Genomic DNA, 144179 nt, shown 5'->3' with positions numbered 1-144179 from the left:
AGCTCTTTCAAACTCTAATTATTTCTGGTGAGGAGCCTTACTGAGCCAGAAGTAGTTTAGATATGTTTAGTTAACCCCACAGAATTTATTTCCTAAGGAATCTGTCCAGTCTCCTCTTGAAATTATGTAAACATCCTATGACAAGGAGTTTTACAGCTTAACTACAAGCTGTTTGAAGAAAGATCTCCTGTTGTTTGCTGACTGTAGTACATGCTCAGTGTTTGTACTCTGAGGAAGATGTGGACATGACTCTCAGTCATCCCCTCCTCGTTATTCACTATTTTACAGATGTCTGTAATGCGATACTCCTGCTGTCATCATTACAAGCTAGAGATTCAGAGAGTAGTCAGTCATTCCACTTATAATGGCTCATTCAAAATTTCTTGTTGCCTTCTCCTGAACATTTTCCAGTTCTTTAATATTATTTTTTGAGAAGGGCAGGACCAGCTTGAGATACAGGCATACAGTTCCAGAACAAATCCACTAAAATCTTTCAGCTCTGTGACCCCCTCCAGCAGCCGTAAGAAACCAGAGATATGTGGCAACATGAGGAAAGAGAGATTCTCTGCCTACATCTGCAATCATTCTGTGGCCTAGAGCTCACTTAGTACGGTATGGCTACTGGCCATGTAACTGTTTCCCTCTTTAATTACACCAGGCCAAATTTATACTGGGTATTATGCTAACACTTTAACTCCTTGGATGATTGCATGTCATCTCTTGCACCTGTATTCCAGCCTTGTTTAATTTACTGGGGCACAAATAACCTGCATGTTTGTTCTGGCTAAAGTATGTCCCATTGCTGTTACAGAGCCAGAGCAGAGCAGCAGAAGTACAGTCCCTCCTCTTTTAAAATCATTACTCTGTCTCCCTCTACTGCATCAAGAAGAATGACAGTGGTGACATTTATGTAAATGTGTTTGGGAAAGGCTGGTCTGATCAATACAACATTACCCATATTTAAGCTTTGGCTATACAGTACAGAACAGTACAAAGCCCTGTAGTCCGCATTTCTTGATAAATTTTGTCCAGTATGCATAGTAATATGGTATATGAATTGCTTTTTTTTTGTAGGGGCAGTGTGGGTGTGTGTGTGGGGGGGTGTGTGTGTGTGTGGGGGGGTGTGTGTCTGCAGTCACTCAGCTCCAGCTTTTGCTCTTTCCGTTGTACACTCCATGGTAATGGACATGTTCTAGTTCTATATGTACAGGGGTGGGTGTGTGTGTGTGTACATATATATTTATTTTCAAGCTAATAAATGAAAATAGAATAGTTAGATCTTTCACACTAACAGCAATACCACCAGTTTTTTAAAGAGGTTAATAATTTTCTGTTCTGCTCTTGATTTATTATCTATTCTATCAGCAAAAGTCATCAACACACACACACAGAGTTTGAAAGGTGAGATACAAATGCAAGCAAAAATGAAACTCTCAGAAAGGTACTGTTTGGTGTTTGGGGCTCTGCCTTAAACTGGACCCTGCCAGCAGTCCCTTTTACATGATGGGACACTTCCATTGTGGTGTCCCACAATAATCTGCTGTTTGAAAAAAAAAAGATCTAAGGCAGATGGACTGCAAAAAGAAGAAAATTCTGCTAGTTCTGATTTTACTTAATATTTTGATTTCTATTAGATTCTGCAATTAGTTCTTTCATGGGCAGCAAAGACATAGTAGAGAAGGCAAGGATTCTGAAAAAAAGATATCTCAGGTTTGGCTATTTGACCAACATATTCTTGCTGTAGCAGGTTACAATAAAGAATGCCAGATTTTTTCCAGAGGATGCAATCTTGCTGGGAAGTGGAGCACTGAACAGTTAGGCAGTCAGGGTATACTGTGCAACATGGAGCCAGAAGAAGATGATATGCATGGATACTTGGAAAAAGTTTATGGAACAGGAAGGTGTTTTGGCAAAGTTTGTCAATAAAAGGTGGAGGGTGGTGGTGAATAATCTAATAATCTTGCCAATGTCATTTCTCACATGGTGAGAAGGACACCATGACTGAAGAGTCATCTGTGTAACTGAAAGGAGGAAAGTCTTTCTGAAAGATCTGAATTGAATCTGAATTTTAGCTAGTATCTTTGGCAGTCAGTTTTATGATCACCTTAAATGTGTGATTAGGTATCAGCTCTTCATTTCAGGACATTCTATGCTATTCATAAGATGCCCAAAGAAAATCCATTATTTCCTTAATTAATCGGTGTACAGTACAGTCCTTACTACAACCACCTAAATAGACACATTGCAGTGTAGAATTCTGTCACTTTTCATGTGTATGTCACCAAAGGGATGAAAATAAAAAAAAAAAATCAGAATTTCTGTTCAGTATATGTCCAAACTAAAATGATTTCTGCATAAGTGATCTACCTGACTTGAAGACATTCATGTTTTCATTATTCTACTTTCCCCAAATAGGGTGGTTTTTATTTAAGAATTTTCCATTCTACATGCCACAAGTTACTGGCTTTTTGAATAGTTTTAAGAACCACCAATGCTGTGCTGTTTTACCAGAGAACAATAGCCAGGGTCTGCTGAAAACAGCTCCAAACCTAGAAGCCTTGCCTTGTAGCTAGCTATCAAACATGACCGGATAGTCCTGCACTAGAAGCGTTTTGTTTGTCTGATTTTGTGACTGATTATAAAAGCTTTCATACAGTAAAATAATTAAGTTAATACACTCTGTCCTGGAGAAATATTCAGTAATGATGGAGGGGATAACTGAAAACTGATGTACTGTTATCTTTGATATCATACTCAAAACTTAGTATATTAGAACAGCCTAACCTTAACAAAAGTGCAGGTAAATAAAGTGCATCAATTTTAATTAATCTACTAAATTCTAATTAGATCTTCAAATTTAACTGGACATTATTAAAGCAGACTCCAGAAATTTTAGTGTGCATCTGCTTGATCTGTGCCAATGAGTTTCCATGCATGGTGACATGGGATAATTGGAGTTATATAAAAAATGAAAAGATTTTTTAGCCATGAATTTGTCCTTATTAAAGATGGGGGGGGGGGGGGGGGGGGGGGGGAGCGGGGGATGGGGAGGATTTTAATGCAAACCCACATTTTTATGGTTGCTGACAAGCCCAAGAGCAAATTTTTCTTGTTAAAAATGCAGTTGTCCCAGGTTTATGTCTTAGCTCTTTCATATAAAAAACTCCCAGAATTTCAAAAGAAGGTAGCTCACTTCTACAAATCAGGCCTGCACTGTATGACCCTGACTACACTTTCACAATTATATGAACAATGTCTCCTGGTTTGCAGGCCAAGCTGGCAAGATGCCATGTCCAGGCTGTACCTACTGTAGCCTCTGAACTTCCTTCTCACAACTTCAATACCTTGGCAAGACTGTTTCACACTATCCTTGAGAGGATATAGTTCACTTAAAAGCAAAATTTTTAACTACAAGAAATTTTCTTTTTTTCTTATTACTCAGATTATTTCAGTTTCTCTCTCTTCACATTTCCTGTGTGCCTTCATATCACGTAAAAATGTAAATTGTGGTAAAATCCTGATTCCAAATGAAGTGAATAGAGGAATAACTATTGACTTCATTGGGGTCACACTTTGTCTCTTGTTTCTATACCTTAGACCTTTCATAATTTAGCTGTACCAGTGCTGCCAGCCTTAACAGGAATTTTCTCAGCCCAAGATCCCTGAATACTTTCACCTCCAATGGCTCTTACAGATGCAGAACAGAAGTATGTTATCCTGCCTTAGGTCCCTCCTTGAGGTTCTCCACTGTGGTGATGCCTCCAAAATCATTTATCACTGTTAGGCAGGAGGCAAGTTGAAGCTGTTGCTTAGCTGATTGTGGGAAGTATATTTGTTTCACAGTAATTTCTTTCACATCTATATATCCAGCTTTACAAGTGCTTGCATCATTGAACTCTGGCATCTTGATGCAAAAGAAAACTATTAGATATTTATGATAGTTGTGGTCCTTTTTGCTTCATATTTGCACCATTTCTCACATATGAGGTCTGATGATAACCTGCAAATACTACTTTAGTGCATTGTAATGATTAGACAATACATAACTCTAAACTAATAGTAAATAATAATAATAGAACATTTGAACTTTAGTCTCACAAATGGAAACCTGGCAAAAGTTGGGCGAAGCACCTGTAGTCTTAGCTGAGTATAGGCACTGGACTTGCAAAGATATTACATCTAATTGCTACTGTAATGGTTAAAGATTATTCAGTTGTGCTAGGTTTTAAGACTTTTTTTGTAGACTGAATAGTGTAATCTACTCTGTGTTTTAAAAGTCAATACATCTTGAATGTTGCTTAAGATAATTTATCTGCAAGGATTATGTGGTTTATAACAACAAAAAAGGCAACTTGATGCTGAAAGAAAATTTCCCTTTCACTTTTAATACCAGGTTTACACAACACTATCCCATACTCTGAGCTCCCAACTGATTGTCATCTAAGGGAATCAAGGCGGGCCACAGCAGCACTCAAAGTAGAAGGAACCTTAGTAGATGCATAATTTTGTCCACTGAAATGCAGAATTAGAAAGGGCAGAGATTATTGTTTGAGATAAAGGTAGATCTTGCATTTCCATCTAATCAGTCCTTATACTTGTCACGGTTCCAAGAATATAAAAGAAACTTTCCACAGAAAGTGATGACACTGCCTCTTGCCAACCAAGTAATGACTGTCTCAGTAAATTGGTAAGCAGATTAAGTCAACATGTCAGTCTCAAGCTCACCTCAGATCCACTTTCTGATCATCAAAAAAATCTGTCCTGTGTGTCCCAATGTTGTGGTTTAACCACAGCTGGCAACCAAGCACCACACAGCTCCTTGCTCACTCCCACCCCATCCGGAGGGGTGGGGAGGAGAATCAGAAAGGAATGTAAAACTCAAGGGTTGAGATAAGAACAAATTAATAATCTAAACAGAATAAAAAGGTAAGAACAACAAAAATAACAACATTAACAATAATAATGAGTTATAATGGAAAGGTGGGGAAAAGAACAAAATCCAAAGGAAAAGGGAGAAAGGAAAACAAGTGATGCACAGTACAACTGCTCACCACCCGCTGACTGATGCCCATCCAACCCCCGAGCAATGATCCCCACCCCCAGCTAACCCCACAAGTCTAACCCCACAAGTTTATAGACCAAGCATGATGTCCCATGGTATGGAATACCTCTTTAGCTGGTTCAGGTCACCTGTCCTGGCTGTGTCCCCTCCCAATCTCCCACGTCCCTCCAGCCCTCTTGCTGGCAGGGCTGAGATACTGTAAAGTCCTTGACTTAGTATAAACATCACCCCACAACAACTAAAATCATCAGTGTGCTATCAACATTGTTCTCACATCAGAGCCAAAACACAGCCCTGCATCAGCTACTAAGAAGAAAGTTAACTCCACCCCAGCCGAAACCAGGACACCCAGCAAAGTGGTTTTGTTTTCCCATGCACAGTCAAATCACATTTTTCATGTTAATGCAGTAAGAATAAGTGGGATGACAGCAGTTTCTATTTCTCTATTAAGCCACAAGAGACCTTGTCCTGTACTCACCTCTAGAGAACAAAATCATGCCCCAATATCATGTTTCTTTACCCCCCTCCTTTGTCAGAATTTAGGATAAAAGGTCAGGACTACCCTCAGGAGAAGTGAAGGAGAGGAGGTGGTACCAGTGGACTGAATAGGTTTGCTATGCTTTAGACCATACTTACTCTTCCCAGAAAAAAACTGCAGACAATTTTACTAATTTCATTTCATTTTTTCTGCTAAACACTGGAGAGCAAATTTCTTTGCAACTTGTACCCCTTGCGAAGTACTGGTCCAGCTGTATATTTCAGGAAGCTGCATTTTGCCTTGTTAGGATTCTCAGAGGAAAACAAGATCAATAACTTGTCACAGCAAGAGATACTTTACTGTCTGCAGGGTGCTGTAAGATAGCATTGTGGATGGGGGGAAAAAAGAAAAAAAACCCAAACAATTCTGAGCTTGTCTTCCTGCAGTTGGACACATTGCTATAAAGCTAGTTAAACATTTTTTTTCTCCAATAATTTAATGCTGAGATTATTAGGTATAAGTGTAATTTTGTAACAACATCTTTATGTTTAGGGCTACTTTGTAGACAAGATATGTAAAAATGCTGCTGCCTTTGATTTGCTTCTGTATGTTATACAAGCATAAACAGGCAGTTTCTGAAGAATCGGCTGTAACTACAAAGGAAGAAATGAAAATTATGACAATATAAAGTTTTATTATTAATTTCTACATTATTTGCTACAGCTTTAAGCTTTTTCCCTTTTCTATTTCATCGTAACATGATGAATCTTTTGTATTAGGCAACAGTGAATATATAATTCTTACAAATATGAATAAACATAGCAGTAGATTGACCTTGAATTTGTATATTTTATTAAGGAATTGTGCAATTAATTCTGTTTTGTTTGGCAATTTATGTTGAAACAGTAGGATGTCACGTTTAATTGCAAATTCTACTGATAGGGATTGAAAGCAATTTTCTTCACCTCCATAATTTAATAATCTGTATCATTACAAATTACTGTATCATTTCCTGCAGTCACACTAGTATTTTTATGGAATGGAGAACATAGAGACAATGTTAAGTTGTACCTTCCTCTGAAGTACATCACCTTTCTATTCACATATCCTCAATCTGCTGTAGCAACACTGTAGAAGTCCAGAAATTTCAGTACCTCTGGCTTCAACCTGAAGATTTATGGATAGTCAGGGAGGTAAAATTGGTTCCACAGCAAGTGATCATCATGTGAAGAGCATTAGAATCACAAGATTATTTGTATTGGAAGGGCCTCTGGAAGTCATCTAGTCCAACCCTCTGCTTGAACTAAGTCCAGCTAGAGCTGTTACTTAAGGTTGTATCCAGTTGAGTTTTGAACATGTCCAGGGATGGAGAGCCCACAGACTCTATGGACATCTCTTCCAGTGTTTTACCACCCTCACAGAGAAAACAGTTTTCTTTCTTAAGTTTAAGTGGACTTTCTCATGTTCGTTATAATCTAGACTGACATGAGCCTAGTTTGGAAGGGATCCTCTGGGGAGCACCTGTTTCAGCTCTGTTGAGAGGAGGGCCTTAAATTAGATTAGCCAGGGCCTTGTCAAGGTGAGTCTTGAAAATTTTCAACAAGGAGAATTCCAACACTTCTCTGGGTAACCTATCCCACTGTTCAATTATTCTCAGAGTGATTTTTTTTTTTTTTTAATCTTACATACAGAAGGACTTTTCACTAAAACAAGTTGTCTTTTGCTTGTTGTGTTACTATCCATCTTCAAGAAGACTCTGGTTCAACTTTTTAATGCTGCTCGTATAGGTACCTCCAGATAACAGTAAGAGCCCCTCTAGTCTTCTCCAGGCTGAACAAACTCTCCTCATATGTCAAGTACTCCAGCCCTAAACCACCTCACTAGCCATTCACTGGACTTACTTCAGTATGTCAATGTATTGACAATGTATTGTCAATGTATTTCCTGTACTGGGAAGACCAGACCTGGGCACAATACTTCAGATGTGATGTCGCAAGTGCTGAATAGAGATGAGAATCTGGCTACATAAATACAAATACAGAACATTATGCAGTTAGCTTTCTTTGCTGCAAGGGCACATTGCTGACTATGCATTTACAGATATGCATAAAGATTTGTCTATACCTATGGGCATATATTTATATGTCCTACCTGGATAATGGGACAGAGTGCACTTTCAGCAAGTTCATGGAGGAGACCAAATCATGTGTAGTGAGAGTTAGGGAGAGAGATGGATGATATTAATAACTGTATTTGTAGATGTGTATATAAATTAACAGATCTATGTAATGTGTAATGTAGAGATACTTAAGTGTTGACCCTGTTATTGATTTCTGAGGGGAGCTACTAGTAACTGGCTGAAACCAGGACTTTGTATTGCTGATCATAACACTTTGAGCCTGACAATTTAGCTGAAATTTCAACATCTTGCCAAGTCCATCTTTCATCTTATTTTATGGAAAAATGTCAAAAGAATTGCTGAAGTAAAGGTAAGTTACATCCACTGCCACCCTTTCATCCACAGAACTTGTCATCCCATCACATGAAACAATCAGGTTGACCATGTATGATTTGCCCTTATTAAATCCATGTTCCTTGTTCCCCATCACCTTTTGTTCTTCATACATTTAGAAATAAATTCAGAAAGGTTTTTGATCGACAGGCTTCACAGGGACTGATGTTATGCTGACCAGCACTACAGTTTCCTAGGTCCTTCTCACCTTGTTCAAGATAGATGTGACATTTTTCTTTTTTCTAGTCACCAGAAATCTTCCCCAGTCACCATGGCATTTTGAAGCTGACAGTTAGAAGTCTCATAGTGATATCACTCAAATAATGAAGAGAGCCCATGAAAGGAAAAGAATGTATTTCACCACAGGTTATAGTCTAATGTAAAAACTTTTGGCCAAAATGATCCAGGTTTTCTATAAGAACAGCTTCAGGTCCTGTAAGAATTTACTCAGCCCTCTAGCTGACAACTGTAGTTACTCAAGCTTCCTTTAAGATCTCTTGGAACACACTTTAAAGGAAATACCAGCATATACCTCTTCTTTTGTAAGTGGGAAAAATTCATTCCTCAGTCAGCTTCACTCATGAGATTGGAAAGCTATTTTGTTCCTCCACAAGAACATAAATAAGAGAAAAGATGTGTTTTACCTCCACTCCCCATCGCCTCTATGTTCTTTAGCCACACATGAGTAAATGTAATTATGTCCAATCTTTTGATATAAATCCCAGAGGTAAGGGAGGAGGGAAGCAGGGAGAGGTCTCTTTTTCTTTCTTAGCACAAAATTGCTCCTGAAAAAATGGGAACTACTTTCCTGAGAATTATTATTTTAATTCAAAGTCAGTTGTCATTTGATTAGTAGTCTGTCTTGGTATTTCTGCATGCTGTGCCTTCTGCTGATTGACTGCCACATGATGCTCCAAAATGTCCATGTGATTCAGAAGCACACTTACAACTCAATCACAAAAAAAATATACACATTTAAGTCCACCTCTAAAAATCCTACAATTGGTAGTTATGAGGTAATTTTGGACCTTTAAAGTTTATATGGGTGTTAGAATGTGGCAAAAGCTTAGCAGACATAACGAGAGTAATGTAAGTCTGGTAGGAGAGTAGCATGTATTACAATAAATGATGCTGACCCAGATGCACTGACATTGATTCTATCCTGCACAGCATCAGTGACTACCAATTTGTATAATGATCTTAGCAATAACCCTGACTGGACCCAAATTTTGTTTGTGTATAGGCAATCTGTCTGTGTCCACCCTTACCAACCACCTGCACAGAAAAAATAATTCCCTAGATGGCTACTTAGGGCATAAAAAGTAAGAGAGAGATGAGGATAACAAATCTTCTTAGGAGGTAAATGGAGAAATGAGAGATGTTCCTGTGTGAATGCAGACAGTTACACTTTAGACACTGTCCTTTCCTATTCTGATGAATGAAGAAGAAATTAGCACATCATAATTCATCCAAGTATGAGACTAAATGTATGTTCAGTAAACAGACCTGGAATAAAATAGCCAGAAAGACAGGAAAGGAATCAAACAATAATTTCATATATTAATAGTATTGAAAACTATGCAGCAGAAAACATTATCATATTTGATGTTACTTATGTTATTATTAGTCGTAACAAACAAAGATTGTTTCAGCGCAAGACAAAGACTGTTTATCCTGTTACAGCAGGTTGATTTTTTGAACTGCATGTATACATTTGGAAAACAGCCAGAAAAGACATTATCAAATTCTACATTTTTATGCAGAAATGTTCAAGACCATAGATTTTTACTTCCTCTACTGTATGCCGGGAATAGCAAATGAAGGCCAAACCAAAAGATAGCAATGGAATTGAGAAACAATGTGAGAGAGATAGATACTAGCCCTGAAGATACTGGGAGGGATAATTCCCTGGTTGCGCACTTGCCTGATAGCAATGTAGTTGTCAGTGTATGGAGGATTTGCTGCTTACCTTTTCTTTTATTCTCACACCAAGTGAAGGCAGGTAGACAATTAACAACTATATCGCACGTGGCCTCAGGTGAATGAGAGTAATAAAAGAATTAGAGTAAAAAAGCAGAAGGTCTCTTTGACCAAGCGATGATTTTCTCATTTGGTGCATTCGAAAGAACTCACTTGGGGAATTTAATCTGATCCATCACTTACCATATCTGAAGGGTAAGTCAGTAAATGATTAAACTGATCTGATACTGTGCTTCACTTTATTTTGAGTCATTGGCTCAAACTGTCAGGATTACTGGAGTCTGTGGCAAGGGATGCCAATGGTATACAGAGAGACTTGAGATCTATTTTTGAGCTATTACTTATTACAGTATTTTATACAGATATACAGATAACTTTCATTTGTTAGGGTTTAAGTTCAAGAGAGTAGATTCTGCTCCCTTTCCTGATTTGAATCCTGTTATTGCACCAGCTGAGTCCATGAAGTAAACCTTTCTAAATATACAGATACTATGAAACTCTGTGTTCCATTCATTGTCCTTGGTTATTGCAGAATATATATATCTGACTGACCACAACCTATTGAGACAAATGCAGAGTGAATGGAACACAAGACAGAAAGGGCATTGCATGTTTGTTTGTGTATGTTAAAGCAAATCAAAGGAAAGGCAAAAAAAAGAATATACAAATTCATTTAAGGTTCTTATTATACTGAGAATTCACAGACAATGCCTGGTGACTCTAAACAGACAACTAAGGTAATGTAAGTTCAGGAACTAAAAGTGGATAAAGGCATAGGTGAGACTTACCAGACAGGAAAGACAAAAGTCAAATATGTTACAGTGAAGGTTTGTTTCTGCCATTACTTGTAATCAGAAGCAAAAAAGAGGAAATACATGCAGATGTTTTAATGATGTTTAAAAATAAAGTTCTATCACCATGGAATCTAAACCCATTACAGTAATACATTGTGAAGCATGGTTAACAATCATCATGCATCACATTAACGTCTTTCTAGATGTGGAGAAAAAAAAGTTGTTTGTTGATGGTTCTTTTAATTCATGTTGGGTGCAATGTGGTGCTGGTGACTGGTGATGTTCTTTGTGTTTTCATTAACAAAGATGGTGCCAAAGGAACATATCCTTAAAATATAAACTCATGGTGTTTAATTTTTTCTTACCTTCTGCATGTCATTCTGGCATAGAGTTGGTACAAATTAAAATGCCCCTTGTCTTAATTAGCTTCTGTTTTCCCTAAGCAGTTCTATTGTGGCAGGGAATTGGAATGACTGTTGCTTTTGACTGGGTTTTGGATTTCTGGAGTCTGAACTCATATGAATTCCTTTCATATATGGACTAGGGATTTATAAGGTTCAGCTTCAGAGAAGTTTAAATCTGGACTATACATTCAGAGGAACTGAAGATGGCAAGCTATCACTTCAGCTTGGAAACTTCCATATCTTTGACATAATTTCATTTATTTTGGTCCATACACTCTAATGACTGATGACATTTAACTGCTGTCTTACAACTGTAGTAGAAAACAGTATAGATCTGGAGTGAAATAATTCTGCATTCAGTTTCCCATTCTGCAACATTGCAAAGACATTGCCATAGGATGTCTTCAGCAATATTCAATAAAAATGGGGAAAGACTATTAAAAAAAAAAAAAAAGTATATCAATATTATCACTGTAGTACACTGTTGAACATTAATGCCTATAAAATACCATATTTCTTCAAGCCTTTAACGTACATTGCCAAATGCATCTAAGAAACTCCTATATTCAGTTCTACACTTGCAAATTTGTCTGTTAAAATGTGGATGACTGAAAATAATATTATTTGCTAAAAGACTGCTGTGTCAGATGGACAGAAAATTTTAACAAATGTTTATGCTGTTTCAGCAAAACAAAAGCAACACTTGTGAGCTAGACTTTATGGTGATATATAAGACTCATAAACTGTTGCTCCTCTCAGATTCAAGTGAATGGACGATTGTGTTTTTTCAGCACAAATTGTTATCTCATTCCATCACATAGCTGCACAGTTCCTGATGCTCTAATTGAGATTGAATGCCGCTAATCCACAATGGAATTTAACAGTGAAGAAATCTTACAGGGCACAGGTTCTTAGGCTTATATTAGTAATACTGACTCAGAGATCTCCTGTGCTATTTCCTGTACAAATACATTATCAGTTTTTAGGGATTGGAGATCCTGGCATCAGGATCTCCTGGCGACATAAAATACATGCTGTGGAGATGAAATTATATCATTCCCTTTTAAAGGTAAACTATTATAAAAAGGCAGCATATGAAAAAAGACAGACTAATTTCTAAAGTTTAATCATACCATCATAGAATAGATTTACTTGGAAAGCAGCCTTTGGGGATCATTTTTCCAACCACCCACTGCTCAAAATAGGGTCAATTAGAACAGGTTGCCCAAAACTGTCTCCAATTGGGTTTTGAATATTTCCATGGATGGAGACTCTACAGCACTCTGGGCAACCTGTTCTAGTGTTTTATCAGCCTTAGAGGAAAATAGGTTGGAGAAGAGTTGTTTAAATGGAATTCCTTGTGTTTTAACTTGTGTCCATTGCCTCTTCTTCTTGCACTGGACACCACTGAGAAGAGTCTGGCTTCGTCTTCCTTGGTCCCTTCATCAGGTATTTAGACACATTGACAAAGTGACCCTGAGCTTTATTTTCTCCAGGCTAAACAGTCTCCAAATCTCTCACCCTCCCTTGTATGTCAGACGGTCCATTCCCTCAATCATCTTGGTGGACCTTTACTGGACTCACTTCAGTATGTCCATCTCTTTTGCTGAGGAACCCAGACCTGGACCCAACACTCCAGTTCTGGCCTCACTAGGACTGACTAAGCGGAAGGATCACCTTCCTCACCCTGATGACAACACTCTTCCTAATGCAACCCAGGATGCTGTTGGCCACCTTTATACCATGAGGGCACACTGGGGTTTTTTTTGTGTGTTTTTTTTTTTTTTCTATAAAAAGAGAAAAAATACAAAAAATTGCCATGAACATACAGTCAGCTTATTCTTCGTTAGGGCGCCCAGGTCCTTTCCTGAAAAGCTGCTTTCTAGCTGGTCCATCCCCAGTGTGTACTGGTGCAAGGGATTATTATTTCTTAGCAAGTGCAGGTCTTGGCATGTTGCCTTGTAGAATTTAGTGAGGTTACTCTCAGCCCATTTCTCCAGCCAGTCAAGGACTTTTTGCCACTCATCACAACCCTTTGAGCCTTACAGTTCAGCTAGTTTTCAGTCCACCTAACTGTTCACTTATCTAGTTCATACTTCGTTAATTTGTCATTTAGGATGTTATGGGAGATGGTTGAAAGTGATACTAAAGTTGAGATAAAATTATCTGCTGCTCTTTCCTCATGTACTAAGCCAGTTTTCTAATTATAGAAGACTCAGGTCGGTCAAGCATGATTTACCCTTCTTAATCCATGCTGACTACTCCACTCACCTTCCTGTCCTTCATATATCTGGAAATGGTTACGAGGTGGATTTCCTCCATCACCTTCCCAGCGATTTAAATGATCAGCCTATAGCTCCCAGAACTTTTTTGTCTTAACCCTTTTAGAAGGTAACAGTGATGTTCTTTTTTCCAGTCCTCAAACTAGGACAGTGTCTCTATATTCCTCATAGATCGCCTGACCATGCTGTCATATCTCATACACTTTGTTCTGGTTTCAGCTGGGATAGTTTTCTTCTTAGTAGCTAGTAAGGTGCTGTGTTTTGGCTCTGATGTGAGAACAACACTGGCAGGACACTGATATTTTTAGTTGTTGCTAAAAGTCAAGGACTTTTCAGTGTCTTGGGCCCTGTCAGTGAGAGGGCTGGAGGGGCACGGGAGATTGGGAGGGGAAACAGCCAGGACAGGTGACGTGAACTAGCCAAAGGGATATTCCATACCATGGGACATCATGCTAAGTGTATAAGCTGGGAGAAGAAGGAAGGGGGGACGTTTGACATTTGTCTTCCCAAGTAACCATTACGCATGATGGAGCCCTGCTTTCCTGGGGATGGCCGAACATCTGCCTGCCCATGGGAAGTGGTGAATTAATTCTGTGCTTTACTTTGCTTGCGTGTGTGGCTTTTGCTTTACCTATGAAATTGTTCTTATCTCAGCTCTTGAGTTTTACATTCCTTTCCGATCCTCCTTCCCATTCCTCTGGGTGTAGGGGGAGTGAGCGAGTGGCTGCGTGGTGCTTGATTGCTGGCCAGGGTGAAATCACAACACACTTCTTTATATTGGAGATGTCAGTTCAACCATGTTCAACCATGCAGGCCTCCTGCCACCTTTGCCTGGTTTCCTGCAAGTCAAGATGGACCATTCCTGAGCTTGGAGGAGGTGATCCTTGAAAATCACGCAGCTCTCCTGGACTCCTTTTCTCCCCACAATCATGTCCCATGGGATTCTTCCAAGCAGGTCTCTCAAAAGACCAAAATCTCTTCTGAAGTCCACAGTTGTGATCCTGCTTTTTACCTTGTTCTTTTCCCTCAAGATCCTGACTCCTGTCTCATGGTCGCTGCAGCCAAGCCTGCTCTCAGCCTTCACATCCCTGACTGTTTCTGCTTTGTTGGTATCACATCCAGCAGAATAACTCTCCTCATCAGCTTCTTAATCACCTGTGTTAGGAAGTTGTCACCAACGCACTTCAGAGATCTCCTGTACTACCACCGCCTTGCTGTGTTGGCCTAGCATATACTGGGGTGGTTAAAGTCCTCCATGAGGACCAGGGCCTGCAGACAGGAGACTTCTTCCTGTCTGTGAAGAAGGTCTCATCTACTTCTTTTTCCCCATCAAGCAGCCTGTAGCAGACACCCACAACAGTGTTGAACGTGTTGTGTATTAATTTTACTGATCAAATTCTGAGTATTATAGGTTCTGTTAATACTAAGTCCTTCCAGAGGGATGCTTCGTCTTTGATACCATTAAAACTGGACACCATTCTTTTGTGCCATATATTACAAGAAGATATTCTAATGTAATCAATAACACACTGTTAATAGTCCAGTTGTTGAGTCTTCATTCCTTCATGAGAAAATAAAATGATAAAAATCTAGAGGTAATAATTGAAGCACTCTGATGTTGATTGTAATTGCATGTTCTCTTCAGTAAAATTTTATTTAGGCTCATTTTCCAGAGCCTTACTTTTTATAATTGACACTCCTCTCTTACAGGCAGAATCTAATTAGATTCCATGTCACTCAATAAAATTGAAACTTCATTCAAATGTAAATCACACTAGTTTGGGAATGTACAACCTGAATAAGCAGATGTGCTGAAAAGGATATTTTGGGTTTTTTTAAGGCAAGTAAGCTATGTGATATGAAACAAAGTCATCTGTATGAAATAATTTCAATGTGTTTTATAGTTGACTTCACATAGATTAAAGTGTTGCATTTTTTCTACCGCATGCTTCAGAACTTGCTATGTTTTCAGCTTTTTTACTGGTTCTGCAAAATAAAAATGTCTGTAAAGTGTGTTGCTTTTTGTTGCATTGCAAATTTATGATTATGATTTGTGAAATGAGTAGGAGAAAATTACTGTTTACAACCTAGAACGTATATTAGAATTTATACCAAGTACCTAAATTGAATGAGTGAACTTCAGGACAGACTTAGCTTCCATCTGTCACAAACACCCTAAACAGATTGTCTGCAAATAATTTAGCACTGTTTCCTGTGATCTGCTATGTGCTGAATGAATTAGTCTCCTTTACTTCATTTCTGACATGAATAGGAGGAACCACATCACTGTACAGAAAATAGCTTGTCTAACATAGTTAGAAATAAATGCCAAAGTCTCAATATCATGATGCATCACCCAACATGATGGTTAAGATAGGTGATGGGGCAAAGTACAGTTACAGAGCAAGTATATAGATAAGAACACAGATGAAGGGGAAACACTATTTTCACCAAGTTCTTACCTAACATCATGGCTGTAAGCAGTCTTTGAGGAACTGTAACATGGATTGCCCATCATCACACACACAAAAATCCGATTGCTCTTCTTCTATAGCACCACATCAGTTTTTATATCCAAACTCCAGTGCTTCCCACCAGACAAATAGATATAATGAAGAAACACATTGACTTCACGGTCCACATAGAATATTAGAACATAAAATACTCTGTATCAATCCAAATAAATTGCTTAAATAAAACATAGTGTTTTGCAAATGTGTCCTGGAAAAATACATTTTGTCATGTCATTCCTTTCTTTTAGTTTTGTAGAATTTCACACTGTCTCATCTTTTGCTTTCCCTCACCACTGATATCTTTATTAGTTTTATTACCAAAATGTAAGGAAAAAAATACCTCTGAAAAAACAATTAACCCAACTTAATTTTCAGAAGTGAAAAAACTTGGCTCACTGGAACTGCAAACAAACAAAAAAAAAAAAAAAAAAAAAAAAAAGTTTGTTTGTTTATAAATGACTACCTTGAGGCAAATATTTCAGTTAGATATTCAGCTGTGTCCTATTCATTGGGATTGTTTTTGTATTAGATAAATGTAAAAAAAAAAGTAGTGAAATCAGATATTAAGACTGAGATTCTTTTTCAAAGCTGCCTGAGGAACCTGGTCACAGTTCCTAGTTTTAATCAGAACCGAACATTCAAGTGCCTTACAACTTTTGGGAAGTTTAATCCTAAGCTGCCAGTTGATAATAAGCTTTTGCATCTTCAGTTTTCTTATTCTCCAGTTCCTTCTTTCACATAAGCAGCTACACTTATTTTATTTGTTGGTTTGTTGTTTCTTGGTGGGTTTTTTTATATCATTCTGAGATTGTTGCTGATATCTGTTGCTGACATCTTTTGGAAACTCATGAGCCTGCTTCAGTATGTTCCATTCAATAGTACTATTCATTTACAATTATTTATTCTTTTCTTATATACTACTTTACTGCAAACATGCAACAGTTTCTCCAGCACTGGGACCTATTACTGGTTCTCCAGTCTATTTGTTACTGCAGAGAGCTCTTTGTCAATCTTGAAAGGGCAAAATGAATGTTTTATAAGCATTTAAGTACAAATATAGGTAAAAAATGATGGATCCAGTGTAGGGGTTTATTTATGTTCTTGTGAGTTCATCGTCTTCACTGGACTATTCAGCTAGAGTTGCTTTTATTGCAGGTTCTGATACTTATACTTCTCCTTAAAAATGTCAAAATTACCCATGTTCAAGAATTAATGAGAATGTAAAAACATTAATTAAAAACACCTATACTGGAAAAAGTACACCCCCAAAAAAGGTGGCTTTGTCTTCCAAACCCCCAAACCAGCAACATCCATCATGGTTTTCATTGGAAAGTTTATTACTTAAAGGTAAATCACATGGTCCTGTTGTCAGGGTTATAAAGGCCTGAACAAGGTTTGAAATTAACTGTGAAAAGCAGTCTTAAAATTGATGTGCATGTAATCATTAGCAACATTACCACATTTTACTCGGGTATTTTACAAGGTCATAAAAGTGTGTTCCTTGCCTTTATTCAGTTGTGTGTGTGTAAGTATTAAATTTATATATTATTTTAAATATTTATACATGATTTATGCATTATTCTTTGCATCTCATACACATGAGCTTAACAACTAAAGCAAAAGCTAAGTTCCCAGAAGCTTCATCTCCTTTTTTACCTTTCCAAGAATACCAGGCACAACGGTGCTACAAAAGGAGGATTGCTTTCTTGACATCTAGTATAGCTATGGCAGAAAAGTGGAAAGGACCAATGGAAAGGCCTGCATGATTTTTGTTGTTCATGTGTTGATTTATGATCCTAAATATGTCTCCTAAAATGACATGACATCAAAAAGAGTAGAAAAGTTTGTAGTTGTACAGGGTAATTATATGCTTGGGGTAAATCACCAGCTTTTTTTTTTTTTTTTTTATGTGGGAGTTTCCAACATGGGTTACAAATGTTCAAGTCTGAAAAAGACAAATGCAATTCTGTAATAGTTTAAGAATTGCAGACAATTCAGGCTGGAAGGAACCTCAGGAGGCATCTAGTGCAACCCCCTGCCCAAAGCAGTGTCAGCTCTGAGGTCAGACAATGTTGCTCAGAGCTTTATCCAGTCTGGTCTTGAAAATCCCCATGGGTGGAGACTGCACAACCTCTCTGGACAACATGCTTCACTACTTGACTGATTCAGGGTGAAAATGTTTTTCCTAATACACTGTCTCAAACTCCATTGCTTCAGTTTATTGTCCTCACAGTATGCAGTACTGAAGACCCTGGCTCCATCCTCTTGCTAATCCCTTCACACTGGGGCCTGGGATGGCTGTTGTTAGATCTCCATGAGGTGGTCCCTCCTCCAGGCTGAACAATCCCCAGGTGCCTTCCTGCAGAGCGGCTCCCAGCCAGGCAGGCCACAGCTTGTGCCCTTGCTTCCTGGCCACAGACAGCACTCAGCTTTGCCCTTGTTATATTTATATGAGGTTTCTGTCAGCTCTTTCCTCTAGCCTGTATAGGTCCTTCGGAATGACTGTTCTGCTGTTGAGTGTGTTGATCGCACAGCCACACCCAATTTGAAATAATCTCCAAGACTGATGAGAGAGTACTCCACCACATCCTTCAGACTCATGCAGTACTTACTTTTACCGGCTTCCAGTATACGGCTCTCTGTGCCTACCTCTACAACTTGTTTTTCATCCATCTAGTTGTCCATCCCTCCAGACCATAATGCCCCAACTTAGATAAAAAAATATTGTGGGAGGTGCTATCAAAAGCCTGGCTAAAGTTGAGGTAAATTATATTCACTGGATCATAAAACAAGTAATTTAATCCCAGAAAGCAATGAAGTTGGTCAGGCATGACTTTTTCCTGGTACTTCTGTGCTGACTGTTCCCAGTTACCTACTTCACCCTCCTGTACCCAGAACTATGTTCCCTGAGGACTGACACAATAGTTTTTCAAGGGACTGAAGCACGTATGACAAGCCTGTAGTTACTTTGCTTGAACTTTTGGTCTTCTTTGAAGATGGGTGAAACACCTGCCTTCTTCCTGTTGCTGCGGACCCCCCAGCCCGATCTTCACAATGCTTCAAAGAAGATAGAAAGCAGCCACCCAAGGACACTGGGCAACTCTCTCAGCAATAACGCCTGAGAAATCTTGTTGGCGAAGTCTGAGGCAAGGAAGATACTGGATACATCAGTCTTTTCTTTCTTTACTGTGCCTAAATCATCAAGCCAATTCAGCAACAGGCCCACACTTTCCTAGTTCAACCTTTCATTACTAAAGCAGCAGTAGAAGCTGCTATTGTTGCTCTTGACATCCCTTGCAAAAATCAATTCCGCGTGCAAATCTTGAGCTCCACTCTTCTTTGGTCACTACAGCTAAGGCTGCCATTGATGACCATATCCTCAGCAACTGCTTTCCAGTGAGTAGCATATTCACCTCTGTGTCACCCCTGGTTGACTCAAGAAGTACCTGGATGAAGAGGTTGTTCCTCACACCCTCCAGAAACCTCCTTACCTGCTTCTATCCCACCATTTTGCTATTCTAGCAGATGTCAGGGAGGTTCAAGACCCTTATGAACATCAGTCTGTGATCCTAAGATGTCCTTATGTTATTTAAAGAATGTTTTGCCCACTTTTTCACCTTGAACTAGTGGTCCATAACATACTTGCACCATGCTGTCACCCTCATCGGTCTTTCCTTGGATCCTGACCTCTCAGCCAGATCATTGTCTATCATATGGAAGGACATCACATTTAGACTGCTTCTTCACATATAGCATAATCCTCTACACTTGTCTTCCCTGAATACCTTGTACCTGTCCCTCACATTACTTCAGCTGTGTGAGTTGTGTGACTCTATCTCCTTTGCCATGCTGGACCTTGTTCTCACCGACAAGGAGGGGGTGGGGAATGTGAAGCTTAAGGGCAGCCTTGGCTGTAGTGACCAAGGAATGCTGGAGTTCAAGATCCTTAGGGAAGTAAGGAGGATGCACAGCAAGATCACTACCCTGGATTTCAGGAGAGCAGACAATGGCCTCTTCAGTGATCTGCTTGGTAGATCCATGGGATAAAGTCCTGGAGGGGAGGGGCCCAAGAAAGCCAGTTAATATCTGAGGTGAAGAGTGGTACATCCCAACAAAGAAAATGTCAGGCAAAAACTCCAGGAGGCTTGCATGGATGAATATGGAGCTCCTGAACAAAATAAAACACAAAAAGGAAGCCTACAGAGTGAGGCAGCAAGGACAAGTAGCCTGGGAAGAATACAGGGAAGCTGTCTGAGCAGCCAGGAATCAGGTTAGGAAAGCTAAAGGCCTAACAGAATTAAATCTAGCGAGGGACACGAAGGGCAACAAGAAAAGCTTCTATAGGTACACCAGTGTTAAAAGGAAGACTAGGAAAAATGTGGGCCTTCTCTGAAAGGAAACCAGAGACCTGGTTACCCAGGACATGGAACAAGCTGACGTACTCAGTGACTTTTTTGCCTTGGTTTTCACCAGCAAGTGCTCCAGCCACACCACCCAGATTGCAGAATGAAAAAGACAGGGACTGGGAAAATGAAAAAACACCCATTATAGGAGGAGATCAGGCTTGAGACCATCTAAGGAACCAACCTAAATCTATGGGACCTGATGAGATGCATCCATGGATCCTGAAGGAAGTGGCAGATGAACTGGTTCAGCCATTGTCCATCATATTTGAGAAGTCATGGCAGTCCAGTGAAGTTCCCATAGACTGGAAAGGGGAAACATAACCCCCATTTTTAAAAAAGGAAGACCTGTGGAGCTACATGCCAGTCAGTCTTACTTTGGTGCTCGGCAAGATCATGGAGCAGATCCTCCTGGAAACTATGCTAAGGCACATGGAAAATAAGGAATGTTTGGTGACAGCCAACATGGCTTCACGAAGGGCGAGTTGTTTTTTGACAAATTTGGTGGCCTTCTGTGATGGGGTTGCAACATTAACAGATTAGAGAAGAGCGACTGATGTCTTCTACCTGGACTTGTGCAAAGCATTTGACATTATCTTGCACGACATCCTTGTCTCTAAACTGGTGACACATGGATTTGATGGATGGACCACTCAGTGGATAATAAATTATCTGGATGGTCACACTCAAATTGTGGTCAATGGCTGGATGTCCAAGTGGAGACTGATGATGAGAGGCGGTCCTCAGGGTTTCATACTGGGTCTGATGCTGTTCAACATCTTTATCAGTGACATGGGTGGTGGTATTGAGCAAGTTTGCCAATGATACCAAGCTGCATGGTTCTGTCAACACACTGGAGGGAAGGGATGCCATCCACAGGGACCTTGACAGGCTTGAGAGATGGGCTTGTGTGAACCTCATGAAGTTCAACAAGGCAAAGTGCAAGGTCCCGCACCTGGGTTGGGGCAACAACCAGTATCAATACAGGCTGGGCAAAGAATGGATTGAAAGAAGCCCTGAGGAGAAGGGCTTGGGGGTGTTGGTGGACAAAAAGCTCAACATGGACCAACAATGAGAGCTTTCAGCCCAGAAAGCCAACTGTACCCTGGGCTGCATCAAAACAATTGTGACCAGCAGGTTGGGGAACGTGATTCTCCCCCTCTACTCCACTCTTATAAGACCCCACCTGAAGTACTGTACTCAGCTCTGGGCCCCCCAACATAAAAAAGGACATGGACTTGTTGGAATGAATCCAGAGGACGGCCACAAGGATGATCAGAGGGCTGGAGCATCTCTCCTATGAAGAGAGGCTGAGAGAGTGGGTGCTGTTCAGCCTGGAGAAGAGAAGGCTCTAAGGAGACCTTATAGCAGCCTTCCTGTACCTGAAGGGACCCTACAAGACAGCTGGCAAGGGACTTATTACAAGGGCATGTAGAGATAGGACAAGGGGTAATGGTTTTAAACTTAAAAAGGGTAGATTTAGTTTGGATATTAGGAAGATGTTCTTTACTGTGAGAGTGGTGAGACACTGGAAAAGGTAGCCCAGTGAAGCTGTGGATGCCCCATCCCTGGAAGTGTTCAAGGCCAGGCTGGATGGGGCTTTGAGCAACCTGGTCTAGTGGAAGGTGTCCCTGCCCACGTCAGGTGGGTTTGAATTAGATGATCTTTAAGGTCCTTTCCAACTCAACCCATTCTATGTTCTCAGTTCTTCCAATAATGTGTTTTTTTTGTTTTTGTTTTTGTTTTTTTTTACTATATGCAGATCTTGCTTCCTCCTGCATACTTCCTAGGGTACAGGCATTACAGACATTTGTGCACATACACTTGAACTGGGTCATCTTTTGCCTTGTTTCTTTCTTCATGAGGTCTCTCTTATTTTCATAATTCTGCACCATTTTCCAGCCCTGTCAGGCTTCTCAGTGTAACTTTGGGTTGCTGTATCCTTCTCCTCTAGTTCCTGATATAAAGCTGTCTTCACCAGGAGGCCAGCCCAGTTTTGTCTGTATTTGCCTCATTTTTTGTGATGGTTCCTATCTCTCCTCAGCAGTCTCTGATCCTAGCAAGTTTCCTTTGGACACACAGGCCAAATCCCTGTCTATGACACCAGCTACCCAATCAAGTCTTGAGCTGCAGAATCTGTCCAGTCATGCCCAAGCCTGACTCCTTCACTGACAGAATTAGGGAAAATTATCTTTGTCTTCTCCATTACTAAATTGTTCAAAGATCTTTTGGATGGTAGGTGATTGTGTTTGATCTTCAGCACTGTGTTTATTTTTCAGGAACTGAATTAACAGAAACTTAACAAAACAAAGATTTTTGATTTAGCTGGAGTGGTAAACAAGAAGCAGCACCGGCATAGCTAGTAGATCAAGAAGTGGGATGAGATACAGCTCCTTAGTGATGCAAGAAGCAATGTAAGGAAGGTGAAGTGGTTAATAAAGCAAGAAGCAGCTGACAGAAATAATCACACTGCCACATCACTGTGATTTAAATCAAGTCTTTCTACCCAGAAAGGTTAATATTCTTAAACTGTAAATTAAAATTGCAGCCACACGAAAGAAGCAACCAGCTGAACTAGCATCTGACTCAACAGGGGAGAAGACAACAGTAAAATTACTATAATTAAACTTCAGAAATTAGGAATTGTATTTTACCCTGCTTATCTACTTTAACAAGTTTCTTCTCCCTTTAATAAAAATACCATTTGTTAAGCCAACTGGTTCATGTTTGTGAAGAAGCTAAGTTCACTGAGTATGAAAATATTCTTGTTTAGTTTTCCCAGGTTTCTCCATGGGCATCTAAACTGGTTACTTTCTTCAGGAAATGAAACATTCAAGGTAGCTGAAAAAACTAAGGATACCTCCATGTTATCCCAGTATCTGAGAGGTACAAGGAGTTTCTATCCTATTTCCTACATGTCTATAAATCCAGCAAACAAAATCTATATATAAGACCCTACAATATAGCTTTCAAATTAAAAAGAGTCAGAATTTTGGCAGTGGTATAAAACTTCTGCACAAAACATTTTTGGTCTGTTGAAAATTTGAATTTTTCAAAACTAAAATCTAAACATTTTCTGTTTCAGATAATTCAAAATCAATTTCCAGTCCCAAATATTACATAAGGAACATAAACCTGGGGTTATTATGCTCTGGATCCGTAATTCAATAGTTAAAATATTTTCTAGGTTTGGTTTTGTTGCAGGGTTTGTGGATTTATTTTGTTTAGTTTTGTTTTATTTTGGTTTTTTCTCTTGAACTTTCTTTTTGTTGCAGGTGTTTTGCAGCTTACTTATCATTTTAGCAAAAAAACAGAGACCCAAACTGGATAGCTCAATTTAATTTTTGTTTTGGAGCAGACACTACATAAATGGGTCTTCAACACCAGTTGCTGATGATCTCATTCCTAAATTAAATGTGTCTGTTACAATATACTAATCTAAATTATGTGTTTGTTCCAGGGGATCCTAAGCAATTGTCCTGACTCCAAGTTTACTGATTATGCTGCCATATTTTCTCTCAATTTTATCTAAAACTTTCAAAAGACTTGGTTTAATTCAAATAAAGAACAAGATATGTTTGAAATTGAAACATTTTGCTCAATGGAAATCTATTTCTTATATAATCTCTGTTTTCTTGTTTTGGAAAATTGCTTTGTTGAAAGTCAGATGTTTGTTGTGCTCTTTTCAAAAAGGAGACCTCTATCTCATATAATTAAACTTGATCAATCTATTTCTAGAATCTTGAAGAGGATGGATTTCACCTAATCAACAATTACAAGAACTCAAATGTTTTGCTTCTAAATATAATTACCTACTTTGATAACCTCTTGATGACCTTGCTGTATGAGTAATTAAATGCTTTGTGTACATCCTATTTGCAGGTCTAGAAAGGTAGAGCATTCCTTCCTTGATCATGATTCAGATATTTGAGATTTTTTTGAAGCATCAGTCAGGAATGCTAAAGCTGAAAGACTTTTTTATACAAAGCAAGGGTGCTTAGAATCTTCTAAAAAAGAAATATGATTCTGATTAATATCTAATGGAGCTAAAGAAAGAAATAAGAATATGAGGTAAATAAGATGTCCAATGATGTTTCTGCTACTAAGATAACAACATTGTGACAAAGGCCGTAGTCTTACCTGCATTATGAAGCTGAAATTTAATGAGCTGACAAAATCAGCGGATTAGTCAAGCCCGTTAATTAACAGTAAAACTCTTATTTTGAAAATTCCAGCTCTGTTGGTGTCTTCATCTTAGTAAAACTATGGGCTAGTTAAAGTCAGCACTCTTATCTGATTGCAGGTTGTGTGGGTATACAACTTTCTTTGGATTCTAATAGTCACTAAGGCCCAAAAAGAATCTTGTGACTAAGCTAGTCTACTTAAACTTAAAATAAAACTAAAGAAAAAACCCAAACCAACCAACCAAAAAACCCAACAAAAACCTGTCATTGAGATTTGTTGTTTCTTTAGCCTACATGTCTTCAGTAATTTGTAGAATAAAGTACTTGTTGACATCTTTCTTCCACGCATAAATATGTGCCTACAGGCTTCAAATGTCTTTTCCTGAAAACAGTCAACAAACAAAAGCAAATCTGAAAGAAAACAGAAAATGCAAAAAAGGATTACCCATGTGTTAGAATCTTCTACTGGAAGAACTACATGTTGTGTAGTTTGAAAATGTTTGAAACTGTATGCCCAAAGGAACCAAAATGTGTAGTTGTCATTTGGCTCCAGTGGATATTTCTATTGGTTAAAGAGGAGCCAAAGTCTGCAAGTCTACTTGATTTGGCTATGTCTGTCTTCCCATCTGGACTTACAGAGTGATAGAGTGACAGAACATGCTGTGGATAAAGAGAAACAGATTGGAAACACTTTGAACATGAGAACATGAGAAGAGTTTTGCTCCTGCCGAGCTTTACTCCCTTGAAGCTTAAGGGCTCTATTCATCAGTTACACACTGGGTCTTTGTGAGCAACCAAAGCGCAGCTCCTGTGGAGCCCAAGTTTGGGTAAACAGCTTAAAGTTTTTCTGCATTACTCTTGTACAACTCACATCAGAGAATATGACTGTGACATGGTATTTTTAATGCTACGGAAGAGAAAATATTCACAGCATAGCCTATATAGACAATATAATTTGTATCTTCTCAAACCATGCAAAGAGAGACTCATTGCATGAACACACATAATTTCATTAACAGTCACATTGCAGTGGAATATTAACAGTTGTAATTTCTGTTTCTGCTCTAATTAGAACAAATCCATGCATACCAGAACACTGTGAATTATAAGCAATACTCTTTCATACTCATATGTGGGTTGCTTGTGCCTGAAATAAAAAATAACATTAACTTTTACTTTGCGGTCCCTGATTCCCTGTCCCTATGCAGTCATAAAATTCTTGCATCAAATTTAACTGTGTTGTACATTTAACAGGATATATACAACATTCTTTTCTCCATTGCTTGTTCAGATACACTCCTTGTTAACTTATTAATCCAATTGGTGGACCAGCAATGCTTAACCCAGTTCATGCCCGTTCAGCTGAAGCATATAAAAATCTACACTGATTGCTTGACTACTCCAAAATACATCAAAACTCAAACAAGGATAGAGAGTGTGTCCATTGTATGCTATAATGTTTTGTTGCTGGCATAAATTCACATCTCTGGCAGGACTGGCCTCCTCTTTCATAGAATCCCAGAACAGTTTGGGTTGGAAGGAACATTTAAAAATTATGTAGTCCAACCACCCTGCAACGGGCTGGGACATCATTCACTAGATCAGGTTGCTCAAAGCCTCAACCCAACCTGAACAGTTACAATGATGGGACATCCACAACTTCTCTGGGCAAACCATTCTAGTGTCTCATCACCTTCATTAGTTAGTCAGTTTCTTTGTTTCTCCATTAGCTGTGCAAAGGCAATTTTGTCTTGAATCAGATTTTTTTTTTAATTTCTGGAGTTGACCCCATCTCCTAATTATCTAGGGGTCTCAAGACAATGATAGAGCTCTATTACATAGAGGTAACTAGTAACTACTTCCATATTTTAATGTTTCAAAGAATATAGAAGTTAACAATATATTGTAGAAACTGTAAAGCAAAAAAGTAAAGAAAAGCTCAAAATAGCTACAAAGACATCCTTCTGGCCAGGCTACTCCACATGAACATGCAGTTTGCTAGGATAACACTTCTGCAGAACATCTAGCAGAGTGTCTCTGGTATCTGACTGTGCTATCAGCATCTAATGCTACATCATCATCGAGAGAGAAAGAGAGTACACTTTCCAGCACTAGCCCTGTGACTGCACAAAAAGTTAAGTAAAGCAAAGGAATGAGTGTGCACCAGAAAGACAACTAAATGTACGGCTATTCATATCTACGGTAGTCACTTAAGGCAGCCTCTTCTGTACACCTTGGCTAGTCCAAATGAAAGCAGCTAAACTTCTTTAAAAATAAAGATGGAATTAAAAATGTAATGCACAAAATAATGCAGTGATCAAACCCCCAGAAAATGAACTAAAAAGTAGTCTATTTATCTGTTGCATATATGCTTCATTGCACAAATATTCCTGTTTATGTACCAGAATACATTTCAGTTAGATTAACAAGGGGAAGGAAATCATATTTAAGCAGGAATCAGAAAAAAATAAATAAATTGTAAGTTCTACCAGAAAATGTGATTTTATTATATTATTATATAGAATAGAAGAATTTAAAAATTACAGTTTTGCTTTCATGTATGTTAATGATAGAAGCTAATAGGAAAACATCATACAGTGAATGTGGCTGTATGATCAGCTTTTTTGTATTTCCCTTCCTTACACGTATTTGGACATACCATATTATGGAAAGTAAGTAGCTCTTATGGGATAGCTGTAATATTTTGTTATAAATCCAGATTTGTCAAAAAAAGCAATACATTTGGGAGGAAGTCAAAGGAAGTAATTCCTCTTGCCTCTTTAAACCCTTACTATCTGCAGGATACGAGGATAGGCAGTTGATTCTGAATTTAGCAGCTTATATTTTATTCTGTAGTAATAATACTGGTAAAGTATTTTCACAGTAGCAAGATCTGTAGTCTCATGGTTCTCAAGAAATTTTCAAGTTAAAAAAAAATTATTTGATTTTTTTTACTTTGAGTTAACTTATCTTAGGTATTACTGGCTTTGTTGGCACTCCTAACTGTAATAGCCTTCTCTAATTACTGTCACATGTAATAACTTTGGACACCTTGCACACAGTTGACTGGAATTACATAGTTCACAGAGAATGAAAAATAGGTTGAGTATTTTAACACATATTTTCTCTCTTCTGCTTCTACTAATCTTTGAATTATTATGCAAACTGGATATTTTAATGATAATTAGGAGCTGCAAATGAAAATTGGATTTACATTTAATTCCTACATAAAGAAGGATTAAATTAAAAAATACTATGGTCACCCTGCCTATTGAACGTGCAAAGACCTGAGCTTTCAGGCCTTATTACACCCAGGATGTGTTGCAAGATTAGACCACATTAAAGGCTGAAAGAAGCAGCATTCTCTAAAGACATAACCTGTCCAGACTATCTGGCAATTCTTTAATGAAGAGTCTAAATATTTAGTTTGCAGAAAGGGAAGAATATTACTCAGATAAAAATCACTAGAGCATGATTTTCATTGTAGAGGAGACTTCAGCATTTTATTAACAATGCCAGTGCTGGACAGACACATTCAATGAACTGAAGACAAGATTTTAATTTCTTATAATATAAATAGCAGTGCTGCAGTCTTGTAAAAATGTAAAACAAGTTCTCTGTTGGGGCGGGTGTTTTTATAAAATAATTTGAGATATTGTTTTGCTGTCTTTAATTATTTTAATATTAATGTAATATTCTATAACACTAATATACAAACTACATGAATTCACAAGGCACAAGACATTCTCCGTTCTGCCTGCCAGTTAAGAAGAACCATTATAGATTTGATTTAGCATTGAGAGAAACAGGTAATATTAAAAAAAAGTTTACCATTTTCTTAATATGACTGGGTTTTGTTGTAACTGTGTGTTCTAAAAGCTGGGTAGAAAAAGATAAATGAAGTTTGGTGAAAACTGAATACCAGACACATTTTGCTGTCAGTATCGTTACTTTGTTCATACTATGGTCCTTTCTGGAGTTCTCAGCTGAGGTTGGTATTTCTTATATTTATGTACTATGGGAATATAAATTTATCATTCTTTACCTGCAACATTTGCTGTGTAAGGAGAAAAAAAAAATAATTGGGATTTTTATTCCTGTTACCATGGGGAAAAGATACACAGATATCCTAATGTTCTACTGGTCACATGTAAAATCTATGGAACAACTGAGAAATAAAGCCAAATGTGCCTTGTTGTCATCGAGATCTACAATTACTGATTTTTTTCAGGAATGTTTTAGTGATTTTGGTTTGGAAGGGTTGCTTGGGGATTTTTTTTTTGTTTTGTTTTGGTTTTTTTTTTTGTTAAAAATATCAGTTAATTAAAGCTGAAATTGCATTGTTGATTGAGGTGAACTTTCAGCAATAAGCAAGCATATTTCTCACAGAAGTCTGGCTGTTCCATGATGGGTTTCTGTGGGAGTCTGCCTTGTTTTCTGTCAGCTTACTTCATACCTTTTGACTAGACAGCTCTGTCTCAGATTAAAGTCTGTGGAGCACATTTGATCACAGAAACCATGCTGTGCATAACCATAAACACACATCAGATCTGGAAAATGACTGGACATAAAGGAGACTTGAAGGGGTAAATGGGAATCCAGTCTTATATCTTGGCACTGTTGGAGACATCAGAGTCCATTCCAGCCACCCCAAGTGTATGATTTTATTCCTAGCAATATTTTGTTTGATCTCCAGTATTTTAGCCAACTTGAAAGGCATTATAAATGCATTTAGATATTACCCTTTTTTAATCTTAAAAGAACATTTTAATATTGAACATACAGAGTATAAATGGTATCATATGATTTTGGTATAGCAGGACTTTTTTGTCACTACAGAAATAACAGTTAAACTAGTTAGGTCAAAACTTGGAAACAGCATATGAATAAATCAGATTTCCAACAGCTGAATTTGCTTATCACTAGCTCAGATATTTTACATCCCATTTTTAAGTATAGATATGACTGTAGGTCCTTTCACATGGACAAACTGCCTTTAAATGGTTTATAGGTTTTATGTGGGTGAGGCCCCTTTTAATTACCAACTAGTTTTCTGTTACTAAAAGTTCAAGTATATATTTAAACAAACAATGCAGTTTGAGGCTTGCCTCTTTTGCTGTTTTTGCTGGGCACATTGGTGTATTCAGGATGTTTAAACCTCACAACTCTGTAAATGATGGAAATAGTTATATTTTCTTGGGGTTTGGGTTTTCTGGGTTTTTTTATTCAGTTGTACAAATGAGGAATTGAGACCCTGAATAATGCAAAAGACTAGGCCCATAGCAGCATGTCTTTATCACTCATAGCATTTAGGCATCTGGTCATACGTAAGCTGTATATATAAGCATTTTATATGTGTAAAATTTAAAATTACAGATTATGGCTGTGAATTATGAACCTAGCTTAACTACACAGTGGGTGAAGACAAGTTTCTATATTGTGATGGAAATCACAAAAATCACTAATTTGGACATAAAACTACTTGAGCCCTGGTTAGCATAAACTACACTAGAGAGAACCCCCAGAGGGCATGTGCCATGTCTTGTCCTTAAGCATCACATCCTGGCATCAGGGAAGTGCCAAAGACGAATTGGGGTAGATAGCCTGGAAGCACTTTCTGAAGGTAAGTATTCAATTTTTCCCTTTTGGTAATGGAGGAATGGTAGGCAGAAAGGCAAACAAAATTTGGAAAGACTATATTTCTGTAGCAGAATGTAAATAAGTTCCTTGCTTCTGAAAAAATAGCTGTGTTCAAGTCCCTGCAGGCCTATACCTATTTAGGTTTTCTTAGCTAAAGACTTAATTTAAGAATTTAGAAGAAAACTTGAGATGACAAAAAAAATCTCATTCTTCATCCTCTGAGAGAATACGGTAACAGCTGGACAAAAGGATTTGTTCCACATCTTTCTTTTCTTTCAATGCTTCCAAGAATTTAAGTTCTTCATTGTACAACAAACTGGCAGGAGAAAGCCTCCAGCCATGTCACTGTATTTTTTCCAAGTTATTAAGAGTTCTCTTACCAATGATCAAGGAAGAAGATCAGACTCCCCTTAGGCTAAAGTGGAGCAAACCCCTAGATATCAGCTTCTTAAATGAGACTGTTATATAGGATCTGGAGGCTTACTCTATCTTGAAAGTACCTGTAGCTTCTGTGATTTGTGTGAAGAAAATTGCTCCTGCTGTGAATTGCACCTCTCTTCACTACTCTTGGTTGCAGGAAATTTTGGTAGACAAATTACTACTCTGAGGGATTCTGTGGGATTTCAAATGGAGACAGTTGCCAGACTTTTAAGACAGATTATGTTATCAGCCTTTCTAAATACTCAGAGAACTCAAATGTTACCTAGTGCAAACAGTGCCTGCTAAGACTAATTGGGAATTTTAATGACCAGTAATAATTGTCTTAGACTTTTCATTTTATAAAAGGAATCACAGGAACATTATTTTCGTTTGGATGTATTAATTCATTTAGTATGTAGACAGGAAAGGTCTATGGTGTTGGTTTTTTCAGTGTGAATTTGGTTTTTTCCTCATCCTTGGCTGGACATTTTAATTATTATTAACCTGAATAAGAATTACATTCTCTCTGAATGGAGAGAATAAAATGAGGATGAAATGAGAAGAATTTTTTTTTAAAAAAACAACTCTAAGAATCATAACAATAGTAAGTAAATTTACTATGAGCCTTGCCTTGCACTAGCAAGGAACACAACTATTCTTTTATTGTACCACTAAATACCTGTTTAGTACTTGTTCCTTTCCTTTTCCTTTTCTTAATATGACTTCACTATCTCAAATGTTTTGTCAAAAAAGAACAATATATATTTTTTTTTCCAGAAAAGCAAAGCATCTACTGGGAAAGGAAGACACTTTTTGCTCTATATGGTGACTAAATATTAGCAGAAAATACTTTAAGGTTAGGGAAGAAGACGAAAACATGAAGTTCAAATGTTTTACCTCTAAAGATGGAAGAGGAGATACAGAAAACAGACTGCATTACACCCCATGCCCAGGATGAGTAGCTGAGAGGTGGGGGCTACCTCATTGAATCTCCTATTCTGCTCTTTCAGAGAAAACCAGTCTTGAGCAGGAAATTCTGGAAGACAGAAGGTATACCTCTAATATGAAGAAGATGCATTAATAGGTTAAGAAATAGAGACCTCCACCGTTTTCCTTGAAGGAAAATAGGTGCAGAAACCGGAGAAGCCCGTATGGAGAAAAAAATTGCTAGGCAAATGTTGTCTTGTCCTGGAGACTTAACAGTATTTAATCAGCAATGGTATAGGGGAAGTGTATCTCTCTTCTGTAGAGAATTTTCAAATCACTTTCTCCAGTTTGTAGGCTGTAAAAGTGAAAGGGATTTTCTGTCTCAGAACTTCCCACTCCAAACAGGGTGAGAAGAAGAAGGCAAAATAAAGAACTCTGTTTTGTGAGGGAAGCAGGATGTCTAATCATCAAATGCATATACCAGAACAGAGAGGGTCTTAATTATAAGGTTTTTGGAGAACAGACTTCAAATTAATTTATTTGAACCTTGTGTTAAGCAAATATATCATAAAGTTGTTATGAAATAATGGCAGATGAGCACTTCATTATATTAGTATAGGGTTAGATATAGTTCAGGTATGAGGGACTATGAGTTGGGCATGCAATAATTTTTTCTGTTGTGATGCCTTTTCTATTCACAAATGGTTGGGAGTTGAACAAGAACATTAATAACTAAAAGCTATTCAGAAAAGAGAACACTTGAAAACAGTGTTTAGCCATGCAAATAGTGAAGAAAAGTTTTTAATTCTCAAATGTAACTCCTGAACCAGTATATAAACATGTGTTGTTATCCACATATGGGACAATCACCTTGAGGGGGAGAATTAAAGAAAATTGGGTCCTAACAGAAGCATAGTATTACAGGAAGCTGCTTAGGGTAAAATACAGCTATTTCTTTCAGTATGGTTGGCATGCACGGAATCTACACCAGCACAGTTCCCTAAGCAACACATCCTGCCAGCTCAGCACCTGCTGATAGGGGTGACGGAGGATGGAGCAGAGTGAAGACACTGTGGCCAGGGTCTCTTATGCTCCCTGCAGGAATGGGAACTTGCTGGCCCCACACAGCTGGTGAGCTGCATAGCAGTTGTCACATGAAGAATCCATAAGATGTCCATTATTGAGCCAACCATTACGGCAAAATGACTTTCCTCAGATGAAATAATTGCATTGTGATAACTAACGCACACCTCCATCACAAAGTTGCCTGCCTCCAAAGTACTACTACACCTCACTGGGCACATGATACTAGTTAGTAACAACAATATGTATGATTAGAGTCACTCAAGCTCCAACTAAATGTGATGGAAATGGACTACTCCTGGACTGAAATAAGTCCAGGGTGAGGGGAACTGTCTAAATTCCCAGATTACCCAACTCTGACTCAATGTTCACAAAGCTAGGTCAGTCTGACTCACTCTAAAGTTGTTATGAATGCAGTGACTTCTAATCAAAGCAGGCAGCCTGGGGGAGTATGAGAAACACAGAACAGATATTGAAAAGAGCACCATTATCTAAGTTATGTAGAAAGAAGCCTTCAAGTGAAGAAAGTTCTAGCTACAAGGGGAAACAGGATGATAAGGTGCTGCAGTCCACTGACATCAACAGAAAATGAGTTGAAAATAGAACAGATAATTGTGGTAGTGGGAGATTGTGACCTCAAACTCAAATAGCACCCCCCCGAAACAGGGTAAAACCCCACCTGGAGAGCATGTGTAGTTAGAAGAGAACTTCATGAGTGCTATGTGAGGATGCATACTAATTTGTGTTAAAAGTGAGAATCCTATGTATGATGAATTAATATGCAATGAATGTACTATGAAGTATAAAAAAGTGGACAGAGGAGGGGAGAAGTTCGGGAGACTCCATTGTAACTTCTCGGATCAGTCAATAGGCTGCACCTGTCTTCTCCCCCCTAGGGAGACCTATCGGGTAAGAACTTTGTCTTACGCGTGCTAAATAACTAACTCACACTGGCTGTTGTTAGTGATTATAATACAGTTGTATGTAGTTTGGCTGTGTATCATTTCAAGCTTGTTTTTCCAGACAGCCTCTATCACCAGCAATCATGAACCTTAATATTGTCACGATTTTATATTAATAAAGAGTATTATTCTGCTAGCTGTTAGTATTAGCCCTTTGCAGGCACTAGCAGTTGCTGGCAGTGGGTAACACACTCAAAGTGGGAAGGCCCCTTGAGGGGTCCCCTGTTGGGGTCTGCAGATAAGTTAGTTGACCTCAAAGACTTAGCTGTGTACCTTTAAGACGGCCACAGACTGTCAGGTATGTAAACAGGATGTGAAGAATCGGAACTTAGAACCGCAGCATACGGGCACCTACAGCAACAGCAAATAGCAAGCAAGAAGAAGGACACAAAAACCTATCAGGGTCTAACATCTGCACTGTCTAAGATATATAAATAGTTTGTATAAACAATAAAGGCCATTTTGTCCGAACCCAGCCATGCAGACATAGTGTTTCTTTTCAGTCCGCCTCGACTTGCGTCACCACAGTCCCCCTGATGTTGTTGGTGCGTTTCACTGAACAAGTCAGTCAAATTGGCCTCCGATCCAGTGGGACTGTTCAGTGAAGGGTCCCTGTAGTGGGACCCTGACAGACTGGTCAGGGACAAGGGTCTCAGCTTTCCTGGGATGCTGACAGACAGATCAAACACACGGGGCTGAGGGAATCTCCCCCCACCCCGCCTTCATGTGACACCACCCATTATCATTGTCAGTTACATATTGGATACACAAAAGAAGATCCTTCAAAAGAATGCAGGTTCTAAGCCTTTTGCTAAGTTTACCATATATGAGAGAAAAGATGAAACAGGGTTTTCACATGTAGTGCAACTGACCTCCACTTGGTTGCTTTTGAACATCTGGAAAAGCACTTCCTGAAGTAACTGTCAGTTTGGCATAAATAGAATACATTTTCATCTGAGTTTCATTCAGATTACTACAATAATGAAAAAAAAAAAAAAAAAAAAGATGGTCCCAGGCTGATTTTTTTTTTTTTTTTCTTTTCTTGAATATTGTGTCACAAATCATGTTTCAAGCTTCTGGCTTTTGATTACCTGCATGTTCCTGTGAATTAACTGAAGAGCTATTTGCTGTAACATCTGTAGTCAGAGCTGAATTGTTTCCTCTGTTACTTTAATATTTCTCAAAAAAATGTATTTTTTTTTAAATCACCTGTAGAAGTGTATGCAGCTGTAGGCAAACATGTCAGCTTGGAAATGAGTTCCAAACCTTCAGAATGGTTTCTGTCTAACAAATACAAAAGGGCTACTTTGGCTTCACTTATTTTATTTTATTTTCTCTACCACACTTCATCCTCCTGCTTATGGTCTGTCTGAAAACAGATATTTAAGTTAACCTCTATCAAGGATATTTCAAATCACAGTTTCGATATTTCAAATCACAGTTTCTGTAAGCAATATGTTAACGTATTTATCAGTACACATACTGGTTCTTCCTTTTCATGGTTACCTGAACTGAAGTAAATTGACAAACATACACTAGAAAAAGGCTCATGTTTTCTGAGCAGTACCACGATCTTCCAGCAACTCCACTGAGAGGAAATCCTGCCCTGCTTTATCTCCTGCACTGCTTCATATCCCATGTGCTTCAACTGGAAATACCTAGCCCAGATGCCTGACAATACATGGTATTTTTAAGACATGTAGCCTCATTTCAGTGTGGATGCTCACTACCTTTTAATTCTCTAATCTGCAACCATTGTGCTGGTGACCCTTGTAGGACCTCTAACAGAAAAGATGTCTGTCAAACATGTCACAATAACACCATGTAAGCAGGTTGTACTCCGAGAATAACAAAGATTAATTAATCTGTTCACACTGTCCTTCTCAGAAACCTGCTCCGCTGCTGCCATGTCATAGTCTTACCACTCTTTCATTGAATTATGTGCAACTTCTGTAACCTCACTTTTCAGTCTCTGGATTCAGTGCCTTTGCTTGGATAATCAGCCTTTCACATATAGGATTTGCTAGAAGCAGCTGAAGAGCTAGTGGCGTTCAGGCTTAAATTGGTCATGAGTGTTTTCAAGGGAGGATTGTAGGTGTTTTTTTGTTTGTTAAACAAACTTTGTATCCATTGCATACTTTAATTCTGCTTCTCAGTTTTGCCCAGAAGAGTTTTTAATATTCTTGCTTTGAGTATCAGATAATAAACTAGTCCTAAAGCGTATTAATCTTACATACATAAATTTTACTCCTTTAAATTTCCCATTTAGTTTCATATAAAAGCCTTTCAAGATTTCAGAGGTTTATTTCATGTTGGGAATTTTGGGTAATAAAATAATTTTGGGGAATAAAAAAAATTTGGGGGAAAAAATTGAAATAATTATCTGGATCCTTCAGCTTTTCAAGGTCAGAAGCTATGATTTTAATCATTTTTTGACAGAAAGAGATTTACAACTGATTGCTCTGTGAATAGTCACTGCCCTGTGCTCCTTTCCAAACTAGAAGGCGAATGGTTGTTTCAATCAAAATATCAACTGTCTACACAATTTGCTGAAGCTGACTAAAAGCCTTTGAAATTATGATTGAAAAGATGGATACAAGGTAACTGTAACATCCCTCACTTATAAACACACAAAATGACAACAGTTCTACCCAGAGCAGGGGCCAGCCTTTGGTGTTACAATTACGTTGTTGTCAAAACACTAGATAGGTTTCCATTTGGCTCTTTAGATGTACTTCCCAGGACCTCAAATGGCTCTCCTGAGTAGATTAATAGTACCGTAGTGAGAATGTATTTATTTCCATGGATTTAGAAGCACCAGTGGATTTCCTTTGATGGAAGATACCAATGACTCTCATCCAACTTAACAGAAGAATTTAGGCTTGTTTCTGTGTCAGTAATGCCATTAGTCTTTCAAGATGAAAGCCAAATTAATCTTTTGGTATTAACTGAGAGGGTGCAGAACTAAGCCACTTAGTGAGAAAGATATTTAAATTTGAAATACATTAAATACATTTTACTTCAAAGCAGTCAACACTGCCTGTGTAAATACAGCTTCTGCAAAGTTTGTCTGAAACTAATAGGTCTCTAACCACAAACCATTGGATTCAGATTCAAATTATGTCAATATTTATGTTCAATATGTTTATTAAAAAAAAAGGTCATTATTAAGTCTAAAGAAAGTGGACTGTAAGTAGAAAGTTTTCTGTCAGTGAAAAGTAATTTACAATGATCACAGCTGTTTTAATTAATAGATATTTAAGGGTTTATTTTTTGTCTGGTTTTTTATTTTACTTTTTAATACTTTGGAATATTGTCACCTGAAATTATAATAATTTTGTCTATTTGTTAGAATGTGTCTTTGAATAATCTTGTCTCTGTTTCATTATATGGAAAATTATCCAGTTATCCTAAGATTTCTTCGCATTTGACTGAAAGTTGTGGGAGACAAAGTCACCAGTTTTAGTTTTGATTTTAATTGCCGAAAAAAATGGTACTTAGGATTTTGACAGTGATCATGCCAAAGAAAATAGAGGTAAAACAACAATTTTGTTTTTCTGAAAGTCACATTAATATTTCTAATTAAAAGTAAACATTGGAAAAATGGGCATTAAGTATGTTCCACCTGCCAACAATTAAATTTATGGAGTGAGAGAATATTTGTTTCCACTCTAGTGTTCCAAACCACTTCTGTTTTATTCTCCTTTCCCTCTGTATAACACTCTATTTTCTCCTTAGTTTGCAAATTATTCCAAGCAACCACTGTTTCCTCTTCTGTGTTAGTGCAGTGATCAGCATGATGGGGCCTTGTTTTCAAACTCCATACTCCAAAGAGTGTGCTGTAAAAATCAAGCGTCTTGTTTTCCTTCTACCAGTGATTTTTAAGACTTCACCATATCTAAGAGATTTAACCCTGTATGAGGTAGTTGTTTTGCCATGATAGGATAAAAATATAAAGACCAAACATGATTAAACAGCTGTAACTCTATGTCATTTACCAAATGACAGAGATTTTCTTGTGTTATTTACATTCTATTGTGCCAACCCCTTATAACTTCCTATCAGTTATAACACTGACAATTTTAATTCCTTTCATCTTTGAAAATCTCAACAGCTACCTATTAAAACCTTAGCACAACTTCACCTTTTGGTATTGACTGCATTAGAGCCAAAACTTTACTTTGTATGTGTATGCCTCAGCATGTGTAAATTAGTTACCTTTATTTTTGAAATTCAGTAATGTCTGGATGTTAAAATTTCAACACTAGCACTAACTGTTTCTGCCAGTAATCCATGTGTTTACTGAATGTAGGAATTAAAGCACTAATTTAACTTTATATACCAAAATAATTAATCTGAAATTTCTGATTTGGTGTATTGTTAAAATGTTGATGAATACATAATTGCAAGTTCTGTGGGTCTAAAAAGCTTGGTATAGTCTTATATACTCAGCTGTTATGAACTAATAGACTGTAAGTAACAATGTTCAGTCAAACCTAATGGAATAAGAAAAACTGTGAAAATTAGTCCCACAGATTCATCAAGCAAACTGGGATTAGACAGGACTGCTAGTACTAGTGGCACATTTACCCACGTTGCAGGGGGCCCATCCAGGCCAGAACATTACCTTAAGGTCACAAGGTAAAACTATTGTAAAAATACAGCCTAGCTACTAACCTCAGAAAGGAAGGCATAAGAATGAACAGTCACAGGATCAAACAGAGCCCGAGGCTAAGTACGTAATTCCCTGATTTTGCTGAATAGGAAATGCATGAACACTAGCTTAAAATTCTTGCTTGTGTATGCTGTTACACTCATTTATTTCCAGCCCAAGTTATCTTCCATCCTGCAGTACAGACAGGCAGATAATTTGATAGTTATTCTAACCTGAAGCAAGGGTTTTGTAGGAGAGCAGTGGCTGACATTCTCTAGCAATGTGTTGGGAATGACATTAGTGACAGTGAGTGGAAACATTTCTTAGCTCAAATAATTTGGAGTGGCTCTTGTTCTTACTGAATATATTAATGAAAGTTACTTGAAACACACACTTTAGTGAGCACACAGTTTAGCCTATATCACTGCTGTTCTGTTGTCAGAACATATCATATCCTTACTTATATTCCCTTTCTTTGAAGTGTATGTTTTCAGTCGTCCACTACAACAGCACTCCTGGGGTGTTGTGAGTTTTGTTCTGTTTTGTTTTTTTATACAGTTTTGTTTACTTTATACATGTATGGAAATGTATTTTGTGTCACTTAGGGCATATTTTTTAGAATGTGAGGCATTCTTAGATACATTCTTGCAACCTAAGTTTAGATTAATTTCCACTTTTCAGTCTGATAGCTTATAATTCTAACATCAAGTCAGCAGATGACAAAGAGAGGTTTTGCTTGATTTTGCCTATGTGTTTGGGGATTTTTATTTGGTTTTGATTTGTTTGCTACTTACTGCTTTGATTAAGAGGGGAAATGAAAGGCAAAAAACCATTCAATGACCATTCTTGCCAATGATACATTATTTGATCCAAGTAAAACTGTATACATGCCAGTGCTTCAACTGTCACTAAGAAATTTAATTTTCCTTTAATCTTCAAAGTTGGTATTTTTTTTCAAATGAATAGTGTGCAGCTACATGAATTTTCAGCTAAAACATAGTAATGGGATTCTGTGATCCACCTTGCATTAAGAAAAGGTAATTTAGTTTATTTTCTAGCTCAGTTTTTGCTGCTTTATAGCCTTATTGAAAAAGCTACAAGATCAACATCCTTGCTGATATAACCATCACCACAAATATTTATGTGCCTGCCGTTTCCAAATGTATAACTACAAAATACTTTCTGCAGGGCTAAAGGTAAGATGACTTGTAAGGTTCAGCTGGTGCAAGGAAATTTCACATCAGGTTCAAGTATCTCTCTGAAATGGTTCCATTAGCAGGACAGGCTCCCTAAATTGTCATTATAGCCTCACAGTAAGCAATTCAGAGCCCAGTGTGCCATACTTCAGCTCTTTTTTTCACAGCCTCCTACCAGGTAACGAGCTTTAGATAACCTCTCTAGTAGGAGCTGTAGAGTTCAGTAGCTGGTGGACTTGCTAATGTTGCATCTGGCTGCATTTTGCTAACACAGTTACTGGGTTAAATGCACTGAAGTCGTATCTTTAAGGCTGTCTCTCACTCTCATGGAGTGGAATGGGAGGAGGATACACACAATCATAGGGGAGGTGAGGTTGGAAAGGAGCCCTGGAAGTTACCTGCTCATAGCAGGGCTAACCTTAAGTTTAAACAAGGTTCCTTGGGCCCTTGACCAACTTTTAAACATATCCAAGGACAGAGATTTGGAAACATATCTGACATATCCGGGGAAGCTGTTTCAGTGCTTAACTCTCATTACAAAATGTTTTCCTTCTGCTTAGTGGGAATTTCCCTTGCTCAGTTTGCCACAGTTACCTCTTGTCCTTTCATGGTACCTCTGAGACTGTCTTCCCAATGCAGTTCTGTAGCTAGTTGAAGGCAGCCACTCAATCCCTCCCAGACCTCTTATCTCCAGACTAAGCAAACCCACTTGCTACAACCTCTCCTTCTGTGCCAGCTGCTTCGGACCTCAACTACCCTGGTGGTCCACCAGAGTCCCTCCAGTTTATCAGCACCTTTGCTTCATGAGGGAGCCCAGAAATGGGCTCAGAACTCCAGGCATGACTTCAGGAGCGCTGAACACGGAACAAACTTTTCCCTTGAACTGCTAGCTATGCTTGTCACACATCAATGACAGGGCTGCAACAGCAGCCCACAGCTTTGGAGCATGTAACTAGCAGGGCACTTTTGAGCTGGGTCAGACATAGCTCATACACTGGGGTTTGTAGTCCATTCTCACCAGCATTTTGAAAATGTTGCACAAGCTATGTTTGGTGTTCTGTATTAAAAGCAATGAACAATGGCAGTAAAACATGTTTAAGAGAAAAATATCATGACATGGAACAGGTTTCCATAGGTTCATTTTTGCGGTGCCTTTTTTTCCCGATTAACTCCTAAAGACATTATGGATGCCTAAAACCTTTCATGGACCTTTACTGCGGCCCAGGATTTCACTGTAAATACTCAAGCTCACACAAATAGACATGTGACAAATTGAGCCGAGCATTTAAATGCATGTGTAAGAGAAATTCAGAAGGTAACAATACATGACAAGGGACATTTTTTTTCTCTTTTCCAACATAAATAAATATTGCCTTATTAATATTATCTCAATGATGAATAACCCATACTGTTGGTTTTGGGGTTTGTTTGTTTGTTTTTTGTTTGTTTGTTTTTTTAAAAATATTGTTTTCTTCCTCTTCTATTGATTATATGTGCATGTGTGTACACACACACAAAGACATTAGTCTACCATAAAAATTTTATGTTGGTATCTCCATCAGCTAAAACATATTAAAGCTACTAGTGGCAGAGATTCTTCTTGAGGAAACTCCTCAAAGATTTTATCTTTTTGCTACTTTACTGCATTCATTTCCAGTCAGTAGATGACTGGCTAACTATATAGACACAGAATTATAGAATAATTTATGTTGGAAAAGACCTTTAAGATCATCATGTCCAACTGTTAACCCAGGACTGCCAAGTTCACCACAAAACCATGTCCCTAGGCACCACATCTACAAGTTTTTTAAACACTTTCAGGGATGGTGATTCCACTACCACCTCCCTGGGCAGCCTGTTCTGGTGCCTGACAAACCTTTCATTGGAAAAGTTTTCCCAATATCCAATCTAAACTGTCCCTGGCACAACTTGAGTCTGTTTCCTATTGTCCTATTGTTTGCTAACTGGGAGAAGAGACTGACACCTACCTGCCTACAGCCCCTTTCAGGTAGTTGTAGAGAGCCATAAGGTCCCCCCTTCAGCCTCCTCCTCTCCAGGCTCAACAACCCCAGTTCCCTCAGATGCTCCTCATAAGACTTGTCCTCCAGACCCTTCACCAGCTTCATTACCCTCCGCTGGACATACTCCAGCACCTCCATGTCTTCTGGCAGTGAGGGGCCCAAAACTGAGCACAGTATTTGAGGTGCGGCCCCACCAGTACCAAGTACAGGGGGACAATCACTTCCATTGTCCTGCTGGCCACACTATTTTGGATACAAGCCAGGATGCTGTTGGCCTTCTTGGCCACCTGGGCATGGTTTGTCAAGTGGAGTCATGGAGTGAGAAAGAAACTATGGCATGAAAATGCAGATGGGTTATATTTCAGTTTAGCTATGGATGGGAAAGGGAAAGAGGGAGAGGCAGGGAAATAAGAGTATGGAGTAAATTGCATGAAATTACATAGCTCTGAAATCTGACAGGTCTCCAAGGTATTTGGTAGACAGACACAAGGCAGAAAACCTATGGGAGATCAAGGCCAGGTCCAAATGTAAGCTAGACCAACAAGGGGAATAAAGAAACTAAATGTCTTTATTATATCAGCCAACAGGAGCCAACTGTTGATCTGTACTCTTAATTAAAAGAATGTTTAAATGTTTCAAATATTCATGAAACACAGTATTTTATTTTAAAGTTTCCTAACTTTTTTTTTTTTTCTGATATGCTTGTTGATTTGTTCACAGTTACAATGAACATCCTGAATGAATGTTCCAATAATTTGTGTAACTAGAAAGGTTTCTCCATGGCCAGCCACACTGGCATGGATTCAGTTCTATAATAAGCAGATCTCAGTAATCACTCATTTACTTATTTAGGCTTATACACATAATACATAAGAATACCAATATATTTTATTCCTATCCTTTTGGCTGCTGAACTGCATGAGAGGGATACAGCCTTAAATCACAGGATTTGAACTAGCTTGTTCCAAGACTGGGTTAACTTTGTGGAAGGCAAGATTGTCTTTTTCTTTTACATCTGTGTTCTTTGTATCAGACTTTACATGTATTTAGAAGAAAAAAAAAAAACAAACAAAAAACCAAAAACCAAAAAACAAAGCAGCATCATGCAGTAATTAATATCTTGGAAAAGACATTTGTGTTCATTGTAGGATTCTTTTATTTCTCAAAAAAAAAATGCTTACAGAAAGTCTCAATAAGTCAAGAAATCTCAAGCTTACTGTATCCATAAGTTTACTTACTGGAAAAAAAATACATCATTGCATTCAGCTGTTCATCCTTGAAATGTAGCACAATCTTGTATTAGATTTGACATGAAATGTTGCATTACATCTGTTACATCACACAGTATGACTGGCAGTGCTCGGCAGAAGAGGTCAGAATCGTTAAATCAACCAGAGCTTTCATTAAAGGGCCTATTTCAGCAGAACTGGGTGGGGGCTTCTGTTTTGAGTTTCTTTGCTGAACGTTCTGCTATTCAGAAGATAAGAATTATACAGCACTTTACATGAGTTTCTCTGAACAATCAAATATTATTTTGACAAAGCTGTTTTTTGACACATATGGGCATATGAGGAACAGCAGCACTGCAGCTTAGAATAAACTCTTAGCTTCTGTCTTTAAATAATATTGTGCAATCAACAATCTGTATTATACAATCTACTGTTTAAATGCAAGCTTTCACTTGAACAAAATATTTATTTATTCTTTCTTCTGAAGAGGTAACGCAGTCAGGTGTCTTATAGCCAAAGCTAACAGCAAGCTGCCTCTGGTAAGACAGCATTACTCACACGGGTAAAGATTTGTCATCCACACACTTACAGACTTCACTTCACCTGACAGTGGATTTAAAAACCCAGCTGGTGGTTTTAAAGTGCTGTCATTACAGGGGTGAGTGCTGGTATGTATGGCTTGTTTCCAGTTTGTGTGCTAATGTCCATTTTAAAAGGAGTGCAGGGGTAGTGGAAGTCTCTGTGGAATACTTCTTCCCCAGGCAGTCACTAAGTCTTTCATAGAGAGAAAAGTGTTCAGATACTTCAAGCAGAAAAGGAGCAGGAAAGAGAGCACAAACAAGAGAGATCAAGGGACTGAAAGTCTGCAGATGAACAAAGAGCAGCTGCATGGCGGAATAGAGAGCAGACAACAAGGCTTCACTAGGAGGAGAAAGAGAAACTTGGCTGGTTTATGCAAAATTCCTGCACTTCAGGAAGCTGCTAAGTTGACAGTTGCTAAGTTGAAGCCATATCCACCTTGAAGCCCTGACTGACTCAGGGACCTGTTGCAACAAACCACTATTGCTTCCACATCTGCAAATATTACCAGTTTTATTATTCTTGTAATAGTGAAAAGAAAAATCTACATTAATGCAATGGTAAGATTTCTAGGTTAAATTCAGAAAGATATGCTTTCATTCTTTTGACTCCTTTGATTGTTCTGAAATGCATAGACTGGACAGGTTAACCTTATTAGGCCTAGATTATTTGTACAGGTATTTCTGATACTGCTCTTGCAATGATATGGTGATAGTTTTGAGCTGAAATCACAAATATTTGATTACATGAATCTTTCAGGTATAGTTCTTTGATGGTAAAGGAGTGTTTTAATGTTCAGTGTTGTAGAGAAAATGCTAAAAATCTGGAAAAGATACAAAATGTTTGACTTGTTTATAAACCCTAAAGATTTGATGGGCTAACTTTTCAGTTTCTGAATGAAGTTTTCAGAATTGTAGTATGTTGCATGTTGGGGTTTTTTTGTTGATATTATGAAATTTTATGCTTCTGTGTTAAGTAGGCTTTTAGTTTCTAACATTTCAGGAGTGGTAGGAATAAAGAAAAAGCATGTAGGGAAGTGTTTGTTTATTTTCAGAGGGAATGCTGGAGAAAGAAAGACCCTTCAGATTGATTAGCACATGAAATTCACTGTGTTTCCAAGCACTTCACTGATTCTTTTTGCAACATTTTGGAGCCAGAATCAACTGTCATTATAATTTCATAAATGGAACAAAAATAAAAGGTTTAGGTTTCCAGAGCTACATAGAGCAGTGAATATATTTTGAAAGAAAGGGATGACTTCTATCTCATTTCTTGGGGTGGGAGAGTTTAATCAATTATTTTTGTCAACATTCACACTGCTGAAAACTTCCTTAGAAAGTAAAGTTTCTCTTTGTACTAAGATGATTATACTTCTGAGAAGAGCAAAATTTGAGACACTACATTTTGTATCAACTACTACTTAGACAGTTTCACTTTCAGCTCTGTGACAGAACCTCACTCTTCCTATGGCTTGTATAAAGATTTTGGTGTCTAACTGCATTTGCATATGCTACTAAGAACAGAAAAATGGGTTTTGCAGAGGGCCAAACTATGGAAAGTTAGGTGTTTAGCCCTTTTTTAAAGTTACTTATATGTCACATGAGTTGCAATAATATAGGGAGGAAGAAGTTGTTGAAGTGCCATTTTTACTCTTGGTGAAGTTTCAAAGAGTTTCTTGCTAGTATAATTTAGTAGATTTGCAATAATGGTACTACTTTCCTAAATATTCCTCAGTGCCCTTGCTGAGCTATTGCATCTTGCTGCTGTCGCACGTCCTTGCTTGTCAGTCATATAGCCTGCCATAGTCTGGCATCACTATTTATAGTTGGAGGAGTATGTGGTGCTTTGCATGAGGTATTACATTAGCACAAATTACTGCTAGCTAGTGGTGACATTCACCTTGGATATGCTACATCATGATGTCATTTGCTATCCAAGGTATATGCAGTCTGTCATATGAAGTCAGTTAGCATCTGGTGATCCCAGAAAGACAGAAATTTCCAAACCCTAATAAAACAAACTAATCTCCAGTCAAAATTTAAACCAAAGCAAAGTCAGCTTGGTAATTTGACATTCTGAAAAGCTTGGTTAATTCTTCATCTTTTGCACCATATTTTGAATTCCATATAAAAGCACTAAACACAATTTTCAGTAAAAAATAACTAACCATTTAAAAAACACAACTTCTGAGTGTATAAGCAAATTAGTGAAAAGTGTATCAGTTTATGAACATCTAATACAGCACTGATTCTGCAGAAACTGCCACTGTGTATGCTTTTTATTCCCAAGGAAAGGTCCTGCTTCTTCACTGCACTTTCAGTAACTAGTAAACTACCCCACTGTATGTGCCATTGCTTATACTTTTTTATGACATTCTCATCCACACTGAATTTCTCACAGTATGCATAAGCATTTCCTAAAGTAAACTGAAGTAGCTTCTGATTTCTTTAGAGTAAGTAGATACTAAATGCCAGTTTGCGAGACGCTTGTCTGAGTCGTGACTTCCAAGAATGTTGACTATTGAAAGTGTGGCTACCAAGAGATGAAGGTGAGCAAATTAACAGTTGGAGACTGCAGTAATTCAATTACATTGCTTCCACTGTCTGACCTGTTACTGCATTAAATGGGGAAGTAACTTTTATGTGTAATAGTATCATAGCATAGCCCTGGGTTTGTACTGAGTTGTTTTCTACCTTGTATATATAAGCTTTATTGTGTTCGAGAGTTTTCACTAGTTAAACTAATGCTTTCATTAACAAAAGGCTAAGACATCTGCACCATGGACCACTTCACATGTAATTCTAAGTCTGGGACTACTACCTGTGGCCACCTTTGGGCTGTGCCATGCAAAACAGTGAAGCCAATGGAGTTATAGCAGTGCTGGGCTGCTTTGAGCAGCAGAGTGCAGGATGGCAGCAAGTCCATTTCATCTGCATACTTTTTCAGTTATAATGCATTATTATTGCACAGTTCCCTTGTAAGTTTGCATGAAGTACTAGGAATTTCTATTTTCCTTGTTTTCTTTTATTTCTGCTAAGGAGACAATTACCATTTTTAGATAAGAATAGTTCAATGATTCTGTAAAGTATCTTTAGGATTCATTTTAATTTGCTTCTTGAATTTCTTTTATACTTCGTTTTGTTCCTCTACAAAAACAAAAAAAGAGGAAACCAGAAAAGAAAGGGGAAGAAGAAGAAAGGATTAAATGGAGGAATCTGTTTCAAAATGCTGCATTTACAGTTTTGTGAGGACTAGTAAGACCAATGGTCTTTGGCCCCAGCACTTATTTGTTCACTGAGTGTAAAGCAGTCAGTAGTCGTATTTCTAATCCATTTCTGTTTAGTGTGCATGTTTTATTGCTAATTTTTCTGCAATATGCTTTTTAGATATATTAGAAGGAACCACTTCAGTGCTTGCCTGGTATTTTAGTTAATACAGTTCAGAAAATTTTCTCTTCAATATTCATGCGGATTGAAATGGACAAATCCCGCTTTGTAATTAGATCTGTGGACTTTTTTTTTATAAACAGAAATGCCACCATGAACTTTACTATACAATGTCCAAATTTTAAAACAAAATATTAATTCTTAGATACAATTTTTCCTTGAGCCTCTCCCCAGCCAGTGTCAACTATTGCTCAAACCAAATTCTAAAATCTTAAACCTTTTGGATGACCTTTATTTCTTATTATATTTTATTTTACTGCCTCTGTACTTTTAAATTGTTGACAGAGTCAAAGAAAATATTTTGAAGTCCTACAAAAAAAGATAATTCATTCTACTTCTAGCTATATGTGACATATAAATGATATCTCTGTACTGGTTACTAGCACTAATTGGTCTCCTTTCCTGAGAGCTTTAACAGAAAGACTGAGAAAAATGGACTCGGAGACCAAATTGCCCTTCTGTGATTTGAGGTGATTCTTCCAGGTAAGAGCTGAGTGAGATACAGGCCAGGATGGTGATTAATCTTATGATGTGGATAGTACCTATTAAATAAAACATATTTCCTACCACAACTCTTAATCTGATATATTTTTTTTAACTACAACAAAATTATTCTAATTGATTTTATATAGATTGATTCTGATTTCCCAGACATTTCCTATTGAATCTGAAATTCATCCACCATAGAAATTATTTGGGTTTAGGTTTTTTGTATTTTTGTTTGTTTGTTTTCTTCCTCAGGCAACACTACAATTCTGTATTCTTATAATATAATGCACATCTCCTTCCACTGTTACAGATTTCTAAGGGGCTCTTTGTTTCACCTGGGACAGAGTTAATTTTCTTCCTACTAGCTGGTACAGTGCTGTGTTTTGGATTTAGGGCGACAATGATGTTGATAACACACTGATAGTTTTAGTAGTTGCCACGTAGTGTTTATACTAAGTCAGGGACTTTTCAGCTTCTGAGGCCTTGCCAGCAACAAGACTGGAGGGGCACAAGAAACAGGGAGGGGACACAGTCAGGACAGCTGACCCGAGCTGGCCAAAGAGATATGGCATCATGCTGAATATATAAAATGGGGCTGAATATATAAAATGGGGGGACTTAGCCAGGGCGGCCAGGATCACTGCTTGGGGATCGTCTGGGCATCAGTCAGAGGGTGGTACAGAATTGTATTGTACCTCATCTGGTTTGTTTTAATTTTTTTCTCTTCAGTTTTATTTCTTTTTCTCTTTTTGTTATCTCCCTTTCCATTACAATTATTATTAGTAGTAGTAGTGGTATTATATTTTGCTTTATTTCAATTATTAAACTGTTCTTATCTCAACCCACTGGCTTTTTTTTTTTTTTTTTTTCTTTTTTTTTTTTCCTGATTCTCCTTTTCATCCCATCAGGGGAGGGGGAGAGTGAATGAGAAGCTGTATGGCACTTAGTTGCTGGCTGGGGTTAAAGCAAGACAGTCCTTTCTGGCATACAATGTGGAGCATGAAGAGTTGAGGTAATGACAGATCTGACCAGAGAATGTTAAAACAGATTTGTTGTAAGCATTTATTGTATTGGTTTAATAGCTGCTGGTCACAGTGCTGATTTGTTTGCTCTCAGAGTTGTTGCACTCAGTCTCAGAGCTGTGTTATGTAGCACCTTATTTGCTGTATATGTTCCCTGTTCCTGACTCCTCATCCCATCAGGGCAGTCGGGGGAGTGAGTGAGTGAATGACTGGGAGGTACTTAGTTGTTCGCTGGTGTTAAACCATGACAGGAGTCCTGGTTGCACTCCTTTCACAATGACAAGCTCCAAAGACATTTGGTTGTCTCTTCAATTCTCTCCTGCTGTTTTGTTTTGGTTTACTGTAGTAACTTTTTCCTTAGTTACATATATCTAAGTATTTCTCCATTAATATATCCAGCACGAAACCAGTAATTCAAATTACAGTTGACACAATGCTTCAAACAACAGATGAATACAATTGGTTATTGAGACATTCAGGAGGCATGAAAAAACAAAATCCCACTTTACCAGAAGTACAAACTCATTGAGCTAGAGAAATGTGTGAATGCAGTAATGTGCAATGCAGTCACAAAACTGGATCCAAATGTTCCATCCAATGACTAGATGATAAAGTAAATGTGCAAAAGCTGTCAAAAAGAAAGCATGAGGAAAGGGAGGGAAAGCCAACAAGCCCTGCAGTGTTTAGTGTGCATTGGAGATGTGAAGCTCTTCTCTCTGAAACTTTTACAGAGGTCTGAGGTGTTTATGTATGGATTCATACCATTGGGCTTTACTGTTCAGTTTCTATAGCTTCTAAAACTTGTCATTTTTTATTGTACAGGTAACAAGGATTTATAGATAGTGCCTTAGAAAGCATCTCAAAATCTCAGAGATGCACTTTAGCTTTGATGCTATTATGATATGTTTCCAGATCTCCAGCTCTCACAGGAGCAAGTGGTTGAAGGATGATAACAATTTCACTGCCTTTACTTCCTCTGAAGATTCTTTGTCATCAAATGAGTGCTCATCTCATCCAGAAGCCCTGGTGGGAGCTGCTATCCCAAATAAGACAGGAAAATGCCCTCAACTATGCACCATCTTTGAAAAAATGTATTCTCTTTTTCACTATAAATTTCACAATATATCTGCTCTCCAAAGTTGTTAGCAATAGCACTAAGACTACGTTAGGAAGAGCTTTGAAATGAAAAAAGCTTTTGTTTTCATTCAATTAAGTGGCCACAAAACAATAGTTTGGAGGTTTTTAAAATATGTTTTAATAGAGCACAAAAATAATTCCTCAAGCAAGACAATTCTGTCAACAGAGGAAGTTAAACCTCGGCATGAAAAAATAAAAAATGAATTTCCAGGGCCCTGAAGGCATCAGTAGACCTGACTGTCCCTGCTAAGTGCTCGTGACTCCCCTCACCCTGCCCATGGCCTAGGACCCCATGTCAGCTCCCAGACCCATTAGCCCCTGCCCCAGAAATGTTGCAGCAGGGCCAGTCTCCGGCTTCCTAAAGCCCATGTCCTGGCCCATCCTCACCTAATGCTGTCCTGAGGGAGATGTCTGATGCCCAGGACTGGGGCTGGCCCAGTGCCCCCCTGGCTGCCTTGCTCCAGGCTGGGCTGATAGGACAGGCCCTGGCTACTAGCCATGCCATCAAGGGAGCTCCCGATGCTACCAGCACCTGGCCCCAGGGAGACACTGGCCCCCATGGTGCCCTGACAGATGAAAAGACAAGCATCAGTGATTTATATATTACAGTACTAAAAGCAGAACACCATCACTAACTATGTGGGAAAATTTGTCATGATATGTCTAGACAGGACTAGCTATAAGAAAGAACTGATAAATGATCAGAAATGCAGTGCCCTGACACCATGAATGTATGAGGCAGACTTCCTTGTTCTCCAGATATTTTACCTTTTCTCCAGTTTTGATATTTAGTGAAGAAACTTCCACTGGATTACTGAGATACTATTAAGTCTCTGGTCCATTCTAGGTCACTAAGGAAATCTTTCCACCACCTCTAAGCTCAGCACTGGATCTGCTCTCTGGGTCAGGTAAGTTTTCAGCTTTTTCTCTGGATTCACTGTGCCAGTTTGGTTTCATGAGCCTTCCCAGGGGCATACTGCAGCAGAGGATGTCTCATTCTCCTCCAGTAATGTCCCACAAAGTTCCTTTCACCTCAGTCCTCCTAAATCTCACCCATGGGGCTTCATCCCAGGCTTATATAATTTTCGTCCCCTGAGGCTCAGGCATATCCTTTAAAAATCGTGAACAGGCTGTGAAGTAGAGAGATTGACTTCTACCATCTATTGGAATATGGCAAAAGGGATTACTTACTACCAGGTAAAATAATCTGACCTGTCCAGAAGCAGGAACTATTTTTATACTTCTAACAAATTCCTTTTCCTACATCTGTAAAACATTAGCCCACTCTTCCTGGCCCAGTAGGTCTCAGTGTCAAGAATCCCTGGAGCTCCTTCCAAGAACATGATTTCCAAACAGCCCTGGATTTGACAAAGTGGGTGGTTAAATAGCTGTCACTGCTACAGATATACTGCGTATTCCTCCATGTGATTCCCTTCTATAATTGCCCTGATAGATGAAAACATTTATGTTCTGTATAGCATTTGCACCTGAAAGAATGTAGGTAGAATTTACTATCCTACTTCCCATTTCTAGCTCATTATTGAAAGAGACATTTTATTATGCTATTTTTACTATCATGCCATTCTCAACTGAGATATGGAGGGAAGCCTGCACCACCCACCTTCCTCCTCCTACCTCAGAGCAGAGTACCTGTGAAGTAGCTAAATTTGAGGAAAAGTAAAACCAGGAAAATTATGTATATTAGGGAGAGGGTGAGTTTCATAAAACAAACCGGGGCAGGGGGGGAAGGGTTTGCATTTGTATTTGTAACTGTGATTTATTTCTCAGTTTTCTGTCAGCTTCTACATCTGTAGTGCCAGCTTTCCTGTAAGGCAAAGGCTTAGACAACCGACTCTCTTCAGGTGGACAGCTTCAGCAACAAATCGTTCTTATCTTTTCCATTTTCTTTCACCGTTTTCTGTTCTTATTTTTGAAGGACTTGAACTTTCTCATCTAAGGTTTTGACTGACTATGTACCTAATCCTTCTTATTACACAATACATTGATCCTAAAATAAGCTATTGAAGTTTCTACGTGCTGGCCCTAGCTCAGAATCAGTGTGTGTAATAACATGACAAACAAGCCAGGTCAGTTTTATTAATGGGTGACATTCAGGTTCCCTTTCAGAGGTAAAAGCAAATATTTCACATATTAAGTTTTTGTTACTGACTGGTAGTCATAGTTTCCTTTTAATGTTTTGAAGAGTGACGTTTCTAATCAATTTAAAGTTCTACTCCCCAACTACAACGTAAAGATGATGAAGAAGCTGTTTTCCTGTACAGGAGAAAAAGTTGATTCTGAAACCTCTATCAACACAGAAAACTGATGTTCTAAGAGAACATGAGTTATCACCACTACTGTCATAGGAGCCATACTATGTAATATCTTTAAGCACATGATTACAGGAATCCATAATTCCAAACCCTGGAATTAATCCATTTATTGTAAAATGGAGTTTAATGAAATAGTCATTCTTACACACAGAAAATCTCTAACTGTTCAAAGACACTGATCAAATAATAGAGATTGGATGTAGTTACATTAATGGTATGAACATGCCAGGCTAAATCCATCGGTAAACTCTATTATAATTGCGTAGCACACAGTAATGCAGATGGTGCTCAAAAGCAGACCAGCTAGCTGGCAACTCTTCTGCAGAACAGGGTGGGAAAATAGAAAATGGAGCCAGAACTCATTTCTGTGATGAGTTCTTCAGGCAGTTCTACCTGTTATTTCCCCTACTTAGGTTTAGGTCTATCCTTTCTCTGGACCTGCTCATGGAACAAAATATTCCTAAATAATTCTGGCTATTATGTTAGGCATATGTTTTCCAGAGGTTCATATACTGTGAATATTATAAAAAAAAAAATCTTGTCTAAGAGATAGAAAGTTGAGAAGGATATTTTAAGATGTTATTTTAATTGTTTTTCAACTACTATTACTCAATCAGATGTACTAGAAACTGAAAATTACATTACGAGATGAGCTTGCATTATCAATATGTAAAGTTCAGGGAGGAGGTAATCAGAAAAAAAACAGGCACAAAATTCAAGTGACAATCTGATAGTGTTTAAAAGATCATTATATTTGATATGGATCATTTGATGAGATACAGGCAAAATTCAGCTCTGCAGTAAACAGATGGAATGCACAGAGACTAGAGAAGTAACAACAGAATCTATTTCCTTTTTATTTTGCAGCAAGACATAAAATATGCACTGCATCTACAGCTCTCTGTAAAAGATATGAAAAACAATTTACTGTTTTGTCTCTGATAAAGGCTCAAGAAAACATGCAACTAACTGAAAATGTTTCACATTGCATTTAAACTTCTCATAATACCCAAGCAGAATTTATTTTCTTGTCTAATGTTTATTTTTCTGCCTGTTGCTATTACTATTAGGGTATTTTGGTCTGTCTCAAAATGTTGCATGTGGAGTTCCATATTTTGTTTCCCACCTGTCCATTAGAGATGCCTCTGAAAGAAGGCATGCATTCTAGCAAGGTAATTTGTTGAAAAGAGTATATAACCCTTAATACAGGAAAGGAACAAGAGTTTCCAGCTGTCAAGAGCACAAAAATGTAGTAGAATGTACTAAAATAGTATTAGCAAATTCTTTCTTCTGCCCTTTTTCCCCACCTGTGACTTGTCCTCTCTGTAAATCAGAAAAAACAATCTGGCTACATACAACCATTTGAGGGATTGGTGGTATAAACTCACATACTTCTCAATCAGCCAGATTTTATAGTAGAAGAATTCTGAAGCACCTGCACTGTGGTCATAGGTTAAGAGAAAGCAGAGAGCAAAAGGGCAAAGTAGATTTCCCTCCCAATGAGGATTATTCCCTGTTGCACATTTATTAGTGATATATCTGAATTAATGTTAAATTTTCCAAAATACCTGATAAGTGTTGGTATTTAATGATGCCTCTGCTGAGTAACCTCTGTTTTCAATAACAGTAACATAGCTATCCATCTTGAGTTTTAATCTAATTATAATTTATACACACTTCAGTTTTCAATTCTCAGTTTTGAGTTCCTGTGGAAAAACTGGTCATAGAATTGTGTCTACACATTGTTTCTGAATTAAGACAAGTTCACTAGTGAATATTTTCAATATCAGATTCTCTGTCTGTTCTAGCAGGGCCTATAGAAATTTTTTATTTTATTTTATTTTGTTTTTATTTTAAGGGAATTTAAAATGTAAACCCCAGGAGGTCACTATACTGATTCGGATTCTTTTAGGATTGATTTCAGGGAAGAAAATGTAATCTCAAACCTCACTCAATAAAATAATAAACTACATAATTATACAATGTTTCATTTTTACTGCCAGGAACATGTTATATATATGACATAGAGTTTAGGGAATCTGTTAATATGTACAGCATTCTGTGCACACAAAATTATTTTGTGTCTAGTAAGTATAATAATTTCTATTTAAGCCTCAGAATTAATAAGAAAACCTGTTTCTTTCAAGTTTATGCAAAAATCAAATTTTGTTTCTTGAATTATTTGGAGAAGACTTCTATAGACAAACTTTTGCTACATATGAAATAGTGACTGTTATGTACAGCTTCCATAAAACCTTTCCAACTATAGTCTGTAGGATTCATATATTATTTTTTCCACAAATTCTACCTAAAGGCCTATGTTCTGTAATAGACTTGAGGATTCAGCATGGAAGGGGGTTTAGATCATGTCTACCAAACAATGCATATTCATGGTCAGGCAGCTACTAGAAACTCTGTGGCCTATCCCTCTTAATTTCTTCAGGACTTCTTAGATCAAAACACAAATACTCAGCAAAATAAGACACCTCTTAGATGGCTTAAAACAAAACTATTTTAGAAAAAGGTCTGTTTTTATGAGTATCAGCCAATGTTTATTTTTTGTGAAGTATTACCTTATTTCTTAGTATTCACCTGCTCTTATTACTTGCCTTTTCTCCAAGTTCTTCAGACCAAATTCAGCCTAAATTCTTATAAAATCAGTGTTCTTGCTCAGTGGTGAGAGACATCCATATCTAAGGGCTTTCAGAAGACCTAAAGGCCATGAAATAGAACCTGTCCTACAGCAAGTAAGCAGGAAGAAGCAACAAGGACTTAAAGAAAATGTAAGTTCTTGATTATAGTATTTCCTTTTTGTTGGTTTTGCCAGCCATTTCCTAATGTTCTCCAAACTGAGGCTATCACTGATTATTACTTTCATGAACATGGGGGATAGTACGAATTTGCCAGAGGTAAACAGAAAAGAAGACTCTTGTATCTTTCCATCCACGAAGGCATGATATTTGAGCAGAATGGCTTCTTCTGTCATTTGTCAGCCGATCTGATAGAACCACAGGGACATCGAGATTTATATCAATGATTGTTTTGATAAAAATAACCTTTTGGTTCAGTTTTTAATTGTAGTCAAAGGATAGGAATCACTTCTTAGCTCAAACATCTATAGATATGTATTTTATTTATAGCTATATATATAATATATTTTTTATTATCTATAGATATTTATATTTTATTAGTCTTGGCAAACAGGAATTTGCTCACATAATTTTCCAGAAAATACAACCTGGACTTTGTGGAAAACATTCATGATATAAATAATTTTATCTAATTTTAGCCATTAAAATATAGGTTTATAAATCCAAGAAAGTAATTGACATTCCCACTGTTATTGAAAGAGAAAAATACCTCCAAATGGTTATGATGGAAATATCTTCCATAATTTTGAGGGCTGTGGTGAAACTAACAGTCCTGTAATTCACTAGGTACTTCTTGTCATATTCAGAGATGAGCATAACCTCTGTTTTCTTTCAGGCATCACATACCCCATCACTCTGTCACCATAACATTGCCAAGATAATGAAGTGGCCTTGTGAAGACATCAGCTAGCTCTCCGGGCATTCTTAGATGCACCCCAGACACTTGTATATGTCCAGTTTGCTTCAGTGCTCCTTAACTTGATCTTTCTCTACTCTGCTACTAGACACGAAGACTTGGGAGGGCTGGGAGCTCACCTCACCAGTGAAAAACAAGGTAAAAAATTCATTGTGCATCTCAGTCTTTCCTATGTGCTTTTTTTATCACAGTGTCTGCCTGCCCATTTAGCAGAAGCATGATGTTTTTTTTTCTTGGTCTTCTGTTGCCGGTTTATTCATAGAAGACTATCTTGTCTTCCGTATCCTGATTTCATCCTTGTGCGCCTCACCAGTGTTTCGTTATTCCTGCTTGGAAACTGCTTCCCAATACCACCTTCTGTATTCTTCTTTCTGGTATTTAGTTTCACGTAAAGGAGCTTCTACAGAGCTTATGACTTGAGTGGGTAGATATTTCTTTTCTTGTTTTGCAGCAGTATTTCGTACCAACGTCATGGCAATTTTCTTCCAAAAAGGATTCCATTTGATCTAATTTTGATTAATAGATGTTTGAAGAGTTAGAGAATGTTGACTACTTCTATATTGATGTTATTATGAGAAAAGTTAGATATTCATGAATTGGTGGATAATTTTATTTATAATGTGCTATGTTAGGCCTGACCTGACATTATATCTACACTTTGGAAGCTTTAGTCAGTTACAGAAGGAGCTATTTTTAAACAAGCAATCAGTTAAAATGTTGTCTTTCTAAGTTAGATGAATTTATGTCTGCACTAATCTAATAAATGTGCAGAGTCTACAGCATTTCTATTTTTTCTGTAATTAAACATCTAATGAAAGCAGCAGCTGAAATCTTGGTCTTGAATTAGACAGCTTTTTTGCTTTAGAAGGGTGTTGAATATAATTTATTGTATGTTTTACCAATGAAGTGTAAAATCTTAGCATGTTGCATAAAATTGTTTCCCTTTTTTGGTATTATCCTTAGTTCACATTTAACGGAAAATCTACTTCACGCTGAATCTACCAGGATTCCTCTGTAGGAGGTGTTGGGAAGCTTGAAAAGGTTTCCATAGATACAAAGCAGAGCCAGAGCATTCAGCCAGGCCATACAAGTATTGAGACCTTTTTTCAACTAGGTTGTGGAACTCTACCAAAATGGCTCTTGGCCAGTTCTTTTTTCCCCAGATTATCACCACAGGTATCAGTGGAGTTACAAGAGCTTATAAACTTTAATGATGCTTCAATAATACTGTAAGGTAAGAGAATGCATCTACTTAAGCTTATATCCAGCCACTCTGATAAACTTTATTTAGTTATCCGCAATGTGTTTTCTGTATAAAAGTTTTAGCATTATGGATGACTGAGTTTAATACCAATTCATATTTAATACAAAGCTATAGGCAGCAAAGAAAATGAGGATAAATGTGAAGTTAGGATAACTTAATTCTATGGAAGAACTCTACATTTTCCTTTATTTTCTCTGTGTTCTGCTCTTATTGCCAATGGTTTCACTAAGCTGCCTTTTTTCCCCAATTTATTTTCGTGTTTACCACGCTTCCACCATCTTTGTAATTCTTTCATATACTCATATACTCTTGCTGTCCTTTCTTTATCTGTATGTAATTTATAAATAGACTGCAGACTATTTCTTTTACCTCTAGTATGGCCCTGTGAAGACCATAGGGACCTCCCTGAAATGAAACACGAAGACTTCATATTAAAGTTCATAATTGTTGTTGTTATATATCTCTGCACTTCAGAGACAGGGAAAAAGAAGTGGCTCATATTCTGAGCTCTTGTCCCAGAATTCAGTTATCTCAAGATAAAATGGATAAATGGGATGGGCCCTGGCTACGAGGCCCTGCCCTGCCTGATGCAGGGAGGCCCAGACCCTCCTGGTGTCTGGCCTCAGGGACCTGCTGGCCCCTGTGACACCTTGACAATTTTGTTATCTGAATGAACCTGAAGAAATAATGTGCTGTTGTTTCTGTTTTGCAAGAGAGGGATGGAGTGATACCCAAGGTCAAGTTTCTGAAGATACTTAAAAATATTTAAATTCCAATTAAAATTGCTAAGAATCACGAAAGTTTCCTTCAAAGCAGGTTCAAGAGTGGAGGATTTTTTGTTTGTGTGATTGGCTTGGTTTTGTTTCACTTTTTTCCCTGTTAATTCTAAAATTGCAAGGCTTTTTCCTGCCAAAGTTAGTTAAGGTAATCTCCATTCTGTTTGTAATGCTCTTGAATTGAGCAGGTTCTTCTCATTCAGCCATTGTCACATGTTGACACAAAGAAGGAGCAGTTTGCTCCTGCCTATGTCTTTAGCACAATCTCTGCCTTTTTGTGGCACACTTTGCTTCTATAAGTTCCATAAGAATACAGGGAATCTGGAAACTGGCAACACACTAACATAATCTTTTCTTCAGATAAGCCAGTTGTTTTTTCTCAGTAGTAATCATAATTTTACACCTTCTGCCTATCCAAATTTAAATAATAACATACCTAAAGGTAAAGGGTCCTGAAAGGAATAAGGCTACAAGGTGCTGACAACATGTTTTTTATAGAATTTCAGAAGAGGACAGAAAATTATTGGAAATCGCTACAGATAGAGTTCAGTAAATTAGAGAAGTCTTATAATCCTTTTTTTTTTTTTCTTTTTTTGTGGTTTCTCTTGGCAGTTTCTTATGGTTCCTTGTTGGTAGTTCTCATCATACAAATGCCATTTATTTTCCCCACCAATTATTTCAGTGAAGTGGGTTTATGGAGTTGTTTCAACCTGTTTTTCCATATAGTTGTCTTAGGGAAGGAACTGAATGTGTGCAACATCTCCTGAATAGCACATCAAGATCTTACTTTTAGACAGAATGGCAATAACAGAAAATATTTCTATTATGTATTTTAAACAGTTTTCGCTAATATCTGTGATCATGTAAATACTGATGGGTTAAATGGTGAGATAAAATACCATCAGCCTGAAACAGAGATGAATGGGTAAATATGGCAGTGTAACTTCATTCCGCGTGGCCTATAGCTTTCAATTTAAAATTAGCAAAAATGCATGTGAACATTATAAAGGTGCATTAACATGTGCCCCTAGCTAAGTTACATTAAAAATCATATTTATTCTTTCCTAAGGAAAAAGCTCACCAGCCACTCACTGAATTAGCTTGATAACATCCCAGATTTAAGGTTTACATCCCAGCTGTAAAGTAAGATGCAAGGGAGGGTCTGGAAGAGAAAAATACCATTTAATTGAAATTGTAGTTCTGAGGAAAAGGTGTGCTAATAACAAGAATTTTTCCATAGGGCTGGAAAAAGACTGGTTAAGAGTTCATGTGTATAAAGAGGTAAGTCTCCTAAAGTTTTTCATTTCAGAGTGAAGTAAATGAAAAAGAGAAGTAGAGCACAGCAAGATAAAAACATGGGCCAGTGATCAGAAAGTTGATTATAATGTCAATAATGGTGTGTTTGGTAATTTTTATGGCCAAATGTCATCAGTACATATAAAAAAAGATCAAGAGAAAAAAACCACACATGGAACAGTACACATTTATTTTGCAAAGAGCACATAGTAATCAACATACACTAATGTGTGTATGTCAGTGGATATTTGCTGTATAGATTTACCTCAGGAACTCTCTGCCCTGGTTCTGTCAAGTCAGACAATGCTGCCAATATATAAAGTGCAAAGAAAGAAGAAAACCAGGATTATATGGGCAAAATACATGCACAGTGATTTTTATATTGATTAACTTATTGTTACTGCCTTCTGAAGTAAACCAGCTGCATGAAAATATTTATAGTATGTTAGGTATTTTAATCAGATCAGTAATTAGGAATTTTCACAGCAGCGAAAGGGTGGCAGTTTAAATATTTTATACAGATTTAAAACTCTCTTGGCTTCAGGCATTATAATTTTGTTCTATGCATATATTTGCAAGAACACAAACCATTATATTTCCTATTGTGTTTTGTGGGGCTAATTATAACTCCTTGTTCTATGTGGCTGTTGCTTAGTCTTTTGGTCTCACTATGCTTCTAGTAGAGTACATGAAAGAATGTACACCATAAGGAATAGAGGAGTGCCACCACTGAAGTAGCTGGGATGAAAACTACAGGCAAAAATAAAGCACAAAGTTCTTTGAAAATACAGAATACAATTTAAGGAGGACAAGGATCTCCTTGGGTAACCTTTCTTGGGTAATCAAGAAAAAAAATATTCTAGAAGTTATTTGTTTCTAATTAAACTTTCCAAAGTATGAAAAATATTACAAGGAATAGCATTCTTTATTTGAAAAAGTAAAACAACAACAAAAAAACAACAAACCCCCCAAACCACCAAAACAAACCAACCAACCAAACAAAAAAAAAACCCAAAACCCCAACTCATCTTTTTTTCAGATTGGGAATGTGTTTCCAGGGCTACAACTTGGCATAGTTTACTCCAAATTTTTTCACTTGTCCATGTGGAAAGCTGTGCATGCTGCCTCTTATCCCAAACTAAAATATTATGGCTTGTTTAATCACCATTACCTGTCTACCTTCTTCAGGTCATCATTCATGATGGTTGGACAATGCTATGTAAAGTGATTTTATGTAAAAAACTGCAGCTGAACTTTGCTAGGAGTTTTGCACACATGCACAACAAAGAGATATCTGGTGACCCAAGAACTTCCCAGTCTTAAACTTCTGTTCTGTACATTTCAAGCCTGTACATAACAGTATTGATTTTACTTTGGGCAAGTTCTAACTAAAATTAGGCATATAGATAATATTTTAGTTTTCATATCAAGAAGGGCTTATGTTCTTTTCTCAACCTTACTCTATTCTGCATCCAACAGTGACTTAGTTTGACCACCAATATGAACAGAACATGCAACATACTAGTGAGTGCATTTTTAGGTTCTCAGTGCAAAAGAGGTCAATGAGCTTATTTTGTTACCATGTGACAGTAGTACCTCTGTGGGCACTTACTCCAGAAAGCCTAATATATTTTGATTCTAACCCTAATATATGTTAGTCCAATGTGATATGCTCATGAGTGTGCAGCTCGAAAGTTGAGAGCTTTCACCTGATGAAGAACAGCAGACAGTATAACTCATGGAAAGCGATAGCTTTCTTTTCTCTGCCTGGGAATCCTAACCTTTTTTCCCTAGTGTTCAATAAATACACAGGGGAATTAAGTGAAAAGTTCAAAAATCAAAGGGGAATTGGGGACCCTGTGATGGCATGACAGATTGGAAAACTGCATAAGGTTTCCTTCTTAAAGAAGCAGATTTAGTCTTCTGACTTAAATATTGCTTCTTCCACCCTCCAAAGCATAGGTGAAATATATTCTAGCTCTCTGAATAAGTCTGTCAGACTTGTTTTGTGAAAACTGTACTTATCCCTGTGGTTGTGATAGCCTCAAAAAGATAGGACTAATCTCACTTGCTATGCAAAAGAAGTTTTAAAGATGTTTTGACAGCTCATATTAGTAGGTTTCTAGATAGGATATTTAATTCCCTGTCATAATAAAATTTATTGGATTCATTGCCCTCATTAACTTAAGTTCTTCGTTAAATTTGTACAGTGATATTAGAAAAGAATAGCGTATCCAGCTTCTGGCTCAGTATATTTTATTAGATGTCACAGGGCTTCTACTTTTCTGGGTTGTTGCTAAAGCATATCATGAAAAAGGAAAAGAAAACTTACTAAAGTGACAAAGAAAGGCCATTGCTAAAAATTTGCATTTTTCCTTGCTAAAAAGACAGCATGTTTTCTCCTTTAGAGGTCAAAGCATGAGATTTTGTTCAGGCCAAAATTACTTCCTGTTTAATTATATGTAACCAAGTATAGTGAAGATCTATTTGTTCATGCTAACAGGAGTGGACGTTTTATAGACAAGTAAATTTCATGGAGCATTGGATATATTTCAGACTGAAAGTTCCAGTCATCCATGAAATTAAAGAGAAAAGGGTTCACTTTAAAGGAAAGTTTAGCAATGACAGATCCTGTCCATCTCTTCCAATGTATTTTCCTATCATGCTTTTTATCACTTTTATTAAATGTGTTGATATTATATTTGTTGGTATTATCAGTATAACTGAAGAATGCGGTAGGAAGGCTGTTTAAATAATTCTGCTAGTAAGAGTCTATGTAAATTACACTCTGGAAAGAAATTTGCCATACGTTTCTGGAAGTCAACCATCATGCAAGCTTTTGACTGTGTAAAGTCGGTTAAAAATAGAGTAGGAGTTGCATGGATTAAAAAAAAAAATAATATCTATTCAGTGCTTTGAAAATGTTCTTTTCAAGGTCTTCTGGCTAATGTCATACTACTATTTTTGAACAACTTAAAATACTTGAAGAGGTTCTGTATGCTTTATTTAAAGAAATCAGGAACTGGTTCTGTAAAAATTTCCAAAAAGGAGTGCTTGAAGTTAGTTACGGAGGTCTGTAGTTTAGGCATCCATAAAACTAACCACATTTTTTAAGATGCTTTAAGCTCCCAGAATTTCCGTGATTTCAGTAGGAACTGCAGCTGATCTTCATACCACTTTAATGTGAGTGTTGCCTATCAAGCTGTTTCCTTCTAAACCCGTTTAGGATGACAGACCAAATTCGTGAACTTATTTTCTCTTCACTGGACAGACAGATTGAATAAGATCAAGACTCATTCTTTAAGTAGATACAGGTTGCCACAGGTACACAATTAGGGCAAGGGCAAATATTTCTATGAAATTTTATGTAACTTCTGATATTGTCTGGTTTCAGAACACTTGGAATAGAGGATTTTTCCATTATCTCACCAAAGGAAAAAAAAAAAAAAAAAGGGTTTTGGGTATTGAATAGAAATATTCATGTAAGTCCTTCACCTCATTATAACTCCAGCTGTCAGCAGTCCATCTGTTTTCCTTGCCATCATAGCCCCAGTAGGTCTGCCAGGAACATAATGCAGTCTGGCTTTACATATTATCCTCAATCTTAGCTTCCCAATGCCAAAGAGTAACCAATAAACCTGGTCAAAAGTTGTTAATAAAACCCCTTTTGTGGAAAAAAAAAATTAAAATAAAATAAATGCTTTCTAGTTTGATTTCAGCTGTTTTGTGTATTCTCCACACTGAAACAGAAGATATGTCATCCTTCCTATGTTGCTTTAACTTTTACATAATATTAGCCAAATAGGTATGCATACTTAACTGTATTCTGTAGTCATGAAGAGCACTGGTAGATGTTTTATTGTTTCTGAGTGGATTCTTTTCTCATTTCAGTTGTGAACTCCACCTCCATTTTAATTGAGGCGGAAAATAGATCACAGAATATCTACATTACCACAGGATGTAAGTCACATTCTTACCAACCCTATTAAATAAGAAGTATATTTTGCTTTCTTACTTCAACTTCTTATATTGTGCAGTTTTGACATCCCAAAAGCCTATGTGTTTCCCTGCAACAGCCTTCTCAAGGATTTTCGATTTCTTAAGTGGAGGAATGACCACATTTACAAGACTTCCCCCATGCAGGGTATATGATTTGAATTGCTACTTACGTACAGAACTCCTTGAGCGTCAATGAAACACAGTACAGGAGATTATATAAGTCTACAAACCTATGTTTTATGGCACTTTGTTCTTGAATGAAGGAATTAAGTATTCAATACAGTATCCAACACTGCTCTACTCTGTCATTTTCTGTCATAGAACAGATGGCTCCAGATTGTTGTATTTGGGGGGTGGGAGGTGTTGAAATTCTCTTCTGTTAAAAAAAGTTGTACTAGCTAGGCTTTCTTTGTATTTCAGACCTATGTAGAAATGCTTCCATACTGCCAATCATTCTAGTGTGTATATATATGTAGTTTGCTGCTCATGGATGCCTATGATTACATTTACTCTAAAACGTAAGGTAGCCAAACTGAAACCATGGTCACTAACAATTCCATATTCATGAAATGACTGTCAAATATATTACTACCTTTAAGAACTAATAAAATTTACAAACAATAATTTAGAATTATTGATACCTTTACGGCTAAAAAGAGCTCAGATAGCATCCTGAAATTAAAATAACAGACATCATCTCAAAGGAATTGAATTTTTTTTATAAATGGGATGGAAGTGTAGCATATGAAAAAGACAGCAACAGTATTAATAAAAGATAAAGATATTTCTGAAAATTCCATGTGAAACTTTGTGATACAAAGTTTCTTGTTTATAAGTTGTTGGCAAGCTCCACAAGACCCCGACATGGATCGCTGATAATCATAGGAGATTGCCCTTTGTCTAGATTTTTGTGTTTTCATGAAAGGCTTTTCATGCTTTCATATCAAATTACTTGGCCACTTGAACTCAAACTTCAGATGTGTTCTGATTAACTTTCTTACCAAAGTGAAGCACTAGCAGGATGAAAAACACTGTGTAAAGGGTAGTTGTCCATGGATGGTAGTTTCATTATCAGAAATTAATGTTTTTTTTTTATTTTCAGGTGTCTTTTAGAAAGCATGACATGTATTTGTAAGGAAGTAGCCCCTCAAGAAAAAAATGGATTGGTATAGGAAGAATGATTTGCAGTGATTTACCTGTGCATGCATGTTTAAGTACTATTTATATGTGTAGACATTTAACAAGAAATAAGAACAGAAAAGTTAATTATTTTCAAAAAAAGCTACAAATTTAATATACTGAAACAAAACCAAAGCATGCTCAAAATTTAGTGTTGTCTTTTTGCACCTAGTTAGTTCTGTGGGTATTTCCAGTTTTCTGTCTGTGTCAGACATCTTATGTAGGTATGCTCAATAATTTGAGGCTACACATTTAAAGATATCAAAGTATTTGCATGCTTTTGAGAATGCTATTAACTGACTTCTTGAACTTTCAGACACACAAATGTCTTGATGAAAAGCCCAGTAATACTTTGCCACTTAATATGTTAAATGGAAGAATATGTGACATATTATTAGGTAATATGTTAATAGATAAACCACTAGTGCTTCAGACAGATAGATCCTTGCTTGTTGGTAAAGCCTTACTGAATTTGGTGATGGTCCACTGAAATAAACAAAATTATATTGATTTACGATAATTGAGAAGCTGGCTAACAAATTCATTATATAAATTTTCTGTGCAGTTTTATCTAGGTTAAGGTTATACTTCCTGAGTGCAATTCTTTCTGTTCTGATACTTTCTCCATGCTGTAATCAGTTTGATCATAAATATATAATACATAGAGGCCAAAATATTTCAAATATTAAAATTGGAAACCAAATCTGATGTCTCGTACTAATAGTACCACTAGATTTGGATATTAAATAGAGGAGGGCATTCCTGCAAATACACTACTTTATTTTTAAAAAGAGTTCTTAAATGAAAGCCTGAAGTATTAGAGGAGATGAGGTTCCATTTTTAATCAGTTCTTCAAAAAAAAATTAGCAGTTCTCAAAATAAAGGTAGTTCTTCTCAGTATGGTTGATTTACAGTATGGTTGATTTGGCTGAGTACAAGATGGGACAAAAATATTTTTTTCTTCAAACCTATCAGCTAAAGTTGTAACCCCACTTCAGCATATCCCAACCATTTGAAATCATAGGAGACCTTGATGGGTAAGCTTCAGTGAAAAGCCCAAGACCACAACACATAAACCCAGTGTTCTGTACGTATGTAAAAGAACTGGAGCTGGAGAACAGCTTGTCAGGTAAAATACATTTGTGCCTGCTTATTAGAACTGCTGACACCAAATACCAGAGGCAGGAAATACAATAAAAAAGCCCCCCCACAGAGTCAGAACTATGACTAGGATAAATCAAGCTCAACAAGTCAGTGTACTCTGTTCAAAGATCTGTCCCCAAGATTTCAATTAACTTATGTGTACTGATCAGCCTATAACAAAACTGTTATAAAAGTATAGTAGCTGTGTTCACATTAAATTAATAATTCAGGTTAAAAAAATAAATAGGAAAAAAAGACTCCTGATTGTTTCCCAGAAGAGGCCTATGGCTTTTCCTTTTCAGTGTCTATATAACACTCCTAGATCAACCATCCTTGAGAAAAGAGCAATGTCATTCGCTTCCTCTCTGATTGTCTTTGAGTATCCAAAAGGCCCCTGTCTGTTAAAAAGACAACTGAGGTTTGAGTTTAATTAAGCAATTAAACTCTATTGCTTTGTAGTATTTGAAGCTATGAACAGCTGCTGAAACTGATTAAACACTAAGGCAAAGCCTGAGGTGTTTGATCCGTCCAAAAAGTCATTTTATGCCAAGTAAGGAATAAAGTGATAAAGATTATTCTTGTCATTATATAACAAACCGTAATATAAAAAAGAAATAAGACAATTTGCTTCCACTCTGAGATTTTGAGGCCTGATCCTAAAGTTTTTTTCTTGGACTGCCTAGAGAGATGCTAGTACAGAAACATCTGCATTTACTAGCCTCACAAATTAAATGGAACATACTGACATTTTTTCTTCATCATTCAAGTCAAATCAAGGCTACCCTGAGATTAGAAATCCATTGCGGAAAGTGTAATACATGCCCTATTTTGTCTTGAATATTGGGCAGATATTTTTGGATAATCGTAAAACTGAAAAATAGCAGTAGTTCTCTGAAATCATTACTAGATTAATTAAAGTAATGCAATGACCAAGCGATGCACTAATGTTCAGAAGAAAATACTGAAACGTGTAACTTGCTTTGCTCTAGCTCTTTTACGAACAAGTACCCCGTGCAGACATTAAAATATGTAACTTCACAATATCCCTCCAAGGCATACATGCATTTACTGTATTATTTAATAGCATGAAAAACTGAGGCATACAAAGCATAAATGATTTTCCCAGGTTCGCTGAAGCGTGCCACACCTCTAAGACCAGATCTGCATATGCTTTTTAGCTGAAGTGCTGTATTTTAAATATTGAACACTGCATCATTTCTGAATGAATATGTCTATGTAAGAAACACCAGTTTCTGTATATAATAAATATTTTTCACATTAAATTGTATTTTCATTAATTATTTGTGTATATGTTGAAGTCACAACTTAAGTATCTATTTTAGCCAAAAGATAATTTTTTCAGAGGCAATTTTCATGAGCCCATGGAAAGAATGGAAAATAGTTCCAGCTCATGATAGCAATCCTTTTTTCTCCTTTTTTTCTCCTTTTTCTCCTGAGTGTGACTGGATGGATTTTTTTTCCTCTCAAAGACCTAAGGATTGCTTTTCTTTACCAAATTGAATGAATGAGTGAAGTAGCCAAGTAGTCCTTGGCTCACATACTTCAAATTTTGTATTAGCTTTCATGTCATTATCTTTCTCATGTTTTAACAAGTTAGATTCGCTCACAAACTAGCTTGTATGCTGTACAGACAGAATTTAATGTGCTCCCAATCATGCGCTTACCTCTTTCTAATCAATTTAATGTAATTAAATACTAACGTGCAGCTCGCTTCACATTAGCACCTTCAATTTTGTGCAGCTCTTTGATGTCTTAAAACTGATGAAACCAGAAAACAGAGAGAAGTATTTCAAACATATTGTTGTTCTCATTTTGCTGCAGGCCTAGCAAGATGTCATGTGCTGTTTAATGATACCTAGAAACATGCTGAAATACTTTATTTTCCCTGAACATAAAAAGGCAAGTCTATCTTTTGCAGCCACAGTTTACTGTCCCTGTAGATGTTAATTAGTGAAACTTCTGAACTTTGTTAGTCTAAATTGACTTAAACCTTTCCTCCATTTATGGTACCATAAGCCTGATAGTGTTTTTTGTCCTTGCCAGGCTTATTGAATTAAATTAATGTGCTCCCTGTTTGATATCATAATTAGTCTCTTTTTTTGTAACAACTCTTAAAATTCTTTCAAATTTTTTCAGGTAAGGTAGGTGCTGCTTAGAATTGTGAGTATCAAAGACCTAACCGGGGGGTGGGGGGTGGGGGGTGGGGGTGCAGGCAAAGGGGAAGTTAAAAAACTAGAGTACCTTGCTAAAATGTTTTTCACAGGGGAATGAATTCAAGCAAAAGAAAGAAGAAGTAACAAATACAATGTAGTAACTTGAAGAATTGCCAAAAAAGAACTTGAAGCACAGAAGACAATAATACTTATGCAATAAATAGTTCCCCCTCATAATTGTTATTCTTGACACACCAGCTGGGCAAGGAAATTATAAAGAAGAGCAATGCTGCAGTCTTTGGATGACATTTTAAGTGTCATGTTGCTATAAACAGCATTTTTTTCATTTAGAGGAGGAGGCAAGTTGAACACCTGAACGCCAGTAAAAAAATACTGACAGTTAGGCTCCAATTATGTTTTTGTGTAACCAAGATTAAAATTAAGTAGGTGTCCCCTAACCCCCCATTTTCTCTATAAATAGTAAACAATCAGTGTCCAGCAAATATAACTTAGTGAGGGATTGGCAGAACTGTTTAAAGGAGGTGACAACTCAGCCACCTTTAACTTACACAGGATCAGGGCACCTGAATTTTTATGGCATCTTTGGAAACACTAGTTCTTGTAAACAAGGGTGCAGGTAAGTTTTAGTGTAGGGTTTCTGCTTTTGTTGGATTTTTTTCCAGTAAAAACAGGGAAACAGTGGAGAAGATTTGCATAACATCACAACTGGAGAAACAGTCCAGTCACAAAAAAGGTACAACAGTAATAAGAAGCCTAGTCTTTGGACATGCTCTTGAAGAAATGTATGTGTGCAGGTACTCATGGGTGTATGTGTATGTGTAATTGGAGTATGTTACTTTTTGTATGGGCACAGTAGTCAAGGTATATAGTAGTATTCTCCCAGAAGCAAGTGATAATAGATAGTACATTTGCCATTATATTCTTACAGCACAGATAGCTAGGGAATGTCTATGCAACCATTGGACATGAACATATATGATGAACACCAAACATACAGTATCACTTCCTGTTTCTGCAGTGTAAAGACAGCAAAGGTGTTTACATCCATTAACGTGATGATGATCACATCCAAACTGATTCTAAAGAAGGTTAGAGATGTTGTATTTACTTTTAATTTCTGAGACAAACACTGATGTGTTTTATCATCCCTGAAAGATTATTTCAGGATTTATCTCACTGTCTGGTTACAGTAACTTGAAAGCTAGTCCTTTCAAACATGGCATTTTTAATCTTCTTGTAATCTCGCAGAGACAGTTAGCACTTTGATTTAGTTAAAAAAAAATCCCTTTGAAGAGTTATTCTGATAATTCAGAATCTTTCAAGACTGTCACAAGTTCTATGTATCTATACATATTATTTTGCAGCATGTGTCAGCAGTTTGTCCATAGTCTGTTAGTAGAATAAGAACTCCAAAACCAAAAATCTGTTACAATGCTATTGAGAACTTCTTATATTTTTTCTTAGAGTGGAATTCTGAAAAAAAAATACATATGATCTAATAGCAAAAACATCGATCAAGTTTGATTTGTTTTTCATTCTACACTGATTTACTATTATAGGCAGCTGTAATGTTGAAATGGAACTGAACAAGAGTGTAAGAGTACTATTTAACAGTGCTGGGTAGAGAGTTCCTTAACATTTACTGTGTTGACACATACAGAATATTTGCCTTTTATTATAATTATTAAAAAAAAAACCACAAAACAACAACAAACAAACAACCAAAACCTCAAACAAACTTATGTTAACTGTGCTTTCTCAAAAAGCTAGCAAATTTTGTGTAATGGTATTTATTTAGTTTTTACTAAAGGAACTCTGCTTAACATTAGTGTCCTGTGTAAAATCTGTTTTGGTCTCAGGTGCTTGTTTAAATCCAAGAATGTCATACTAGTGTGGGTACACTGCTTAAGAATATGACTGCTAGAAGCTGCAACATCCATCTGAAATTTTTGAAGACATCTGACTTATTGCCTTCTTTCTGGTCTAGTTTGGACTTGCTGCTTTTTAGCTAAGGGAAAAAAGAAAAAAAAACCACAAACAAACACAAAAGGGAGCTAAAGACTCCGACTCCATCAAATGTAAACCAGGATTTGGTCAGACATAGAAACAATACCAAATGTCTGAGTTCCACGATTACTAATGTTCTTTGTGCTCTATGCTATTTCTCTGGAGTTTTCATCCCCAAATACAAGTTAGAGTACAAAGATGACGTTCACACAGAACAACTCTGGAGTTCATTGAGTTCTCTGTGATAGGTCCCTAAGTGTCATTCTCCTACTTATTTGGATAATATGCCTAGTGATAAATACACGGTGAGAGAAAATATGAAACAGGTTTGAATTCTGCAACACAGGTGTAGAGTTTATTGAATTTTGGTAGATTAAAAAACAAAACAAAACGAAACAAAAAAACTCAAAAAAACCCAACTGACCACGTCCGCATCTCAATCAGCCAAACACCTTCTGCTATTTTTCTAGCTGCTTCTAGCCATTCCATTTCTCTTGCATTTAGTTTGTTTCACTGCATCCACCTATTTCCATCATGATTTTCTCATCCTATGCATCTTTTATGCCTGCCATTTTTCTCTCCACACTTCTCATTGGTACATTCACTTTAACTCCAAAATTAGTCCTTTCTCATTTCACCCAATGAGCCAGACTGTTGTGGTTTTGCGGGGTTTCTTGTGCCAAAGATGGTATACTTAATTCTACAGCACCAGTGTAAGATGAACATATAATGCTGCCTAATAAGTTTAATCAGTAAGTAAAACTCTAGAAAACATCCTGTTCAAAATCTGCAGCCAAGTGGATGAGTAGTGCAGTACTACAAAAAACATAAAGCTTTGTCACAGTTTGAAAATATACACTTAAAAACCCCATCGCCTTACATGTCAGCGCTTGATTAGTTTTCTTTTATTGACAGAAACCAGAAGCAAGAATGGCCTAGTGTCTTCAGACTGTAGGTATTTTTCTCCCTAGACTTTTTGCTATATTTCACTTTGTACAATTTTCGAGAAAATAAAGAGGAGGAGGAGAGCAAATACTCCTATATAAAACTGATAAATCTTCGGCAAGTCATTTTCAAGATTGCTGGAGTGAAATGAAGCCCATGTTTCTTTTTCTTTATATTGATCTAGCTACACTATTGGACTGTTGGCTCTACACTCTGTTGTTTCACAGGGTTTAGTTGAACTTGCTTTCTATCTAAAGATAACTGCAGGTTGAGTAGCAGATGACAGTATTTTCCTCAACAATTTCCCATTTCCTTTTACAGGAGAAACTTTCCCAAAGTAAATACTTTCTATATATTTATAATGGTTTCTGGGTTTGCTTCATTTCTTTAGCCTAGCCATCACAAATAATAATAACAAAAAACCACCAAACAACAAAAAACCCCAAAAACACCTCAAAGAGCAGGCTACCAAATCCCACTGTCACTGTGTGCACATGATGGGTACTTGGTTGATCTGATATTTGAAATTTTTCTTAACATCTTTCTTAATAGAAATAAAAATAATCAGATGATTACTATGAACAGAGATTGGTTCTTTTTAAGCAGCCCTTCAGTGGTGTCATTTTCTGCACACTTTAATTCAATTATTAACCTACAGAGACTGTATAAAAGGCCAACTAGTGAAACCAGTGAAGTGTTGGATTTTTTAATTAATAGACACTCAAAGAGCCACTTCCTGGGTTTTGTTTCCCATGGAACTATATGCATGCAAATGTTACATTTAATTGCCTGGAGTGAAAGCGCAAACCTCTTTTCTTAATTTTAATCAGGAAATATTTCCCCTTTTAGAGTGCCCTGTGAATACTTCATGGCAGAAAATCAGAACTGAAACATCATTTATTCTGTGCTTCCTTCAAAAGTGTTTCCTTGATTACAAATAAACATTTATACTACATTAACTCCAAGAGATTCCATATGGGTTTGAGGATGATATTGCATGGGATTCTTTGCAAATGGAGATGAAAATACCCGAGACATAAATTATTAGAATAGAAGACAGCATGAACAAATATTATACCAGGAAATTAACTGCATTCTTACAGATGTCTGGCAACACTGATCAGATTGTCTTTTTTTGTTTTGTTTTTTTGTTTGTTTGTTTGTTGTTTTTGGTTTTTGTTTTTTTTTTTTTAATCTTAGGTAAAAGGAAATGCAATGTAGAAATTTCAACTTTTGAGGAAATTCCAGTATTTATCTGTCTCAATTTCTTAAAACCTGGATTTCTTGATGGAAAATTAATTGTAATAGATAATTTCTAGCTAGCATTAATAGTTTATTTTGGTTCAGCTTATAACTAGTTGAGATAAAACCAAAACTATAGGAAAGAGAAGACAAAAGGAGTATGAAATAAAGACAAATAAACCTGAGTCCTGACACTTGTGAGGGTGACTGCTGGGCATGATACATGTTGTCAGTTGGAAGGAAACAAGTAGGAGAGCTAGGAAGGATGTAGCAGCCCCGTAGCATAACTCCCAGAGGACAGAAGAAGGTCTTGTATGGTGTGTGTATGGGACCGCCTCATGTGCAAAAGCATCTCACTGTGGCTCCACATGCTGTTGGTTAAACTGTTTAATAAGAATATTTGGGATCATAAAAAGAACAGTGCATAATCACCAGAAGGCTTAATCTATTGAGGCGTTTGCCATAAGTTGGGGTTTTGTGGTCCTTCCCATGAGGACTGATTTTTAAATTGTGAGGCACTGTTTGTATTTTTTATATGTGTACAGTCACCTAATAGATTGGAAACACTATCAAATTACATAGTGAATTTTGCTTTTATCAAATATTTAAGTTGCATTCACTATTTCAGCCAACTAAGCTTGAAGCTTAATGGAAAGCAAACAGCAAACTGTTACAAATGTGAAAAAATTGCTTTTAATTTAAACTGATGTTCTTAGGAAAAATGCATCAATTTCTTCTATCATCTCTAATTATGACAGCAGTATCATAGCATTTCTGTTCTACACTATATTATTGCAGGTTCTTCTCTATGGTCACTCTATGTTAACAGTGACATTTTATTGACAATTATTATGTGTTTTTTTCTTTACTTCCTTGGAAAGACTACTAGAGGGAAGCAACTGTGGATAAATATACTTTCGATTTACCTGATAATTGTTTCTGAAGCCTCCAGATACACTGTTGCCTAAGTGATTGTTTCTTATTAAAAAAAAAAAAAAAAGTAAAAATTGGCTTTGAATAACCTGCTATGAATCTTGAGATTTGGAGAAGCACTTTCTACCAGATACCTTTGTTGTAGTGTATAAACCTGCAATGCTAAAAATCAGTAAGTAGGCTACCAGCTTTGAAAGTAAAGTATTTTTCCTTTCTGGTGAGCACTAAGAGGGAAAGGATCTCTCCATTCCATGCCTCCCTATGTTTTATTGATTAAGGACTGTTTGCTTACCTTATTCTGTCCTGAAACTGAGCTTTCAAAATTCAGAGGTAACTGTATTTTCCTGAAATCACAGATAAAGACTTTTTCATTTATTCCTTTGATATTAAATTCCTATCATTTTGGGTTTCCTTTAGAAAATTAACTTTTTTCCTCTCCAAATAGCTGTACATATAATTGATGATTATAAGGTACTCATATGTTCTATAAAACCACCAAATGTAAAATATAAACACTGTACTGAGATTCTTAAAATTCACATTAAGCAGGAGAAAGAAAGAGGGACACAGATTCAAACCAAGAGTTAGCAAGTGACATGGAAGAGATTCTTATTATGCCAACAGTGTTATACTTAGAGATATGTTTTCAGGATAGAAATCTAAATAGGCTTCTTAAGCGACAGTAGAAACTGAGTAAAAAAGTTTGAAGTGGCACGTGTAGGCTGCCTCAGCTATATCAAGACCAGGGTCAAGAAAGACACTTCCAATATATTTATCTCTTCAGTTCTGTAGTATAATGTTAATAAAGATGATGATAATAATAATTATGACAATAATGATAATAATAATAATAATAATAATAATAGTTTTAAGTCACCCATCATGTCTTACACAGTCAATGTGGGCTATGGCAGGCAGGTGTAATTATACATTCTAAAAGAGCTGCTTGTGACAGACAGTTTGCTTGCAACCCTGCTAAGAGAAAATCACAATTATGAAGCTTTTTATCCAAGGGGCTTCTTCTGTTGTGAGGTTCCACAATACAAAAGGACACCACTTTTATAAAGTGTGCTAGGGAGAGAACTACAGCCATCACATGACGTCCCGGCAAGAGGCAGATTTGATAACCTCACGCATGTCCCCTTAAGAGATCTCTTGAAGAGAAAATGTTCTCATATCTTGGGTGCAGATCTTGGGTTCTGCAAGTTAGAGTATTGGTGGCCAATTTTAGAGTTCCCTCCAGAAAGTTTCCAAACTTGCTGGAAGATAGGGCCAGTGCTACTTCACCAATAGCATCGTACATTTATTTATTTATTTATTTATTTTAACAGGAGGCCTCACTGACTAAACTTGTCAGTGTGAAGACATTTTCATGCTGTTGGCTCCCCATTCCTATTGGCCTCTATAGGGCTACTGCATCATGTTTATAAATGCACCAGCAGCTTTTGTTAGTTACCCAAATAATGGTGACATTAAATGGCATCCACAGCTACCCAGTCATCCTTCAACATTTACATCTGTCAAAAATAAAAAAAAAACCTGCCTAAAGCAAACAGTTCTCTTCTCACTCCCTGTGGACCAATATATAAGGAAAGGGATGTGGCTTGCACTGCACCTAAAGGTCAACACTACATCTGATTATTGGTGGGAGAATTCAGTCAAATTGCTCCCACAGGGCACCTGGCTACAGCTCACAGCTAGGGACTTTTATGCCAAGTGCAAATTTTGTCACTGCTGTCATGGCACAATTGAGGAGACCAGCAGTCTGGGGGTTTCTAAGTCCAGACCAGTTTGGAAAGAAGAGAGCTCTCACTACACAAAAGCAAAAGGGCATCTATTGAACAGTTAGACTAATACACTTCAGATATCTATTATTGTTGCGTAGAGTTAATAGCTCTGTGAATCAATAGTAACCCTTATATAATCTTGAAATGTAGTCTTTGGTAAAGGATTATGTCACCATGCTAAGGAAAGGTAATTACTAATGCAAGATGTATATATGTATTACAGCAGATACAGATTAAAAAATATACAAGAAAAAAAATTAAGATATAGCTCTATCATTCTGAAGTTATTTGGGATTTAAGAAACAGAATCACTCCAGGGTGTGAAGTTCTGAAGTAAAGAGTTAACTCACAAAATAAATCAAGCTAAAAATATCCCTGCCAGACCCACCTGATCATTTGAATAACACACTCATACCACCACTGCTGTGTTCATTCAAGCTTCTGTTATCTGTCTCCCTCTCTTGACTGAGTTTTCCAGAGGGAATGGAGGGGACAGCAGCAGCCCTGGCCCCTTAGCAGGAGAGATTGCCTTCTCCAGTCAGCACTGCTTGCACTCCTGCCTCCTGGCCTGGGAGCTGAGCAGTGATGAGGTGACAGAAAGGCAGTGAGATGCTCAGCAGGTGGGACAACAGGAAGGTGTCTGCATCCCGAACTTTCTAGGCAATTACCTCCAGATCTGCTAGGCTTCTGGAAGGTCTATGTTGCCCTGCATTTATAATGTCCTAGTTAAAACAGGTTTCTTTAAATGAGTTTATTTTCCTTGAATACAGGTAAACTGCTAAGAAAAGACAGATGCTGCAACCTGTGTTTTAGTGATGGAAACAAGACATGCAATGACTCACACATCAGCAATGACACGGATTTGTCTTGCACGTATCCTGCAAAATATGACTAACTTCAGCAGCTCTGATCAATTCTTTGTCTTTTAGATATATAACTTACTAGTTGTTGTCAGGGGTCAGAGCAGGCTGGCAGGTGTCTGCAGGCCTGCAGGTCCATGCCCTCCCCTCCCTGTCCCCTTCCTCCCCTCCCTAACACAGTCCTACCCCTCTCCTCCACCTCTCCTCCAATCTCTTTCTCTCTCCTTCCCTCCCCAGCTGGCACAGTCCCACTGTGTCCCCAAGAGCCGAGCAGGGTGTGGCTGGGGCCCAGGGAGGCCACAGGCCTCCGTTTCCAGATGAAGTGCGGACACAGCGGGTGCCAGCCGAGTAGGGCAGTCACGGTGGCAGCTCAGGGCAGCGGGGCCTGTGGCTGGAGTGGAGTCGGGGCTGTGAGGCAGCTCCCAAGCACCGAGGGAGGCTCCTCTCACCTCTCACTTGCAGAGTATTACTACACAAGCCTCATAGCTCTTCAGATGCTGTCATTCTTCAGACAGATGTTAAATGAGGTCTCTACTTTTACTTTGGAAAGAATTGGAAAACGTAAATCCTCTCATCCATTTTGGTGGTATGCTGAAAGATACGACACAGGAGAACTACCCCACTCTAACGCTACATTGAAGTGTATAATACACTATGCTAACAGCTGCCTTTGGAAGTCAGCAGTCCCTGGGTCAGAAGATCTCTTAACAAACTTTTTTCAGAACCACTGTGTCTTTGTAGGCTTTATTTGTTGATATCTAAACTTTCTCAGAACAGCTGCTTAGACTTTTACTTGAGGAGAATTGCATAGCATTATAATTTAGAAGCAGAAAGAAGGTCAAGAGCCTTCATTAGGAAATATTTTCAGAGTTTCTATTAGCACTTCTGTGGGGGAAAGAAAAAAAAAAAAAAGTTGCCTGTTTGGTTTAGTTTAAGGGTAGGGAATTATGAAGATAATTTTAGTAAAGAAAAAGCTAATCTATTACCTGACAGCTAGAGTTCTCTTTTTAAAAGTTTCACTGTAGATCTGTAATATCAGCACTACTGACATGTGTTCATTTCCATTAGCTATTTGCTGGTTTTGTTCTTGTCCTGACTTCTGCTCAAATAGAATTATTTTTCTTCCTAGTAGCTGGTGCAGTGCTGTGTTTTGGATTTAGTGTGAGAACAATGTTGACAGCACACTGATGGTTTTAGTTGTTGCTGGGTGATGTTTTTACTAAGTCAAGGACTCTTCAGCTTCTCAGGCCCTGCCAGCAAGAAGGCTAGAGAGATACAAGAAATCTGGAGGGGACACAGACAGGACAGGTGACTTGAACTAGCCAAAGGGATATTCCATACCACTGAACATCATGCAAAGTATATAATCTGGGGGAAGAAGAAGGAAGCGGGAGATGTTTGACATTATGGTGTTTCTTTTCCCAAGTAACCATTACGCATGCTGGAGCCCTGCTTTCCTGGGGATGGCTGAGCACCTGCCTGCCCATGGGGAGTGGGGAATGGATTCCTCATTTTGCTTTGCTTATGTGTTCAGCTTTTGCATCACCTATTGAACAATCTTTATGTCAGCCCAGGAGTTTTCTCTTTTACTTTTCCAGTTCTTTCCCCTATTCCACAGTGGGAGGAGTAAGCGAGCAGCTGTGTGGTGCTTGGTTGCCAGCCAGGGTTAAACTACAGCAGTCCTTCATTTGTCAGAGCTGCATGTACTGTCACACTCTTTCTACCTCTTTTTCTTTCTTGGTACTTTCTTTCTCTACGACTTCAGCTTTGGGAGATAGCCTAGCTTATGTCCCTACCAAATGTGGGAAGTTAAATCAATGAGCTACACTTTTTTTCTGGATCTATTTTACCTGTTTTTGCATCAAACACCATGTTGCTCCTTACCTGAAAGCATATTCTACACTTTGACAAAAATGGAGACATTTATGCTACCCATCAGTGTAGACCACCTTAGTTTTATTTAGAATGTCTTCACTATGATTAGTCACACAGTCTGGAAATTTAGGCAGAAAATGGTTGAAATAAAATAAACACCCAATGCAGTGTACAATTTTTATGGCTCTATACAACTGTGCCTATTAATCTATATCACTCTTATACTACTGTGTCATTTAGATAACAAATTAATCATAGTGAAATAGATATTAAAACCCTTCTGATGCTTTCTGAATTCTTTGAGGGGTATCTGTGGTTTTCATTAGATAGTTACAGTATAACCAATAAATAGTATTGTGTAAATTCAAGGAAATGTCACTACTTATTAGAACAAAAAGATAACAAATGAACCTTAAGTGAATTACATGAGTTGACAAGCTGTCAGTAGCTGAAAGAGCTAGGGATTAGTCAGGAGTACTAACCAGTTTGGTCACATATTTTCCTGTCAGACACATGAATTCTCCCTTGCACCTAACGAAGAAGCATCACAGTGGTACAAGAGTACCAGTCCACAGTGACTGAAGGATACCATCACTTTGGTGTGCTTGTTAAAGCAGTATTACCTGCCTTGAGCATCCTGATCTTTTGAGTTAGTAGCTCTACTTTAATAACAGATCATTAGTAAGACAAATTACTTAAATTTACCCTCATTTTTGTGTTCCCAGTAGGCTATGTCATCATGGCTGGGAGGGCCACATTAGGGTCTCAGTGACAACAGAAAGCTACTAAAGAATAACTTGATTTCTACTGAGGAATTACAGTACAAGGACTAAACAGCTCAGTGAACATGCAAGTATGAAGAGTCTGTGTGACAGTGTCTCATGACAACAAGGCCACCTTCTGCTATTAGCAGGTTTTGGTTGGGAAAGCATTTATTTTGAAGCCAAACCACTAAAGATCTGTGTAAGTTAGAATACCCAGTGTATTTCATTAAAAACTAAAAGTTACCACTCAAGACTCATTTATCACGTGGAAAAGTATTTCTTAATTGTTCTAATATTTATCAGTGAGCCAGATATGTTTACAGCTTTCTTCCATGGCTTTCTAAGGACATAATCAACCACCTACAATCTTGTGTATTTGTTTATTGCCAAGTACAGTTTCTGGCACATAAATCTCTTTAGGAACATTTATGTGCTGACACCTAGTGGTTTTCAATTAAACGTTGCTTGTAGATAGCCAGTGATACATTACTTAATGCCTTGTCCCTTTATGGAAGTAGTGGTTTGAATTCTGCTGGACATGTAAATTTTTTTCTTTCTTTTTTATTTTAAATGAATAGACACCTGTTTGAATCATAATGCTGAATTGGTTTATGTGTTAAATTAAAGTTTATTGATATTAATTACGTCTACAATGGACATGAAAACATTCAGACATCCTCTTCAAACCCAGTATTAGAAAAAAAATTTTATGTGCTTCAGCCTTCTTTCAGTGTATGGTTTAGTCTAATATGTTTCTATTCAGTCCAGAGGAACTCTTTAAAAGAATAGACTTAATAAGATATAATGACAGGTCATGGAATTATAGGAGTTGATATTTCCACATCCAGTAATTAATAAAGTGCAAACACCAAGAAGTAACTTTGTTCCTATCTATGGGAGACCACTTTCTTCCACTGAAACTTGAAGTAAATGTCTCACTTGAATCAATGAGTGCGGAAACGTGCTGGGTTGACATAGATTCCTAGAAAAAATATTCACTTGAGCCTGTTGAAGTTTAGGGCTTGGTTTAAATCTGTTTTCTGATAACTGATTCCGCTCCCCGCCCCTGTATGTACCACATTCTAGAAAGGTCTCAGGTATATAAGCTATCTCAATTGTAATGAAGGTCTGCTACAGGTAATTAAGTGAGAAGAAAAAAATACCAAAGGAAAATAATGTTTTAAATATTTGTATGCAAGCTTACTCAGAAAAGTAGTAGGGTCATACAGCTTCTATTTTGGAGGGACACTGTATGCTGGAAGTCTAATTGGTTTGTTATGTTAGTGTTACTGTTGTTTTAAGGGCCAAAAGAATTACTAGACGGATGGAAGAAATATAATAAACCACATTTATTAGCTAAGAAACACGTTATCCTTGAGAACTATTTAATATTTACAGGGGTTTTTTTTTCCCCTTATTGTCTTGCACTACAGAGAGGACCAAGATAATGATTACAGTAAATGTAACTATATAAGTTTGTTTTATTTAAGTACTCCTTAAAATCCTATGTAGAGTTTTTTTTCCTATTTCTTTAGGCTTTTTAGGGCTGTGTAAATATTCCCTGATTTCTGTTTGAGCCTAAGTTTGAAAGAAGCTCAGCATGAATTATTTTATGATAATAACAGAGAAGCAGTGTGTTAATTTTATACATACTTTTGAATACTTGATCAAGACTCAGATCTGTCAGCTGGTCTTCTAAAACTGACTTCCCTTATCACTCTTGCCCTCCAAGACTCAACCTTTTTCCCTAAACACTGTAAACTTTTCATTTTAACACAGGGTAAAGGTGTTTCCGAAGTCTTAATATCCAAATAGTTTGGGTTTGTTGGTTGGGGTTTTTTTGTTTGTTTGTTTGTTTGGTTATGTGTTTTTTTTTTTAAGAAACTGTATTTTCTCAAGTCTGATTGGCTGAAACTGCTGACAGAGATGAATCTGTATATTGGATAAATAAAACCACAAACTTTCACAATTTGTCTCTCATTTCCGTGTTGAAATTGCACTGATATTGAATAAAACTACATATTATCTTCAGCTACCATTTTGCTTCCTTTTGATATCACACCATGAAAGTAGTCCAAATGGGTAGTTCTTTATTTGCTCATCAGTCTCATGTTTGGTCACAGAGGAAACACAGACTTATTACCTACGTTATTCCAGTGACAAGCTGGTAGAAAACCAAGTTAACAGCAGAAGATTCAAAAAATAGCAGAGCTTTCTTTTGGCTATAGAGGAAAAAGAACACTTCCTGAACATGGCAAACCCAAATCCCTTTCAAGGTTACATATTGCTGCTCTTCATTATACTAATGGAGAATCTTTTTTATAGAATTAAAAAGAGTTTAATTACATAGACTCATAGAATCATTTTAGTTGGAAGGGACCTTAAAGATCATCTAGTTCCAAACCCCCTGCCATGGGCAGGGACACCTGCCACTAGACCAGGTTGCTCAAAGCTCCATCCAACCTGGCCTTGAACATTTCCAGGGATGGGATGTACACAGCTTTTCTGGGAAACCTGTTGAAGTGTGTCATCACCCTCACAGTAAAGAATTTCTTCCTAATATCTCATCTAAATCTAACCACTTTCAGTTTAAAAACTATTACCCCTTGTCCTATTGCTACAGGCCCTACTACATAGCTACATGCTACATAGTAGCTTTCTCTGACTCATTAGCACTCTCCATTTTTAAACTGAAATTGCTGCATGAGTCTCACACCTTTCTTGTAATTTTTTTAAAAGACCTTAAGTGTTTTGCAATAAACTAAAAATTAAAAAAATCTGATTTTAGAACAATGAATGAACAGTAACAGTGAGGCTTAGCTACTTCCTCATGAGAGAAGGAAACAATGTCCCTTAAGCATCTTCTAGGTGGCATTTCTTCTCAGAAAGACCTGAGGGATCATTCCTTTGAAATAATAGGTTAAATAAGTTATATTTTGCTCTTTTCAATGAGAATGAAGTTTTCCATATTTAAAAATTTCTACAGAAAATGCTTATTTCACCTTGGTAATTTTAAATCTCAATGAGAGAACTGAAAATGTGAAAACGCACTAATCCACATTACACAGATGAAGTTTTTAAACCTCTCATTTTTTATCTTCTGGAGTGACCACTGTGGTCTTCATGAGAAGAAAACAAATAAAATTAAGGTTGTTTTTCCTCCACAGATCTGATGATCATAGAATATATTTTTGTTCCAAAGAAGGGATAGTCTGTGATATTGATCCAGGCTTTAATTAAGGCTTTTCATTGCAGAAGCACTACTCTTTATAAGACTGTAATTTCTTCCTTTCAGACTTGTAGCCAGTCTCCTCCTTTTTCCTCTCTTCATTTCTTACTATCCTTCATTTTTAGCTACAGCTTCCGAACCTAATACTTATGAAGATTTTGTATGCCAGCTATTATCCCTACCTTACCCTAACTTAGCATGAGATTTGTAATCTCATTAAATTTGATTTATATTTTCTTCAGAGAAAAATTTTGTTGCTTTGATATTCCTGGTGCATTTTCCAACCCCATCAGCACTGTGCAAACTTTTCTCTTTTTGTGATTCAGGACAATAATAAAATTTTCAATCAGTTGGTGAATTTCCACTTGGTGTCTTTCCTCATTGCTTCACTCTCATCATATGTCTAAAAGTCCATCCTTAGTAGTTTCCCTTTCCATTTTAACTCAAATAATGTTATATTATGTTATATCAGGGAAATATTAAAGCTATATATAAGATCATGGAAGTGATTTCCAAATTCTGACTTAGTCAGAGGTTCTAAGGGAAAAAAAAAAAAAAGAGAAATATTCCACAATTTCCAAATTTTAAGTATTCTTCACTATCTTTTGGGTCTACACTGTAAATATTAATCTGGTTAAGTACATGGCTGGAATGGGAGAAAAATAAGCTCTTTACTTTGCATTTTATTTTATTTATTTATTTATTTATTTCTCATTTTTGAACATCACATTTTCAGGTAGGCTTTTAAATCTCGTGATGGGATTGACTTAAGCCAGTACCAATACCTCTTCTGTCAACACATTCTTCAAATGATATTTAGAACATGTTTCAAACTTCAGTGCTCTCATAATTCAGTTTTACTAGATCTTTCCCTCCTTAATGTGTAGATAAGAGTGTGTATGTGTGTACATACATAATTACATCAGGTAAATAGCCTTCCTTGTCCTATACAGACTGATTTGCAGCCAGGGAAACCATTACCAAGCCTTAAAAAACCAAAAGAAATTGTTTCCTTGGCAACAGGAGCCATGTAAAATCTCACAGAACACCTGTCTTTTCTACTCAGATTTCATTCTGCTAGATGCTGGAAAACTGGTTCTCAGTTTTTTCTTCACTATCTGATTCAAAATAGGTGAATTATGGTGAAATAATATAGCTACATCTGAAGGCACACAGTAGACAAAAAAACCCCTGTCAATCTCTCAAAGTATTTGAACCTTTTCTAGTTAATAGGAATTAGCATCTTACCAACAGAACATATATTTTCAACAGATCTCTTAACGAAATCTTTGGCAGTCAGTAACATTATTTAAACTTGAAAAATCTAGCTAGGTATAGTAGGAACTTTCACAGTGTGAAATGACAATGCACTACTGACGCTGCAGCTCCGTTGTCACCCTTAGGCTTTCTTGTCAGCCAGACTTCATAATTTATAAAGCACAGTAATATAAAAGGGCAATGTGCCTGAGTGCTTGAGAAAATTATGTCAACTTCTAGTTTATATTTCTTGATTAGTTTGACTTTCAAAATTGAGGGGCTTTTTTCCTTTTTGTTCCTTCCCTCTTCTAAAACTTCTACTAATTTCTAATTAAATCATTTTTAATCATTAAAATTATCATGTCTAATAAAACCAAGGTTTACCATACACTATAACTATATATTATACTCTGTCTGTGGTGCTATATTTTGGCTCCTACTGTACCTCATCCTCTGTTTTAATTATTGTCTTCTGTTGTAAAGTATTTTTATTAAGGAGTCTGGGTTTTAAAAGTAGTTCTAGTAAGACAGCAAAGTGCATTGCTGAATACATTTCTGAGGAATTACCATTTCACATGTGAGGTCCTAAAGATCTCAGTATCATTACTGATATTTGTTCTTAGAAGCATCTCGCTTCAGCAAAGACTTATGTTTACATCTTTTTTTATATGCTGGATAAAAGCCAGAATAACTACATTTTATGGTTTTTCTGCAGGCATCATCATTATTATTTGTTACTTGTTCAGTCAGGACCACCATTTTGCTAAATGAACTTTACTTATTACTGTGAGAGAAAAGAATGAAATGTGTCATACACTTCATTCTAGGTTTGGCATACATAAAATATTCCTTAAACAAGAAAGATGTTTTACTGACAGAGTCACTGTATTTTGTTTATTCTGACTTCAATTCTGATGATCATCTCACAGCTTTATAGTCAGGCACCTTCTGTCACAAGCAGGTAATTCTCAATAACCGATGACACTGTGAAAAGCACAAACTTTCCTGTTAGAAAGCATGTTACCATTGTTGATAATTTTGGAGCTGTGACTTGTTAACAGGGGAGGTCAGGTCTTAACATTCAATAATGGTTTGTGCCTTGTTTACAAGCTTGAACTCAAAGCTTGTTCTTGTAAACCTGAATAATACCAAATCAGATTCCTGGACTTTTATATTATGTATAGTATTCACAAGATTTTTAGAGGAGAGTTAGCAAATAATGGGTAAAGAGGTGGGCCTCTATAGGCTTATAAAATCTGTTCAGAATCTTATTTTAACCATTCCAGAACAAGAACAATTGAAGCAACTTTTTGCTCATGACCCTTGTGTTGTCCAGTTGTGTTTATTTTTATGTGAAGTGAATCTGAGCTGCAAAGTATTAGAGAGGTACTTGCAAGAGGTAGCTGAAGACCAATTTTTATACAGGTGATATTTCAGCATTATCAGATGTCTTCTCTAAAAATTTGTTTAAGCTATATCCCTCTGTTAGCATGGATGTCTTATGTAGCTTGAGGCAAATATATCACAGCCCTTGTACCTGAAAGAATGTTTTTCATCAGACATTAAATGTTTTAAACAGTTCATGTTATTACATTGATAACATCCAGTTAAACCATTTTAATTCTTGGAGATCATCATTAGGCCATGAGAGTCTTCATACTGAAACAGCCAGAATTAAAACTCTTTGATGGATATCCAGGTTGAAAAAAATTTCAATTAAATCCTGAACAAAACATCCATACAGAAACTTGCAGTGAACTTACTTTCAGAGCAACTCTAGCCCAAGTTCAGACCTATTAGTCCATTTGTCCATTTTTGTTACTTTTTAGATATCTGTATTCTTGCCTTCCAAGGCTCAAAGCAATAAAATATAAATGCAGCAATCTCCTTGAAAGAGCAGTGATGTCCTTTCCTGGGACACAGCTCAGACTGGAAATAGTTACAAGAATGTCTCTGGATCCTTATGAAGTGCATTCTTGAATTCCAGATGTTTGATGGAGATGGTCATGTTTTACTAAGCGAATGTGAAGTAAACTCTAGATTTCTCTTCCAAGATGAGTGAGCTGGTGGGGCTTTTTGCAGGTTTCCTAGCTTGTCAGTGGAGACAAATAGGACTTATAAATGTGAAAAAGTTGTAACTTATTTTGGTGTTTAGTATCAGATAACCAGAAGTAAGTATCAAGAAGAAAATGAGATATAAAATGGTGTGAAACTTTTAATGAATAACTCAAAAAAGGAGGTTGAGAAAGGGTGTTCAGACCACATTAGAGCACAACGTTTATCAGAACAGGCTAGAATTCTTTCTAGATGTGCAAAATTAGACTGAGTCACCTATGAACATATGCCCATGTTTCAAAAAGAAGATTTACAGTATTTGATAGCACCCATACAACAAATCAAAGCAAACTAAACAAATGAATGGCATTGTTGTCTTCCTATTTTGTCTTTTTCTAGTCTTGATTTAATTTTCAAGGATCATAAACATTTTGTGGAAAGTGGATATAAAAGTGCTCTTTGGAACTTCACTGGATCTTGAATCATGTCTTCATAATATAATTCTGTTTGTAGAACTAATAAATCACACTTTTTAACCATTTACTTTGGGTTATATCCTGAATTATATGTTTATTCTGCTACAATAATATAAAATACTTCAGCACTTATGTTGGGATAACTATGAAGGGAAGAAACATGCGCTTCATTGCATCCTATCATGAAACCAGGACAAATTTAGGGGTCCTATTCCAAAAAGCATTCCTGAGTCTCTTTTTTAGACATAATCAGAGAACAAATAGCTTCTCAAGGGATAATTTAGGGCATCTAATTTGGGCACTTGCTGTGAACTGCCTTCTGGCAGACTCTATGTTTCTCTTCACTGAGTACCTGCAAAGCTTTGGAGACTATCCTCTTAATTTACGTGCATGAGTTATTTTGCCTAAGGCTAGATGGGGAATACTGCACTGGGAACAGGGTTTGACCACTAGATCTAAAATACAATTATTCTAGAGACCTTTCTACCCAGTATCCTGAGAATCTTTGTCCTTATCTGAACTAGGGTATATTAAAATTTTCACTGATCAGCTGAATTGATTATGATTAGAATATGTTTAAACACACAAGGCTGCAACAATTCACAAGTAGGGGATCTGGGAATTGTATAACTGTTTTGTTTTGGTTTTTTTTTGTTTTTTTTTAAAGTGACAGTGTAGTTCATCAGCAAAAGTAAAGATCAAATAATGAAAATATCTTCCATTTGTGATTTTTGTAGCATCTCTGCATAGCTGTAAAGAGGAAAAGAAAAGCTTTGGCTAACTTCAACAATTTGAGTTACCAGAAATTAGAAAGAATTATGTGCATAAAAATCAGAATAAACATGAACATGTGTATTCTGAAAAAACACAGAAAGAGATTCAAAATACAGCCTCTCTTTAACTTTGTATCTTTCATGGGTGGTGCATTTCCTAGTCTGCCTTACAGAAGTTGCCATACCTTTCTGTGAGTTAGAAGTAGGAGCCTTGTTGTGATACTGTTTTCAAATGAGACACTTGATGCTTTTCTTTCAAAGAAGATTTTTTCAGTCAGCTATGCTGACACCTGCAGCAGCACTTGACATACACTCAGAGAAAATACTTGGTGACAGGAAAGTCTGGCTCTGAGTATCAGAAACAGACACAACTGTGTTCTCATTTACCAAAAAAAGTAAACGTTCTTACCTTGCAGTTTACGCTCTGCTGTCATGCAATAATTCTTCTCTGACAGAAACACAAGTCTCCATAGATCCTTCCTTACCATCTGCAGATGTCAAGATCTTCAGTCCCTTCTTTTTTCCACTGTTTTCCTCCCTGCCTGTTTTTAGCATCTGAATGTAATCACAGATGCAAAACTGTATGACTCTGATAGTTTAATAAATTCAAATCTGTGTCATCACTACGCCCAAACATCCAGTTGCAGATTAAATTCTCTTTATTATCCATTTTTATTAATCTCACTTTTTTTTTTTTTTACTTGCTGTGATAGAAGTACATTATTCAAAGTCAATTAATATTTCATACTTTCATAATGTGTATATGCACCAACATCAAAGTGATGTAAAGGATTTCCTAGGAAGAACAGAAAGTGTCAAGCAATGTCAACAGAAAATAAACATGATGCCAAAACTTTTCAGGAACCTAATGCTCATAGGGACCTCCGTGATTAACATGAAGATAAAACATTCAATAGTAAAAAAATGTGATCAGTTATTTCTTAGATAATGCAAGAATCAGAGCACTATCACTGGCTTGTTACAATAATAGATCGCATAATTGAAACACACTATCACTGATTATGCAGTTAGTGCTGTCTATGAAGGGTGCTTTGAGACACACAAAATAGGAGCCAAAGTGTATTGTGAAATGGCTTTTAATAGGAAAAGCTGTAAAGAACAGGTGGCTGACTATATTATGTATGTTATCTGTGTAATGAGGTAGATGTTGATTCTTTATTTTTGATTCTTGAATGCCATGGCTATCCTGGGGGTAACTTTAAGTGTGGAAGAAATTGATAAGCAATCTCGACTCCAAGAAGAGGGGAAAAGTGTTCCTGAGCAGCAGTCTATAAGTCATGAAAAGAAGGACATCAAAAGATAAACCTGTGCAGGTAGAATAATCTGTATGTATCAGATGTAGTTTTGTCAGCCTTTAGGGTAAAGCACTGTTCAGGAATGTGAGCAGTTGAAATTTTAAAAAATATCCACCTCAAAATGCACTGTAAAGTTTTGGTAAGACTATTTAACCAACAAGAACAGAATTCACAATTGAGAATTTCAATAGTCAGTAATATTTGAATCTAGATCTTAAATTTTTGTTTCTTATAGACATCTAGATTTTCATTACTTCTTAAAAAAACAACTAGATGAATCTAGTGTATAATGGCTTTTGTTCAAGCCCTGATAGCCCATATCAAATTTGCTGTTAGTTAACACTTGGCCTTGAATCCAATTAAAATAATGCTTCAGAGAAACCTATCAGACAAATCTCTTCTTACAGAAATGATATGAACTAAAGCATCAAACACATTGTACATTTAAATAAGGTTTTCTAAAGTTAGTTTTTGGAATGCCTTTTTTCTACTAAGGCAATTGAGAACCCTGATGTAACAGCCACCAGACTGAAATGTGAGGAGGCTGAGAGCAGGCAATTTTCAGAGCATCATCCTTTGACACAGACTTCAAACCTCAGCTACCTCATTGGAGTCACATCTACTGTTTTTGTAAAATATGCATCATCATTAATATTTTCTTAAAGTTTCTGTATGAAACTCTTCTTAAACAAAACAAATTTACAGGAGGTCTTATGAATTGCATTTTTAAAATATTTTATTAATATTTAATAATAAAAATATTTAAAAATTGCATTTAAAAAAATAAAAATTGCAAAAAAAGAGTGCATGGAAAAGTGCTTTTTTTCCTGCTTTCAGGTCCTTTTATAACAAAGCTGTAGACTAACCCAAAGTGAGGATAGCCTTTATTGTAAGTGAATATTCCCTCAATACCTTTCTGTGAATGCCCACTTTAATTAGCAGAAGGCAAAACAAGTCTGTGCTCCTAAGAAGATATGTAGTAAACAGGTATTTCTTTGATTTGGTAGATACCTTACCTGTTTGTTTGTTTGTTTCTTTTTCCTTTTGTTCTGACTATTTGTAGGATTAACGTTTTTCCTGGGGATTAGTGTAAGATTAACATGATTGCTGCTAATCTATTAGAATCTCTGAGTGAGAAGTACTGCATAACAAGCAGTAATATTGGTTGTTGTAATAGCTTGTTGAAAACGGTTACAGTACAATGTCTTTGTTCCTCTTGGTTAAAATCTCTGTTATTATTGACAGCCAGAACCTACAATCAGTGTAATGTGAAACACTTCAAATATCCCTTTTATTGCACTATAGGATTTGGTGGGGGTGGTTTTGAACTTTTTTTTTAGCCTGCTTATCCTGTGGCCTTTTCTAAGTGGTAGAACTATAAAAGATGACTGAACTTTCCTGCACAGGGATTACATTTATTTATATGTGTAAAGTTTGCTGTCCATCGATCTGTGTTCTTTAGGCCTTACAGCAACTGGGCTATACATGCCTATAGTATCAGTACAATTCCAAAAATTTAACTGGTTACCCAGACAAATACCTGTGGATGTATTGTTAGTTATGAAAGCCCATGTGTTGATCTGTCAAGAAAAAGCATCAATGATTAGTATGTAGAAAGTTATTGCCTGTTAATTGTCTGCTTTGAGCACTCTTTTCAGTTCTGGAACTGTCTCCCATAATAGGCAATAAAATGTAGTACTGGTTATCTACAGCTTCTCAAGATTAATCGCCCTTCTAACAATGAGCTCATTTTTTGTTTACTACAGAAATGAAACGACTTGACCACAAATATTTGCTTTATAGAAGTTACTTGATCAGTTATGGCTGTAACTTTTTCCTGGAATATTTCCACTGATTTCAGTGCAGCTACCGCAGGAATTTTTCCTGTGTATTCAATCCACTTGTCTAAAGTCTGTGTTAAATTTGTAATCTTGTTTATATTTTGAAAATAACAATAAATACTGAAAGTCTGAGATTTGTGCGTGTGTGTGCATACCAACAGAGCAAAAAATAAAATTTACTGTCTTTTAATTAGTAGGAAGTGTGTGTTTTCTGGTTCTCTTCTTTTAATCTTTACTATTGTCACAAAATTTATTGATTGCATGAATTAAGAACTGTGTTAGAGAGGTCCTCTCAAACCCCCAAATATTCTTTGCATTCATGTTTTCCTCAGAGATGAATAAATCCAGAGATTCCCTTGAAAAAGAACTTCCTTACAGCCTTCAGAACACTCCATTACTGCTCTAGATATCAGAGTGCTCTGCAGGTCTTTGTTTCCACTTAAAACAATAGCTGCCCCTCTGAGGGCTGAGGGGAAAAGCAAAATAATGTAATTTAAGAAAAGGTGCATTCCTGCATCTTGGCAAAGAACTTATCTAATCCAAATGTGATTTTAGGTCTGCTTATTATAAGTTCCAACACGCTTGTTTTTCTTCCTAAATACCAAGCCCCAGTATAATTTAGGACACTGATGCATTCTGAAGTATGTGAAATATTTTTTCCAAATGTCTACAGGTTTCAGTTCTGCAGCTCTCCATCTGTTAAGAGAATGTCTGGGTTGCTGTTTGATTCTTTTTATTTATTTTTCAAATACAGCCCCAGCAGCTGTGCTCTCAGAAAGACCAAAACTGTCACCAACTTCACTGTGAAACATTAAGACCCCCACAAAAACTGGTATTAATTTTATTTCATTTATAATAGACATCTCACTTTTTGCATTGGGATTTTATTTTAATAGGGCTTTGTCTGAAACTGGCTGGGTTCTTACACCTAACCACTTAAATGGAAGTGTTAACTCACGAGGCAGGAAGAGAGAGACTGACTGTTTAGCTTGGAAAAGAGCAGGCTCAGGGGGATCACATCAATGTCTATAAATACCTGAAGGAAGGATGTGAAGAAGAGAGAGACAGGCTCTTCTTAGTGGCGCTCAGTGACAGGACCAGAGGCAATGGGCACAAACTGAAACACAGGAGGTTCCCTCTGAACATCAGGAAATACTTCTTCACTGTGAGGGTGCCTGAGCACTGGCACAGGTTGCCCAGAGAGGTTGTGGAGTCTCCATCCTTGGAGATGTTCAAAAGCTGTCTGGACGTGGTCCTGGGTAACCTGATCTAGGTGGCCCTGCTTGAGCAGGGGAGGTGATCCGGATGACCTCCAGATGACACAGACAGCCTTTTAAAAAAACCTGTGAACCTGAAATCAGAATGCTAATCATGGGCTAACCTGAGATCCAAGGGGAGTACGTATCTAGCATATCATAGCTTCTAGCTGAAATTGCAGTCCTAGGTATGTATTTTAAACTGAAGTTTACTCTAGAAATCTGTAAAGTAGATTAAGTTACCTTTGGCTGCTAACAAACCCTATACTATACAGGAATGAACAGATTTAAACCCCAAGTGCAGCCTGAATTCCATAAAAAACACCCATTATCTGTCAGCAGGAAAAGGCTAGCACCTCAGAACAGATATAGTCAGGATCTGCTGAATCTAGAAGCAGTAAACATGTAACATTAAGTTTCCTCCTTTCCAGGTTCCTTAACTTTACCTAGGTTCTGTTCCCCAGTGCTTACTCGTGATGGAAGAAATCTGAACTTAGACGAGATGTTACACCTGGAAAGAATGATGGAGGAAAGAGAGCCATGTCAGATACACCAGCTCAAAATCTTGGTTGCACTGGTATTTAAAATTATTACTCTAAACTAATGCCACCTGTAAAGCCTGCCTGTTATTTTTACTAGATTCTAACTTTATTTGGCAAATCTTACAGCAAATAGTGGCTTAGAAAAATAGTCTTCCAAAACCTTCAGACTTTCTAGGCTGCTGCATAACAGAAGTTACACCACTGCCTAAAACTGAAACTATTGTTTGAAGAACTAACTATACTGCTCCCTCCAATGTATTCTAATTTCATCTTTACCAAAAGCATAAGGGAATTTGAAATATTTTTCGAGATGATTCAGATACAGGTTGCCTGCTTACTTGTACTTAGCTTTTTAAAATGATGAATTTCTGGCTGATTACTGTACACTTTTGCTAAGTAGGAGGAACTACAGGGGCAGATAAGTTCTCTGCTTCATTAAAATACAGGCAATCTTTGGAGAATTGCTTTTCAGAATGTTCTAACGTCCAAAACGAATTTTTAGAAAGTGTGAGAATGTAGCCAAGCACCTTAAGAGGATAAGGACTTTTTTTCTTCTTCTTTTTTTTTTTTTTTCTTCTTTTTTTTTTCTTTCCATGCCAGTGAAATTAGCAAGAATCTGATGTGTCTAGCACTCTTCAAGATGAAGAGTATACCTGGCCAAACCGAAGAGTTGAGGGAATTCCAATGGCTTATCTCAAGATATTTCTGGTGTTTAGCAGGTTTAAGACTAAAAGTCTGAATGATCATTATGCCTGTGGGGAAGACTAGACTGAGCACACTTACAGTGTCTCACACCTTATCAACCTTTTTACTTGAGAATGTTGTTATAGTGCTGCCAGTATGTGAAAATGAACAAGGCCATCAGCACTTTATCTGTTCTTATCCACCGGACTGTTAAAATCTTGTTACAGTCTATCATCTGGTGCTGCATGTACTCTGGCAATATTGCCACAACACTTGAATAAAAGGGAAGTCAGATCAAGGAATTCAATTTCGATTCTTGAGAAAAACAAAGCAGTTTGTGTAGCAATTAACTGCATTTTCGGTGGTTCAAGTCTGAACAGGGATTCAACAGTTGAATTTGGTAGCATTTGTAAAACTTTCTTTTACTTGTTTTGGTTGAGGTCACTGGCAGATAACCCTGGGACACCAGCCATCTGGGAATTATCCCATGGAAGCACCATGCTTGGAAAGAGATTGGAAAGAACATCAATGAATGTGCAATAAGGTAAATGTCCTTCTACCTTATTTTGAATCATTCTTAAAATCAGAGCTTTTTGCAGTCCAGAATTAAATTGGGTTTCTCAGAATATTGAGGAAAAAAATCTTTGGGAGATTTTCAGTGCTGATGAAATGCCTTGCCTCAGCTGAACAACTGACCAGTAGGAGCAGGAAATGTTCTGTACCTTTCTGGCAGATCCAGAGGACTGTGTAGGACTAGATAGTGCCTGGCCATCAATGACCAAAACCACAGTGAATAACTACATTCTGAGCTTCATTAGACTCCATCTTCAGTTGTTTTGGAAGATTGTAATTAATTGCAAAGCATTCATATGAAAGCAGGATAGCAAACAATTTGAAGCTAATAAAAACCTGCTTTTCTGCAGCTTTGAAGCCAATGAATGTTTAGTAGAGTTGTAGTGAAGCTAGCAAATGCTTGAATGCCTTCTTCCAGGTCTTGCAGTTTACCTCCCCTTCTGTAATGCTGAGATTTTCTTTATCGCTACACACACATGCACACGCACACACACATATAAATGCCAGGAGTGTATCATGCTTAATTTCTCCAAACAGAGCAGGTGAAATCTGCAAAATCATCTATAATAACATTTTCTTTCCTTCCTTCTTTCCCCCCTGACCTGATGAAAGCTTCTCTGTCTATTACCTGTTCAGTTCTGAGTTTATTGAAACGAGTCAGAGCCCAGCCAGTCTTCATTATTCTGTGTTTGCTCAGCCCAGTATTATAAGTGGTGCTCTTAAAAGCACAGACTGCAGAGGGTGAGGAATTAGAAACATCAATTCTAACAGATGTTGAAGCTTCTTATTTTTTAATACACCAAAATTCTTTACTTCTTTACTACTGGTATTTCACTAATACTGTATGAAAGTTCCTTTATGACTAAATCTGACTTTTTAAAGAAAGATCTCTAAGTTAGAGACAGAAATAAGAGCTATATTACCAAGGGAGTTCTGTAGTAAATTAACATCTGGTACCAAAAAGTCAAAGTACTAATCAGTGGAACGATTATTTTAAATCAGTGAGTTTAAGGGCTGACACCTCCAGCAGTATGTTTGGACAGACCTTGCTGTACAATAGGATAATTAAGAGGTAATAATGCTCCTGGTGTAAATGCCTGGTGTTTTGTATCTCCTACTTGCATGAGTCCCATACAGTGGAATGTCTTAAGGACTGACAATGTTTTATTTAAGTAAAGCTTCCATTAACAGAGGCAGGATTAGATTTTTGTTTTAAACTGCCTCTACAGTGACAATTAAATAAATGGTCTACTTTATTTCACAAGTGAACTAATGTGGCAAAGCTTGAATGAACTGCTGGAGGCTGCACTATGTGCAGATCACTGCTGGATTTGGAGTCCAATGGCAGTTGCCTCCTGCTCCCAGCTAAGATAGCTGTTACACTTAAAAGTGTTTGCTGCTGTATCTGCAGTTCTTTCAGGCAGGGGCTTGGAATATAATCTCTTGCATCCCGTGTTTGTCTTAACATTTGTACTGAAGTGCAGTAGTTGTTTGGCCCTCGTTTATGCAAAGTAGCACAACAGCAATGGAAAAGATTCAGTGTCACTCAAAATCTTCAAACAGCTGGAAATATATTTCACATGAAAATAACTGGGATATGTGTGGATTGACATGCCTGGTCTGCCTAATTTACTGCAAAAACTTAAAACAGGATTTTCTGGAGTTACAAATAAACGCTGTTCTACTTGTTCAGCAAGCTGACTTTATTTACTTTTTTACTTTTATCTCAGATGTGCATACACTGAAGAATTTTTCTTTGTTTTTATGCATTTGTGAAAATTCACAAGTTTATTTTTTCTCCCCTCTCCTTACCCATATTCTTCTATAAAAAATTGAGCAAGTAGAAAAGTATATTTTGCCATAAACATCCAGTTTAATACTTCTGAAAAGAAATTGTGAGTTGAACAAAATATTCACTATCCAGGCTCTGAGCTGTTAGAATGTAATAATGATCCTGGGAAGCAAGAAATGGGAGCAAAATTATTGTTTTTCCCATCACAGGACATTTTAATTAATTTTTCATTAAATCTACTACTCCTTCCTTGGTAAAGTTACTCATTATGTATTTGTTTAATAGCTGAGAATTTTGTCGATGGCTAGCAGAATGTAAAAAGCAGTCTTCATGATACTTACTAACAAATCTTATTTTCCTATTTGGCAAGCCAATGTGAAAAACAATTTTCTAGTAAAAGGATTAGGAGGATTAACTTAGTGACAGAAGATCAAGTTCAAACTCAAAAACCTAGATAAATATATTTAAATTAAGCTTGTAAATTTAGGAAAAGTAGCACTGTAGTTCTAGAAGAATAAGCCACATCACTGTGTCTCCCTGGAGTCTTGTCAATGGGGAGAGCTAATGGAATCTGAAAAAAGTCCAAAGAACATATAGGCTAATAAGAGGCTTTCTTACAGCGAGCTTTTGGAGTCTGAGTACTTTTGTGTCTGAACTCTTTTCTTTCCCTGAATTTAACTTCCCATCTTATATCTATAGATGAGGTCTGAGGACTCAGCTGTAATCCAGAATATTTTGCTAAGAGCAGGCAGCTAAAAAGCCAAAGGGAATTGATGGAAAACAGAGCACAATTATCACCGCTACCTCCTTCTGCTTTGTCTTTAGCATAAACATTGCATCCTTTCAAATGTCTAAAGTGACATTTATTTGACTAATGTAATTTCTGTATTGTGTATCTCTACAGTATGAGCTAGTCACTGTACAGTTTAGTTGTAGTCATGGATGTTCTTATCTATGCAATTTAGGACATGATTCTTCACATGCTAAAGCAGGAAATTAAACAAATTGAACCCTTAAAGTGTTTACGTAATCTCCTGGCAAGGAAGCGAAGCAGGAATCTTGGCTCAGATACAGATACCTACAACACAGGCATTAAAATTTAGTGAAATGAGTGCCACTCTTCAAGACCATGAAGATGATCATGATGCCTAGGAAGTCTTGTAGTTAGTGATACACCTGAAGAAGAGGTGTGTATTTGCCCAAAGGTCTTTTCTTAAGCTTAACCATATAATTATTCCATATATGAGCAACTTCTTCAAACAGGAGGAAGTTTGCAAAAATATTCCCTGGGTTTTCACCCTAAAATGAGTGATATTAAAACTGACAGATAGCAAAAAGGCATGAATCCTAATGCCTGGCTTTAATCCTTGTTTTGCAGCAGTGAATCTGGTCACAGACATTTTTTTTTTTTCCAAAGTTATTTTCACCAGTTTTGACACCCATAAGCTGAGTTTGTAAGGCATAGTTCCCAATGTCAGACAAACCTAAATGTTAAAAATCTTACTTCTGCTTTCAACATGTTGGTGGTTTTAAATTTCTGTCACAATGGTTACATATATAAAATAAATGCATTTATATGCCATACATTCCATGCCCTCCCAATAAGTTAAAAATGTAGGATGACCAAATAAGAAACTTGAAATGACACAAGTTATACTGCATGCTGCCAAAATAATATTTAATGTTGTCCCCACAAAATATCAGCCCGACAAAATCCTCAGGCTACAGCTGCTGGGCTTGCATTATCATTTATTTTGTAGAAGGAGAAGAAGAAGAAACTCTTCTGTTAGTACTATGGTTTAGTGTTCACCTCTGAGAATGTGTGTCACTGAACAGCACTAAGCACTGGTGAGGCTACATATTTATGCTTTAACTTGTGCTTCTATCCCTTGTTCATTGGAGACCAACAGTGATCAAAAGGTGTTTCTATCTAGTGGCAATTTAATGACTAGACATATAGATGTCAGATATTTTGCCATAGCTGACTTCAAGGTCAACAAACTTCACAAAAGAGTGACCTGATTAGCTTAAAGATCAGGGACACATCAGGCTGTTCTATTGTTGATGAGGTGTTTTTTTTGGTTTGTTTTTTTTTGAGCAGAAGAGGGATTTGTTGATGAAAATACTGATATTTAGGCAAAGAATTGTTCTATTCCTGCTGCAATCAGTACATCAAGAAGAATGCAATCCATTGCAAGAATGAATGCTAAGCACAGTTAAAAAGGCTTTTACAATCTCAGCAAAACCCAATAGACACTTTTTGCCACCATTTTAAAGTATACTGTTAACAGTTATTGATAACATTACTTGCACCTATTCTGATACTTCTGTGTCTCACTGGTATTTCCTGACCAACTATTTTATACTAGGGGCAGCTGAGTAAGCACAGAAGGAATGGATTATGAAATCCCACTTACACTTGCAACCCTTTGGCAGTGAAATGATTTAGGGAATAGACTGAAAGTGTGAAACTATATGTAGATATGTTATGATGAATATATAACTTGACTTTTCTGGCCTTGAAGGTCCTGTAAGACCTTCACAGTACTTTACTTCACCAGTATGATTAAGGAAGAAAAAATACCCAACACACGCACACATTAACCGTAAAATTCCTAATGAGATATAAATAATCTCAGCTCAAGATACTATAAAGGACTACTTAGCATTTTGCTTATGATTTTACATAATTCATCTAAATATAGTTAATTGCAGAGCAGATTTATTTTTGTTGTGGGTGACATTTTCAGATGGTAGCTTGATCACTTTGTTTCATAATGATAACCCACATATCTATTTTGGTGTATCTGTAGAACTGGAATCAAGCTACCTTTTCTATTCTTACATTTCAAAGCCTCTTGTATCTCTTCCAATCCTATCTGTATGATGATAGTGTGTGTGTTTATATATATATATATACGCACAAGTGTATAACATATGCACATATCAAGAAGATTAGAAAAGCATTCATGTCAAGTATCTTTTCAGGGTTAATAACATTAGTATGCAGAAGGGCTAATCTTTAGACTTTGCAAGCAGACTATCTTTTTTCTTTCCAAACTTCATTTCCTCACAGCATTGCATTCAAAGCTCAAGTCACCAAAGCATATAAGCATGCACTTAAATATAATTGTTCATTTAGATCCATTCTTACTCAGCAAATCTTTTATGGCAGTGTTTAAAGTTAAGCAGTATGTTACTGGACTGAGCCCTTTTGCAGCAGATGATGGTAAGTTTGTAGTTCCTAAAAGTCCTTCTACTACAGAGAGAGATTCACTTAAGAATTGTTCAGATTCAGAGGAGGGAGTAGGGATGTGTCGTCATAACTTATTTTGAAGGCCAACAGAAACCACTGTGATTATCTTCCTCCTGTTTGAGTTTTAGCTGAACATTTATTGGATAATATTCAAAAGACTTTTTATAACTGTTGTTGCAAAACTGCATCAGAGGGCACATTCAGTAACGGACAATAGGTGTTCTTTGGGAGATCATCCCTTAAATTGCTGTTACTTAGAGGACATAGTAAGGTATATTACATCTCAGTTTAGTAGAGAGTTATATATCTTAATTTATTACCTTCAAATGCCAATATTAAGCTTCTTTAGTGTGTTTTATTAAAGGTGTGAAGCATATGTAGTAGCATTGCCTGTCATTCCTCATCCCCCCCATTTTTATTCCACTAACTACTTGAACCCACTAACCAATTTCAAGGAAATTTAAAAGAAAGCTGCAAGTCTCAAAGATGTCATTTTCATAGGTATTTCATTAAAATAGGCAGCTAGAGCAAGGAGAGACACTGTTAATATCCCACTGGCAGAAATTCTTCAGGACTCTGGTTCTTATCAGGCATCAGAACATCCATAGAGGCGTTCAGTGTAACTAAGCCTTGTTGCCTATGAACTTCTCCATTAATATCTGCTGTTCATGAAATGTGTGTCTTCACAGTAACAGTGCTGTTTCTGCTGCATGCCTGGGATTCTTACAGGCTAAAGTATTTAAAATTGGCTTCAAAATTACAGCTAGTGTGTTGGACCATATCATGCAAAGTGCCAAGCCCATCAATCCCATTGACGGTTCTTTGCTGAATCACATCTTTCATTTATTCTTATGTTATGATCTCTGCTCCTAGGGGTCCATCTTTCACAGGCAGAGTAAGCATGACTCCATATCCCCTCTAGACACTCTGTCAATATAAAAAGCATAAATCATTTTTTTGAGTGGCTGTAAGTGCACAGCTATTAGTCTAAAAACTGAAACCTATTAAAGCTTTATTAAGAAATTCAAGTCAAATATTCCACTGGAAGAGTTCTCTATAATAAAATCATATTACTTCCCTTCCTATGGCATCATTGCTGGCAAAGGTTATGTCTACTGTCTTATTCATGCCAGTCTTACTCTTGTTACATGATTACAGAAATAATGTCTTTTGGTCAACAGGTCTGCACTATGAGAAGATAGAGATGCATCTAAGGACAGTGACAAGAATAAAATAGAGATCTTTTTTATTTTCTTCCCCGATCTACACTGTATACTGCATTTAAAAATATAAAGATAAAGCATAGAAACTACCTCAAAAGGAGCTAATTCTGTTCTCAGAACTTTGATTGCTGAATGAGGGAAGGAAAGGCTGGTAGGGGGTGGAGGGAAGGGAAAAATATTTCCAGAAGCAGTTAAACTAAAATGTCTGTTTTTAGTTTAGGCAATGTCTGCTGGCAGTCCATCCTTTTAATGATATTTTGATGTCTTTTCCTCCTGGGTAAAAGTTACCATGTGCTGTGGCTTGTTTGGTTGTGTCTCTGTGCTGAATGGCCAGCTGGCAGCCAATTCACAGAATGACTTTTCAAAGTGACCAGATTTAGGTACTGAATTCTACTTGCCCTCTCCAGCCTACAAAATTAATTCAGGCCTCTCCATTTCAGTCAGCAGCCAGTTTTCACAAACAGGATATGGACTTCCATGTTTCTGAGATTCCTATTGCATCAAATAGGATCTTGTTCAGATTGACCAGTGAGTTCAAAAGTAGCTGTCATCTGTGATAGATGAAGACACAGCACAATCACCTAAGTCTTATTTCATATGGAAAATGAACCTTAAGAAAGAACATGCTAGCTGAAACAGAAACATGTGTTCCACTTCTGTAAACTGAATATATTTGTTAGTGCTGTGATGCAACAAGTATGACCAATCATGCAAACTTTAAAGTCACATAGGTTAAACTGTCCTTGCAAAGAACAGTGTGATGTAAAAATGCAACAATATACTGGAATAATTACTGAATATTCCAAACAGTAAATTAAGTTCTTTTAGCACTGGAGAATAGTAAGTAACTGCACCTGGATATGATCCTTCAAGAGGAAAAATTTCCTGTTTATTTAAATAGAAGAAGTCTCAGATACAATAACTTTACTGAGTAGTAATTTATTTATTTATTAGTAATTATTACTGCTTATCACAAATTTAGATGGAATTCTGTCAGAATTCTTACCATGAGGTTTCATCAAAAATAACAGATGATTTTTTTTTCTTATTTTTATACTTAAAAAAACATGGCATCACTTTGTGTCAAAATCAAGTATAATTTAACAGGATAACCTTTACTAATAAATCATTGCCTATCTTCTAAAAGATTACCATAATTTGCCAGGGGGGAAAGCCTATGTAAGTGAAAGGCCGTAACTAAAGTAATTATGTGTTAGGTAGAATAAGAAAATCTATGAGCACATTGGTCCTGTGTAATTTCTGTGTGAATTTTGGATCTTAGACGTACTGTACAGCTCTTAATAAACAGTGTAATTTAAATAATGTGAGAGATGATTACACTGTGACTCAAAGGTGGCAGAGCTGTTCTTGAAGCCATGTTGGAAGCTCAACATGGAAGTTTTAATAAAGATGCTGTCAGAAGCATTAAACCCCCAGCCTCACACAGGGCATCTTAATCTTTATTCTGAGTGTGCCTATCACAGAGGTGGCAGGTGTTACCATATTTGTGTTTGAGCAATAAGCCTCTTTAGAACAGTCATTTTCTGTCTGATAAATGTTTCAGGCTTGTGATCTCATCTCCTGACTCTAGCTTGCCACTCTGATCCTATGTGTTAGCTTTTGACACTTTGGTTTCTTCCTGCTCTTAGTTCCTGACCTTAATCACCTGCCAGGACCATCTAATCCTTGCCCTCTTTATGTCTGTTCTAACCATTAAACTTTTTGTGTTCCCCAACATGATACTCTGCAATGTCTCTCAGAAAAAAATAGTATTTCCGCATTCTACTTTTATGATGGAAACATATTTGCAGACTAAAAGTAAAATCAGACTTTTAAAAGTAATTCTGCTTTATTCTTAAATGATACAGTTGCACTGGCTAAAGTGTAACTGAAAAATGGAACTGAGACCATAGAAATAAACTATTAAGAAATATCAGAGAGATTTAATATAAATTCCTACATCCATTACTTATACTTAGGTATTTCCCAGTACCTGTTCACTATGGGGTGGGTGTGTCTGTGTCTGTGTATGTGTGTGGAATTTATGGAATTTTGAAGACAGTTAGCAAGCAAAAAGCTTGATTTTTATTTTGTCTAGGTCATAGAATTATTTTTGTTTCTTTTACAGTTTTAAAAAGATCTTTGATCAAGTGGTTTCTCCTGATGAAAAATACATTTTGATAGTGCAGATATTAGCTGTCTTTGCTCCAGTTTCATCATCTTTCTGATAAAGGATTCATGTCTGAAAATATTAATAAAATAAGACTTACCGTGAGCAGCTTTTGGGCCATTTGTCATTGCAGTCCCTAACTTGGGGGGATCTGAGTGACAGACAGCAGGGAGGGGAGGCATCTTATGCTGCCGATAAGTACTACTGCAGGTGACTACTTTTATTACTGGAAGTAAAGTTTTGTATTAAAAGATATCTTTACATTAGAAGTTGATATGGATAAATATGATATTTATTTCGGGGGATTTATTAATTTGTTTGTTTTTTTGTTTCTTCGCTTAGGGTCATAGGGATATATTTCTATAACATAGGAAAAGCATAACCGGCCAGTTCATTCTATACAGGCAAGAGGGAAATTGCATTCCTTTGGAATCAACTAGATTCTCTCAGGGAGAGAAATGTTTTACTGAGTCAAGCAGGAGAATAAAATACTCAGAGCAAAGAGCTAGCATCCTGACAAACGAAGAAGATGCTGACTGAAGCAGGGAGTAAATAGTCAAGCCAGAGTAGTCCAGAGGGAAAAAACCCTTGAACCCCAACAGGACTAGGCAAAGATTGCTACAGGATTGGAAGCCTGGAAATAACGACATGCCCTTACAGTACACAAAGGGTGAGAAGACAGTTGTGTATGAAGCTTTCTTGTGGTTTTGTTCATTTTTTTTTAATCTCTAGTCAAATTGAATTTCCCCTCATTCAAAAGAGGTTTTAATTTTCTAAGAATGAGATGTTTTATTTTCTAAGAATTTTAAAGCTTTTCTAATTTTCTGGTGTGCTTACTATAAGGAAAAGGAATAGGCCAGTCTCTTCCAGAATACCGACTCAAGCATTTTCACACCAGCTGTTAGTAACTCATTACTTTATGCTAACTGGTTTTGTAAGAACAGCTAATATTCCAAGTGAAGCACCAAAAAAGACACATTTAAGCCTCTTTCCCTTCATCCCTTGCTCTTTGCAAGCAAGGATGATGACATTTAACCTGAATGGTCAAGTTAAAAATGGGCAAACCATGTAAAGGGCATGTACTACAAGCTCTAGAATACCACAGGTCAAAGTAGCAAGTTGATAGTGGCAATAACCATGCAGTTCTCCTGCCTCTGTCTCTGAAGGTGCATGGGGTGCCTGAATAGACTGCTTCACATATGAAGGGGGAAGATTAGTGATCAGTTTCTTGCTCGTGGAATAATTGAATATTTTTATTATTATTTTACTGTTCCCTTTCTTCTTTTCAGATGCCTCTGTGATAGTAAATAAGAAAAATCCACATAGAGACTACAGAAATTTGGCTCTTAAATCATCTTTAAAAAATGAGATTTGGGAATCTAAATCTAATATGTGTGACAAAGTAGAGTGCAGCTATTCTTAAATCCCTTTTATTTCCAGATTTTCCAAGGTATGAAAGCATCTAAAAATGCTTAGGGTGGGTGGGTGTTGTTCAGTTTTTTATTTGAATCCATCACATGGGATTAAGTGTCTAATGTTTATGTATTCTTTTCAGTCCTAACTTTCACAGAATTTGGATTCCAGGTAACTGAGTCATCTCGTGCTTTGTAATAATCTCTTCAGTTTGGGGGAAAGGGAGTAGGGTATGTGGGAAAGGGAGTAGGGTATGTGGAGGGGGTAAGTGCTGTATGCGAGTACAACTTGGAATTCTGCTGTATGCACGTACAACTTGGAGTTCAACACAATCATTATTTGGAATAATTAGATTTTCCAGTAACCATGAATTAGCTGACAGCAGGTCATGTTTAATTGAATATTTTAAAATGAGTATATTTTAGCCTTTTATTGACTAATGTTATTATATTTAAGTGCCTGTCAGTATTTTCATTATGAACCATATTTTCGAAAATGGAGTTTAATTAAACAGTAGCTCTACTGTTCTAAATTTTGTCAGGCTGAGAGTTGACATACAAGCTAGACATAGAAAATATTTCGGAACAAAATTATGCTCCCAAAGGAACTGAAGCAAGCAGACAGAACATCCAGCTAAGTTCTCAAAGTATACCTGTTAAGAACAAAATCTAAAGAAGACAAAGTGAATGAAAGAAGTTGGGGGTTTTTTTGTTTGGGTTTTTGTTGTTGTTGTGTGTTTTTTGGTTTTTTTTCATGTAACTTAATAAAAGTGCAGTATAATCAGCTGGGATGTGAACAGGGTTTAAAAAGCACAAGTAAAATTAGATTATCTGAGGAGGAAGGAGAATGTATTATAGCAGAGATCTTCTGCTGTTCCCCAGAAAGAGTGAGTCTATTAAGTAACCTAAAATCTATGCAGTCAGCACTTTATGAGCATGTACAAAGTGTAAAATTCATAAAGAAGTCACACAGGAGAAGTGGCATATACATTTTGTCGCAAATATCTTCAGGGATTTTTTGGAGTCATTTAATAACCTCTGATATACTGGTAACTCTTGCAGTGGAAGAGAAAGCGGCCAATTTTAAACTTTGGAGGTTATATTTAAACTTTATCTTCAGCCATTTGTTCGTGGAAAAGAAGATTCCCAGCGTATGCAAATGGAAACAAAAACTGCTAAAATTATGAAAGATGCCATTCTGTAGTTATGCTGTACAGCAGATTGATGTCCTGTCTTGGAAGCTAAGTAGAAAGTTCGTTTATATTCATCCAGAAGCAAGACTGAACTTCCAGTACTAGTAAAAGAGATATGCCTACCTTCAGTTCCATATCCACCCTTAGTGCCATTTTCAAAACATATGATACTTGAGCTCAAGTTATTCTACAATGGCTGTAAAAGAACCCTAGAGTACTGAAGACTACTGCATTACAGATGTTTCATTAGTGCAGATGCTAGAAGACTGGTGAATTGGCAAGATATACAGTGAACTAAAGGTGAATTATTTCAGCATATGTTATGAAATCTGCCAAACAAGGATTTTAAAATAGATAGTATGAATGTCCAAGAAAGATTATTAGCAGGAAAATATTAACTGAAAAAGCTCCTGACTGAATAGGTGTAAATGAATGGTATGTGGGTGAGTTTTAGGGTGTGGTTTTTGGTGTTGTTTTTTCGTTGTTGGTGGTTTTGTTTTTTTTTTTTTTTTTGGGGGGGGGAGGAAGCTATTTTTGTGGTTTGGATTTGTTGTTGGTTTTGGTTTGTTGGTTGTTTTGGTTTTTTTGCTTTTTTTGTAAGAGAGAAAGGTAGAGAAAGTGTACAAGTTTACAGAGAGTGGTTTGTGCTGTGTTTTATTTTTTTTTTTAAAAAAAGAATACTGTCAATTGTGACAATAAAATTAATTCAAAGGAGCATAGGACTAAATTTAAAAAAAACACCCTTCAGCAACAGTATGTGTATTTCTGACACAGCATATGTTTGACTTGTCACTTCAAATTTGTTAAAAAAAAAAAAAAAAAAAGATCTGGGTAATTTTAACTTGTCATTTGTTCTGCCAGATTTTTTATTGCCTGTCTCTGTAGCTCTAGTGATGTGCCCTACTGGGCTGTCCATACTTCACTGAAAAATTGTTTTGTTGTTCTCCTTTCTGTATTTGGTTTACAAGGCAAGGTTTTGGTAGCAGAGGGGCTGCAGGGGTAGCTTCTGTGAGAAGATACCAGAAGCTGCCCCTATGTCGGACACAGCCTGTTCCAGAAGGCTCCAAGATGAACCTGTCACTGGCCAAAGCTGAGCCAAGCAGTGACATTGGTAGCACCTCTGTGATACCGTATTTAAGAAAGGGTAAAAAATGCTGCTCAATAGCATCTGGGAAAGGATTGAGAATATGTGAGAGAAACAACTATGCAGACACCAAGTCAGTGCAGAAGGAGGTGGTGCTGGAGCAGATTGCCCTGCAGCCCATGGTGAAGACCATGGTGATGCAGGCTGTCCCCCTGCAGACCATGGAGGTCTACTGTGAAGCAGCTATCCACCATGCAGCCTAGGGAGGACCCCATGCCAGAGAAGATGGATGTGTCCTGGAGAAAGCTGCAGCCTGTGAAGAACCCACACTGAAGCAGGTTTTCTAGTAAGACCTGTGGCCCCATAGGTGACCCATGCTGGAACTGTCTATTCCTGTAGGACTGTACCCCATGCAAAGGACCCATGCTGTAGCAGTTCTTGAAAAACTGAAGTCCATGGGAAGGATTCACATTGGAGAAATGAATGAACTGTCTTGCATGGGTGGGACCCCACACTGGAGCAGGAGAAGAGTGTCAGAAGATAGGAGAGGCAGAGAAAAAGCATTATGAACTGACTGCAGCCCTCATTCCCTATCCCCGTGCACTGCTCAGAGCAGAGGAGAGGAAGAGTCAGGAGTAAGGGTGAGCCTACAGAGAAGGGGGGGGGAGGATTTGTTCTTATTTCTCATTATTCTATTCTGATTTGATTGGCAATAAAATATATTTCTCCAAGTTGAGTCTGTTTCACCCATGACAATAATTGCTGACTGATCTCCCTGTCCTTATCTTGATCTCTGAGCTTTTTGTTGTATTTTCTCTCCTTGATCTGTTGAAGAGGGCAAGTGATAGAGCAGCTTGGTGAGCACTTCGCGTCCAGCCACAGTCAACCCACCACATTTCCTTCCACAATACCTTTGTCATCTCATTGACCTGAAGTTGCGGTTTCCAGCTGTCCCCAGCTGTGTTAGGATATATAGGAGAACTCATTAGCCCTTCCTTGTATGCTTACCATATTCAGACATACCCCCCATGGTTGCTGCTAATTTTTACAAAATTCTTCCAGTCACCACAAAAGAAGTGGACTCCCTTTGTGCACACTTTGCAAAAATCCTAGCTTGACAAAAGCTTTCTTTTCCCTTGGTCTCAGTCACTTCTCTTTAAAACATAATGATGCCACCACTCAGGGTTGTACCATTCATCTCTGCACACCTGAGGTTCATCAGTGGTCTTGTAATTGGGGCAAAGTAAGAAAGAAAAACTGGAAAATATGTACCCCATGTCTTTTGGAATTAATAATAACGAAATAGAGGATCATCAGTAACCAGAAGTCACCTGAATTGGGATGAATGGTGTTGGGCATGCACAGGGGCTCTGGCTTAATTTCCCTTTGCGCTTGGGAAGCCCCAGAGATGTAAGGCCTGCTGGGGCTTTGTCCATCCCCACTGTTCATGGTCAGTCTGGCCTAAGCTGTCACCAACTGGCAGGCCTGTTGCCTGAAATGTGGAGTCCTGGTCCTCAGTTGAATAGCAATGAGTAGCGTAGTTGTAATCACTGGTGGTGTCATGATGACAATCACCCCTTTTAATGCACAGTAATCTCGTGTGGTCAGGCAACTGCACAGCCAAATACAGGGTGAGCTTGACACACACTTCCACAAAAACTGCTTTTCTCACCTTCCTGCTTTTGGTTCTATCCTTTCAGAAACTTAGCCATTACCCAGGACAGGAGTCAACAGATTTGCTACCCTGATTCCCCTACTTCTGAACAGAAATCAGAAAATCTGTACTTGGCAGCCAGGTGCCCCTACAGTTCCTTTTCTGTACCTTATCTTTCTGAACACCAGGCCATAATGATAGTGTTCCCAGTGCAAGGAATTTGCATGAATCTACATCACCAGCCTCCACTTGACAAAACTTCCTCAATCCTGCTAACAAAGAAAAAAAATCAGTTTACTTCATCACATAGTCTGCAAATGTCATCCAGGAAAAGGAGAAATGTTATGATCTTATGTGGTAGTTATGTGTTAGTGATATGCGTAAGTGATATAACGTCCTGTTTGTAGCCTCGTGCTTTCACTAGGGTAATAACTGACCTTGGAGGTGCTGGCTGACTACCTAAAGGCATTGCACATAAATACATCCACAGTGTGTTATGGGATGCATGAATGAAGTTGCATAGAAGGCAGATTGCAATACAGACACTGCATGAAACAATATGGTCACTGCTCTATGTTCTCTGACTAATTTGAAAAAAAATGCATAAATTTAGTCCAAGTAGACTAAAATCCCACTTTCAGGTGATCTGAAAATATGCAGATGTGATATTCCTCAATGACTAACTGCAGCCAAAGCTGGTAGATTCTAAAAGGTAAGATCTGAAAAATGGTGAAGTCAAGAGTAAAAGAGGTCAGTGTTCCAGAGATCAGAACGGAACTTTCTTGTGAAGATATCAGGTAACTTTGTTGTGATTTTGTGAGTTGTTTATTAGCTAAACTCTCTTTTTTCCCCCCCTCCTTTGTGACTCTAGCAGTCAGAGTTCATGACTTTCACCAAATTAATTTCTCTAATTTGAGCTTGTGCTAGCACCTCAGTGTTTTTCTTGTAATGAGGGGCCCAGAATGAGCACAGTATTCAAGGTGCAGCCTCACCAGTGCCAAGTCCAAAGGGACGATCACTTCCTTCGTCATACTGGCCACACTATTTCTGATACAAGCCAGGATGCTGTTGGTGTTCTCAGCCACCTGGGCACACTGCCAGCTTGTACTGAGCCAGCTGCAAACCAATGCCCACAGCTCCTTTCCTGCCAGGTAGCTTTCCAGCCACTCTCTCCAAGCCTGCAGCGTTGCATGGAGTTGTATTGACCCAAGTGCAGGAACTGGCACTTCTTGTTGAACATCAATCAATTGGCCTTGGTCCATTGGTCCAGCCTGTCCAGATCCCTCCGTAAAGCCTTTTTACCCTCAAACAGATCAACACTCCTACCCAACTTGGTGTCATCTGCAAATTTACTGAGGGTTCACTCCATCCCCTCATCCAGATCGTTGATAAAGATAGTAAACAGAACTGGCCCAAACACAGCCCAGCGCAACACCACTTGTGATCAGCTGCCAGCTTTCACTACCACTTTTTGGGTTCACCACCCAGCCAGCTCTTTACCCAGCACAGAGTACATCCATTCAAGCCATAAGCACCCACTTTCTCCAGGAGGATGCTGTAGGACATAGTGTCACAGGCTTTACTGAAGTCTGGGTAAACAACACCCACAGCGTTTCCCTCATCCACTAAAAGGGTCACCTTGTCATAGAAGGAGATCAGGTGTGTCAAGCAGGACATGCCTTTCATAAACCCATCTTGACTAGGCCTGACCACCTAGTTGTCCTGCATGTGCCGCATGATGGCACTCAAGATGATCTGCTCCATAACCTTCCCCAGCACTGAGGTCACACTCACAGGCCTGTAGTGCCCTGGATCCTCCTTCTGGCCTTTATTGCATATCAGCCACACTTTGGCTAATGTCCAGTCTTCTGGGACCTCCCCAGTTAGCCAGGATCGCTGATACGCTATTGACAGTGGCTCGGTGAGCACTACTGCCAGAAACAGTACCGTTGGGTGGAACCCATCTGGCCCCACAGACTTGTGTGTAGCACGTAGCTGACCATATCTCCTTGGATTATTGAGGCTTCATTCTGCTCCCCAACCCTGTCTTCCAGCTCAGGCGGCTGGCAACTGAAGAACAACTGGTCTTACTATTAAAGACTGAGGCAAAGAAGGTATTAAGTACCTCAGTCTTCTCCTCAGCCTTTGTCACTGTGTTTACATCCACATCCAATAAAGAATGGAAATTCTCCTTAGCCGTCCTTTTGTTGCTAATGTATTTACAGAAACATTCTTTATTGTATTTTACAGCAGTACCCAGATTAAGTTCTAGCTGGGCTTTGGCCCCTCTAATTTTCTCCTTGAATAACCTTATGACAGCCTTATAGTCTTTCTGAGTTGCCTGTCCCTTCTTCCAAAGGACTAAACTTTCTGGTTTTTCCCTCCTGAGTTCCAGACAAAGCTCTGTTCGACCAGGCTTGTCTTCTTCCCTGCCAGATCATCTTTCAGCACAGGGGGCGGCCTGCTCCTGCATCTTTTAATATTTCCTTCTTGAAGAATGTTTAGCCTTCTTGGACCTCTTTGCCCTTCAGGACTGCCTCCCCAGGGACTCTGTCAACTTTGCTGAACAGACCAAAGTGTGCCCTCCGTAAGTCCAAGGTGGCAGTTCTGCTGACCCCACTCCTTACTTCTCCAGGAATCAACAACTCTATCATAACATGATCACTATGCCCAAGATTGCCTCCAGACATCACATCACCCACAAGTCCTTTTCTGTTTGTGAGCAACAGGTTCAGTGGAGCGCCTTCCCTAGCCAGCTCACTCACCAGCTGTCAAGAATTTCCCTTCTACACATGCCAGGAACCCCCTAGGCTGTTTCCTCTCTGCTGTATTGCATTTCCAGCAGACATCTAATAAGTTGAAGTCCCCTAAGAGAACAAGAGCTAGTGATGGTGAGACTTCTCCCAGATGCTTATAGAATATTTCATCTGCCTCTTCATCCTGGTTGGGTGGTCTATAACAGACTCTCATCAAGATATATGGCTTGCTGCTTTTCCCCCTGATTCTTGCCCATAAACCCTATCATCACCATCATTAAGCTCTAGACAATCAAAAGGTTGTAACACACAGGTCTACCCCACCACCTCTCCTTCCTTGCCTATCCCTTCTGAAGAGTTTATACCCATCCATTGCAGCAGTCCACTCATGCGAATCATCCCACCATGTTTCCATGACGGCAACTATGTCATAGTTTTCCTGCATCTTTGTTACTCATGGGTCTTCATCCCCTACCTCCACTGTAGATGGCAGACCAAAGGACCTCATTAGCACACTATCCCTCAAACATTCATGTGCTGACCCCAGGCTTATGTATGGTGAGCCTCATTATGGAGGCTCCATACTTGGAACTATTAAAAACCCAGCTGGGCACAGTTCTGGGCAACCTGCTGTAGCTTGCCCTGCTTGGACAGGGGCTTGGACTAGACAATGTCCAGAGGTTCCTTCCAACCTCAACCACTATGTGGTATCAAGATACCATTATGTGAAGTTAAAAACTTCATCTGCAGGTTAGATGTAGCACTGTTGTTAAATGAGTTTTAAAAAATCATTATTTATTTACCTTTTCAATCTCCCAGGGCAGCAAGGCAGGGAAACCTCTCATCTGTTTACAGTAAAACTATTTAATCTACAAAGAATTCCACTAGAAGCAAATTACTGTAAGCAAGCACTCTGGATTCATTTGTAAAGCTTCTTGACACACTGTGAAAGTTCAGTTACCAGAAGTTAGTTTTCTAGAACTCAAGAATGTCTAGTAGCATCATATTTCCTTCTAATCAGAACATATGCATGGCATGCTCCCAGCTAGTTTATTCATCACTCCTGAAGTGCTTATCAATCAATATGCATTGGGGTTGACTTCTACTAGAAAAGAAAGAAAAAAATAATTAAATATCTGTATCAAATTTGTGGGCCTCTCTCTGTCAAAGTGGCGAAGTAGTAATTTATTGGTGCCAACAGGTTGACTTTATAGATTTTTCCTGAATATGTTCTAAGTATTCAGCACGTCACGCTTTGTCTAGGGTAACAGAACTATTCCACTCAAAAAGAAAATTTGGATAAGTTTTTTCATCTCACCGTCCTGTCCTAAAAAGTGGCCTAAAATCTGTAATGTGCATTGCCCAGCCCTGGTAGAAACCAACTAGAATTGCTTTCAGAAATGCAGAGAGGGTTTCTCAGTAGTACAAAGCATTGTAGCTCTTTAGATTTATTTCTTTAGTTTAGATATACCAACTTAACTAATTAGCAGTCTCTGTACTATGGTATTTGAGATTACCCTTAGAGTTCACAGTGCAGAAGTCATTGTATTACTGAAAATTCTATGAAGCAGCTTTAGCCCAATCAGCTTCACTGGGCTTGCCTATGCCAACACCCACTCCTATCCATCTGTTCAGTTATCCCCTCGGTCTCCAAGGGAGGGGTGGAAAACAAGAAAGAACAGGAATGAGAAAGCTTGTGGGTTGAGATAAAGACAGGGAGATGCCTTAACAATTACCATCACAGGCAAAACAGATTTAACTTGAGGAAAATTCATTTACTGACAATTGAAAGGGAGTTGCAAGGTGAGAAAGAAAATATGAAAACACTTCACCCCCTTCCTTCTTTCCAGGTTCAACTTCACTCTTTCATTCCGAGCTCCTCTACCTCCTCTCAGCCAGAGGAGAGCAGGGGCACGGGGGGCTGCAGTCAGTCCATAACAGCTCCTCTCTGTCACTCCTTCCTCCTCAAACTTTTTCCCTTCCCCATGAACTGCAGCTTCCCTCAGGGCATGGCCATCTGCCTTGCCAGGGTCTGTGCGGGGGCGCCCGGAGCCCCCTGCCCCCTCCCGCTCCCCCCTCGGGGCTGGCCGGGCTGTTTCTCACCCCGTTGCCCTCAGCCCTGGCTGCCGGGCACCGTTTTGCCCTTTCTCAGCCCGGCTTTCCCCGAGGCGCCCGCCCGTGGCTGCGGGGCTCAGCTGTGCCCTGCGCTGGGGCCGGTGGAGCCGCCTGGAACCGCCTGGAACCGGCTGTGCCCGGCGCGGGGCAGCCCCGGCACCGCCTCACGGGGCTGCAGCTGTGGCACCTCCACCCTTCAGACCCGCTGCTGCCGCCTGTGCCTGGGCACCAGCAGCTCACACAGGACTGTATCCCATAAGCTTTTATTTTACCTTCTGCTCACATGGATAGTCGGATGTATATGGCGGGTTGTATAGCTATTAATACCTCTACTGCACTAACCTTTATATAGTAGAGCTAAAAACATGTGCCTGTTCTGTGAAGCCTGCAAGATTATTCTAGATGAGGCACAGATACAGAAAGGAAGGGGAAAAGTATAGTTACTTACATAGCTTCATTATGTGTATATTTTGGTTATACTTTTCCTTGGAGTTTTTTTTTTTTTTTTCTTTTCTTTGCTTTTGTTATTCTTGTTGAGCATGAGGGTGGTTGGTGGGCTTGGGACAAGTTAAGGAAGAGCAGTTTTAAACATGATCAGTATGACAGGAGACCATGGAGATTACTTAATTTGACCTTTGTACAACCTAGACACATTGCATTGCAGTAATAATTGCATGATTACTTACAGGGCAGTATGTGTGGCCTTTGATGGGTGATGAGGAGAAGCTGCATACACCACTAGCTGCCTTGTCTCTTCCTGCAAGTTGTGGCTCTGGCATGAAACCCTCAAACAATAGTTGAAGTAGGCTGACCTTGAGCATACCAAGAGTCCAGACAAGTAAAATGTAGCAGGACCAAGTCTGGCTTTATTTGGAGGAAGATTACCTTAAAGCAAATAAGATGGTTTTGCTTCTAAGTGGAAGGATCCTTATGGACCCCTTTCAATAATGTGCCACACCTACCATAGTTCATCAGCTAGTCTTCACCTTCCTTAAGTTTTTGGAAACTGACCATAGACAGAGGGTCTTTTAAACACTAAAATATCTTGCATATACTTACACAGGGCCTCAACTCTTACTTGCTGCTAAACTTTGGGCCTGTTTTTCAAAATGAACAGCTCCCTGTTTCTGCCTCTACTCCCTTCCTCCAGGAAAACCTAAACAGATAGTCAAAAAGAATCAGGAATAACGATGAAAGCTCAAGATATCTGAGGCCAAGGGATCAGCAGTCCTCTAAAATTAGGAGAGAAGCCTTAATTTTTCCATTGTGATTCTGAAACCAATCATAACAATTCAAACAGCTGGTAGGGTGGAAGCCTTTGTTTAAAATGTGACATTTGATTTCTTAACAATTTCTTTGTCACTTTGAGTTAAATAAAAGTTCACCTCTATAAAGTGTACTGAAATCTATCTGAGATTTATTTACTCTTCCTGTTAGAAAAAAAGAAATTCATCAGGATACTGTAACAAAAGACAGTGTTGCAACAGCCTTCTCTGAAATGGATAGGATGTCATAGCTTTTACAGAACTGTACCTTGTTTGCCTTTTTTTAATCGAATTTTGGATCTCTTGTTAAGTAAAATAATACAAGACTATTCTGAGAAGAGCTCTAATTTATTTTTTATTATTATTTTTTGAATTCAAGTGGGAAAACCTCCAACAACTTTAAATTGCACCATCCCAGGCCAGAGCCCTGATCTTTAAATGAATTGCTTATAAAACTTTAAAGTGGTCTACTAATTTTAAACCAGTGTATGCTGCAATGCCTAGAACCCTGATCACTTCCAAATTTCACTTCCAATAAATTTAAATTGCTTTGTGCAGTGCAGAGTGATTTAAAATTATGGGAGTGCTTTAAATTCCATACTGAAGTGCCTATAAAATTTGAAGTCCTCCAATAATTTTAAATCACTCTGCATGTTGTAGTGCAATTTGAGCCTTTTTGAAAACAAAAGCCCAAGCACCCTATGCTTTAATTTGTAATGAACAGCAACATTGGGAAATAGCAATTAAGGATCTATGTGAAACATGCCACTTCTTAGTGAATTAACTGAAATAAAGATAAAATAAGGAAGTATTTAAAGAAAAAAGTTATGCTTCTTTTTAGGATAACATCATTGTTTTGAGAGAGAGAGCTAGTACTGTAGCACAAAGTGATATGTGCAAGATAAGATTAGGAAAGTTTGTAAATATGCAAATTATTCCTCTTTGTCACAACTATAAATAATGTAGATGACTTCTATTCAGTAAGCTGACAATACGCAAAGTGCTGAGCATGAACACACCTACAAGATGTCTCAAGGCAACACATCCAGATGCTACCTGGAATGTGTTATATATTGGTGAAGCCAAATTCTGCTCTTAATAGGTTTACATTCAGAGGAGTTTTCTTCACTTAGGATTTGCTTTAGAAGACACTGAATAATCTTACAAGAATATGTGTATCTTCCAAGACAGTATCTGTACAGGAGTTTCCTGTCTTGTATTATGCATCTTGAACAGGTTTTAGTCCTCTAAGGATCCAGTAAATAAATAAAAATAATAACAGATTTACAGGAACTCAGTATTAATGTTTTGGCATATTATATCTTACATGGACAACACTTTCCAAAAGCATAGAGTGTTAGCTTAGCTTTCTTCAAGGAATTTCAAAGGGAAGTTTTCTTTGTGGAGCGAAAGAATGTTGATTATTTGTATTAATATTCTTTGAGCAATAAAAATCTTGTGGCTTTGTTCTGACTTTGGGTGTTTTGTAATCAAACAGGTAGCAAAATCCATTGAATGTAGCAAAAAATTATATCAAATAGAATTAATGTACATTTTTACACAAAACTGGAGGTAAAATGGCTGCATGCATTTGAATCCATTGAGGATACTATTATTTTAAGACCCACAATGAGGTAGCTCAATCTTTATATTCTAATCTACTACCATGTAGTATATTTCTTTATTCCTTGTGCACCAAGCAAAACAATCTAATATCATAAATAGCAGTTGTCAGCTTAACCTCAGAAAATTCATTAGGGGAATTAACTTTTTGTTTATAGGCATAAATTCACCTAAAATTGACACTGAAAGTGTAATAGAGATACATCTCATCTACTTGGGACCACACCATGGGCCTGTGGGAAAATTCTGAATCCTTTTGCAACTGTAGAAAGAATTTTGCTTATACAAAATGGAAAAATCAGCAGAAAATGAAAAATTAGCATCATTTTAGTGGAATAGTTAAAATAAGTTTATTATCCCAAGAAACTGTATGGGCACTTTTGAGAATTGCGCTTGAGCAAATGCAAGTGCCTTGACAAAAAATTAGGTTAAAGGATCAGTTATTTTTGGCTAGAGAGAGCTAAGAAGGCTCTCTTGCCCTCTTGCCTATGTCCTGCTTTCAGGCTAGGTGTTCTTGGTAGTGAGATCACAATTGTCATTGCGGTGTTTTAGATTTAAATGACAGAGCTTGTTTCAACGCAAATACAGTTTATTTCATTTGTTGGCAACCTCAGTACTTACTTGTACTTAGGCTAAGAGACTGAATTTCTGGGATAAGACAAAGCCAGATGGGTGAAAAAGTACATCTCTTGGCAGCGTAAGAGCTATCTATGACCCTTGTTGCAACCTGGGTCAGCTGTCCAGTTGCATCCCGCCCAGTGCCTGCCCACCTTCTGCCTATTTGCTGGGAGGGGGCAGAGTGGGAAAACGAGAAAGCCTTGCTTCTGTGCAAGTAGTGTCAGCATGAGCCAAAATACTGCTGTGCTATCAACACTGGTTAGTCATAAATCCAAAACAAAACACCATAAGGACTGCCATTAGGAAAATTAACTCCATCACAGCCAGACCTAGTACAGAGTTGTAAAAATCTTTTCCTACTTGTTGCAGTCAGACTCACTGTCATTATCCAACTTTTGAAGGAATGAAGTTTTGAGACTGAGGCACAAAGTGAGGTTTACTAGGATAAAGCACTTATTAAGTAGATAACAATTACATCACCCTGCTGTGAGGTTCAGGCTGTTGTTTGGAAAAAATAAAAATGTGCTGAAGAAGGGAAATTGCTATTGGAGCTGTAAGAGAGGAGTAGGACCGGGCATAGGCTGGGTAATTTCTGGGTAATTTCTCCTTTCTGAGGCTCTTGATCCCTACTGTGCTTATGTGATAACCCTCACACCCTCTGTCTCAAAGGGAACAAAACCCCAAAGACAAAAACTGTCTGCCGGCTCAGGAGGAGCGCACATCCAGTGTTGTAACATCCATGTTGTGTCTAAATTGATAAAAAAAGCTCGCTTATTGAAATTATCCATATGAAAAGCCTACGTGACTGCAAGAGTATAAAATCTTGACTCAGAGAGAGGAGGGGATGCTGTTGGCTAAAATCATTGGACAAACCCCCATAACATTGTTGATAGAAGTGCTCCATAAGGAGTAGAAAAAAGGAAAGGCAAGGGAAAAGTTTTGCAAGGGAAAAGAAAAAAATAAAATAAAATTGTGCCATTTTGGGGGCTTGTTTATCATGTGCTCAGGAAGAACAGAAGTTATCCCCTAACAACGCAACATACAGACGTGTATGTACGGAATTAGATAAAACTATCACTGCTGGCAGAGGGACTCAGACAAGAAAAACAAAGGTGTGAAAATTATAAACTAGAAGCAGTCATTTGCCTAACACAAACTATAAGTCTGGAAGCCACCAACGAGGCATTCAGAGAAGAGTTAGACAGTGCATAAGGAAAAGGAGGAAATAAGAATAGCCCTTGCTGAATCCAAAAATAGAGAAAGGTGATTGCAGGACAAATTAAACCTGTTAATCTTTCAAATCCCACCCTCACTCAGTACCACAAAAATACAGAAGTTGGTTGCAGATGTAGATCCAGACACATGAGGTGGAGACATTTGGGACTCTGACAGTGATGAGGAAAGTACATATAAGACTACAGCTGCTTACTAAGACCAAGATCACCACTTAGGCCGGAGAAGGTGATGAAGGTAGCAAAGTAGAAACTATTACTAAAATAGTTCTATGCTCCCCTGCATAAATAGGTAAGTTACAGGAAAAATATTCCCAATTCTCCCATGAAATGGAAACAGAATATATTTGAAGGGTTTCTCTAACAGGAGGAGACAATTTTATTTACCAGTGCTGCAGCTGGGGGATTCTGGAGACCAGGAGTATTTCTGAACACCATTCCACGGGATGACAACTATTCCTTGACCAAGTGTGCTGCTTATTGGGCATGGGGAATAGACCCCCAGGAGCAGGGGGATCCATTAATTACACAAACCAACCAACTCTCAGAATTAATCACATTTGTGCAGAAAGCTGCCTGTATCCAGGCAACGCACGGTCAAAATCTGTTAGTAGAAACCCCCATGCTTGCACATATAGATGCTGATAAAGTTATCCCTCTAATCTGTGGCTTTCCAGACAGTCTTAAAGTATATGTAGCAAGTATACATGAACGAATCCAAAATATTTTTGCCAACAGGGGACAGCAACATTGAGCTAGACCCTAGCAGCAAGGCAGACAACTACTGCGCAGGCTGGAGGAGTGCATGATCCTGACACGGAATGAGTTAATGCAAGATATTTTTGAGTTATACATGGAGAATGGGCTTGTCCGTTGTGGTTCTACTAGCTGCTGAAAAGGGCACTGGCTATATCTGTACTGACTTCTCTGCAGTCTTCAAAGGGGCCACAGAATGGCTTGGCCTTTGGGAAGCTAACAATTGGCGGGTGAATAGGATCCCAGTCTGGCAAACAGATAGTTGGAAACAACTTCTCCAAGTATGGAAAAGCAAACCACTACATATAGGATGGGTAAAAGGATATCACTCACAAACCGTAGCAGCCCAATACAATCAACAAGTAAGTGAATTCACATGAATACACACATCAACTGTAGCTGAAGATAAAATGGAGTGGAAATGTTTGTTGGAATGGCTACACATCAGACGTAGCCATTCTGGCTTACTGAATTTGTACCAGGAAGGCATTTAATGAGGTTGACCAGCCACTAAGAAATTATGTGAACAGACAATCAGTGCATGCACACAATGCCATTAGTGTCTCAGTAAAGATCATCCAATAAGGTACCCCCTTTACATCTCAGGAATTGCAAAATGCTATGGCATACCTGGCAAATTGACTATGTAGGTCCATTATGACCTTCTGGTGGGAAAAATATATATATTAGTAGGGGTAGAAATAAAATCTGGTATTACCATGGCTATAGCTGCTGCTGCTGCTACTGACAGAAACCACACCATCCAGTGTTTAAAGGATTGGTTCAGTACCTTATACCAGAGGAAATTCAAAGTGATAATGGTTCATATTTTACAGCCACAGTAGTCCAAGAATGGGTCAAAGAGGAGGGTACCCAGTGGTCTTTTCATACCCCTTATTATACTCAGGCAAATGGTATTGTTGAAAGAACAAATGCCTTAGGGAAGCAATTTGCCAAACTTGCTTTTTTGGCATTTACATTTGTCAATGGCAGTATATTTACTCAACAGCTGCTGGAGTGGTGAAGGCTGTCCAGAAATGAGAGCCTTCTTTCCCCACGCTCCTTCTCGTACTCCAGAAACAAATCCAAAGCCACGACAATATCCTACTCCTTTTCAGCCTGAACAACCAACCTTTGTAAAAATGCCTAACATTGGTAATGTACCAATGGTATTAGTTAGTCCAAAACATTAATTCTTGGGAAGCAAAAGATTCAGCAGGAAAGACACATTGAATTCAAACCCAATGGATTTTCCCTTCTTTCTAACCAGTGTCCAGTGTCCACCAAGCAAGATGCTGTCCTCTCTACAGATAATGGTCAGCTGTTCCTGCACAAATGGCCTCATGTGGACAGAACTTGAATGCCTGTAAGGAATCTTGTTATTTGTTATCATTGTGATATGTTTTCTTGTGTATATAATTTTTACTTCTCATATTGGTCATGCTTAAACCAAATGTATTGAGAAAATTCCAGGAACACAAGGATATCCCTATACCTCAGGAAAATTTGCATTCAAATTGATCAAAGGCTTCTACAAGTTCACCAATATGTCTCGTGTGGGAGGAATATGTTTAACTATGCCCACGAGCTCTGGGAAAGGCTTGCCATTTGGTGTATTTGATTTAGATATAATTGAATATTACTCCTCTCTGTTTTTTCCATCTAATCTACTCCTACATAGTTATCAGGAATACTATGGGATGGCTGCACACAAATACAGATTAAATGAGACTAATAGAGTAGAACGTCAGTTCTGGATGTCTAATCAAACTGGAAACCTATCGTGTAAAGATTGATATATCCACTGTGAGTGTTATGTGAATCCCCTCATATGATACCACCCAAAACACAGCCTTACTATGTAATGTCATGAACGCTGTTGGAGCACCCCTATACAACACCAGTAAACACATCCTAGTGTTTTCAGTTCCTTTCTCATCTAGGAACTGATTGTCCCTGGCTGGGAAAGTCTCAAAAATACAAATATACAAGCCCAATGCATGTGGTCAGCCTACTTTTGCAATGGTATACAGGAAAGTTTTGGTGACCACCCATGGGATCCGTTGGATATAACAATTAAGGGCACACCTGATAAATCCCCTTTGTGGAGTTGCTCAGCACTCTGAAATTGCACCACTTTCAGCAACTATTTTACTCCAATTTGGCTTATAGAATCATTAATCTTTGCATTTTGAGATGTTTGTCTGTGTTTTAATTACACTGTTCCCATTCCTGAAGATCTAAGCAACCTGTATAATACAGCCATAGGACTGACAGTTACTAATGACATCAGTGACTGAAACAACCTAACCACATATTGCAAGCTACCGTGGACTCATCATGTTACCTCCCCAGATGGATTGATATATTGAAAATCCCTGGGAATAGATGACTTCTGCTGTACCACCACTTGGTTGCCTAGTCCTAAAGATGTAGTCTGGATGTGTTCTGACAGATGCATGTATTCCCATGTAAATGCCCAACACCATATGGGTTTACATTGCGGTATAGGTATCCCATCAATGTGCCCTCACAAAATAAACAGAGAATTTCCTGCCAGGCCTCCGACAAAACAATCAACTGCAATTACTGGATTGTAGGAAAATCCCTAACTGTTATAGCTTTGGCCAAAGCGTCACCTTAGCCCTCAAATAAATTTTTATGCCAGGATTGCTCATCAGAAGGCATTAATTTATATTAGAAAATCTAACTCAACAAGTTGAATTATTATCTAATTGGTCTGGAGTTGCATTTGGAGCAATGAAAGCATAAATTCAAGCCATTTCAAAGATGGCTTTACAGAATCGCCTAAATTCAGCTGTGATACTGTTACAGGAAAACGGCATGTGTGGTTGGCTTAATACAACCTATCCTGAGGAAGAATGTTGTATCATAATACCAAATACATCTCTAACCGTAGAGCTTGCTATGTCCAAAATGAAGAAATTCTTGAATATAACACACAATTTATGGCATAAATTAAACCCTAACTCCACTGACCTCAGGCCTTTCAGATGGCTAGGAAAGATAGTTAGCTGTCTCATTTTGAATATTATGAACTGGATTACTGAGCTGTTACAAAATGTTGTCATGTTTATTGTAATCATTATTGTTGTGCTTCTAGGCTTAAGCTGTATAAAACAATTAATAGCTAAAAGAGTAACACAAAAAACCAACGTGATTACAACACTGGGTTATACTCTCTTAATCCAAAAAGGTAATAACACTTATTGTGATACCTGATTCCATTGGGAGTGACTGAGTCACAGGGTGGATAATGTGAGGCTCAGCCTGTTGTTTGGAAAAAAGCAAAAATGAAATGTGCTGAAGAAAGGAAACTGCCATTGGAGCCATAAAAGTGGAGCAGGACTGGGCATAGGCTGGGTAGTTTCTTCTTTCTGAGGCTCTTGATCCTTACTATGCTTACGTGATAACCCTGCCTCACTCACACCCTCTGTCTCAAAGGGAACAAAACCCCAAAGATAAAAACTGTCTGCTGGCTCAGGGAGAGTGCACGTCTAGTGTTGTAACACCTTGTGATGTGTCTAAATTGATAAAAAAAAAAAAAGCTTACTTATTGAAATTATCCATATGAAAAGCCTATGTAACTGCAAGGGTATAAAATCTCAACTCAGAGCACTCACTGGAGTGCCCTCTCAACCAGCCTGAGATTCCTTACCATCGTCACACTGTGCTTACCCTCTGAGCAGATTGTATGTCTGTTTACTTTCTTTAGCTTGTAGCTTACTATAGTGTATTAATCAACTTTGTAGTCTACTTTTCCTACCTTTTGGTGTGTTTCTTATTATAATACTATCAATGGTGATCAATATATGATCACCGCCTCCATTACATTCATAGGGATAGTGGTTTGCTTGTGGGCATTGATATATGGTGTTTACTAAATTAATCATATGAATCCTAGTTTTGTTTGCGCTGTCCAGACCCATAGCTGGTGAAGTGGATTCCCTGCCCTGAGTAGCAGATGGGAAGTCTATCGGGTCATAACACCTGCAAGTGGGGACTCTTCTGCTTCTATTCCAAATTCCTTATAATCTACCTAATAGGTTTCAATCATTTCCCAGGGAAGTATCTTTACTTGGTATCCTAAGGCACAAGCCAGCAATTCCTCAGGAGTGCTCGAATCAGCTCCCAGGGAATGGTTTATACACCCTTCCTCAGGGGTTTCTGTGGTCACTGCCCAGCAGCATCAAGCCACTGTTCCCAGGCAAGCTCAGATCCAGCACCACGCAAGGTCAGACCCCCAACCAAAACACTGTGTGGTTCAGTCTGGATCATCCCCCCATGCTATGTTCTTGCATTTATTTTGAGCCATCTTGGTCCAATCTGAGTTACAACCGATGGTGAATCAAATTGTGCTATTTGTCCCAAAATTAAATTTTACATGGCTCAGTTATATATGCCCATAAACATTTCTTTTCGAGAATAAAGCATTTACATTTTGCTTGGCTGTGTTGGTAAATTAGTAAACATTCAAAAAGTGAAAAAAAATGTTAGAGACAAGTGGCATAAAGAAAAATACTGAAGAAGTAGAAGACAGACTTGTCTTCTTCCCTGAAATGCTAGGTTTAGTTCTGTACGTGACAGCATAAAACTGGAGACAAATGAAGAAAATGCCTGGAAAAATGGAAACATTCAAAATGAAGAAAGATTTAAAACTTATGGTAATTATGTAATGGGGACATGGAAATGAGAAAATGCCGTTCCCCAGTGTATGGCTAAGGGCAGAGTTTTAAATGGGGTCTCCTCATCAAAATTATTTCAGCTTGATTCTGAGATGGCATCTCAGCTATTTATCTTTTTCTTGGTGCAGCCATTGGATAAATAACAAGTGTTGAAGCCTCGGAAGGGAGAGCTGATCATTCTCATTTCCTCAAAAGCGTAGCTGTTGCTGGCTTCTTTCAAAATCCACATTTCTGCTATTTGGTGATATTCTTAGGATAAAGGCTGGGGAAATTTCTAGTCTTTGGACATACTGAAAAAAATTGTTAATGACTGAAGGATTGAAACGGGAAATTGAAAATGAAAATTCTCATTTTCATCCCAATGAAAAACATATGGGATCCTCCAGGAGTAGGTTTGATGGAAGAAGGCTAAATGGCTCTGTTGAGCTTCCTCTGTGCATGTAGAGGAATTAAGAACCTTGGGAATCACATACACGTGCAGCTTCCTGACCCCAAAACCCATCTGTGCAACTCTTGCCAAATTCCTGCCATTCTACACTGAAAGCTTCACATCAAATAGTAGAGATGATAACTCTGTGTCATTTCTATGTCATTCAAGCATGTATTTCTACGTGTTAATAAGTGGTAGTAAGAGGATAGGAGGGGAGACATGTTTTCCTGAAGCATACAAGGAATCTGAAAAACTCATTGCCAAGATGTCAGAAAAACTGACATATCACAGGGCTTTGAAAAAGGTGGGGGGAAAAAAAATCCAAGTCATGGCATAGCATTAACAATGAGTAAAACTCACAAGTTTTGGACAGAACAAAGCCATCCTGTCTATGGACATAAGCCCACTGAGAGAGCGCAAGGAAGGATAGGCTGATTTAAATAATAATTTGGGGGAAGACTGTGATGATGTCTTGCATCTTCCCATGAGTCACCTGCTATCAGATACTGTTGCGGAAGTCTTGGACTAGATAGGCTAATGATGGTCCCACTTTAGCATCATCACCAGTCTTTTATCTTTCATGTAATTTTTTTTGAATTTACTAGCAGATGTACAGCATCTGAAACTACTCAATAGTGGTCACACTAAGCATATTTCATTCTCTTCTCTTTTTCTCCTATATACAAGAGATGCAGAGAGAATATTGATATAAAGACCACCTTTTCACATTTCTTGCAACATTCCTCCTTAACCCTTCTCCCCAGCTGTATATTCTATCATTGCTCATCTCTCTAGAAGTACTAATGTAAGCCTAATGAATTTTGTTTGATCTAAGTTTGCTTATAAAGTTTGCTTATAAAGTAATTCTAATCCTTGTCCAGCTTCCTTTGATGTTGACTCTTGTGTTTGCCATTTCCCTATTTTGTTTCACAAGCAACTTTAAATGTTGAAGCTGTATGGAGTAGTAGTAAAAAGCAGTGGGGAATTTCCTTAACTCCCAGAGTTGATCAACTTTTCTAAAATTCTCAGAAACCGCCCCCCCCCCCCCCCCCTTTTTTTTTTCCCTGACTCTTAGTTACACTTTTATTTATCATCATGCCACACCCTGGATCTAAATTGTCCAAGGTTTAATCAGCAGCCTGTCATGTGAAATTCTATGAAAAGCCATTTGGAAAAAATACATATCCTAGCAAGTTACACCTTGAGCACATAATGGTGAACAGATCATTAACAATTTCTGCTATAGGGCTTTTACGAAGCTCTAGTTTTGCTGTTAACGTGGGATCCTGCCTTAAAAATCAGACCCTGATTGTTATTCTACATTTTTTGACTGCTAATGTAGATTTCATTATTGTGTGTGTGAAGAAAGTTTTATGGCAAATTCTTGCTTTTAGGATTCTGTTTGTCTAGAAATTTCATAGCAGCACAGTGCAGACATACTCGGCATTCTAAGTAGCAGTCATTAGATTTCAGTTATTTCTGGCTGTGTCTTCGAGATGCTTTACTTTTCAAACAGACTTAATTTTCAAAAACTGAGCTTAGAAAACAGCCTCCAGCAAAGAGATATGAAAGAGGTATTTCTAAGAGCTGTTTGTTCAAATACTGGGATTTGTTAAAAGTAAGGGTAGGAATTAGCCTGTTTGGGTGATTTTCTTTAAGGCTTTGCTGAGTACATTACCTCTCTTGCCATTCTTTATTGTTAGTAAGATGCAGCACAAGGTGATGAACATAACAAGACAAATAGACTTTAAAGATTGTAAAATTTATTTTGTAACAAATTCTAGCCACTTACAATTATTCTTAAACCTGACATTTTGATGGAATTATTCTTAAAACTGACATTTTAGTGAACTACTGTCACAACAGATTATATCTTCTATTATCCAAAAATATCTCAGTGGTTCCAATCCTAGCAGCCCTTTTCCTGCCTGCCTAAGCAATATATTTATAGTTACCACAGGTCATATTGGGCTAAAAGCAGTCATTTGGACTTTCCATCACTAAATAAGTATGTATGTTCTTCTATCACTTTATATGTTTGTCAGTCTAAAACTATAGCTGAACTTGTGTAAAACCTTAAAGTTGCAGATAATTCTAATCATAGTTTGGTTGTTGTTTTTTTTATTTTGTACAGTGGGTGACAGTTTTATATTTAAGTTGCATAAGAATGATTCATATGATGGCACCAAATAGCACACTTGTTGCTAGGTGAAAACCTACACTGGCAAGAGCGAGAACAAAAAGTATCATGCTGTTGATGCTTGGCCAAAAGTAAGCAATGCTCATGAACAAATTTAGAGGGAATGAATAGTTAAAATGAGATTAAATGGAAAAATAGATTATGACCATCTAACGCCTAATTCTTGTTGTTTTGTTGTTTCTTTGGGGGGGGGGGGGGTGTTTGTTAAACAGGTGTAGCAATTTTGGTAGACAAAATAAATGTATCTCTCTCCTATCTGGTCAAAAACACTTGGTACAATACTACAAAGTAAATTAGTGGACTTATGTAAGAGGAAGTTAGTAAAGGGATTGTGATAAGGGTAGCCCATTAACTACAAGGAGAACAGCATTGACATTAACCAAAGTGTTAGGCTAGGTGGGTAATGGGATTTGTCATAGTTAAGTAGTAAACAGTATTTTCAGAGGCGACGTGACACAAATAGTAAATTATGGACATTCTTAATAGGGAGAATGTTTAACATTCGAAACCAACTGCTTTCTGAAAACTACAATAATCAGATAGGTTTAAAAGTAAAAGCAGAAGATGTAATGTTATACATCAATCTAATCATGGAAACCTGGAAATTTCATCAGTAGAAATTACTGAGGAAGAGAGACTTCTGCACACTAGTTCATTTCAGAATGCTGTGAACTGCCAATATATTGTAGCTGATAATAACATTATCTTTTCTTAATAGAAAGAAATACTAGTACAATTGAACAAGGGTTTAGTAGGACATTGTTTGAAATTCTGTGCATAATTCTGACCACTCATTTTTGAAGAATTAGAATTCAAACTGAAACAAGTACATAGTGAATGAGGAATTTGGAGTGCTTATCATAGGGATAAAGACTAGAAGATATTTATTCCTCTTAAGCTTTTAATTTGCTAAAATAGAGGATGGGATTGCTCTGTATACCCATATTAAGGGGAAAAATACTATGGGAGTTGAAAATCTACTTTAGTTAAATATATTAGCACAAGAATATCCATACCCCAAATAATCTTTCTGTCTGAAGATTAATTCTTTCTGCACTGATCTATGGAAACACCTAAATAATCCCTTGTACTAAGACAACTCAAAGCCTATTAGTATCAATAGTTAAACTATATAGTTTTTCTCATTGTCTTTCATTCATAAGCACTACATTGACTCACAACGTGTAATTAACATGGTTATGAGCTGAGAGTCTGAAATGAAAGAATTAAATTAAAAGAATTAAAGAATGGCATATGAAACAAATATAAGGAAGCATTTAATTTGAAATGTTTTTCTTTCTTAGTAGTTTTTTTCATTAATAAGGCAAGGCAAAACCTCTAAAAGAATTTCCTTTCACTGTAAAGTGCTACTTTTAATGCTCAAAGCGTGGTAGGAGTTTCTCAGTATAGATGCAATTTTATTTAAAAATACAGGGAATGTCAATAAGATAAGAATATTCTGTTTTGACTACATTGGAACAATAGTTTCCAGCTGTAAATCTTAAAATTTATGCTCAGCATACATTATCAAATGATCATTTTTGTGTCTTTTTTTTTTTTCTTTTAAAACCAGGCTTCTGCTTCTTTCTACCCATTTGTTGCATTGTCAGTTCTTGAGAACGTACTGAGAAAGCTAGAGAAGAGAACACAGACAAATTCAGGATGGAGTTATGAATGGCAATCAGTAGAAAAATTGAAAAATTCAGGCTCGGGGATCAAAATAGGTTTAAAATGGAAAGGACAAAATTAAGATGATCAGTGAAACTCTCTGAACTTAATGTGTATTTAAAATCGGGCTAACCTGATCATTTGGTGTCTTATAATATAGTATTCTGTTTCTACCATAAATCAGACATTTAGGTAGTGACAACATAGGTACTGGGACATTTGTTGAGGACTTGGATATGTATATTTGTGAGTGTGTGATCTACCATTTAAACTTTGTTTATATCTGTTGAATACTTTGGGCAGCTTTCTACAAAATTTAGTAGAATAGAATGGAAAAAATCTGCATTTCACATAACATACAGTTATGATTTTCTTTCTGTCATTTTGGAAGTTTTTGGATTTTGGTATAATTGGTAGAGCTATGAGAAATCAATTGGTTTTGATAACGGCGAAATTTAGTTAAACTTATTTCAAAAGATTTTTCTACATAAAAAGTTAGGTTTTCAAACTACGGTACTAAGGAAGGCATCCTGATCTACTAAATATTATTTTATTCCATAGGCCTGTTACATGATACTGGACTCCTCAGAACATGCACATGCCTAACACAGCAGGGGAAACTATTGCTTGTTTCAGCCTTATGACATCAGTGGCAGAAGATGAAATCTCATCTGTGTCTTCCTGCTTGCTTACAAAGCGAAATATGGGTTATTGGAAGTTGTGAAGAGAATGCCTATGTGCAAGTAGGTGCTAAAGGAAGGTTAAATGGCTTGCACTTGCGAGGTGCTGTGTTTCAAACGGGTTGTTTTTGCTAAGCTAGAACTTGTTGGAGATGTTCCGGAAGTTGGATGAGACTCCTAGAAGTTTATTACCCATTTTCAAGATTACAAAGGTACTTTAGCACTTTACAAAAGTACCTTAGTATTTTTTTGTCTATGAATAAAGAGTTGGGGGAGGCACTTAAGCTAAAGCTGAGTGCAAGTCACTAAATACCTGTAGTTCCCTTCATTTCTAGTTATGAGACTGCATACTGTACCTTTGGTTGCAGATTGAATGCTCATTTCTCAAGAACCTCAAAGTGATGAAATGCTCACAGCATCTGTTTATCTCTGAGTCTTAATAGTCCTGTTTTCCAAGTTACCTTCTTGAATACCCTCCTGGATCATGTGAGCTGTTCTGGAAAAGTGAGCTAGTTTAAACTTTCCTGGAGAATAGTTTGACCACATTATTTGGTCTTCCTTGAAATAATCTTGAAGAACTTTAACTGCCTGTTTAGAACTTTGCTTGTACATTTGTCTGGATGGAGTAACAGCAGACTCAAGTACAGACTGGGAGAAAAGTGGCTGGAGAACCACCCTGCAGAAAGGGATCTGGGGGTGCTCAGTATGAGTCAGCACTGCACCCTGGCAGCCAAGAGGGCAACCCACATCCTGGGGTGCATCAAACACAGTATAACCAGCCAGCCAAAAGAGGTGATTTTTCCCATTGTATTCAGCATTGGTGTGGCCTCACCTTGAATATTTTGTGTAGTTCTGGGCCTAAGAAGGATGTGAAGGTCCTTGAATGCATCCAGAGGACAACAAAGCTGGTGAAAGGACTGGAAAGAATATCCTGTGAGGAGTGGATAAGAAATTTGTGCTTGTCTAGTTTGCAGAAAAGGAGGCTGAGGGATGACCACATTGCTCTCTACAGCTTCCTGAGGAGGGGAAGGGGAGAGGGAGGTGGTGATCTCTTCTCCCTGGTATCCAGTGGTAGGATGTGTGGGAATGGCTCAAAGGTGTGCCAGGGGAGGTTCAGACTGGACATCAGGAAGCATTTCTATATTGAGAGGGTGGTCAAAGGCTCGAACAGGCTTCCTAGAGAGGTGGTGGATCTCCCAAGCCTGTCATTGTTTAACAGCCACTTGGACAATGCCCTTGACAACATGCTTTGACTTTTGCACTTTGACTTTTGCTCAGTCTTGAATTGGTCAGGCAGTTGGACTAGATGATGGTTGTCAGCTCCTTCAAACTTCAAACTTCTGTTCTGCTTTGATCTTAGTTGTGTCTTACCCTGTCTTGGTTGGTGGGCAGATAACTACTTATGAACAATTTTCTCCTCCATTCTAGTGTAAGATGGATAGAGCAAAGCAGGAAAGTTCAAAGACCCAGATGCTGGTCCCCACCATGGCAGACATCACCAAATGCTGCTTTTTAGCACTGAGTAGCATCATCCCACACATCTGACGCAGGTGCCTGATACCATGGCTGTACTCTGTTGTGTTGGAATGGAGTAGAAGACAAGTTTTCTTACAGTTAGCTGTCCATGAAAACCTAAGACATGAGAGTTACCATATGAAAGAGAGAGAGAGAACAGCATTGGGTTATGATAGCCTGTTTGTCTCTATTACTGGTTAAAACACAAAATAAACAAGTAGTTGTTTTACCAAAAGTTGGCAAGATGGGTAAAAAGGGCTCATATATTGAAGTATACAGCTGAAAGGCCACTGAAGAAAATCAGTGTTGCTACTTTTTTGCTATATTAATGATTTGTACCTCAGTTTCAATACCTAGCTGTGAGGTTTAGCAAGTGTTGATCTATCAGGTGTGAAAACTTGTCTGATGGGTTAATAGATATGTCATCATTAATCCCAAATTTTAAACTTACTTTTATAACTTCACAGGCATAAGGTCTGTAAATTAGGGGCTGGCCATTTTTTCATTTACTGTAGGCTACCTTTTGTGCATGTACAGAAAATGGGGGACGGAGAATTCAAATACTGTTTTAATTGTCTGTTAGGTAACTTTTTGGTATACTGGTGGAAATCTATTTCTTGTAATTGTCTGTTGTACTTGAAATTTCAGTCTTCAGCCTTATATCAAGAAATACATATTTGTATTTTACTTGCATAATGTCTCTTGAAGAATTTGGCAGGGAAACTTAATGCCTTTCTGTCATTTTTTCATACCAACTATCTCTCAGTATTGATTTATGCATCCATTAGTAATTAAAAAAAGATTTTGGATGGAAAAAGAGCCATTTGTAGGTTAATCTTTGCATTGCTAGAAATATTTTTTCCAGTTTGCAGATTGTATCCAAAATAATAAATAATTCCTTCACAATGCAATTAAAAGAATGATTTCTCAGTGGAAGCAACCCAGTACAAAATAACAACAAAAATGTCATGCAACATTAGGGGAAAGAGGGAGATTGAAACTTTTTGACAATTTTTTCCCCCAGTTCTCAATAAGTTATTGCGAAGTAGCTCATCCATTAAAAATAAATAAACAAACCAAACTCCCCACCAAACCAAAACCAAAACCAACTTAAAAAATTACTTGCTGTCATCACCACTTCATTTTCCACATATTATTAAAATAAATTGCATTGTATACATGGAAAAGAAAGATGTGACTGCAATTCAAAGACATAATTCTATGTCAAAGCTCCAAAGTTCCATTAAGAAACTATTCTGTCTTCCCTGTCCTCTTTACTTGTCTATCAGAGCACTTCCATTGAAATGGGTCTTACTGTCTTGCTATATACTGTTCAGTGTATTTTGCAGAACATTCTACTGTATTTATTACTGCACACAAAATAATGGGAAAAGACATGTTGTCTTGCTTCTTTTCAGCATGACTGTCCATGTAAATATTGCATAGTATGCAATGGTCTTTAAGTAATGCAGGTGACTTAACTGATTGAACTTGATCCTAAAGGCAGCAAAGTTCAGCTGCTTATCACAGCTTTGTTCTGCTCCCCGCCCCGCCCCCCGCCCCCTTCCTATCAGTACAAAGTGACCCTAAAATAGCAGAATACTGAACTTGACAGGATTATTTGAGATAGTGCTGTGGTTATTCTTACATCACTCAGCTTGTCAGCAGCCAGCATCAGAGCTGTGACCAGAAGGATGGAGATCAAGAAAAGAGAGCAGGAAATGAACCCTCCTGTGCCATGGTGGCAGTCAGCTTCTGTAATGCTCCCCTGAGGTGTTCAACACGTGGAACAGCTGGAATTACCCTCAGTCTACTGTAAATTACACCAGGTGGTTAAAACATCATGTGTCCCATATATAATTATCTAGGGAATGGGGGTTAAAGCTCTCTGTGTTTTCTCTCCTTTTTAAGCCTGCATTATTGCTGTTGGAATTAATATGCATATGCACATCTGAACAAAAAATAGAAATCATCTAGAAGGAGAAAATGTTTTATGTTTTAATTTGAAATAGGAAAATATATATTAAAAAAAAATGAAGCAAAAAGTACAGGAAACAATTTCAAAACACAAAAATCTGTATGTTGCATCAGATTGGTACCAAACTGCATCCATATTGCAGTAGCATGTTTGAAATAACTCTGTACCAAATTTCTTTTCTAGAATGAAGTCAAAGTCTTTTAATATAGACAAGTTATAGAAAAATGTCAGCCATTTAGTTATATCCAAATAGTGATCGGACTGCCATTGCAATGCAGCGCCAGTCATGCTGTTGCACAGTAACACTGGACAGGAGAAGACGATTGAGAGCTGGTGTTATATGTGAACCATTGCAATATTGGTTGCCAAAATATGGCTGTACAACATTTCAGTGAAGGAAGTAGTAGGTAAGTTACAGTTATACCCCATTAAGCAGCCTATGAAATAACTTAAACACAGAAGCTTTATCAGTGTCTCCATCAGGAAAAGTAAAAGTATTAAAGCATTTCAGTACAAATTTTTCTTTATAGTATATGCTAAGCTATTAAAGGAGAGGAAGACTGTAGTCAATACAATATATGTATTTTTTAGAAGAAAAAGCTGGAGGGGGATTTAAAAAAAAAAAAAGGAAATAAGAAATCTGGGACTGTGCTGCAGAATTTCTTCTCCTCTATTGGGCTGACCTGATAACAAGCTAATGCTAAACAGAGCCAAGATTTTCTACAGCAGACCTCTGTTAACCTTTACTGGAACCATGAAAACATGAGTGCCCTTAAGAAAACTATTAAGCTAAACATGTGAGGGAAGTTAAAGCTGGTTTATATGGCTAGCCAATTATGCTTTCACAGCCATCATTTTTTGGCCATATATTAGAACTTGGTGAACTCCTTGAAATAGCTCATGCATTATGTTGTAGCAGGAAGCTGTCTTCCATCCAAAAATAATTATTTGACAGAAAAAGACTCAAAAGGCAGATGCAAGCCCTTTAGTGTTGCAAAACTAGGAAGCAGCCACAGGTATATTATTAAGCTGCTGAGAAACACTGAGTTGATCCTGACAAAAATGAAAAAGACCACAGCTTTCCCTAGCACATCTTGAATACTCAAGAACAGGGGGCAAACACTGATACTAGCTGAGAGGGTCAGTGCAAGATACATACTTATATCCTGTAGGATTGTCTCCAATACCTCACAGAATCCTAGCCCCAGAAAAAAACTCGCAATAGACCTTGTTCACTTTTCATTATAGAAACTGTGGAGAACTAATGTAACTGTCAGAAGGAAAAACATCAATAGACCTGATGAAACCTTCAAGGTTCCCTGACAGAGCTGCAGGAGGGCAAGGCTCAAAACAGTCACTAGGAAAAAGAAGGCAGGTAGAGGACTCCAGATAATCTTTGCAGTGAAATAAATCCCCACTCTCTGAGGATGTTTGAGCCAGGTGTTAATCTTTTCTCCTAATGCAGAGTAACGTGTGTGAAGAGAAGCACGTGTTGCTGATACAGGTCTTCCCAGGTTTTAATTCAATATTTTTAGAGGAAAAATATTTCATAACAAATGCATGGAAGGTCTTAATTATCTTCCATATCTGGAGGAACTATTACATCCAGACCTCAATTTACTTCTTGCAAATAGGTTAGTCTTTCACAAATCAAAGAAAATGTGCTGATCCAAACTTCAGTGGTGCTGCCAGAGACAATTCCATTTCCTTACCTAATGTATTTTTTGGCATGGAAATGATCTTCTTTCCTTGTTAAACTACTAGGAAAAAAAAAAAAAAAAAAGAGAGAGAGGTCGTGTTTCTGTTCACAGGCTGGGTATGTTTCCTGATTAGCTGAAGCTAATCCTTAACTTTGAAACAGAACATTTTTTAAAAAAAAAAAATGAAAATTTGAGAAAGTCAAATAGACAATAAAGGCTATTTTTAATTTTATATTAACTTTATTAATAAAGTCTTTTGAAGTGCTATTTGTAAATAGTCACCCTATAAAATGCTATTAATTTTGGAACCACCTATATAGCCCTTACATGTTTTTGACAACACTTTTCATTACCATTTTTTCTCATAAAAAGGACAGTTTTAAACTACTACAAAATGTGGAATATGTGCTTGATTTCCACAGGTAGGCAGCTATAAGGGTAACCATGATTTCCGTGGAGGGTTGACCTTGGCTAGCTGCCAGATGCCCACCCAGCTGTTCTCTCACTCGACCCTCTCACCTGGGCAGGGGAGAAAACAAGGTAAAAAAGCTCCTGGGTCAATATAAAAACAGGCAAACCTCTTAACAGCTACTGACATAGGCAAAACAGATTCGGCTTGGTAAAAACCCATTTACTGACAATTAAAAGAGAGTTACATGGTGAGAAAGGCAAATATGAAAACACCTCACGCCCCCCCCCCCCTTTTCCCAGGTTCAACTTCACTCTTTCATTCCTAACTCCTCTACCTTCTCCTACCCAGAGCAGTGCAAGGGATGGGGGGGTGGGGAGGAGGGATAATACCTCCTCTCTGCTGCTCTTTCTCCTCACACTTCTCCCCAGCTCCGGCCGGGCCCTTCCCAGGGGCCGCAGGGCACCACCCGCCCGCCGGGGTCTGCCCCGGGCCCGCGGGGGCGTCTGTGCGGGGGCGCCCGGAGCCCCCTGCCCCCTCCCGCTCCCCCCTCGGGGCTGGCCGGGCTGTTTCTCACCCCGTTGCCCTCAGCCCTGGCTGCCGGGCACCGTTTTGCCCTTTCTCAGCCCGGCTTTCCCCGAGGCGCCCGCCCGTGGCTGCGGGGCTCAGCTGTGCCCTGCGCTGGGGCCGGTGGAGCCGCCTGGAACCGCCTGGAACCGGCTGTGCCCGGCGCGGGGCAGCCCCGGCGCTGCCTCACAGGGGGCAGAGCCCCAATGCCAAGACCTGGGCACCAGCACCTGGTAATGTTTCTTCGATGGGATTTTTAAGGACATATGTATTCACATTGCCCTCCTCAGCTTTCCTTTTTCTTTGTAATTTTCATGCTTATGAGATTTACAACAGAGCAGTAAAAAAGAGTAAAGGCAGACTCTGAGCCTTCTAATTTCTGCCCTTTCTGAACTGCGGCATTCAAAAAAAATGTTGTAGTTCTTATAAAGTTCACAAAACTCAAAACTGGCTGGAGCTATTTGCCAGTGTTGAGGTTTCAGAGGCAGTTCCCTAAACCAAATGAGTTACCTGGCTCTATTTATTACATATATACCTTCCTATAAAAAAAAGATTAATGTATTTTCCTATGAGGCTTCTGATACATCCTGGTTTCTGTATTTCCCAAGAGGGAAAAAAAAATATTATCTGAATAATGGGGCTTGTCTTTTTCAGTGTATTTTTTATATATATTAAAAGTGCTGTACTTTGGCATCTCAGACATTTTTGCAAGAAGCAAGAATGTTGTAATGAAGTTGCAGAATTTAATTGCTGTTGAAAAGGAAAACTGCCTTAAAGCTAGCAGTTTGCAAAGCCATAGAAATTCCCACTTCACACGCTGTGCAACTCTTATAAGGAGAATGCTGATTTTGAAGCAAAAGTGAAGAATATAGTGCCTGTAATGTGCTTGAACAGGAATATTGTCACATGTCACCTCTATAACGGTGTTGCAAACATTGTTAGATTGCACTGTTCAGAATAGTAAAACAGATTGATGCAGCTTCCTTGCAAATGGAGTTGAAGGTTGTGATGTCAGTTATCTGAATGCTAATAGCTCATTGATTTATTTTATTTTTACAGTAAACTTGGATTTAATGTATGACTTGTATCATGACAATACAAGTATTCTCAGCATACCCATTCCTTTTACAGGTGTTTGTGTTAATAATTTAGGATCTAAGGCTGCATCACCTTTTCAGTCAGATAATCCATATTCACTTCACCAGCTCCATTGCAATCATTTGTTACTGACCTTTTTCTGCCACCATCTGGCTTACATGACAGCAATTCAAATGTTTTGGGTGTGCTTCTCTAGATTAATTTCCATTTTGGACCCTGAAACTGAGTACTGTTTTCATGGCTTGATGTTTTTCATTTGGAAGTACTGCACAGGATTAGTGCTCAGGTCTTCTAGACCTCACTGGAATTATGCTGATTTTTGGTGAAGAACCTGTTATTTTTATCTTTCTTATTAACAGCCTTTGAAACAAAAGTGAGTCAGGAGGCTTAATGAAGGGAAAAGAAACTTTGATTAAATATATTTTTTATGGCAAATATATTAATACATTTTGATGATCAACATATTACTAATACACCAAGAGAATGTTAATGTCATAATTTCTTAACATAATTATGATTAACAAAAACAGGATAAAACAAAATATGTTACTGCAAACCAATTAGGCAGAAAATGAATCTGGGAATTCAGATGTAAGAATTAGCACAAGAACACAGAAATCACCTTGTTGGAAAAGAGCACTGTGACCCCTCTGACATCTTTTTCCTCTTCCCACGCTCCCTCTCTGCTTTACAAAGACTATACAATGGAAAAACCATTGCCAGGGAGTTGGCTTTTTGTACCAACATGACTGACCAAACTTTATTTACTATCCATGTGGATCAGAACAGAAGTCAGCATTCATCATCACCCTGGGTCTTCTTAGAAAAGATAAATTTATAGCAAGCTTCAAACTGATAGTTTCTCAGGTACCTATCAGGTTCCAGCATTCATCCATTTACACAATTTCTAATCTGTAGGTTGCCTCAGAAGCGAAGATCCTATCCTTGAAAATTGTCTTGATACCTTTTTAAAACACATTTCTATCATCTGGTCCCACCATATCCTTTGGCAATTAGTTCCACAAATCCTGTGCATATGAAAAGAAAAAAAAAACCAAACTAAACAAAAACAAATAGTTTTACCTTGTTTCAGATGTTTTAACTTTTTACTTTTGTTGTTGTGGGGTTAGTTTTCATTTTTTGTTTTTAACAGTGCAAGATTTAAATTTCTGTTATTATATTTATATTTCTGTTCTCTGTGCCATCCCTGATTTCATGGATATTTATGAAATCTTTAGTAATCTCTACTTCTGCCCTTATTGATCTTGATCTCTTTTTCTCCAAAGCTACATGGAGTAGGACCTTCAGTGGGTCCCATATAGAAGCTATTCCTTATATTCAATTACATAGGTTGGTGTTTCTTCTATGCTTTTCTCTTTTCCCCCATAGTTTCTTTATGTCTACCATAACTATTGGGTAAATTTTAATAAAATTGTACAATGGTTATAGTACTAATGCAGGACATGGAGTAACTAAAATAATTTCCTTGCTCTTCCCAATGGTTCCTACATTGTGACCTGTTTGAAAGTGTTTTCTCCATGGTAGAGCCACTGTTAGTGAAACTTAATTTTCTGTATTAAATAGCTGTGAATTTCACATGTGCTTATAGCTAGCTTATCTCCTTTGTATCAACAAACATGAAGGGATCAGTTGCTGTTTGGAATATACGTTTCTAAGCATGTGTAGTGGTTTAACCCCAGCCAACAGCTAAGCACCATACAGATGCTTGCTTACTACACACACACACACATACCCCCACATACCCCAAGTGTGATGGGGGAGACAATTGGAAGGGTAAAAGTGAGAAAACTCATGGGCTGACATAAAGATAGTTTAATAAATAAAGCAAAAACCACACACACAGGCAAACCAAACCAAGGCATTCATTCACTGCTTCCCATGGGCAGGCAAGTGTTTAGGCATCCCCAGGAAAGCAGGGCTCCATCATGTGTAATGGCTACTTGCAAAGACAAACATCATCACTCTGAACATCTCCAATTCCTTCTTCTTCCCCCAGCTTTATTGGCTGAGCATGACATCATATGATATGGAATATCCCTTCAGTCAGCTGGGGTCCACTGTCCCAGCTCTGTCCCCTCCCAGCTTCTTGTGGACTCCCAGCCTACTTGCTGGTGGGGTGGGCTGAGAAGCAGAAAAGGCTCTGTGTAAGCACTGCTTAGCAGTAGCTAAAACATCCCTATACTATCAACACTGTTTCCAGCAAAAATCCAAAACATAACCCCATACTAGCTACTGTGAAGAAAATTAACTCTACCCCAGCCAAAACCAGCACAGCATAGCTTGCATACCACTATTTCTTTAAAATATCTGTGTGGCTAGAAGAGAATAAAGTAACCAGGGTTTTGAACCATAGTTCAGAAGAGCAATATTGTCAGGTCTTTAGTTGCTAACAAATATGGTGGTAACTATCTATTGTACATAGGGTGGAGACCTAGATGGAGGATTAGGCCTGCATGCTGAAATAGAAGTTTGTATCCCCACAATGCTCAAACAGTGTTGTGAATGACAGTATCAGGAGAGAATATGTCCCTGGAGGGAATCAGATGGCTCTTGGGGAATTAGCTTTCACTGGAAAGGCAGACTTGACAGCTATAAGCAAAGAAACTTGTTTTTATGTATGTTGCCTTCCTAAAACTGTAATTCTCAAGTAGCATGAAGATAGAACTGATTGTGTTAACATGAAGGTATTGAATAGGACCTGGATTAAAAGCCTCCAACTGTGCTTTTTAATGGAAAAAGATAAAACTGGATGAGAAGCTTTGGATCTGTTCTTGTTTTTGCAGTCAAACCTGTGTTCTTTTGTTTTTCTTTTGTTCTTTTTTTTTTTTTTTTTTTTTTTTTTTAACACTTACTAGTCATACAGGAGAGAGAAGAGCAAAGATTCAGAATGTTGTTTTTCCCTTAGAGTTTTCGTAGCCTAACTTGTCAGGCAGTCATTATGGCACACAACAAACTTGTCCCAATGTCTGTCTGTTTAAAATTTGTTTCTTACTGTAGCAAGGCAAAAAGGAAAAAAGGCATGGTTTGTCTAACTTCATCCTCCCTCACTGAAAAATTAGGCTTTTTGTGCACTGTAAGGTAGAATTCACTCAAGTATTTAATGATTCGTTTAAGTTTCTCAGGACTTACCTGAATCCAGATGCCAGTCTGATTTTAACTCCCTGCTCCAATCTATATACACCATGTCTTTCCGGCTAATCTATAGGATTAAAAAGTAATATATAGGAATAAAAAGTAGGAATATAAAGGACAGATAACGACAGCCCCCACCAGAAAATGTACTCCTTCCAGTCCTTCAGTGCTTTGTTCTTATGTCTCAGAAGTCCAATATGCACACAAGAAGGTAGCAATAAAGAAGTACAGATTTCGGTAGAACTGAGCCCTAAATAAACACTAAGTAACAGCACTCAACACACCAGTCCTGTAAGTCCTGTTGTTTCTGATCTATGAACATTTACAAAAAATAAACCCCTATAAAGTTATCAATACTAAAAACCCTAAAATTAATCTTTAAAAAAATCTATTAGGACTTCCTAAATGCAGTATAGTGTCAATAGTTTACAGATTTATAGCAAGTGCCTGATTAATCTTGGTAGAAGATAAGAATCCTCAATCCAGAACTCTTTCATTTGAGGTACTGCTTATTATCCCGTTTAATTCTATAATAACAATCAGACTTAGTTATCTTTGCAGATAATGCACAACTATCAGAATCTGATAAACATTCATGAACAAACTATATAGATAAAAGTTCGGGGGGGTCCACCCCACATACTTAGCTGCCTAGCACTTTGGCAGTTTTATTGTTTGTACCATAATATTTTTGCAAAACAAATTTTAAAAGTATGGCTGTTCCAAAAAAATGTAAAATATTTAAGAGATCAGTATTTATGCAGCAGTAAAATCTTAAACATCTTCCATAATTTCAGATTTTAAAAGCTAGTATAAAATTAGCTGTTATAAATTGCATGCTATGCTTTTGGTAACGTTCCTAGGACTGGTGAGCTACATTCATAAAGCAAGAAACTCCTCTAAAATCAAGAAACATTGCTTGGTTCAGTCCATGCCCAAATTTTGTGTTTGGATGTGTTTTTTCCCTGATCACATTGCAGTACCTCGGAGCAACTATGTATAAACAAGGAAAATTGTCAAACCTGACTTGATAGTCATTCTTTTAAAAATGTAGAATAGTCAGGTTGTAGTAAGAGGATTGTTTCACAAATGTTATACTAATAAAAAAAACCTCTCTCACTTCTAGAAATCATATAGAAATTAATAGTAGGAAAGCAGTTTACTTCATACCATTCTGTGATTATGAAAAATAATTTAAACTTATTTTTATTTCTTACAGTTGAAACTTAGGAAGCTGAAACTTAGGTGCTAAGTTTTGAGGGTAGTACTTCAAAAAGCTTAGACATAGGCACAGGCAATGCTCTTCTGAATCAAACTAATTTGTGCTACCTGCTGCTTCATAGTAAAGCTCGAGAAACCCTGCAAGATACAATTGAGACATAACATTTCCAGACAAAATTTCCTCCCAACTCTTGACAATTAGAGGTCAATCTGGCCTGAAATACAGGGATTTATATCTTTCCCTTGGGTCCATTACTTTGTACATGGTTAGAGAGCTGAAACTGAAATTTAAAATTCATCGGAGCCACTGTGTGGGATCAGTTAGAATTCTTAATTATGTTGGCCAAGATCCACAAAAAGATCCACAGAATATAGGTGTTTAAGGCTAAGTCTCATCATCTGTTTGACATTTAGGTGCCTTAAGATCACAGTTGCTGCAATTCAAGCCAGTGAAGTTCCGTCAGGAATATTTCTTCTGCCCTGATCTTTGGTGGTTTTCATTACTGGGGTGACAATCATGTCATCCTGTGTCTCAGACAAAACTTAAAGAGCTTGGTTCTAAAACTCTGGAAAGAATTCATATGGCTCAACCTACATAAAAGGACAGATTATCATAAAATTTTTAGAAACAATAATCTTTTCTGTACCTGATCCTGCCACTGAAAGCAATGATATGTCTGCAGGTATTGTAAGTGTGTGATTAGTTCAATAAGAGGTCTATTTGAAATGACCATAAAGATATAAGAAAAAAATTACTGTTCAGCAAATTGTTCCCTATAGAAAAGATACATGTTGTGTTTGGGTAAGAAAAGGTTTGAAATCAGGTCCTCCACTTGCTTGGATGGCAGTGTTCCATTTCACTTCAGGACAGCACTGCAGTTCTGGCTTAGATTAGGCAAAATTCAGGGTTTCACAGATGTTTAAAAGTACATTTCTTACAAAAGGCATTTACTCTCTCATTATGCCCTTTGGTAGCTTAGTTGATAAGAAATTAGAACACAGTTTAGAGAAAGAGATTGTAACAGGTTGAAATAGTACTACCCTGGTAAGTATTACCATACTTGAACATTGCAAATTCTTACAGTAATAAAATAATCATAGAAGAAGACTTTTTTTTTTTTTCCATTTTTCTTTTTATTACAAGAAAAGTTCTATAGAAGTCCAGTAGGTCTTTGACCTTTGGCAGAATAGCAGAGAGTGGGACCTGCTGGAAAGATTAATTGTAGCTTTTAATATAGCTTTATCCTAAGAGGTTCTTTTTCTTAAACAATACATTACTTGCAGACCTAGACATAAGCACAACATTTATCTCCTGCTCTGTGGGGGAGGGAGCAGGATGGATTGCTTCTGCATTATTTTTATCATGATCTCATAGTAGGTCTATCTTTAGTAAGATAATTTCAGTTTTCTGGGATTTGGTGGGCTGTAGGCTGTGGGAAGTACTAAAGCATGTATAAAAAGGCATGTGGGGTACTGATGAACTACTGAAGGGGAAGAAGTGTTCAGAAAAACAGTTTCACAAGTGGTATAATTTTGGACATCTCTGTGGATATGTATTATCTGATGCCTAGTATGAAAATTAAGGTCAATCTCTGCTCCTAACCCAAGTTCTCTCTCCTTCATCTGGCTGCATGTTTTTACAGACCTCATAGGAAATATATAACTTTGAGATACTGTCTCCATTGCAAAATTTCATTAAATTTAGGAAACAGTCTCAAAAGTTGGAAGGAAACATTCAAATAAGAGTTTTGGTGTATGGGGTAGAAGTGTGTGAATAAATTTAATAGTGTAAAGTTTTACTTGCTTTAAGTAGTCCTGTATTTCTTACAACAGAAAAGACAAAAGGCATTAAGACATTCTCATTGCAGTCATGAAGGAAAAGGATTGGATTTAAAGAGCAGTAGTTACTGAGCTGTATGTAGTTTTGAAGCATATGATAAGTATGTATTTTAAAGTATTACATTAAATCATACAGGACTTCCCATGTTCTGTATGTTACAGCATTGTGTGGGTTTTGTTGTTTTGGGTTGGGTTTGTTGTTTTCTTTTGTTGTTTTTTTTTTAATTAAAACACACTTTATGAAACCCAGATGGTTTTGCATAAAAGTCTAAGTATAATCCTGAGAGTAATTATCCACAAGTATTTGCATTCTTTGTCAACCTGTTGCTTAGTCTTTCAACGGATGTTGCTTCTGTGTCTTTAAAATGTTTCAGCTCCAGGATAACATAACAACAAAACCGAAAGCAGATAGCAGTCTTGAGTGGGTAGATTAGAGCAAATGCCTGTAGTGTTGTATGTTGCAGCATAACCTTCCCTGTCCCTGAGATTGTGCTCCCCGTGATCCCAGTCCATGGTCTCATGATGCAGCTACATAACCTTGGCTCAGACCAAGGATAAACTGTAGAGATGAACCACGCAAGAAAAAAACAGAACTGTGGACTGAGGTTAGTTTGTTGAGGGGGGCATACATAGCAGGTGAAGGATTGAAGATGGGAAAACATCACTGACATATAAACATATAAACATATAAAATTAAAAGGGAAAAAAAGGCGTTGGAAGGTGATGATTAAGCAATGTCAAGGAGCTGTTGCAGGGGGTGGGGCAAATTGCCTCTTTCTCACCTCCTTGAGGATTGCTTGCATGTCTCACAAGGGTGATACTTACAAGGGTGTACTCAAGCTTGGTCTAGTACATTGGTGCTCCTTGCTGTCTTGTTGGTGTGTGTTAGCCACTATTCAGTGTCTTTATAACTGCTTTATATTCCTGTGCTATGAATATTTAGTGGTAATCTTGTGCATATCAAAAGGTACCCAGACAAAGTCAATGAGGCAGCAAGTAAGTGGATTTTATGTCAAAATTTACAATTGCCTTGTCAAGCACTAGAATGACAAGATTTTGCAATTAGAAATGCTCATTTCCTCTTCTGCTTTTTATTTAAATCATCCTTGATAATGTCTGGTATGAACATTTTCCCAAACAAATTTGCAGTTTATATGTAAAACCAAATAGTACTTGGTTTTGCTCCTTTATTAAGGTAGTTAAAGACAACTTCTCAAATTTTCATTTATAACTTATTTTGGTTTTATTATAATTTATTTTGTATCTGAAATCTTAGCTGGCATTTTATTTGAGGAAGCAAGAATGCAAACATGCAAATTATTCTTTGTAAAAAGTCTGTTTCTTTATAGCTGTGATACCAAAATAAGCATCAATTTACACCTCTGTTTTGTGTATTTTAAATCTTGAAAAAGTAAGAATTGGTCATATAAAATCAAGCTATGTGCACCAGACTGCTTCATGAAGATTCCAGCTCAAGACTCACATCTGTCAGTGAAGATTCCAGCTCAAGACTCACATCTGTCAGTGTCTTGGGAATAAAGCCACCTGGATATTGTAAATTTAAGAGCTTTGGAAGCTTCAGATACTGACCAGATAAAGTATCATAGTTTTTAGATACTTATCATGATTAAATTACTTTTGAGGTCCTTCCCCTCATTACTCATCCTATCTATTTGCTTTAAGGAGATCTACCACAAATCAGAATAATTTATTTATTTAATATTTATTAGATTGTGCTTTTGCTGAATGTTGTATTAAAAGCACTAGTATGAATCTGAATAGCAAATTAGTACCCTTTCAGATCTGGCATGTGTAGGATGCTGACAATTTTCTTCAATAAATAATGAATTTTAAAACAAAACTCAAGACAGTTAATGGAAAAGGATTGCTAACTTAATATTTTGATCATCTGAATAGCATATGTTTCATATGGTTCACTTTCTTTGCATGTACAGCATTGACAATAAGAAAAAAGAGAGAGGCTTTCTACATCAAAGCATTTTGGAAAAACTAGGAAATACCATGTTTAAATAAGATGGTTGTGTTACTGAATCCCAGAATAAATTTGTCACTACACTAATTCATTTGCTTTATTATTGTTACATGTTTCAGATCTGCATTATCTAAAACTTCCTGTCAATTGCACAGAATACATGATTTCAAAGAATGCCTTGATCTTGATGTGCAAGAAAATTACTTGTTACAGTTCCCTTGAATTTTAAAAAGTGATCTTTCTCTGAAATTTCTGCAAGAAATAAAGTATATGCAATGTTAATTGTTTATAAAAGAATACTGGTCATAAAAAAAAAATAAAAAATTTGAAGAGAGGTTCCAGAGGAATAAATCTGGAATGACTGAATAGACGTTCAAGTTTGAAGGTTTCATGAATGTTGTTTTAATGAGGATTTCAAAAAAGAAAAATAAAGCTCCATCTACTGCACCATCTATCTAATAGAGAAGATAAATATTACACATTGTTTGTAAATAACTCAGCAGTCACTTGCAGACAGATGTTTGAGACAGTATAGGATTCCATGAGCAATTTTGTTTATTATCCATCCTTTTTTTCTTATGAAATGAAGCATTTATGAAATTAATCTCTTTTTTATGCTAAGATCATATGGAATCCTAACATACTTGTTAATTAAAATTATCTGTATAATAAATAGTTATCAGTGGCCATATATATTTAAAAAAATAGGGATTTTGGAGGATTTACAAAAGTTTTGGAATGCTCTCAAAATATATAGGCAACATACGTATCAGCCTGTATAATATAGGCACCTTAGAGTCAGGAGCCAGGTTTCACCATAGCTTGATAAACTAACACAGTTAACTTCTAAAAAAAAGAAGACTTAAAATAAGTAGGTCAGACCAGATACTACAAAGAGTTTATTCATGTCTCTCCAGGTTGTTAGGAGTAAAAAAGGTCTTTCTAGTGGGAAGTGGAATGGAGGACTTGGAAAAGACAAATGCATTCATTTGAGAGTGAAGCAGTATTATTTTGCTGCTCTTGTTATTTATTCATGGTAGCTAAATACTCTGAATGCCTAGAAGCAAACGAATTGTAAATAAAATGAGAATACTCAACCCTGTGCTATTTTAAATTCAACAACCATTTAATTGACGGTACACAATGGAACAAAGGAAAATCTCTTCCTTTTGGGCCACAGTTCAATCTTGCACTGGTTGTTGGTTATGAGTTAGAAATGGCCACTCTAAACAAGGTTATCAGGCAACTAACAGGAGATTTCTTATGCTGCCCCAAACTATCTGTTTTCTTTTTTAGTATGCAGGGCCTTTCCTTATCAAAAGTATCTTGGTTGTGTACTCATATAGTTTTGAAATTAATTGCTTCATAGAACTGCTAGAATAACACAGTGACTAATTCAGTGCCTGTCAGATGTTTGGGGCATACATTTTTCAGGTTGTATTTTCTTACCGAGTTCATGAAGTTTATGTGTGCTATCAAAAAGCCGTATCATAGTTAAACACAGTTGTGTTTCCAAAAAAAGGGTGGTGGATGGAAGCAGAATGTTCTTTATAACTGAGGAGGTTTGATAGAACTGTAAAAAAATATAGTAGAAATTACTGCATGTAGACATAGGTAAGAAATCCAGTGAGTATTCATCAGGTATCTTTTTGTTTGTTTGTTTGTTTTTGGTTTTTAATGTAAGTTTGTAAATTGTAACTTGCAAAATCAGAACTCTAATGAAGTAGATGGGGTTCATTCAGTTATTTTATTCACTAGTGTTGTTATCTACCAGAATTTTCTAATTGGAAATTCATAAATTTAAAGGTCAGTTTGTTAAGCTTAGCAAATTTTCAACATGCTAAATAAATCTTAGTAATTTCCCTATCTGTATGTTTGTGGAGGGCTTGCTTTTAGCCTGCAGAATTTGATATTTGCATGGTTTAAAATATATGGAAAATTCCTGAATAGTTGAACGTCTACAGATATTTCTGAGCCTTCCCAGTTTCCTCTAAATGTCCACTGTGCACTTATGTTGACATACAGTTCATGATTTCAGGATCAGAACTGGGTTCTGTTGATCATAGTAGTAACCCTGATTTATCAATGTGGTGCTGGAACCTGAATTTATTTTTTACTTTTCACAAAGGAGGGAGTGGGAACACAAACCATTTTCTGGTCTACTGTTGGACACTAAGTTTTATTTATTTATTATTATTGTTGTTATTATTATGTAGTACTGTACATTAACCCTGTTAAATAATTAGGGTTTTTTCTCTGAAATAGACTGTTGGCCTACCCCAGTCATTTTGTTATTGTAGCAAAAGGCTTACCAGATGCTTCAGAAGTGGCACAGTGATATTTTGCGCTTCCTAATACTACACAGTTACTGTGAAACTTGTTTCAGGAGAATAAAACATTCTGAAGAGCAGCTTCCTTTAAGTTTGCCTATATATTTTGAATACTTTCTAATTTTCAGTTGTAAAGCACGTGTCATACAAAACCAGGAATAATTAGAATTTTTTTATCCTCTCCTTTTGAACAATAAAAGTGGAAGGACCGTGAAATTTACTCATAAATTATGGAGCTTTGAGGTTGAAAATCTATATAAATTTTAATGTGGAATTATACACAAGTATCCATTCCTGAGTGTGGTGAGCTATAAAGCAAGGAGATACTTTGATCACAAAAGCACCAACATGTGACCAGAAGTATCTCTTATATCTTAAACCCACTCCAAATTCCAATTCAAAGTTAGTTCCAAATTTAGAGATTCTGTTAAAAGCATAGTAGTAGCAAAAGGTACTTTCCCAGTTTCAGTCACCTTTAATACTGTGTATACCTATGAGGCTCTGACAACTATTTCCTGGAAGCTTATATATTTGTATGTAATTTTTACTAGTCACTTTGATAGGATAGTTGTGTGGCTCTTAACAGATGAAAAGCTGATGTTACTTGGTTCCTTGCTGTCTTTTCTTGAGTAATCCCTCTGACGGAAATCCAAAAATACTAATCTGCCTGGGTGAGATCCAAGAAGGTGTTATTGGGAGCAAGATAAGATAAAATAACATATTACAGCTCTAAGTGTGTATTTATGAATGTCAATTAAATAATTCAAAGCCTACTTGGCAGGACTATGGGCACTATGGAAAGGCCAAAGGTAAGCTGTACGTTGTAAATCTGTACATGTGTAAGAAAAGCAGACTCATTTTTGTCTGGTTTCTTTCAGAATATGGGGAAAAAAAACTACAGAAGAGTTTGTGTATGAGGTTAATGTTTTCCCTCTTCAGATCTTTGTGATTTTCATGTG

This window comes from Falco punctatus, assembly GCF_963210335.1.
Source record: "Falco punctatus genome assembly, chromosome: 3".
Lineage (NCBI taxonomy): Eukaryota > Metazoa > Chordata > Aves > Falconiformes > Falconidae > Falco > Falco punctatus.
The sequence above is the reverse complement of the archived record's forward strand: the minus strand, read 5'-3'. Positions refer to the sequence as shown.